Source organism: Apteryx mantelli, chromosome 2 (genome assembly GCF_036417845.1).
Source record: "Apteryx mantelli isolate bAptMan1 chromosome 2, bAptMan1.hap1, whole genome shotgun sequence".
NCBI classification, from domain to species: Eukaryota; Metazoa; Chordata; class Aves; order Apterygiformes; family Apterygidae; genus Apteryx; species Apteryx mantelli.
In genome coordinates, this window is record NC_089979.1 from 77,146,154 (window position 1) to 77,268,049 (window position 121,896).

The 121,896-nt window shown below is 41.6% G+C and overlaps 3 protein-coding genes and 1 long non-coding RNA gene across 11 annotated transcripts; 2 read left to right on the forward strand and 2 right to left on the reverse strand.

The window, feature by feature from the left end:
• Positions 1-8,806: 8,806 nt before the first annotated feature.
• On the forward strand, positions 8,807-76,354 carry PARD6G (par-6 family cell polarity regulator gamma). Its single transcript, XM_067290922.1, has 3 exons — positions 8,807-8,985; positions 22,628-22,850; positions 74,988-76,354. Exons 1-3 carry the CDS (start codon positions 8,914-8,916, stop codon positions 75,845-75,847), a joined length of 1,155 nt encoding a protein of 384 aa, XP_067147023.1. The 5' UTR covers positions 8,807-8,913; the 3' UTR covers positions 75,848-76,354.
• On the reverse strand, positions 75,068-79,763 carry LOC136991269 (uncharacterized). Its single transcript, XR_010883361.1, has 3 exons — positions 79,589-79,763; positions 75,264-75,323; positions 75,068-75,149 (listed from the first exon to the last, which is right to left on the reverse strand). It is a non-coding gene; the product is annotated as an uncharacterized lncRNA (long non-coding RNA).
• Positions 79,764-79,899: 136 nt separating this feature from the next.
• On the forward strand, positions 79,900-91,885 carry BLOC1S4 (biogenesis of lysosomal organelles complex 1 subunit 4). Its single transcript, XM_013961977.2, has 5 exons — positions 79,900-80,136; positions 80,650-80,721; positions 81,913-82,014; positions 85,695-85,829; positions 91,044-91,885. Exons 1-5 carry the CDS (start codon positions 79,951-79,953, stop codon positions 91,143-91,145), a joined length of 597 nt encoding a protein of 198 aa, XP_013817431.2. The 5' UTR covers positions 79,900-79,950; the 3' UTR covers positions 91,146-91,885.
• Positions 82,021-121,342, reverse strand: ADNP2 (ADNP homeobox 2). Of its 8 annotated transcripts, none has more exons than XR_010883366.1 (6): positions 113,764-114,050; positions 112,549-112,595; positions 110,019-110,108; positions 93,873-93,935; positions 83,750-84,940; positions 82,021-82,168 (listed from the first exon to the last, which is right to left on the reverse strand). XR_010883366.1 is itself a non-coding variant. In XM_067290923.1 (5 exons), the coding sequence occupies exons 3-5, from the start codon at positions 114,163-114,165 to the stop codon at positions 101,250-101,252; spliced, it is 3,210 nt and encodes a 1,069-aa protein (XP_067147024.1). In that variant the 5' UTR covers positions 114,166-114,177; positions 115,702-115,862; positions 121,244-121,342; the 3' UTR covers positions 100,419-101,249. The 8 variants fall into 8 exon arrangements, 2 of the variants coding, with proteins under 2 accessions (XP_067147024.1, XP_013796495.1); XR_010883363.1 differs by lacking the exon at positions 82,021-82,168 and adding an exon at positions 114,058-114,141 and having other exon boundaries at positions 83,075-84,940; positions 113,764-113,963; XR_010883365.1 differs by lacking the exon at positions 82,021-82,168 and adding an exon at positions 114,058-114,126 and having other exon boundaries at positions 83,075-84,940; positions 113,764-113,890.
• Positions 121,343-121,896: the final 554 nt, after the last annotated feature.

The following is a 121,896-nucleotide window of genomic DNA, read 5'->3' on the forward strand; positions in this document are numbered from 1 at the left end:
AAACTGAAGCTTTTTGTTGAACTGCTTAAGCTGGTGAGCAACAAGGACAGTCGTACTTAGTGGGAATGCTGTTGAACAGATGGGATCACTGTTTTGCACATGATTCTGGAATGCAATAAAATTGTTTGGTTCTGGGAAACAGTTTTTCCTCCCATGATACTATCAAAATGGAAAGAAGTCCTGATTCTGAAATCCATATGCCCACAAGTATTCCTCATTCATGCTTCAGGATGACATAAATTATGGAGGAAAAAAAAAGTAAGTGAACATCATCTTTGCATAGAAATGTTCTTATTTCTTGATCTTACAAAGGTGCAAAAGGGAACTTTCTTTGGAAAATAAACAGATGTAAAGAACCTACAGACTTTGCTAACAGCAGAAACCCTGGAAGGAAAACATATAAATGCAATATACAATTGTATATTGTGTTTACTTGTGTTTACTTCAGCCTGTGTTTACTTCAGCAAATCGGACTGGAGAAACAGTTTCAGGAAAGTTCTACAAAATTCCTCTTTCTCTTTTCAAAACCCTGAACCTGCAATCCTTAACATATCACGTGCCTTCACACTTCATGGAGAAGGTCAATGCAGTACTGAGGTTAGACCAGAGATGACAACATTGGGTCTCTATTCAGCAGAGGTCATGAAAAATCAGTTGGCTGAAACCCTCAGGCCAGATTTTTGGCCAGTATAAATCATCACAGCCCCCCCATAAAGTCACCCTGCGGCCATGCTGCCTTACACCTGCTGCACATCTGGCCCAGGGTCTGTGGGAAGAAGGGTATGATGTGCCTCATGCTTCATGCGTTTCTAAACAGCTGCTTTGAAGGACTCCTTAAAGCCTCGTATGACACTGTTTGCCCTTGCTGAAAGCTCTGGAAAGGATTGCCCGTGAACAAACATTTTAAGACTTTGGTGTTTACAAGGCATAAATGTACCCTGAGAAAACTCTCTAATATAGTAAGTTGCTTCTTGGCAAATCTCTAGCAAATCAGGTGGGTGAGGGAGAGATTATGTCGAGTCCCAGACAATTAAGAGCTTAATAGTGTCTTTCCATAAACAAGTTTGCTTCAGTAGTTCTGACAATGTCAGATGATTTCAGCCTGGTACAGCTATGTGCAAAGATTTGGCAAACATTGGATGAATTCTGCTGCGTGAATATGAGAGACCTCTCCCTCTGACTTTTTTTTCTTAATTATTAATCAGGCACTAAATCTTTGAGACTGTCCTTATCGCAACATCATCACTAATTTAGCATAACTGTCAGAGAAATCTTGCAAAGAACAGACTTAAAAAGTCATCTGATGATAATTTTTTTTACTAAGAAGCTTTCAGCTGCAGTGTGTTATATTTTTTAAGGGATTCAAGTCAGTGAGTAAGTGAATATTCAAGATTTGCATGTTGTGTGACTCCCATTGCTAGGGCAGTTTCTTGTTATTTTCTCTTACCAGCAAGTGAGACCACTGACCACCTCTTCTGAGAGGACTTAACCTGATAGCTAGAATTAGCATCTTACAAATTTCTTAAAACTGAACTTCAGGAATATAGGGGTAGTTTATTTATTTGTTGCTTTACCTGTAGTCATTTTCCAAGTGGAAATTTTCAATAAATTATGTTTTCATTAAGATTCTGGTTGTTCTCACCTTCCAGTTAATTTCACCCACGCCAAGCTAAAAACCTCTGCTTGTTTTTTGTGAGGGACTTGCTTAGGCTAGGTAAAAGTTGTACTCTCCTATCTTGTTGCCAAAACCCAAGCTTCAGCTGCCAGGGCTAGCAAAGATAGTAAATGGCACTCATATAAGTTAAATGGTTATCTGTAAGAATAGGAAGGAAGTGTGGTTTAGATGAGTGTACAGTGAGGTGGATTGAGAACTGGCTGAATGGCAGAGCTCAGAGAGTTGTGATCAGCGGTGCAGAGTCTAGTTGGAGGCCTGTAGCTAGCGGTGTCCCCCAGGGGTCAGTACTGGGTCCAGTCTTGTTCAACTTCTTCATCAGTGACCTGGATGAAGGGACAGAGGGCACCCTCAGCAAGTTTGCTGACGATACAAAACTGGGAGGAGAGGCTGATACACCAGAGGGCTGTGCTGCCATTCAGAGAGACCTGGACAGGCTGGAGAGGTGGGCAGAGAGGAACCTCATGAAGTTCAACAAAGGGAAGTGCAGGGTCCTGCACCTGGGGAGGAATAACTCCATGCACCAGTACAGGTTGGGGGTTGACCTGCTGGAGAGCAGCTCTGCGGAGAAGGACCTGGGAGTGCTGGTGGACACCAAGTTAAGCATGAGGCAGCAATGTGCCCTTGTGGCCAAGAAGGCCAATGGTGTCCTGGGCTGCATCAGGAAGAACATTGCCAGCAGGTTGAGAGAGGTGATCGTCCCCCTCTACTCAGCCCTGGGGAGGCCACATCTGGAGTACTGTGTCCAGTTCTGGGCTCCCCAGTACAGGAGGGATGTGGCACTACTGGAGCAAGTCCAGCGAAGGGCCACAAAGATGATTAGGGGACTGGAGCATCTCTCTTATGAGGAAAGACTGAGAGAGCTGGACCTGTTTAGCTTGGAGAAGAGAAGGCTGAGAGGAGATCTTATCAACGTGTACAAGTATCTGAAGGGAGGGTGTCGAGAGGATGGGACCAGACTCTTTTCAGTGGTGCCCAGCAACAGGACGCGAGGCAACGGGCACAAACTGAAACACAGACAATTCCATCTGAACATGAGGAAAAACTTCTTCACTGTGAGGGTGACAGAGCACTGGACCAGGTTGCCCAGAGAGGTTGTGGAGTCTCCTTCTCTGGAGACATTCAAAAGGCGCCTGGATGCAATCCTGTGCAATGTGCTCTAGGTGACCCTGCTTGAGCAGGGGGGTTGGACTAGATGATCTCCAGAGGTCCTTTCCAACCTCAGCCATTCTGTGATTCTGTGATTCTGTGAAGAGAATAAACCCAGTTTGTAATCAAAAAGAATGACAGATTTGCCACAGGCAGTTTTCTGTGTTCACCTACCAAGTTAGATAAGCACTTGGACCACAGAAAGAAGAAAGGCATGATTATATCTTCATGATAGTAGCTTTCTCATACTGACATTAAAATTAAAAATTAACAGTACTAATTTGCTTTGCATTTCATTAATTTAATGAAGATCTGTTCAGTTTAAGTCCATAAGAAAACTCAGCAATTACTGCAAACAAGTAACTCCACTGTCATTGTCTGTATTTTAGTAACACATTCTAACTTAAGTCACAGTTTCATACAGCAAAGATGCATGGGAAGATAGAGATGATGTCAACTGCATAAATCATTTGATAGTACTGAACTGATTAGAAAATGGATCCTGCACTTGCAAACTTACAGTTATGATTCAATTTACCCTAGAACTAGGACCATCCATAGAGGGACAAAGTGAAGGCCAGCTGCATCTCGAGGGGGGAAGAGAATCAGCCAGAAGCTCCCACACACCAAGCCTGTCATCACTAGTGCTTTTTTTAAGTCAATTATATTTCAAAGCATTTGCAGTCATCGTTCTGACATCATGAGTTAACTTCTGTCTATACAGCACCTTTCAACTACAAACCTGAAGAGCTTTCTGAAAATTAATTCAGTGCTTCTGAACAGCCATTGCATGTTCAAAATTCATACTAGCAATGTGTGAAATGCTCTTCTTCCCCAAACCCATACTTTCTTTTTCTTCTTTTTTTTTTGAATTAGTCTCTGTTACACTTTCTTGCAACACTACTGAGGTGCATATGCTACCCTACTTAATGCTTGTGTTGATTCCAATGACAAGAATTTACATTTTAAGCAAGATTTTTATCCCACATGGAAGTAGAAGGATCTACTTCTGGACAACCTACAGAGGATAAGATCTATTTGCCTGCTCGAAATGAATGACACTTGGGAGACATTACTGGTTTTTCTTATATATTTTTGTTAATCAAGAAAGGAAAACCAAGAATTAAAGCAATGGAATATTCAAGGTTCTTTGAAAGGGAGCAAAAATCATGAAATTCAACAGAACAAGTGTATTCTGAATATTTGCATAGTCTTTTGTGAGTAATGCCTTATCCCTGGTGATTTACATAGTCAGAGCATTCTTTGGGGGCAGAATTAGGAGCACAATTTCCTCTCCTCCCTCCTCCTTCCTCCAAACACGCCTCTGCTAATCAACCTTTGCCATGCTTGCAAAGTGCTGTTGCATTTAACCCCACTTACAGGCAACTTGGAAAGAGGACAATCAGTCTGATAACCCATTTCTAGTCTCTGTTGAATGATGTTTGGAGATTAGCTGCTGGGACCATGGCATCCCAGCTCCCTTTGTTCTTGAATTATTTGCATGCTAATAACTGTAAATACATAACCAGTTATATAATATCCACCAGATAAGTCAAAGGGGCATGTAAATCCACCGAGGCCAGGATGCCTGCCTCCCACTTTGCTGGGACCCCCGCCTGCCCCCACCAGCCGGGTGCCGCACACACACGGGGCTGGCTCGCACAGCCCTCGCCTGGGAGCACAGACACTGCTCCTTCCCCAGCAGGCGTTGTTGTAAAACACAAAGAAATCGAGCTCTAAATTATACTGCTCCTGGCATCCTTTTATTGCCTGGTTCTCTCCAGCAGTATTTCACCTTGCAAAGCAAAGCAAAGCGAAGGACCTCGGCAGCACAGAGCCGTTCTCTCAAGAAATGCTGGAAGCCGTAATAGCGAGTGTTCATCTCCGTTTTCACTCATGAGCTCTGTGGTACAATTCAGCAGGTGCCATTCCCTCAGCTGTAGATCTGACCTCTCGTCTTGGGACTACCTTATAGCTAAGTCAGGCGAGAGGTTTCCTTGATGCTTCATCTTCCTGGTAGTAAAGAAGCCTCGGGTTTCCCCACCCCTTGAGACCAAACTCCTTGCTCTTTTTCCTAGTAAATTAACATGCAGCTCTGGAAGGCCTGAAGGTGAAAGCCCTTAAAAGGAAAGAGAAAGAAGATTTTTCAGCATAAGGGAAGGGACAGTGGAAAAAACCCTGGGGCGGCTAGTCTCCTCTCCCGGTGTGCCCACTCCTCCTGTGGCTGGTGGCATTACTCGTTCTGCTCGCCGTTGAGTCGTCTCCTGCACTAGGGCAATCGGTGTTTCCTGGCGTTGTTCTCTGCAGCTGATTAAGTAGAAACCATTATCCATGCGACAGGAACACTGCTCACTACGTACCAAACGACAGTCATCATCCTTGCTCTTCTCTGCTTTGTGCCATGCTTCATTTCGTTTTACATTTAAAGAAATCAAAACCAGTCCATCATTGCAGCAGCTCCCCCAAGCCGTTCGGACTTACCATTTGTAAGTCTTGCAAATTCAGTGCAGAGGGAAAAAATAAATCCTTGCATGTGAGTCCGGGGTATTTTTCACCTCTCAGAACATGTAGGCGACTGTTGTTAGTGTTAATGAGGCATGCAGCTAGTCAGAGTAAGCCCTTGCTTGATGAAAACAGCATTGTGGGAGTGCATCAGGCATAGAGCGCAGCACCTTTCATTCCTTCAGCAAATAAAATGCTTTTAAAACAGGAGTATCTGAATATCTATTTTTAAATATATGGCCTGATAGGGTCCCTGGGCTGCAGCATCCCTGCTGTACTTAGGGCAAGTAATGAGGGCATTTGGTGGCTGTGGTGGGGGCAGAAAGGGGCTAAGGGGCTGGGCTGGGGATGCGTGAGCGCTGAGCCCACCCCACTCCAGCCATGACAGCAAGGGCTGGGACACAGCTACCATGGAAGAAATGCTGATTTTAGCTCTGCAGGTGAGAAACAGGAAAACTAATTATGGATTACCAAAACAGATGAAGACTTAAAGAAGTTATTAAAGGAATGTGGTGCCCTTGGCAGATGATGAGAAAAGAGCTGAAAGGTGTCTGAGTAAAAGCAGTTAAATTAAAACCTTCTTCATTATTGAAAATTCTTCATATTGAAAATATGGTAAGAGTTTGAAGGGGAAGCAGCTGGTAGGAGCTGCAGCACCTGGTGCACCGTGGAGCCAGGGTAGTCTGAGAACAAGCATTTTTTGGTTCCTTGCTGGTCTATGGAGATGAAGTCACTGCTCATTAAGGTACAGCACAGACATGTGAAGAGTAGACAACAGCAGAACAAGTTTTCTGAAGCTGCCTTAATCATGTTTCCCAGCTCTGCTCTGCAGAAAGGAGATTAAATCTAAAAGTAATTTGGAAACATTTTTAAAAAATTGTATCTTAGCAAACGCATAAAAATGGACTGGATTCTGTGAAGCTTGACTGAGAAACATTCATATACAACAAATTCTATGTATTTACATAATATTGTTGTATTTTTCCATGAATTTAAATATACAATCAGATATTCATACTCAGGCCTTCTATCCATGTTCATGCCTGTTTTAGCCTAAGCAGTGACCTATACAGAAACTGATCATTCCCCTGATCAGAGTGGGAAAAAATTGCTTATTTTAATTTACAAAATAATGGATATTTAACTCAAATGGTATGACATTTAAATAAACCACATTTTTATTTTAGAAGTCTGTACATCATTACACTTGAAATTGTGACAACATATATTAAAATCTGAAAAAAAATCATTTAAAATATGGTATTCAGGCCTGCAGATGGAATTTTTTAAGAGACAAACTAATAAACCCAGAAAAAGCAGCAGAAACCAAATTTTGTTAAAGTACTTTGAAAAGAACCTTTAGTAGCGATAGCCTCTTTGTAGGTATAAAGAGCATATTTCCTCGTATCAGTGTATTCACCTTGTTTACTGTGGTGAGTGTTGAATTCAAAGTTGGAAAAGCAGGCAAAAACTGAAGAGCAGAAAAGCAGCTCCTCTAACCTGTGACTAAAAAGCACAGTGAGAGACAGTGATCTACTATTTCTAAAATCCTGTAGTATACAAGAACAGGAAATGACATTAGTTCCATTCCTGAAATACAGTAATTTGTGTGCTTAACAAATGTATTAGCTTTAAGGACAGAGTAGATGGGAAAAAGAGGATTGTGTATTTCTGTGCTGGTGGTAATATGAACAGGACCTTGGATGGCTGCTGCTGACAAGGAAGGGAGAGCAGAAGTCCCCTGAGCTCGACTAGTGAATCAACCTCTGACTTGTGCTTGGAAAAATGTATCTTTATTCTGTATGTAACCAGCACGGTTTAGCAACTTTTATATCACCAAAAAATAGTTCTTTTTTGTACATTTTAATTGAATTCTCCTCCTGGTTACACACAGCTAGGTAAGCATTATTAGTTTTAAAAGTCTTTTTTAATATAAAAGAGATGGTAATGAAGCATTTACATTTTCTGAAAGAAAAGTAAAATAAAAAGTCCAAATGAATTTGATCTGTACTTCTCAAATGAGCATCACAGATGCCAGAAGAAAGTACCAAATTTAGCGCAAAGACTACAAATTAAATTACTTATCGATTACTAACTGTTGAGAACAGACTTTTCCCTCAGGAAAAAACAAAGCAAAAAATCTAAACCAAAATTAGTACCAATCATTCCTCCTTTGTGGCTGTGATTTTGATTTAAACCATGTCGCCCTGCCTGCAATAGGTAAGAGCACAGGAGTACGCTCCTCCGCCTGGCCTCCTCTTCTCTTTCTCCTACATGACCAGGCTACATGAGTAGACCAGTGCTTCAGCTGCTGATTAAGTTCACCCCAATGGGCGACGGCAACGAATACCATTTTTGCACCGTGCAACGCTCGGCAGGGGCCTTTAAGGAACAGGGTTGCCTCACTGCTCCAGATGTTGAACCACTAAACCATATGGCTCCAGTTGCTGGATTTCAGGGTCTGGCTGCGGCAGCTCCCTGGACGCCACGTGCAGCCCCAAGCGCCCCCAGGACGCTGCAGCGCAGCAGGTCGGGAGCTGAGCCACACCAGCATGGCTGGCGAGTGAAGCCATTGCGTTGCAGATTGATCTGTGCATTTCGGATGACACCAAAAGTCAGGTCTGCTGGGGCTTTACGCTCCTTTTTGAGGTGCATAAATGATTGTAGGAGTTGTTGAGCAACAGCGAACTGGGCGCACAGGTCTGTGTCTCGTCCTCAGCTGCCTTACAGCACCACTGACTTTTGGGCAGGACTAGCTAGGGCAAAATACTGCTGCCAATGACTCGAAGACACTGACTGAAGGAAAAAGACCTTCAAGGACGGTGACGGTCCACAGCAGGAGATTAAATGAAAACAGTTCCTTAGAGACTCTCAGATGGGTGACCTGCCTGATTAACCGGCACCGCTAGCAGAGGGAGGCTGTGCACCGATTTATCTCAGGGAGGATGCAAGGGGAGCCTCGCTCCCGAATCTGCGATCCCGGGTCTCAAAACAGCGATAACCATAACCGCAGCATGAGGGGCAGCAGCGCTGGCCATGCTGTGCAGGGGCAGCAGGCTCTGTCCCGCACAAGGGCCCGCGCCTCCGCGGGCGGGGCGAGGCGAGGCAGCGGCGGCGCCCGCCGAAGACATCAGGCCGCCGATATACTGGCTGCGCGGGGTGAGGGCAGCGCGGACCTCGCACGGGGTCACGTCTGCCGAAATGCCTGCGGCCGCTGACCCGGCCATGATGGGGCGGGGGGGGGGCGAAAGGCGGGGATAGGGGCGGGGCGAATGGGCGAAGGGCGGGGCCGTTGGAGCGCGGGGCGGGGCGGTTGGGGCGGTGCCTGGCCGCCGGGCCGCCCGCTGGGGTCGCGCGGCTGTTGGGAGCCGGAGCGCGAGCCCAGCGGAGCGGTCGCTCTCATTGGCGCGCCGGGACAAAGTGGCCGCAGCCCCGCGCGCGGCGCGGCACGCTCGCGGGGGGCCGGGGCCGCCGGCGGGCAGCGTCCCGCGGGGGAGGCGGGGGGCTCGCAGCCCTCGCTGTGCGAGGCGCGGAGAAGGCGGCGGCGGCGGCGGCAGCAGCAGCAGCAGCAGCAAGCGGGCACCGAGAAAATGAATCGGAGTTTCAACAAGTCTCAGACTCTGCGATACCTGGAGTGCAGCGCGGTGGAAGTGAAGAGTAAGGTGAGCAGAGCGGCGCGGCCTCGTCCGCCGGCGGCTCGCTGCTCCCCCGCCGCTGCCCGCCGTGCGCGGAGCCCCCTGCCCCGCCGCTCCCAAACTGCAGCCTCGGCCGGCGGGGCTGGCGGGGCGGGCCGGGCGGGATCGGCGCGGGCGGGCGCCGGGGGCCCCGTGCCCGCCGCTCCAGCTCGATCTTTTGTTTCGCCTCAGGGACTTCGGCGCAGACTTTATTTTTTTGTTTGGAGCAGTTTCGAAACCGCCCATTGTTTTCGCTTTAGCCGAAAAGCGGGGGATTTCGTCGTGGGCTTTTCGGCAAACGGCGTGGGGAGGGGAGGGGAGAGGGAGCGGCCGCCCTGCCGCCGTGGCGCGGCCCCCCGCGGGGTGCTCGGGCTCGTTGGGCGGTCCATTAAACCCCCTCCTGCCTGCCCCCCCCCGCCCATGCCCCCCGCGCCCCGAGGGGAGCCGCCGGCCTGCCGCCTGCCCGGCGCTGGGCACCCGCCTCCCCCAGGTGCTTTGGCCGTCTGCGCCGTCGCGGCGCGGGTCCTCTGGTACAGCCGAGCGCGGGCACTTCGGAGGAAAACGGGCCAGGCCGGTGTTGGCGGCGTCGCGGTGTTGGGGAAGCGAGGCCTGCGGACGGCTTCGCCCCGGGGCGTCCCTCCCGCCAGGCGTCCGGCGGGAGCGGCGCCTACCCGCCGTAACGGAGCGAGCCTGCCCGTGCCCTTGCTTTCAGCCAAGGGATCGGGAACCCCGCGACAGCCGTGCGCCGAAGCGGCTGCGTGTGGTAGCCTGGCTTTTTTAAACGATGATTTCAGTTGTCTGTTTTGGCGGTTGGTCTTGCGAGGGCTCTCCAAGATGTCTGGTCTGGCTGCTGTTGCTTGAAGCGCCACATCAAAATCTTTTCCACCACTTCTGGGTAGAAAAAATACATCGATTTTTGAGGAAAACTTTAAAAATCTCCCTGGAAGCCTGTTTTATATACGCATAATAGAAAAGGTCTGATCAGTGAGTAGGTTGAAAAGAGTAAGGAGTAGCATTAGCATGTTGTGGGGAATCGTGCACTGATCACCTGTTTACACAGTGCTGGAGCCGAGGTGTCAGGTACTCTGTGTTCAACGCTCTCTATTTCTGTCCTCTGCTGTTGTTAATATTTGCATTCAGATCAGCCAGCCTATAGCTCTGCCTCAGTGGGAGGACATCTCGCATGCAGGGGACTCTCCAATCACCTCCAAAGGTGGCATCTGAAATGTAGGTTGAGAGCTCCCATTTCTTAACCTCCCATTGGCACTCAAATATTAGAAGGGGGTCAGCAGGCCAGGTAAGTTTTCATCTTGATTACGCAGCTGGAAAATTTTGGTTCAGTTTATACTACTTGTAAGATGTAATCCACCCACAACATTCGGTATGACCCCCAAATCCTCCAGATTCTGTTTTCTCGTTACTGGCTTATACCCAACACAAGTCTCAAAGTAAAAACTTGACCCCAGTTAGATAGGAATTTTTAAGTTCATACTCTTACTTTCTTCTACCTGAATATTGCAGTAACATTTGTTCTATTAGTAACAACTTAAAAGCAGTCTTATAATGAGCACCTCGTCGCCTCTTTTACAGCTGTAGTAATCTTTTAAGTGAATCCTATGTAGCCATTTAGATACAGAGTGATTTAGGTAGATTGTGAGTGTGAATGAATGACTGCAGACATGTGGAGAAAAGGAAATCCATTGAGAATAAACTTGTGTGGGTGGAAGGGGTTTACTGGAGGCCTTCTTTAGTTCAGGGAAGTTACTGCTAATGGCACAGAAGTTACTACAGAGAATAGTACTACTTCAGTAGGGTGGAAACTTAAAATAGGGGCTGAGATCTAAATAGCGTTTGGAGGGCCTACAGCCAGTGATGATCCATTAACATGCAACTTGGGTCAAGGGAGGACAACTGTTGAATTTCCTGGTTCTGGTGGGTTGTTTTGTCAGCTTACTGTTAGCGTGACTTGTGTGCATCAAGTTGTTGGTGAACAGAGGTTGGTACCAAAATTGCAAGATGATTTTCTTCTGTCTATAAGACTCACGGGTTTACTCAGAGGGAATTATTCAATTGTAGAAGTGGATCCAGTGAGAAGCTCTGGCCAATGGTATCTGGACTATCTGGAGCTGGGGAGGGGAGGAGGGGGAACTTAAATACCTTCTATTCAGTAATGCTGCTTTTGGTAGCCTTATGTAGTCAGCCTTTTAAACATCCAGTTGCCTCTGTTTTGTAAGCACAAGGCCTGTCCAAACCTGCCTGAAAACTAGAAAGTTGAGTCTGAGAACTCATGATTTTGCATCTATCTTCTAATGCTGTAGCCTGCCAGGTTCATGAAGGTGGGTGCAGCGCAACGTCTGAGCTGGAGCATACTCTTGGCCGGGGATCAAGGGATTCTCAGGTGGCTTTTCAAAGGCTGGGGAAGTGGCAGGCCGTGGGCAGGTGGAATCCCTTTTAGTGGAGGAGCTGAGTGTGAGAGAGCACTGCTTTTACACAACTGCATGAAATAGCTTTTCTCCTTCTCTGAAGATTGAGTCTGATGTGAAAGAGCTCTGAAAAAATAGCTGTGGGGAGTCAGATGGATGATAATCTCCAAACATTTTTTTTGGTAGCCCTACCTCTGTTATGATAACCAGGTGATTCCTTAAGGATAAACAGCCAACAAGCTGGTGTACTGCATTGGTCATGATTCCGAAATGACTCCTTAGAAAACTGAGCAAGATTATTCCAGACTACTAGAGGCCCAGCTGTACCCGAGTTTAGTTCCTTTTCTGCAAAAGAAAGTTCTTGAAGATTGGTTTGAGCTCTTAGTTTTTGGAAGAGAGAGTTTGTCAGATCCTTAGTACCATACTGGTAAGACACTTCTCTGGCAATCCACAAGTCTCCTTAAATGTTAGGATTCCTGATGTGTTAGAGGCTTAAGAAGAAGAAGAAAAAAAAGTGTGTGGCGGGGAGGGAACAGGATGCTGGGGGTTTTTTGTTTGTTTGTTTTTAATAGGCGAGAGATTTCATGGATTCTTACCCTTTCTGCTTTTTCTTAAAACTTGAACAAGTTGCACAACCCTTGGTAGCTGATATAGCCCATGTGGACTCGGAGTTGAAGCATGATTGATCTCTCATCACTGCAGCCACTTTGAAACCATTAGACTGTTGGATGAAAGGTGTTATAAAGAACATCTTACCCGGTCTTGGGTCTTCTGTGGCTCCTCTTCTCAATAAACAAAATACGTGGTCTCCAGATCTGTTCAGATGATCTGGTATGTGCCATGCACATCCTCTGCTAACAGACAGTGTTAATGGCTTAAGTTTCTAGTTCCCAGAACCCAGTGCAAAAAGGGGTCTGTTTTTTCTCCTCCTCCCTTTCCTCCTTGTCCTCCTAGAGCAGAGCCCACCGAGCGCCTCAGGCCAGAAGGGCCCTCCAGGGCTTCCTGTCCAGCCTCCTGCTCGAAGCAAGGCAGCGCAGGGCCAGGCCAGGCTGCTCAGGGCTTTACCCAGTCAGGTCTTGAAAATCTGCAAGGATGAAGACTGCACAGCCTCTCTGGGCATCTGCTTGACTGCTTAGCTGTCCTCATGGGGAAACAGTTTCTCCTTATAGTCTGTGTATGTTCTGTTCTCAAACATGTCAGTAGTTGGAATTGCTGTAGTCTTCTGCTTTAAGAAGTCATCTTCCTTCAGGCCCTATCCTTCTCCCCTCCCTCCGTCCCTCCCCTCAAAGCCAACCTTACTACAGTCAAAACATGTAAGAACTTATTGCTGGATAGGAAAGCCGTAGGGGAAAGAGAAACCTGCTTAGAAACTGGCACATGCTGTAGGAAAAAACTGAATTGTAATTACATCTTATCCTTTTCTCTTCTCCTGTCTGTCACTACAGGATAAATTAAATGCTCAGTTTTTATCTAGGTGTTGTCTCTAGCTCAGAATAAATGTTTCAGCCTTTTCAGACAAGATCTGAAAACACATTCTCTTGCTGGCTTATATCAACTGTGTAGTCACTTGTGTCTAGCACTTGATTTCAGCTTTCCCCAGTCTGGTGGCAAGTGAAGTATCTGTCTCCTTTGCAAGAAATTACCTTTAATCCAGTTTCCAGATGACTTTTACTCTGTGTGTATGGTGTTTGTTTTTGTTTTGTTTTAGAATCCTGCCTATAGTCACAAGATCACAAACCTATTTTTTTCATTTCTCTGCCTGGCTTTAGAGAGAGGTTGCAGGCCTCTCCCTGCATGAGTGTGAGCCTAAAGAAGAGCAAAAACTATTTTGATAGGAATTCCTACATTAATGGTGGGAGTCCCTCTCTAATTATAACTTCATGTAGCTAATCTTCTCTCACCCTCCTGCAGCTGGGTAAAAAATAGAGATTTGATTTTTCTAAGTTGTATGTACAGCTTTTCAAATGAAAGGGTAGCTGTCAGCCTAAGCATTTATTTCTTTTCAGTCACTGGGAAATTCTGGAATAGTAGATGTATAAGATTCCCTCAGGCTTTTAAATGGTAGCTCTTTGAATTGTTTGTAAAAGAGTGTTTTTGAGCTTCAAAGCTGACAGCTTTACATTTCTGGCTTAAAAGCAACAGAGAAGGATTTTTCTACACTACTACATTATTTCCTGTAAGCTTTAGATAGGAGTAAGAATTCATTTTTATGCTGTCAAAAGTGGATAGATGCACTCTTGGTTCTCCCCAAAATAATCTGGGGAGGGGGAACTCGTCATTTAGTTCCTGAATCCTCTTGGAAAAATGTGAACTTTTAATAATAGCTAAGGATCATAACAGCACAGCTACCTGACTCGGTGCTGTTTTGGATACTCAGTGGTAGATTGTGACTTTTCTCCCTTTTTAATAACATTCTGTTTTCTTGCATTACAAATGGATTTACAAACTAACAAGAATGTGACTAACATCCTACTACAATAAACAAACCCATTGAGGTAAATATATCTACTTAACTATAACCATATTTTTTTGCTCTGTTCTCCTATCCTATTTCTGCTTTGTTCTAGTAAATGTTGGTGTTCAGCTAAACGCTGCAACTGGATTTTTAATACTTAATCCCATTCTGGTGTGTCTGGAGTAGAGGCATGATATTGGTCATGATATAGAATATGGTCTTCCATACAGAGAATACATGTGGGATTGACAGTGCTGTGTGTTCTGAGGTAACATGCAGGTAAAATGGTATCTTTGGGTCTTGGACAAGTGCATAAGTCGGATAATACTTCAGCAAGTGTGACATTTCCAAAACAATTGCTAGATTGATGTAATATCAAAACAGCTGGTGGTTTGTCCTGTTCACGTTGTCTTTTCTTATGAGAATGTGTGCCTGTACCTGTTACTTACAGATAGCTGTTTTAGACTTTCCCCATCCTTTTTCTCCAAAGGTTGCTGTTATTGTACAGACACCTTAACAATCAAAATATTGTGTCCATGTGGCATGTTGCTACTGATTTAGATATTCTCTCTATATAAATAATAGTATATTAGTAGTAATATATTACTATTTATATATATTATGTAAAATATATATTGCATATTTGAAAGGTATGAAGTATAACACCATATGTAGCAATAGCAGTAAAGGCAAATTTTCTTTTACCAGTCCCTTGTAAAGAGATTTTAAAGGTCCGTTTCTTCACTTTCTGGTGCTAACCAAGTGAGAGTGGTCTAAAAATTGTGTTCACCAGCCTTTTGTACTCTGAATGATTTCAGTCTTATCCTGAAGTCTTACAGGCCTTCTGGAGTTTGAGAAGGAATGTTTTTCATGTGTAGCACACTTGAAAACTGATAGAAAAAGTGTCACTCTCTTTAAACCTACAAAATTTTAAAACAACTTTAAGTCTGTTTTTAAGTCTATAAGTAATACTCAGGTTCTTCCAAGTTAAGATCATACTGTCATACCTAGAACACAACTAAAATAAGCACAGTGAAAAGCACTGTAACCAGCTGACAACTTCTGGTTTTGAGCTTCAAAACATATTTGATTATATGCAAACCAAATGTAGCACGGACTCAGAAAACCACAGTGCTTCCCCTCTTAAATGAAGACAGTATGCCACAGCAAGATCAACTTCAGTCAGTCTGGATTTTTGCAAAATGTGCCAAGGGAAAGATTTTTGGATTGTAAACATTAATGTCTGACTTCACACATCTTGCCCCTGTTCCTGTTCCTTTCCCTCCCAATTTGCTCAGGTTCTGACAACAGGTATTGCGCTGATTCTGGTAACTGTTTACTAAATGGCATCTACTAAACTACTGGTTCCTCTATTATTATGAATCTTCGTAGGATGACTTTTTGAAGTGGTCATACCTCTTAAACTTAGGCTTAAGACTTTAAATGGTTAGATCATTTGAGAGAAAGTGACCACAACTTAATGAGGTACAATACATCAGCTGAACCACAGTAGTTCCTCATGTGCCTGCTTGTAGCCCTTCACAGGTGAGAGTCAAACTTGTCAGCTGCAAAGGTGCAGACAAGTCATTCTGCAACAGTACTATTCAGGTGACAGTTGCATGTAAGCACTAGCATGCTATAACTGTCTTCTCTTACCCATGATCTGGGACTATGTGAGCAGCACTGCCCGTAGGAGATGTAGGCAAGGCCAGACAGCATACTTTGAGCTACCTGGCTCCACAGAGCACAGCATGGAGGTGGATAGGCCATAGTGTCACTAGGGATGTAGTTTAAGGTCTTGCCTAATGAAAATATATGTTAAAATCTAGCTAAAAACTAGCTGAAGCTAAATCTAGCTATGTTGCCTCTGCCAATGATCCCAAGGAAAGTTAGTATACTGTTACAGGCTTAGGCATTAACTTTGTTAACCAGATGGTTAACGATATACCAGTGATGTATTGATCAGAAGACTAAACCTGTTACCTTGTGTTGCAGCAGTTTGCTCTTCTATTCTTGATCCTGCCTCCAGGTTCTTGCCCTTGCTTTCATAGTTACTTTTATGCTAGTAACTTAGGAATTTCTGATCTGCTTAAAACTTCATTCAGCAAGTCTTTCTTATGTGAGTAGTCCTCTGAATTTTAGTCCCTCATCACACTGAACCAGCCTTTAAGGAACACTGAGCAGTGGATCTTTAATTTGCTGAGATGCTATTTAAAGTTGAAAAATTGTTTACAGCTGAAGTCAGAAAGGTGTGTCTACTGTTAGAGCCTTCACAGGTATTTTAACCTCAGACTGGCAGCCTGCAGGACTAGCCAGCTCTAAGGAGTTCTTCAGGGGTGCAATTAATGGTGCTTTCCTCAGTTGTCCCCCCCTTATCATTCCTTTGTAAGAGGCTTTGTGTGTGCTGAACTTGGACTTTTAGTAACCAAGAAACACTTTTCCAGAGATTGATTGCTTGTACCTAATTACTTTTACAATGCAGGCCAGAAGTTAAAGATGGAGTGTACTTTCTGAGACCTTCCCTCCCTCTAAGTGAAGGCAAAATCTCCCAGTACAGAAGCTAGTCCTGTTCCCATTGGAAATTCCTGAAGCTAATTGAGGCAGGAATGTCTGGGGCAGGGTGCGGTGCGCTAGCCTCAGGTCCACCCTGCCTTGGGCCATCCCTCCTGCTCTTGCCCCACATGGCTGTTCCAGTCCCCCATCAGGTTTGGCTAGGTGTATGTGCATCAGATTACTTCTCTGCAGCTGTTGTAAGCCCTATGTTTGTATGAAGGCTCTGGCAGAAACTTAAAGGGTGTTAGCTAAGTTTGCAACCAACCAAAGCCCTGACTGGTTGCATGTCTTGTAATCACACAGATGCATCTCAGAAAATGGTCAGAAAGTAGTTTGCTCTTGCTAGAGACCTGTTCTAGTCCAGGGCTGCCTTTCTTCAGTGAGCTAGGCTTGTCGATTTGTGTGCTGTTGGCAGTGATGACAAGACTGCCTGATTCAGTGGTCCTTTGTCCCTCTGGGTGGGAAGGGGCCAAGCGTTTCTTTCCGCCTTGTGCTGATGGTGACAGGCCATGCATGTATGTGTCCAGCACTGTATTCATGCTAGAGCTGTGTGGTGTGTGGTGCTCAGAGTGTTCTGTTGAAAATCTAGGACCAACTCACTCTATACCCTTTGTAAACGGACTGACTTATCTCCAAAGACCATGGGAACAGGAGAGAAAAGGAAAAAATTTGTCTGTGGAAAGGCAGACCATCTGCTCAAGGCAAAGATTGATTTTTAAAGCCTTGCTTTGAAGGGCTACTTGATGAACAGTATTGTGGCTTTGAAGATATTTACTGAGAGTTCTGCCCAAGGGTGGGAGAGGGCTTGAGAGGTTGAGGCAGTGAAGAAGGCTGGTACTTTATGCCACTTGGGGCACATCCTGAGGGAGAAAGCAGCTAACCTGGTGACCCTGATGAAAGAGGAGCTCCTGGAGGCGGTGATGGTGGGGCGGGGAGAAAGGGGTGATGAATTCAGAGGAATGGTCTGGGAAAATAGCTATTGTGAAAATGTTCTTAAATAGATGGTAGTGAAGTGAGAAGGTATTTAGGAAGGATTATGAAAAGTACACAGCAAAAGTCAATTCTGTCTGAATATAAGAAAGAACTTTTTTTTTTAAGCTGTGGAGATGACTGAGTGCTGGAACAGGTTGCCCAGAGAGTTTGCAGAGTCTTCATCCTTGGAGATGTTCAAAAGCCGTCTAGACACAGTCCTGGGCAACCTGCTCTAGGTGGCCCTGCTTGAGCAGGGGGGTTGGACTAGGTGATCTCCAAAGGTGCCTTCCAACCTTAACCATTCTGTGGTTCTGTGATTCAAGGCAAGAGTCTGGCTGTGTGTATGAGTAGCAGAAAGTTGTCCATAGGTCTAAGATTTTTGGGCAGAAAAGATCTGGGTAACTAACAGGTGAATATATGCAAGTGCTTGGATGAAGGTTGGTACTGATGTTACAGATGCTAGGGGCTGGCAGTATAATGGTTCTGTCACATTAATCAAGAAGGCAGGCAGATGAAGCATGGAAAAGTGTAAGCTTAGTTTTTCTCAAGTTGCACTTGAGCTGACAGCAGACCATCTGTGAAGAGTAAGTCTTTAAGAGATGGCAAGGGAGGCACATCTCAAGGAGAGAAGCTGATTTGAGAGCAATGGGGACAGAGGCAGGTACTGAATTTTCTGCAAAGAAGATGCAGAGGAGGAAAAAGGAGCGGCTAAGGACCAGGCCTCACAGACACCTAGAGAAAGAAGTTGGAGGTGTCACAGAGGCTGCTCTTGAAGTAAAAGGCAGAGACACATGGAGCACTATGTCCAAGAAGCATAAAAATGAAAAGGGACCATGGAGGGTGCTTGGGGAAACTGTCTTAAGAACTGAAGAGGTTAAAGCATGGCTGTATTATGGGGGCAATGAAAGGGGAGAAGACAACAAGGGAGAAAGGTAGGAGTACGGCATGATGCCAAGCAGGGGAAAAAGTTTGAAAGAGAAGGTAGCTAAAAAGTTGTCTGTGATGGAATTCCTATGAAGAACAAACTGAAGAGAGGTAAGTCTTGTTCCTGTCACCATCTCTTGGAAGAAACGGCGAGAGATGGGCGGAGGATTGAGCAGTATGAGCCTGCTTGATCAGTGGGATTGAGAGAGCTGTTACAGGGCTGACGGAGCTGAAGAAAAGAGAATTTATTGCAGAGATCTGCTTAGTTAGTGGTATCTTGCTGCTAGAAATGCCTTCTGTGAGACTGGGAGCAGAGCAAGAGAGTGCTGAGTGAGGGAGGGAAGACATTGCTGGGGGAGAAAGAGGGAATGGAAAAATGTAGACATGACTATGGAAGCAGAGACCTGAAGTCCGAGATTGTCAGCCAGCGCAAAACCATTTACCTTTTGTCTTTCCTCCTCTTTCTTGACCTCTGCTCCTTCTCCCTGATAACACAGCCCAGATCAGGTCTTCCCCTTTTTGAAAATCTCACATGTAATCAGAAACTATAGTCTATGCAAGGATGAGAGTGTTAGTTTTTCTTTCTGTCCCTGGTATTTACTTCATGGGAAAAGTAGGTGGCTAACGTAATTCATGTTTATTGCTAAATGTTACTCTTTGTTCTCTTATTACAATAGCCTAAACTCAAAGCTAGCAATAAACTAGAGAGATGGGACTTCGTAAACACAGTGCTTCATTTTTTACCTTCTAAACTTTTTGAAATTTGAAATTCAAAAAACAAAAAGCTGGTCTCTTTTGCATGCAAAGGATCTCTTCCATTTCATTTCACAAAATAGCATCCCTTCAGGTAAACAAATCTCAAAATCCACCACTCCACTCCATCCCCCCAAGCTTGCAGTTCATCACTCTTGATGAATCACCCTATGTAAGTTTTGATCAGCTAGCTATGACTTTTTTTTTTTTTAATGCAACTTTTATCAGAACACTTTGCCTTTTCCCTTATTTTTTTCTTGCCCTCTGTTTCGTGGAAATTGCTCAGGGTTCCTGCTTCTGTATAGCATTTTGTTTGGATGCTTTTGGTCATCTATTCACAGTTGCAGACAGCAAGCATAGTGGCTGGCTGATATTTTGGAGGATCTTGGGACAGAGTGCATTCTTTGTAAAGCAAACGCCTTCAGTTCTCTTTAGGTTTTTTTGTCATAATTAGCTCTGTCAGACTAAATTCTTTTCAGTTCCCTTCAACCATCCAGTCCTCTGACTTCTGCAATAGTAGATAGCATATTTGCATTAGATAAATAGGTCAGAGTAATTTACTTCATTATGGAAAACTAATCTGCTTGTTGGAACTGTTTATCAAACAGGGTAATACAGTATTGTTCTGGCAGAGACTGTGCTGACAGAAACACCAGTCCTTGTGTCTCTTTCTTTGGAGTGATATACTAAATTTAAACTTTGTTTGTAGCTTAGAAAAGCAGATAGTCATTGTGGCTGTCTTTTTAAAAGCCCTCAGAATTTGCAGTTTCTGGTGGGTATGTTATCGTGAAATCCTGGCTGAATACAATGCAGAGCACCCAGTCTCCAAGCTGTGTGGTAATGCAAAACCTATTATTACTGTGATATTCCCCATCAGCCTCATTAGGGATGATGAATGAACGGTCACTGCTGAAGCATTTTTTTTCCTCCTCTGAAAAGACCCATTGACAATGGTTGCTGCCAGTGTATATCACAGTGTAAATTAATCAGCTAAACTACTACTACAGTAATACTAACCTTTAAACAACAAACATAATCTTCATTATCTATTTAAATCTCTTTTGAAGGGACTCTGTGTTGTTCTTCCCTTCTCATGCTGCTTTGTGCAGAATCACCTTCCAGCTCTCTTGTCTTAAAGGTCTTCATCATGCAAAGGCACAAGTGAAATCACTCGCATTTATTTATTGTTATCCTTTTCCTACATGATGGAAGCTGTATCTTGGGCTTTCCTGAGTCTGAATGTGTGAATGAGCTCATTTAACTATACAGCGTTCACATCAGACCTCAGCGCCTGAAGTCTGCAGTTGAATCCCTGTGGGTGGACTGTTACCTGCATGTCACGTTCCCTTGACATAATTGTGCATAACGTGCATGAGGACACACCTGCAGGGGTTAGACTGGGAGGCCAGGCCTTTTCACCAGGTGTCTGCCTCTCATGGTGATTTGAGGTGAACACTGGGTCATATCAACATGTAAATTACTACCTTTTCTTCTTTTCTCCTTTCCTTTCCCATTTCACTTTCCCACTGAATGTGGCATCCTGGTACTGGAGCTGGCCTACGGCTTGGTGCGCATGTTGGGCAGAGCGGGACCTATGGGTTCCCTCTGCCAGATGAGCCCTGGCAGGACAGGCATCTGGATGGTTTTGTAGACTGAGTGTTGTACTGGCTGGGTTGAAACTACATAGCATCCATTTTCTTGCCAAGTGCCGTGCATGCTTGTGGTTCTGAACAAGTTGTCATAAAACAAATGTTTATTGGAATTGGCACCCAAGTATGTTGGCCCGGTGAGGTGCTGTTTTGGCTAAAGGAATCCTTTGCTTCTGGTCAGGTATGTGGAGCAGAAGGTGCAGCTCTACACAAAGCCTACAAAGATCTTATTCCTGTCTCTAGTTCAAGATCTTATTCTTGTCTCTCTAGTTAACCATGAGGATGTTAAATTTGTCAAGAGAAGATGGTTTCTTCTCTTTTGAATCTAGGAAAAAGGAAACTGTAAGATGAAATTTTTTCAAATAACAATACTTCAGCTTTTTCATTTTGAAATGGAAATGGAAGTAAGATCTCATTTGGACTTTTTTTGGAGAGGAGCAGAGTGTGGAGGGCAAAGAGTAACTTTTCTTCTGTTGGAACCAGCTGTGGTTTGTTCAGCTTTTTTGCATTTGGATGGGCATTCTGTATTGAAATCCAAACTGGAACTACCTGTTAATATTATGAACAAGCAGCCTGATTTGACTAAATAAGCTTTCAGATTATCACAACTAGGCTTTGATGCTGAAGAGAGGGATTTTCATAACTGCGGAAGTAATTTGAGAACATGCTTGCACCCAAAGCTAGTGGTTCCTTTGCTTGAAGATGATTACAGTGATGATTCATACTTCTGTTAGTCTCACTAAAAGAATGGCTTATATATGTAAGTTGATTTAACAACTGAGGAACTCTAAGCAAATTATTCTCTGTTTTGAGGAGGAATTTATCTATAGAAAATTCTTGGGGGGGTTTATTTGAGGAGGAATTTATCCACAGAAGACTCTTGGGGTTTTTTAATTTGTTTTTCTTTAGTTTCCTGCCCTGGTATTAACTGACTTTGCAAATGAGAACTTCCACGAGATCCTAATTAAGGCTTCCTGTGTTTTTGGAATTGTGGGCATGTTTTCAGGAATGAATTGGAATGACTTAATTGTTCATCAGCTGAACCTCTGCATACCAATACTATACAATATAAGTCCACATTGATTGTGAAATTAAACATAGCAGAAAGGTGGTTTAAGCTAGTTAGTTAAACTGATTATTTTTTTTTCCTTCAATCCACTAATTTTCATGTTTGGAGAACCTAATTTTGTTCTCCTGTTCTTAATAGTATATTTGGCCTCTGATATCAGAAATATGTTTAATTGAAACCTTTTCCACAGTCACTTTCTGACTTGTTTTAAATTCATGAAGTTATTTTAAATATTTTTAATTGTCTTGGGCCAAACTGAACTGTTTTTTATAGCCATTTACAGGTACGCGAAACTTCAGAAATGAAAACTGATGGAGTGGCAGAAAAACTTCTTACTTACATCATACTACTTTAAATGTCTTGTGGTTGGGATCCCAGTGGTATTGATGGGAAACGTGTAAAGTATTTTTTTTATAAGGTTGTTTGAATAGCTGAGTAACTTCTTTTTGAAAGCAGTCCAGTGAACGCTCCTACTTTAGACAAAAATAGTTCTATGGATGCCAGAGATGATAAGGAATGATGGAGCTTCAAATTTAAATCCTACAAATGTAGTTACCCTCTAGGGGATTTAAAGAAAACTTAATATTTAAAAAATACACTTTCTTTTAAGGTAGAACATCTGAACATATCTATTATCAGTCAGGGTGGTATCTTGGCAGCGACGGTTATATTCTACTGTGAGGAACTCGAAGGGCATTTGTATGCTTGAAAGCACTGATATGCAATTATATTCGTCATAGGAAGAGAGATGACACCATGCTCAAATGCCAAACTGGAGTACTGGAATATAGTGACATTTGAAATCAGATGCCCTATTTGTTTTCTCTTGCAGTTTGGGGCAGAGTTCAGACGGTTCTGCCTGGATCGCTACAAGCCAGGAAAGTTTGAAGACTTCTATAAACTAATCCTTCACATTCATCACATAGCCAACCTGGAGGTGATGATTGGATATGCTGATGTGCATGGAGACCTTCTCCCTATTAATAACGATGACAACTTCTTCAAGGCTGTTTCAAGTGCTCACCCGCTGCTAAGGGTTTTTATACAAAGACAAGGTAAGATGCAATTTTGATGTCAGTGCCTCGAAGGGTGCAGGGGCAGGCTGAAGAGTGGATCTGTGACCCTTTTGAGATGCATTTAAAGGCCAAGACAATGTAAGAGGGCCCTAGGAGCCTTCCTGCCCTTCTCTCAGGGTCACAGACTTATTTCAGGCACTTCATTACAACATGCAGGAATGTCTTCAGGTAAGAGGACGGACTGCACTGCTGCCTGTTAGGTGTTAGATGGGCAGCACACTGAGTGTCACCATAAGCCCCCTTTCCTAGGGGGACATACCTTGTCTTGCTGGTGCTGTGTCATCATCTGAGCGTGCCACCTGCACCACTCTGCTTGTTTGAGGGAGCTGTGGGGAGGGAGAGGGTCCCAGTGTTGTACTACTACTTCATATTTGGAAATCTTTTCTATCCACCCATCCTGGGAATCAGTGTTGTACCCAAATGATCCATGCCTGTACAGTGTACAAATGGATGCAGATACCTAGTTATAGGAAAATGAAGTTCTGCCACGAATGAGGTCTTATTTGAGTTTGTTGATCTGGCAGATAAAGGATGTTAAGGGGTATTGGCTTTTCAGTCTTTGAATCATTAAGCAAGTGCTGGACAGAATTGCCCAAATATCAAGGTGATGTAAGGTTTAAGTGTCTGTATGTTGTTCTCATCAAACTTTTGTTGCAGATACCCAAAAATATACCCTACCTTCTTCCTAAAGATGGTGATCAGCAATTGCCTCAGACAAAGGTTGCTTTTTATAGCAAGGTGTTCCCCCAGAGAGTTCCTTAAATCCCAGGGGAACCTAATGCTGTGTTAACACTGCCTCCACAATTTTTTCAGTCATGTAGTGATTTATAGCACAGGGCTTGGAGTTAAAATCTTGTCAGTAACAGGCTCAGAAATGAGACTTGATTTGTGACTTTGAGCAGTCATGTGGCTTTTCTGGGCTGGATTCTCTGCTGTGTGGATCTTTGTACTGACAAGGATTTACCAGGAGGCTCCAGGCTGCCCACTGGTATGAGGTGGTATAGTGTGTGGTTCAGTGTCATCGGATACAGCCAGGGCTGTGCATCCCTCCCCAGTTAGAGCCTATTGTCTGCCTTCCTTTTGTAGATGGGCGTAATACTCAAGGAGGCAGTGGAGAAGAGGATCTAGAGCAGTTCCCTTTTTTTGTGAGTCTATCAAATGAGTGGGAAAGTCTATGAGAGAGGGCTCGGATTGCTAGCTCTCCCTTCTTGTGCAGAAAATGTGAAGCTGGATGACAAATTCTATTACGTCTTCTTTCTGCAGCACATGTTTGGGCTTGTGAATGTTCATTTTGGATCAGGTCGTGCAAGGGATTTCTCATGACTTTGTCATGCCTGTGTCAGTTCAAGTTTATTCATGTGTCTTCTGCACAAGATCAACCCTGTTCAAAATGTGGCAATCCTTGCTCTGCTTTGGCAGACTGCTGAAAGCATAGAGTATCTCTGAACTCTGCATCAGATGGGGGATGTTACTGTGTGCCACTAATTGCTTATCACGGAGTAGGCAAATGGGAGAAAATTTGTCAGCTATATGTGAAAAAATACTCCCTCCTCTTCTTCAGTAGGAAGTTGTATGCTAGTAGTGAAGGTTTTCAACCTGTGATCTTAACAGATAAGTGTAGTATTTTCCTTTTTTAAAACCCTTTCTTTTGCCTGCTGCTCAGTGGAAAGAATCGTACTAACAAGACAGGAAGCTAATTCAAGAGGGAAGACGGGCCCATGCTTTCTTACCCATGGCAAAGCCTGAAAGCTTTCCCAACATATGTTCACCTGTGTTCCCTCTAAATCTGAAATGAACAGTGAATTTTGGGCTGCCTGTTTGATGAATGGCAACCTTGTTATTAAGGGACTTCTGGGGCTTGTATTTGTGGATGCTTCCAAAACCATCATGTTTCTATTTTTTTTCTGGGAAAAAATCTTAAGAAATTGTTCCCTTCAGCAATAATAGGCATGCCTGAAATTTTGTCCGTCTCTTCCTTGGTCTGTCGTACCCCCACTATTTTGTCTTTCTCCTGACTGAGGTGACAGAGCAACACTGATCCTTGTGCTGGAGATCTGCACTAGAGATCAAGGTTACAAGCTCCTTTCCCAGAAAGCAGGAAACGGTTGTGCCATTCAGAGGAACGTGGTATGTCTGCAGTGTTTCAGATCATATCCTAAACTCTGACTTCAGAGGCGGGAAAATAGTGACAGGGATGGTAGAAAAATGAGGTCAGTCCTCTCCTGTGAGTTTGAAGAAGACTGCAGAGCATGGGGTCTCTAGCTTGTTAGGCCATGGATCGCTGCCCTTCATGGGAGAAGTCCTGGGAGATGGCTGCCAAAGCTTGTTTTTGTAGGGATGTAGAGTCTGGAGAGTTTGGGGGAACTGGCCGGAAGTATGCAGGCATGAAAGGACTGAATAGTTGAAGTTTGGATCTTTGTCTAGCAGAGCAAACTGTTAATCAATTGTGTGATTAGTAATCTTATCTGTTTTCCCAGTTCATAGCTGGGTTATAACTTTCTCTTGTCAAATGGATTATAATCATGTTAAAACAGCTTAATTAGTTGTGTGATCAGAGTGACAAAATAGGTATATATTATATATTGTTATATTGTTTGCACAATAATCAAGGAACAAGGTTTGCTAGTCTGATTTTTTTGTTTGTTTAGTTGTTTTTTATCTGAAGTTAGTCTTCCGCTTTTAATTCAGAAGCCCATCTCTTTCTTGTCTCCAGAGGCTAACTGTGTGCATGCTGTTTGGACTCTTAAATGCCAGTTTGGTGCCCAGGTATGGAACTAGTAGTTTTATTCCACTCTTTTTGTTCAAGTCTCCTGAGCCCCATGTTTTTCAGAATCACAGTAGCTCTTCCCTTCCCAGGCAGGGCAGCCTTGTCAGCCAGCAGTATCCTTTCTAATAAGGAACTGAGTTGCCATTCCCAGTGTACCTGCAGCAATTACTGCTGCTACGTTTTGGGGTCTTCAGGGCTCCAGGATTTCAGGGTCCATCCCCTGATTTGAGCAATAGTGCACTCTGCATTTGAGCACTAGTGCATTCTGGCAGCTGGTTGTCAGTTGGCTTAAGGTTCACTACACTATTCCTCTTGCGGCTTCCTTTCAAGCATGGTGACAGCATGTCTGCAGGTTGGAGTTGAGTAATTTCAGCTATGACAAGTTTTTGTAGCTCATAGTGACCCATCTGCTGAAAGTATTTGGTGCTCTTTTTTTTTTTTTCTTCTTCCCTCTTCAAACTTCAGGATCCTAAATTACAATGCAGACAAAGATTCTAATTAGACAACCAGGCTATAAAAAGAAAAGCAAGCCAGTTTTCCTTTGACTTGCTTTTGCAGGCTACAGTATGACCTGTGTCCTCAGCTGCTGTAAACCTATGTGGCTCTTTTGACTTCGTTAGCACAATAGTGATTTATATCAGCTGATGCTTCAGGCCCAAGAATTTATTCACTTGGCTGTAACTGATATCAAACATATCCAGACTCTTTGTGGAAGATGCCTGCTGTTGGGGAAAAGACAGATATCCCAAAGACCATAGAACAATGCAAGGAATTATGGATGTGTTTGACTAACTCCACAATAACTAACTCTTGTACTCTAGCCAAGACCTGCGTGAAGGAAGAGCTTATCTGATGACAGTGTCTGACTTAAACTACAGCACTTGAGACACTTGGTCTTTTGAATGCTGCAAAAATATTTAAATGGAAGCTATAAATTCAAGTGGACACAAAGAATAAAAAACTGAAAGGCATCAATATTACATACTGTGAATGCATTACATTTTTTCCTTGTATCATTAAATAGAATGACATATTTTTATCAAATCTTGCTTTTAATGTCTGTCTCCCAGAAGCAGAATATGAGGTCAAACTGTTTTTTATTAGAGGCTGTTAAATGAAATGGAATAAATAGCAGAAGTGTAATGACTCCATCATTGTATACTGGCTTGAAACCACTCCTTGAACTTTGCCAGAGGGACTTAGGGATTTAAGTGAAGATCTACCAGTTAACCCAGGTAAGGGAGAGGAAATCTTGAAAGCTCTCTAATTCACTATAGTGCGTTTAACCTAGTAAGGTTAGAAACTCTGATGGGAAGTATTGCAGAATGAACTTGCTGATCACCCTGCAAGTATTCCATGCAGCATTTATTCCAAAACTAAGAGGTGGGTGCAGGACTGAAATACTGAAGAACAGCAAACATAGTGAATGGAGTGGTGTTTGGGTCTAATTCTGAATGTGCACACCAACATAAATCCAGACTAATGATCCTGATTCTGAGAGGAGCAATGGGTAGTGTGCTGATGACCAGCCCTTCCCTTCCTACCACTCTTCAGGGTTTGTAGAACTTGCACAGACAGTAACAGAAGATCTGCTGCAGCTAAGGCAGCAAAGCAGATGCAGAGAGGTGATGTGCAGCCTGTCGATCTTCATCTTGACACAAGCCTGAGGACAATGAGCTCTTCTCCTGGAGACATGTATCCTGATGGCGGTTTGAGGTTTTGAACCTCTCCTTGCTTTGCCCGAGTTTTAGCAAGTGTCCTTGTTCCTGTGAATCCTTAGTGTTGATGAAAATGTATCCCTCTCAACAGAACAATTCCCAAGGAAAGCCTGAAGGAGTTGGGGTTTGGAGAAAGAACAAACCTATTTAAATTCTCAGGCAGTCTTGATGAGACATGTAGAGTGTCTGTAGGAGCTGAAATTGTGCATGTGGCTGTTGCATGAACACAGCTGCTGTTCCTATGAATCAGCAGATGTATTACTATTGCTCTTAAGCAACTTCCATAAAAAAACAGCAGTAAATTAATGAATGTGGGGAGCTTTATATAGCCTAAAGCCAATCAAATTCACAATTCTTTAAAATTAATTTTATTGATGGAAGCTTTCTAAAGATTTAACTTGTTTTGTGATAAGTGCCCTTCAAGTAGGAGACAGGTGAAATGCTGGAGTACCAGATGTTGTTTCTGGGAATAGTGGATGCTGGATCTGTATTTCAATGTATCTTGTCAAATATCAGACTTCTTACAGGAATGTAAAAGGAAAAAAATTGAGGAAGCTGAAGAGCTTTCTAACAGAACAAACAACCCTGAAATACTGTATAAAGCTAACAGGAATGGGGCCTTGTATAATAATTTAGTAAATACCATAAATGAATTGCGGTTGTTGACTGAGATGGCCTGAAACTGAAATATGAATGCAGAAACTTGCTTAGGTAACTAGGTTGGTATCTTTACTTATTACTGATGTCTTCTAGTTTCCTTATAGTCTTGCATTTTGCAGCCTGGAAAACTGATAATGTGTAAAAAAATAAATAAATAAATAAAATAATTAAGTACCATCTTCAGAAACTCGCTAAGTGTCTGTTCTTTTGTAGTGATATTTTGATAGTTTATTACTGTAACAGTAAACCAGTATATTGAGCAGCAATCCTTAATTTTCTCCTTGAGTGGTTAGCTGCTGTCTACCATCAGCTCTCACTTAGAGCTTGATCAAAATCAGCAGGGGGAAAAAATGTGTGTTTACCTGGTTGGCTTTTGAATCTGGTCTTGAATTTGGCTTGGTTTAATTTGCTGGTTGGAAGATGCTCTTCTTTCCTCAACAGTATATAGTGACTAATGTGTTTAAACTGCTGTGCCATGCAACAGCAAGTCTTTTCTGTATGTTCAGAAGCAGTTTATAACTCTGCAATTTGTTATTTACCTGGCAAAGTTCTGTTTTGCTCCAAGTACCAACATCTGCGCTTAGCTATTTTTGTATTATAAAATCCTAGCAATCACACTGAGAATTTTAAAGTAAAAATGTGCTAATGGGAATCATGCCCAGGTCTGACTGAAAAACTGATGGTGGGTTGTTTTGTTGTCTTTCATACTCTAAGCAGATAATCCCCAGGAATGGTGGTTGGCTGTCTGACCACATGTGTTAAACAGGAAAACGTGCTTTGAGGCAGCAACTAAAATTATACCTATTTCTAGCTATTGCAAACCTTTAACTCTCTGCTCAGCCTTCCAGAGTGGGTACAGCTGGAGAAGAGGTGAAATCTTTCATGTCCTCTTTTTGGTTCTTCAGTAGCCTTCCTGTTTACTTTAGAACACCGGCATTGACTTTACTATCTGAAAAGATTACCCCCTCCAAACAAGAGGAATGTGATTTACTCCTCCTGGTGTTTGTCATCTGGTGTATTAAATAATAAAGCAGGTAGCAGCAGATGTTGACGAGAACACTTCTGAACTACTTCAGATCTTGCCATTTGTTGAGCTGTGCAAGTTCTCAAAATGGCCTCTGTGAGTCAGGGGTGGGGGGGAACGAATAAAGTTATGGGTGCGGAGAAGGTGACTTGATGTCTTCAGTTTATGTGCTCGTGTGCTCTGGCTCTGACAGTGGTGTGACCCAGTTGCTGAGCTCTCTGAGCCAGCTCTTTGGCAGAAAGCTAGTTGTTCTACTGAGGAGCTAGCAAGGGTTGGGCCAGACCACAGCAGATTTAAACTGACTTACACTGCCATGAATCCCAGCTTCCTGGGAGGAAGCACTTGTCTGCTCGTAGCCTTTGGAAATGTGCAGCTCCACTGCCTTTATTAAAAAGCAGGCAGAGCACCTTGTCTTAGCTTTGACAAGATTAGGGGATGGTTGTAGACTTCATGCTAATATATTAGGAATTGCTGCTAGGCTTAAACTAAATTCTTTCATGATTTTCATCAGAAACATCTCTATGTGTTGAGCTGGAGGGATCTTTGAATGTTTGTTGAGCCAAGTAATCTTTGTCCCACTCAAGTCTTTTGATATCTGAAGATAAGTAAAAGGCAACTGTTTGTTCCAGTGAAGTCTGGCAACAAATTATTGTTACTTCTCTTCTCCACCTTTAGTGTGCAGATGATGAGACTGGATAATCATTGTGTTCAAAAACTTTATTAAGCATCTTTAAAAAACTATTTTTTTTTCCCCCGGCTTGTCAAGCATAAACACAAAACAGCCTTGGATTTTGTTGTTGACATGGTTAGTAATACCTCTGATGCCTTGGTAGTGCTAGCACAATGCTGCTTCTCTCCTTCTCCTTGGAAACTCCACTTTTAGAACATGAGGATGTTTGATTTTCACTACCAGTTACTTTAATTGCAGCCAGAATAGTAGGTAAGCAAGAATGTTAAGTGAAAGGAGGGGAAAGTGTGTGGAAATAGGGCAGTCTATAAATTGAGTTTCTAGAGTAAGTCTGTAATTGGTATTTCTGCACTAAAGTTGCCACTGTGAGACTTAAATATTGGTAGCTATACCAAACACTGAGCATGGAACAAAAGCCTTGATGCTGCTCTGTAATTGGTAGAAGATACTTGAGACATTTGTGTCAGAGCAACATGGGATTTGTTTTCAGTTTTAACGTGTCATGAGCAATAATAAAAATTACACTTTAAAATATACTTGATACTTAAAAAAAAGAAATGCATCTAGCTGCTGCTGGAGCCACGAGTTCAGCTGAACTTAGACTGAAGGAACTAGTTTACAGTGGGAACTCATGCAGCTCTTTAAGAGCCTCTAACTCAACTCTATGCTTTACTTTAACTGTTAACCCACATGAGAACACATAAATAACCATTCTTTTCTTTCACCCCAAACTCCTTTTTGTCTTATTGTCACAGTAGCAACCTGCAACTGTATTTAATAAATAAATAAAACAACCTCCTCAATCATGCCTACCTAAAGATAATCTCAAGTAAAATTATTCCTTGTCATCTTCCTTGTTTTGACCCTTTTTATTTAAGGTAGGGAAATTGCTCCAGCAGGTGGCTTGACCATATAAAAACAGTGGTGAGGAAGACCTGTCAAATGATCCATCTCCCTTAGGTCTGTGTGAGGGAATTTTCCACTATTTATCTTTCCTTACCTTAGTAGTCAAAACAAGAGATTGTTTGCTGCTCATGGCTCAGGTTTTTTTTTTCCTGTTCTGCCTAGCTGTCATTTCCGTTCTGTAAATGATGGAAACAAGTACAATATGCAGATAATAATGAAATGCACTTGACAGTCTCTTCTTTGACTTGCATCCTAGGTTTTATCTGAAGAGACCTCGTAAGCTCAAAGTAGCTCTCATGTAGTGAGGGAGGATAGCACAGTACAGATGCATATATTAGTTCAATATTCAGGCCTTCAGAAATAGGCTTTCTAATAAGTTTCTTAAATACTTTAAAGGTCTTATGACAGCTTAGTGGCTGTACTCTCACACTGAAAGCAATTGTGCAGTGGTGTTCTGTTGGGTATTGGTGGTAGGCACTGAAAAATAAGTTTTCAAACTGGATGCTCCTTAAACCATTTTTTTAATGATTGGAAGCTCCTCTTCTATCTCTGGACCGCCTGTGTTACTGGAATTGCATTTTCCAAATTTAAATGTGAGTGCTCAGTCTTAATACTACATGAGAACCCAGGATATTTTTTCAATATTCTAAGAGAGAGAACAATTTGGGGGAGGTTGAATGAACTTTCTTGAACCTGCCCCTAATGGTGATCTACTTGAAACTTATTTTTTCCTCTGTGCTATGTTTAGAGTGGCAAAGAATCCTGTGGGAATATTAAGGAAACTATTAACCTAGAAAACTTCAGTGTTGTTCTTGCTCTTCAGTCCCCTGCTGTATCCTGACATTAAGTAACCTCTAAAAACTTCATGCTGAACAACTTCAACACCACTCCTCTTCTCCCGCCTTCATTCTCTTATTTTTTTCTAGCTCACTTCTCCCTTTTATTGCTCTTTCTTTCAGCTCTCTGCTTTATAGTCCTTGTCTTTGTTTTTGAACTGTTCTTCACCAAGCTTTACATTTGTTCACTGAAAGCAAGCAGGTGCTGGTGTCTATTTTATTCCAAATGTTAGGAGACTGCTTGGAGAATGTTCATATTGATAGGAGTGGAGTGGTGATGACAGAGCAGATATGGAAATGTCAATTATTGAGGAAAGACTGCCTATTGCAATAGATCTTGGACTAACTCATTTTCTTCTCTGCTTACTCTTTTGGGATAGAAATAGTGGAGAAGTTGAGGTTTTAAAAATAAATGTAAAATTTTGAAGGAGGACACCTATTTAAGTTGAATTAACAAATAAATAAGAAATCACATCCTGCATGTTCACTGTGAAAGTTTGAGAGCTGGCTTCCAGCAGAAATGCTGGAAGGTGCTGAGCACTGAGAACCCGCTGACAGTCCAGCCTCGGCCAACCGTGGGCTCTGCGAGTGCATCTCTTCCTCTTTGGCCACTTCAGGTGAATGACCTTTTTTTTTTTTTTAAAGTTGAGGTACCAGATGATGATTTGGAAAGGCCTAAAACTGTGTTGCTCATCCACGAATACCAACAAGGTGTGATAAGATGCAGTCTATCAGTTCTGACATCCTGTGGGACACTGATGACAGCAGGTGGTTCACTTTATTAGTCTGGATAATACTTTGCTGCTTTGTTTTCATTCTGTCAAATAATTTGGTATTTTTAATATGTATCTGGCAGATGAAGTGGTTTTATTTACAAGATAATGCAATCTTTAAATGTTGCTTTTGTGCGCTTTTTAAATTCTAATTTCTAAATACAGTTGGCATGAGTAAATGGGAGAAAAAACACGTGTTAACCAGAAAACAGTAAAGTTCCAGAAAGAATTTCCCTCCAAACTACAAGCATCTGAATTAATGAATGCTTTATAGTAAGTCCTGTAAATAAGTCTGGAGTAGTGTGTCTTTTTGGCTAGGAAAAAGAAAAAATGAAAGATTTCCCTAAGCTTACAGGCTTTCAAGCTGCATAAACGCTAACATGTCTTGTTCTTTTGAAAAGACAAAAATTATTTCTACAGCACCTTAAAAGTACAGTACAGGATTAAAGATGTTTAAAATCTTCTGTTTCAGAACAATTCTTAGCTGAGAGAAAGAATATCGGCAAGAGGAGTAACTACATCTGTTGTGCCTACATTACTCCTTGGTCACTTAAAAGTGCACCAAAGACTTGTGCAATGTACTCTTTCTGCTTTTAAAACACTTCTGCCTGAGTATTAGAGAGAGGAGAGAATAACATACAAGGGGCCAACTTAGCAGTCGTGCATGAAGCCCTTATATAGGCTCTCTCCTCAAGCTTGAATTGTCTAAAACTACAGATGACCATTTAGGTTGGTTTGATCTATGCTTCTCATACAAAAAGGCAAATTCTTGTTTCTAGTGTTACATTGAACTTGAATCTTACAATCCTATGATTGAAAGGTCACTTCTTCATCCGTTAGATTGCTTCGTGGGAGAGTAACTTTGCCATGTGGGTAACCACATGATGTCTCCTCTTATCACCTTGTTGGACCTGAAAGGTCATGTCCTGTGGGTTCCTCTACATAGGTAAGTGAGGCAGGCATTGCCTATGGGTTGCTAGTGAACTTTACATTTGCAAGGATGTCTGAAAATGCTTATTCTGGTCACAGTTGTCACTGTATCTGCCTAGTGCCTGTTCTTGTGTAAATAGGACATTTTTTGCTTAACTTTTTTTTTTTTTTTTGCTCAGGTCTCTTACCTTTGGCTTGTGAATGCAAAGGTGCTGGTGAGAGTATTGCAGAATTTCCCTTTCCCTGTTTGTTTTGGCTCCTGAACTTCAGAACAAAGAGGGCTTCAAAGGCTGTGTGACAGTGTTACCTGGCACCTCCTGTTACAGCATAAAGTTTGGGGCCTTAAAATTTCTTGCACTAAGAGAGAAATTGAATAGCTGTCTTCAAGTGGCCCTGAGGGCTCCCGGCCTGTCCCCTAGGAAAGTACTGATTTTTGCAGTGTTTTGCTTTAAGCAGGATTTATTTTCCCCCTTCCCTAATTTTTTTGGCAACCTTCCTCTGGTTGTAGGGATCTCTCACTGGCATGCTCCACCTGGAATGGAAGTTGAAGCAATTTGTATGTTGAATGTCTTGCTCAAGTACTGTGTCTTCACAGTATGCTAGAGGTATTTGGTGAGCTGGCTCTTATGACATGTAGGCTGACTTCTTGACAGCTCTCAAAGGGCTTTCCTTTGCGCTTGCAGTAGGAGTGCAGAAGACTTATCTTGGTTTGGGGTAGATGAAATGCTTCCACTTTCTTGTACATGTGTCACCTTTAATGTCTGTGCTTTGCTGTGTGGGAGAATGTCCTAAACTGGAGTTTTGCTATGTAGCACAGCAATGGAAAAAGGAGAGAAGGAAAGAGCAGCTTGTCTCTTTCAGCATCCCATAAACCCTGAAGCTCTTTGGAAGATGATGTGTTACGCAGTTGTACTTGAATGAAAGAAGTGAGATTCTTGGCACAGGGCACTGGGGAAGGGCAGAAAGCTTGTTGACACCTTCTCAACTTGGAGAGAGAAAACTTTCTTTTTCCTACCACCGTGCCACCACACTTGCCAGTCACCTTGTAGGGGACATACGGTCTCATAAGTAAGTGCAGGAACTGTAGAGCATGGTACAGGTGCTGTCTTGGAGGCCTCCATTGCTACATGTTGATCTCTGCTGTGCAAGTGCTGCAAAGCCCTCTGAGGTGGAGGGAAGTGTTTAAGCTCATCTCAGGCATGCCATGTCATCCAGAGGCAGCAGAGAGAAGAGGAGCATGGAGGGAAGCTGCAGACTTGATACCCATTGCAACTTAACATATGCTGCTGTGGGCAAAGTGGTTTGATGGTACCTCAGAACCGATCTCCCCTCTCTGAAGTGTTCCCAGAAGCAGCTGGCTGCAGGATGCAGCTCATGAGTTGCAAAGCACAAGGAACAGCTTGGCACAACAAACTTGTCTTCCTCTGCTCAGATGACTCTCAGGAAGGGTATGTATCGCCTGCATCAGCTCTGGGAAGTGCATGGTGTTGGCAAGTAAGAAGAGGGGTGTTGCTGGAGGTATACACAAAGCCCCATCTCACAGTGGATTTCCACCAACAATGAACCCCAGACAATGTGGAGAGATGGTATTTGAGCATCCCTGCAACTAGCTTTTAAGTCCTACCTTTGAAAGCCTGGAGTAAAGCAGGGCAGCAATATTTCACCCTTTTTTTCTTTGCTTTCCTTTTTGTGTTGTGCCTCGGTTGGTTCTAGTTCAGTTGCTAAATGACTGTGTTCCACACCCTTCCTCTCGCCAGTTGCATCCCAATTTCCCAGGGCCATGTTGCATCATGAGGAAGTACTGGAGCTGCAGAGCATGGTATGGGTGCCTTTTTACCCTGATGAGTGTCACATGGCATGTGGGTAGCATGCTCTGCAGTCTTGTCCATCTGGTTAATGGGTGTGTGTGCTTATCTCAGGAGATCAGAGTCAAGCTCTGTCTTCAGAAATTTTGTTGCCTATGTCTCAGCTCTTTCTTTAATTCTATGTGGCTGTCCCAGGAAAGCTGGAAGAGAATCGTGAAGAAGATACTTTTATACGTGCATCGGTAGCAACTATGTGAGATGACATTTTTTTCCCTGCTAGTACTAACCTTGTTAGCTAGCTTGATTGCTAGTGCTTGCTAAATGTACCCCACTATATGATGGCTCTCTTGCAGCTGGTACAAGTGGAGCAATTCAAGCAATTCTCTGCCTTAAAGACCTCTTGGCACTGCAAGTGATGTCTGTGTTGGCAACGTCAGTTGCTAGAGAGCCGCTTGTATGCGGAAAGAGCAGTTTCGTACTGGGAAGGTGGCATCCCTGCTGAGAAGGGATCACAGTGGCAGGGCAGAGGGACCGGAGAACCGCTGTTGGCAGTTGTTGTGGGGGTGTCCTGACCCATATGTCTGAGGGCTTATACAGACAGCTTGCTACAGTCTTACATCTGTAAGGTGCACAAGGGCTCTGGTGTGGCCTCACACTCCTTGTGTGCAGTGGGGCTGCATCAGGCCATGCGGACTGGCATGGCTTGGGGGGCAGAGCTTGTTCCTGCTCTATGCCATGTGGTTGTCAGGTCTCTTGCTCAGATATTTGTTCCTGCCTTCTTGCTGAGAAATGGTACCTGACTAAGCATTTCTACTGTTTCTGGGAAAATGTAGTGGATTCGCTTATGTTATTAGCTTTGACATTGCCTAAAATAAGTCAGGAATGCCTGCTACTCAGTGCAGTGAAAGAATCATCCTCCTCTTGAATGTGGTGCGTGGCTAACGGTGCAGATGGGCTTTGTGCAGGCTAATCCGATGTACGAATACTGGAAGTGGCACACTTCAGTTCAGAGAACTAGGGTGTGGAGTTCAGAATTGAAAGGGAAATCTTGTCGCTGTGCAGATGCAGCCCAGGTCTCTTTGAGCTCACATTGCAAGTGACTCACAAATGTTGGTATCAAACCTCCGTACACATTGTCTGCTTCAGCAGGGAATCTAGTGGTCCCGAGATTGCAGTCGTACTGCTGGGGTTCCTTCCAGAGCCTCCCTGCCCATGAACAGGCTTTTCTGGTATAATTCAAAAGGCAGAGGAAGAAAGAATGCATCGGAAATGGTAGACATCTATGGGAAAGATGGGGAAAAAATCGAGAAACCAGCAAAATCTCTCTGGTTTTAAAAAGGAGCCCAGTGAGGACTTTGACTCCAGGTTTACATACTCTGTCTACAAAATCTGTCTTCCTAGTTCTTTGCCTCAAAACTCTTTTTAATTTAAATATGAATATACTTTTAATACATTATTCAGCTTTGCTATTTCTTTATAGCACTTAGCATTTGCAACCTGCTGGCTTGAAAAAGCATTTGCAAAATCAGTAGCCATTCTGAGCAACAGTGAGAAGCCCAAGGAGTTGTTATGATGTACTTGATACTTAGCTAGAACTGCTTTTGGAGCTGCTGTCCCAAAGAGGGCATCCTAATGAGGCTGGATGTTGAATTCGGAGAGTAAAGTACAGAATTCATTTCAAGCTTTTTATCTGTTCAGAAACAGAGGGTGGGAGGCCAATGATTACCAAGCTGCTAGTTCACACAGTGGTGCATCTACCAGTGTGGCGGCACAGTCGCTGCCACTAGCAACTCCTGAGCAATATAATCATGTCCATGATAAAGTATGCGAACTTTTGCAAGTTGCAGAATTCTGCTTTCCCAGCTGCCTGAGGCAGGTAAGCTGCCTTTTTTTTTTTTTTTTTTTTTTTTTGCAATGGGCAATTATATACCTAAATTTTTATCATACCACTAAAAGCTGAGTGAACAGCTTTTGCACTGGCCTGATAAATTTTTCTTGACTATTTTAAAAGCACTTCAGATCCCATGCCATTTAGTTATTCTAATGATAAAATGAGAAAAAGAGCTAAACATTTTGGGTATGTTGACTAGTGCACCTTTAACAGAGAATTTGTGTTGGCTGGGAAATAGTTACCAGCTAATGGCTTTAAAGTAGTTATGATGAGTAATCTGCTCAAAAAATTAAAATATTTTTGAGTGGTTTACTTTGATTTAAAAAACTGTCAGATACACAATTCCACTGTTGTGAGGGGGTTTTGTACTTGTTTCCTGACTTTCTCTCTTCTGTCTCTGCACCAGCACGATACAGCTGCAATGCTCTGCTGTTCCCTATGCACACTGATCCCTAGCTCTCACAAGAGGGCAATGACCAGTAACAATCTGAATAGTTGGCAGTGCAGGACCTTTGAAGGATGATGAGATTCAAAGTTGGGGTGCCAGGTTGAATTCAAACCCTTTAAAGACTCCAGGGAGCAAAAGACTTCCTCTAACTTTATTTAAAGTAATCCTCACATCTGAAGGCAGTTGTCTGACAGCTCAGATGATCTGACTTGGCTGTTGCAAAACAAAACCCCTCATGTCTGTGGGAGCTCCTTTAAAGAGTACTTGTCAATGGATATGTGAATTGGGAGCTGGTAAACAGCTTCTCTTCAGATGTAGCATGCTTTTCTGTGTTTTCAAGGCAAAGAAGGTGTTAAAAGGAAAGTCTGCAATCACAACAGTCTTTCTTGTGGTCATCTCTGTGTGCATCTCTCTGGAAATGCTAAAAATGGTACCTTGTGCCTGAAATCTAAAGCACAAATTTATATGAAGGAAGTGAGTTTTATTTTGACTCTTTTGAAACTGTGTGGCTTTCAACCTTTTTTAATTGAGAAATATTTACCAGAAATCTAGGGCAAATTTGTTACCCCTCCTGCTCTCTGTGGGGTAAAAGTGGAGTGAAAAGTCATCTCATATTGCCTTTCAGTAACTCTTTCAGCCAAGCCTTTTTCAAAATGAAGAATTTTCACTTGAAATTATCTTCATTCATTTAAAAAAAAAAATCCTTTTTGCTCATTCGCTAGCTTCTGAAACTGCTGAAGCTGTTATGTCCAGCTTTATCATCTCAGCAAAAGTTGGGTAAACAACTCCTGCACTAGTGTGACACACTTAACAGTCAAGGAAAAGGTACTTCAGACCACATCACTTTTTTAGGGAAAGAGAGGAACTAAGTTCTGGGTGTGTTGTCTCATGTACCTTTATTATCTTTACGAGGCAGGTGAGATACCAGCTCCTTAAATAACTCCGGGTCTTAAGCAAGGATTTCGTAACTAAGTTGTTTGACTCATCAACTATTGAGAATAGCAGCCTAGATTCATTTTGCTTGTGGGGAAAGGGCTCTCTGGGAGAGGCTTTATGAAGGCTTAACACAATTCTCTGTCTGCCTCTCTTTTCCTGTTGTGGTTGGGATGCAGCATGTGGTAAATTGGTTAAGCTCTGGGCATGAGGTCCTCTCCTAGGCTGCTCTGTGCAGCTCTGTGATCCTTTTGCAGAAAAAGGAGAAAAAGGGACCTTATTTTGGAGTGTTGCCACAGTGTCTGCTGAATCATGACCATGAAAACTGCTGAAGGGGGTCTGTGCAAAATAACAAGTGTCATCTGCCAATGGTTATTTTTGGTGGTTTCAATTACAATCCTCCTTTCTCTGACAACCACAGTGGTGTTTGTGTAAATGGATGCTGAATTGCAACAGCAAAGCCACTGCGTGCCTAAGCCAAATTCTGAAGAAGAGCGGACACGTTTACAGCAATGTGTCTGCTCTTCTCAGCTGTTCCAGCCCATGTCCCTGAACACTTTCCTTGTATAAACATGGATGAAAGCAGTCAGGGACATCTTAATTTAGGAGCAATATCAGGAGGTTTAACTGGGAAGAGGCAGCACAGAAGACAGAGTAGTGGTTAGGCTTTTCAGTCTTTGTCTCAGTGGGAAAGTATGAATGTATTTAATACTGTATTTGCACTCTTGACTGGCTGGGACCCATCCCTGACCACGGTGCCTGCTGATGCTGCAGGGATTGCTTTGGCTTTTAGCACATGGATGAAGGAAAAGTGCTCTTGGGAGCTTATTAGTAGGCTGAGAGGTGCAACTGTGATTTTTACCTCCTTTCACTCTTATCCTCTTTTTTTTTTCTTTTTTTTTTCTTTTTTTTTTCCTTTCAGCAAGACTCAATGTTTATACATCTTGTGAATGAATGGCGGAAAGTCTTTAACTTCTGTTTTGAGGGGAAGCCAGGAGTGACTAACATTCCTTAATCAGACTTTATTATGGTTTCTGGTCTTGGAAATGTTTTCTCTTCTCTTTCCCCAACTAAAAGAAGAAAACAATCCCTGATGTAAGTGGTTTCTAAGCTCTGTCTTCTTGTAGCTGTACATGTAGCTCTCTGTATCCATTTGGAAACTGACTCTGTGTGTTGTTCTGTTTTCATGCAAAAGATCTTTCTCCCAGCTGTGACTCAAATAAAAGCAGGTGCTCTTTAATGGATAATGCCAGGTGAGGCAGGCAACAGATAATCACAGTTCTGTTCTATATGTTCATTAGCATTCTAGAAATACTTTATTTGTCTGTTTTCTGAATTGGAGATCTCTAAGCGCTTGCTTTTTCACGGGAGACAAAGCAGACAAAGCATTCAGAATTTCTCTGAAAAAATTTAGGAATGTCTTTCTCTGTACATGACTGTAGCTTTTTCATTTGCATGTTTTAGTGGCCCCTGTTTGTTAGGGGTGGGTCATGTGGACTTCTCTGCATCCTGGTAAAGCACTTGGTACAACAGAAGGCACACCAGCTCCCTCCCTGTGCCCCATTAATTCCAATTTCTGCCTCCTCTTTTAATTGACAGATGTAGGAGATGGGCTTGACAGGAGGTGAAGCAGTTGAAAATGGTTTGAAGGGGTGGGTAGTGTAAACAAACTTGATCAAAGCCAGCTATTATTACTGAAATACTAGTGTTGCTATTGATGCTTGTTTTGTAGCTTGTTAAATCTTACATGTTTGTACAATTTCATTTTATAGGCAGATGGCTTTTAAGTAAAATAATGACTACTTAGTGTGCTCTCTAAAGTGAAACACCACTTCCTTCCTCCCTTCCCCCTCCCAAACTAAAGTTTAAGCTCTACAGCTACCAGTAGTGCTTGATTCTACCAAAGGCAAAATGTATCCTGTTTCTTTAATAAATAATCAGCTGGCTTTGATTTTTGGCTTAGTTTAGTCCAAGTGCTTGGGGGTGGATAGATGGGAATGCAATGCTGGGGGTGGAGACTTTCAAGGAAAAACTCAAGGAGTAGAAAAATTAAAGTAGCGGGGGATGTATCTTTCTTCCAGGCTTTGGGAGACAGCGTTGCAAGGCTATGTTGTTGCTCATAGCTTCAAAGAATGAAACAAGGATTCCCAGGAAAGTATGCTATAGTTAACACACTCCTAGCTAGGTAAACTTCAGCTCCTTTATTTAACTCTGGCAATGCTGGGCATTTTTATTTGCGAAGCCCTTGCTTATAGAGCATGTGAGTGAGTTCTGAGGTGCTTGTGCCTGTTTTCTAGTTTTCATAGTTACTGAGGAAAAAAATCTTTGACCTGAAAACACAAGCAGAGTATCTAAGGGCCTAGCTAACAGATACTGGTACAAGCAGTTGCATTTTGGCTCTCTCCGTGCTCTCTTGGCAGGATGTGAACCAGTTTTGCTCCAGAAGCCACATAGTTGTGTTAGCCTGGTGCCAAGCTCAGATTCCTGTGCCCAGTGTCTGGAGCAGGGTGGGAGAGCAGCTGTCTGCAGTGGATGGGGTAGCAGTACCCTTGGCCTTAGTGCTGGAGGCGTAAACTAGAAAACTTTTTTTTCTTTCTTTTTTTTCCCTTCTGTGCTGTCTTTTGTGGGGAGGAGGTGGAGCAGAGGAATTACAATGTGTAACTTGTACCAGATATTCTCTCTGCACTGTGTACAGATATTGACTCTGTACTGTACACCTAGATATTCCTAGCATATGTGGAGCATATAGTTCTTTAGCAGGGTTAATACAGGTATTTGTGCACCAAAAAGGATTGCTAGGAAACAGCTAACTAATGCATGCCCTCCAGGGTCAGATTTTTCTTTAAAACTTCATATGGGTTCTATCACCAAGCATTACAGGAAGGAAGAAAATTAGTAGTTTCCATAGGCTAACCTCAATCCTTCAATGATGACTCACAGCCGTGGGGACCAGAAGGAAAGGTGGCCTCACTAGAAACTGAGCGCCTGTCTGCAAGGGGTGGGACTGAAGGAGGCTGCTGTCAGATGCCAGAGAGCCGAACTGCCCTGAGAGCGGGGTCTAGCCATGCTCAGGTTTCTTGGCTTGGTTTTAGTCCCACTCTGCATGCCCCGAGTTATCCTGGTCACTGCTTCCTGAAACAGCTGGAGAGAACAGTACAGGCAACTGCCATCAGGCCAGGCTCTCATCGGTGACTGGGTGAATTGAGGGAGGAAATGACATGCCGCTTTGCTGAGAATAAAACTTCCTGTGGAGAGGAAGAAACTTATTTGCCAAAGGTTTTCCACTTATACCCCAGTTTTCTGCATCAGAGTAGGTCTTTGCTTGGTAATGTCTTTCACATTACTGTTGCACTGAGACTCATGAGACTTTGAATTACCCTATGCATGCTAATAAGAACTTATTGTTTTTTGCCCTTGAAATGAACAAAAACACTCCCACTCAGTATTTTCAATCTAGAGGAAAGCACATTGCTCCCCTTGTGCCTTCCTCTCCCCTTTCCCAACCACCCTTGCATGCTGTGAGGAGTTGCTGCAGATCTGCTGGTTGTGTAGTTTATGCAGCTGTTCCCTCTGCTGCCAGAAGTATAACCATGCCTGCCTTCGCTCGCCCAAAGGTGCTTCTTTGGGAAGGTGGGGAGGATATGCATGTGGGAGGGGATAAGTATATGGTCCTGTATTAAGCTGAGACAGCAACCAAAAGTCTTGAAGTGTTTTGACTAATGCTTGAAGCTTTTAGAGGCATAGAAAAGGGAAGGGGGGGGGGAGTTTGAAGGAATTTACAGTCTCTGCCAAGGCTTCCCACAAGTCTCAATCCCTTTTAAAAAAAGAGAGTTAATTGTAAAGGGCCAAATTGTACTTTCAGACCCTGCAGCCTAGCAAAGCATTCAACTTTTCTTGTCTTATGGCCCTGTAAAGCAATGTTCCAAAAATCTGGAGGAGGCTGCTGGTGAGATGCCCTTTTTTGGGGAGGGGTACTCAGCTTGGGAGCTCTGAGTTGGAGAGTACAGTGGTGCTGCACAACCTTGGCCTTCCCTGCTCTGCCTGTTAGGGGTTCCAGCTGGACCCTTCGTGCCAGTGGCCCTGCCCCAGCTACTGCTTCCCAGCCACCGGCTCCCTCCCCTGCTTCAGCAGCAACCCAGCATCAAGCCCACATTGCAGGCTGCCCCCATGATGGATGCCTGTGCAGTGTCTTCCTCCTCCCTCACCACTCCTAGGCTGAACCACTGCGTCATCAATTCTGCAAGGGGGAGAAGTCTTCGTCAAAAGCAGCTATAAAGCTGCTGTTCTAGTCAATAATTTCATCCAGAGATGTCGGTAGCGGACTGTAGAACACCTTAGAAAAAGATGCGGCAAAGACAAATATGCTGTGATGTATTCAGCAATAAAGCTAGCGCACTGGGAACTGAGAAGCAGTTTGCCACTGGGGAAACATCAATTTAATGTGCTGTGACCTCCTTTTCTTTTGGTCGTTAATCCTTCACCTCAAGAAAGGAAGGCCTGGAAAGAGTCCAGAGGTGAGCAGTGAGAAGAGGAGGTTTAGGAAACTTTTCCTTCAGCTTTTCCCCAAATTAAATAAATGGAGGGAGGAGAAAATAGGTTTGACACTGGTGGGGCAGGGGGAGGAGGGGAGGGAGAAGCATTGGAAGTTGTAAGGTATATCTGATTTGTGTTTTGGTTTGGATCAGAAGGGCCATTCTGAAACAAACTTCATGATTTTTGCCACTTACCATGTGCTGGCTCGTGTTGCAAAGCAGCTTCAGAGCATGCAAATCAGATCCCCTTCACGTAAAACAAAACCAGAAGCTGTACTCCCAAAGCCCACCTGCTTCATGCTGGGGTTTCAGTCTGTGGCATGAGACCAGGCTCAATCTGAAATTAAACCCTTGGAAACATACCTGTCTGGATGTGAGGACCTCCTTACTGTTGTCTTATAGATCTGTTCCAAGTGGGTGGAACTACTTGTTAACGCAGAGCTAGCTTTAGCATGACAGTATAGCATGACAGACTGCCCAGGCAGGAGGCTGGAAATGGTGAATTCCAGCCCTGTCTGGCCGCAGACCCTATGTATTTTCCAGTGGAGATGCGTGGCACATTTTTAATCTGCCTGACAGTGGGTTTGACTTTTAAAGCTGCCTTTCATGCTGTCACTGAAAGTAGTCAGGAGCCCTTTTCTCTTCATCTTCCTGCTTCCCCTCCCCTGCTGGCCTGGGTAGAGTTGATTCTGTCTCGCTGCAGAGAATTGCACTAAACGGTTTCTTGAGATTCTTGAGATGCTCCTGCATATCTAACTGCCGTCAAAGTGGTATGTGGTAAGAGTTTTGCTCAGCTGCTGTGTGCTCCCATAGAGTTATTCAAAAATGCATGTGCACCTTTCACCGTAAGTGAAAGGCATGCCTTTGTTGCAGTCTTAGTGTTTTGTCCAGATTTAAATGATTAGCAAGATGTGTGAGAGAAAATTGAACATAAACTGGGGGAAAAGAGTCCTGCTTTTCTGTAGAAAAAGTGAAGAAGGTGTAGAAAAACATTCTAGATTAAGTAGTATATTGTGAGAAAGTTTTGAACCTACCAGCAGTGAAGCAGGAGCTTTCCTCATGGGCACTGTTTATTTTATCCTGGTAAGGGCAAGAGGAGGAGGTGTGGTATGTCCCATGTGTGCTGTAGTCAGTGTCTGGCTGGACAGATTTCTTACCTGTGTGTGAGCCAGGTGGAGCAAGAAACAAGTCGGCTTCTCTGTCCTCTCTTCAGTCCCACTTGGTGGTTTTTGTTCCGAAGCAACATAGTTGCACACTAGAGATCCCATGGTGAAGTCCTGTTGTGTTCTTGGAGACAGACCTCCTCACCCTTTTGCCCTCCATGTGTTTGGGTAACTTTGTTTCAAACATGCTTGATCTTCAGATTTGTGGTGTTATTCCAGCCCTCTGAAGTCCAAGTCTACTGAGTTTGCTTCACGTAACAAGTGGTTGGCATGCTAGAAAATGCGAGTAAACTCGTGCAATGCTCGTGTGCTTAGATTATGATCTCAACAATACAGTTCCCAACACCATCTGTATAACTATTTCCCATGACCAAAGAGATGTTGATGCTCTAAACTTCCTTGCTTAATGTTAAAAATACATCCCAAAAGCTGTAAGGCTTTTTTTGTTGCTTTGGGGGTTTTTTTGTTGTTGTTGTTTTTGTGGTTTTGGTAGGGGGTTTGGGGTGGTTGTTGTTGTTTTCAGTAGGATGAAAGGGGAGCATTTTACTTCCCTCTCTTCTCCCCACCCTGCCCTGGTTTAAAATATCCTAAGAATGGGGTAGGAGGCAATGTTATTGACTTACATGAGTAGTGTCTGCCTTCATCTAAGCAAGCCCTGCTTTTCATTAGCAGAAGCAAAATTTTCTGAAAAAGCTTGTCACCTATCTTAAAACCTAATCTGAATTAAGGATGTTCTGTCTGAAATGGCACGCATCTCTTATGCACTCATAACGCTGTATGTTGGGCTTCCTTGGCCACCTTGGGAAGCAATTCTTAGTATTAACCCAGCAATTAATTGCTCTGCCTCTGTGGTTGTGATGCACAGGCATTTCTGACACAGGAGAGATCAAGGTGTTAAGGGCTCACTAGGCCTCTAGTTTGAGGCTCCAAGATGGGTACGTTTTGGTGGTCTTCACACCCTGGAGCAGGGGTTGATGATTTGATGCGGATGCATGGCTCAGTGACTCAGTCTTCCACTGGGCTCTCCTGTTACTGAATTTGTAACTGGCATTCTTTATCTTACCTCTTCTTGGGGAGTTTATTGCTTGCCATAATTGTTGGCCATGCTCTGCTCTGTTCAGGTACATCAAATGTTTGCTGTGAAGTTGAGTGGGAGAAAAGCCTCTCTCTCTTTGGTGGCTAGACTGGTTTTTGCAGTGATGATGACTTCATCTTCTGACTATGCAATGTGTCTGAGACTAGGTCTGCCGGAGACACACCTGAGTAACTTCAGTTGTGGAGATTATTAAAGAAAAATGCTCCCCCTCTAGTTATAATAAAACTTCTGCCATCCATTTCCTGAGTCCTAACATAAAGATAGTCCATAAGCAGCAAACTATCATGTTCCATCTTTTTTTTTAATTTCTCCCTTGTTGTTTGACTAGCATTCAATGCCAGCATTTCTGCACTGAGTTAAGTTCAGAAGACCTGATTTTGCTGCCTTTATTTCAGATACGGAAATAATATGTTTCTCTGTTCTGGAAAAGGAAATCCTCCCTGGAACGAGGCAAACAAACTTGATTCCATTTAAATATGGTATGTTACAGCAGGAAAGGGCTGGATTGCCTTGAACATGCTTGATTTTAGATTTTTAGTTGTCCAGCCCAATTTCTGTCGACTTCGTAAAATGCTCCCTGCCAGAGTTTGGTGTTGTTAGAAGCTGCTGTTCACCTCCTTGTTCTTTGTGTCTAAATCAGAGATCATAGGGCTTAAGGAATTCACAGCACTCTTGACTGTTTAGTCTACTTTAGTAAGTAGAAGAGACCTCAACAGCCTACTGCACTTCCCTGGATTTAACCTTAATTTAATGTGAAATTAAGGGTGCTTTGCATTACAGCCTTGTGGCTGACTGCGTTGCTCTGCACCTAACTTATAGTGTGTGTTTCTATTCCCACTTTTAAGGAAGCATTTCCTGGCTGTCACCTCCATCTCAGAGCCTGTGAGATCTGGCACCAAGTGTTGTTTGTGTTCATTTATGGGAACAGAAAATAAAGGTGTGGAACTCATCCTGCTCAACAGCATCTCTTTCTGCTCCTGAACCAGATGTTTTTGCATGTGGCCTTTGGTGTAAATGCATGTTTCAGCAGGTTGAATAGAAGGATTAGTGAGAACCAGCTGTTAACAGGAAGGCTTCTTACTGTCAGTGTCATGGTATGAAATCAGTTGGGTAAGTACAGCTCTTGCGTCTTACCAGGGAACTTTTTTTTTATTATGTTAATCAGTGTGGTAAATCTAGAATCAAATACTTAAGCTTTTTCTTAACTGTGACTAAAATCCTGGGGATTTGGGGTTTTGCTTTTTAATGAGTGCTTCACAGGATAAATAAGAGCCCTGCCTATAAAATGCAGTGGGCTTCTGTCCTGGTGTGTCTTGACCTCGGTTGCCCAAGGCTTGCTCGTTCAAACTCTGAAATAAGGTTGCAGTCTTGCTGCGGAAAAATCGGGCACTGCATGGACAGCAAGGCTTTCAGTAATCTGAGATGTCCCCAGGGAATTGTTTAAGGTTAGAGAATTCATCTTCCTTGTTCATTCGCTTGGTATATGCCAGTTTTCACCGCAAGTGTTGCGTGGTGGCTGCTGGCAGATGTGAGGAGTTCTGTATGTCTTATGTCTGATAAAATCATATGGCAACATGTTGCAGAATTCTTGACCTTAACTAGCAGGCAACATGACTGCAATTCATTTTGTACCAGCGAGTTTTCTCAAGAGATTAAAGGACTTTTAAGTTAAGATCACTCTTCAGATGCCGTTTCAGTAGAGTAGGTAATGGTCATTTACCCCAGTGTTTTTAGACTACCAATCTGTCAGCATGCTTTCTCAGGTAACTTGTTTTTAATCTGTTTATGCTCCAAAAGCAAAATATTTTTATATCCTGCATAGGAGTAAAATGAGCTCAAATACGCTGGTGCCAAGTTATGACTATGGCAGAGACAGTGACTAAGGTGGAAAATCATTGGGTCATTCCTGTGTGGGTTCTCTTTAAAAGAGCCTATTGTTTTTAAAGGTTGTTGCATTGTGCACGTCCTGGTGTTTATCTTGGTTTGCAGTCATCAGTGATTTTCTTCTTAGATAAGTGACCGGTAGCTGAGCTGTTGGGCAAATGATTTCATGCCTGCACGGCCCAGGCTGAGCACCTAAAAGAAATCCAAGAACACAAACTTAGGGTTGAATGTTGTTGCGGCTGCTGCATGTCAAACCAGCTGTAAAACAATCCCAGTGGGGCTTTTCCTTCCCCAAAAGTCAGGACAATGGTAATCTTTCTTTAGAAGAAAGAACAAATGGAGGAGGAAGGCTCTAATTGCCCTTCAAAAACAAAACCCCTATCTTGCTGTGCTGCTTCTGGTCTAAAATTAAACTGTTAGATTAATCTTTGAAGCAATATGAGAACCTCCAAGTGGTTTTCCTCTCTCCACCCAGCACGTGCTTGGGTTTCCCACTCACCTTTGGGAGCAAACCTCTCCTAGTAATGAGCTGAAGTTTGTTTGTTGCTGCCGGGAACAATGACACAGACTCAGAGTTGGGGAGGTAAGGTGAGTAGCACGCTAATCTCCCTTCTCCTCATCCAAAAGAAATAAGGGTTGGATTTTTTTTATTATTAAAACCACAACTAATTTTTGTTTCTTAAATGAAAGCACACATTTTATTGACTTTTTTTATCAGGTCTAGAGAAGCCCCTCCAGTCATGTTCTGTTACTATGTGTGCCCTTCTCCCAGTCTCTCTGAAAGTGCTTGCAAGTGGCGTTTAATAAAGAATGTTTTTGTTTTTATAGCAAAGCGGGAGGAGGTCAGGCTCTAGTTGCTCTGCTAATGAGACTTTTAAAGGAAATCTATCCCCAGTGTTCATCTCTGTTTCAATTAGTTTTTGTGATAGCTCACCTTCCCCTGTGCTTCGCACAAGCGCAGCTTCTTCACCAGCAGGCAGGACTATGAGACCACTCAAGCTGTTCTGATATTCGTGCTGCTGATTTTGGCAATAGTGCTCCTTCTGCCCTGGACAGCCCTCTGCCTTCCTCAGACAGCCTACTCTGCTGAAAGAGGAAAGCAACTTCCCCTCCCCTGCTAAGTCTGAGGAGGAGATAATTCTCTGACTTGAGTTTTGTTTTTATCTTATTACTGGCTTCAGTGAAAATGCCTGTGCTGCGTGATGGTGGGATAGAAAAGAACAGGTGTTGCTGCTTGAAACATCCAAAGCAAATGGTTTCCTATCCTTGCGGTAGAACTCAATTATGTCTTGAATATGCCTTTGAAAAGCTGTGTTCACTGGAACCTCACTTCTTTGCAAGTCTGACTTAGGACAGCAAATGTTGCCATCATTTTCTCTCCGCTGTGAATGTCACTTTGGGTGGCTGGCTTTGGCCATTGTTTCTGCTTGCCAGCATTACTTAGGTTCCCTCAGCATGTTTAGTCAAGCTGTGATTTCTGCAGATGTGTATGTGACTGCACAGTGGGTTTCTCAAGCTTCTTTTACTCCTGACAAATGCGTCTGTACTGGTGGGATACAGATTGACCATTGCGGTGGTCTCATGGGACACTGGCTATAGGGAAGCGTCTGTTCTGACTAGAAATACTGTAGTTACTGGAGTCTGGAAGAGGCTGGTGGCAGATGTCATGCAACATCTTCTCCCCACTACCTGCAATAAAAGAAACTGTGGGTTCTGGTGATGTGAAGATGCACTGTGGCTGGGTGTTTTTTGTCCCTAGAGTTTTGGCAGACCCTCCTTGCTGGAGATCCACAGAAAGGTGAACGGATGGAGGGATCACTAACTTGTAAAAATGTGACAGTTGTGTGAGCAACCTTGTCTTTCACCAGATATTGCTTATATGATGAACAGCTTTACATGGGGTGTAGGAGAGAGGACTGGGTGAGAGGGTGGTAATGCTGATTTGACATATTTGAAACTGCTCAAGCAGTGTATTGGAGTCTTTCATGATCAGGTCTCGCATGCCAAGGAATATCAGGAAAGCCAGGGAGAGAAAACACAGATGTTAAGGCCTGGGATTTTCTTCTTTCCTCTTTTTTTCTTCCCCCTTTTTTCCTCCAAGAAAAAGGTCAACATTAAAAGCATAGTAAACAAAGGACTGGATTTTCCTCAATTAAATCCTGTGAAAGGGAAGAATGATGTTTTAAATATCACCAGAAAATGTTAATGTTGTTTCAATAAGTTTCTGGTATGAATTCCAGAGAACTGCACTTATTTAAACTACCTTTGATCCTGCCCCCACCAACCCACCCCCTGCCCGGGTTTTTAAGCTCCCAGCTGGTCAAAGCACCCATGTCCATTGTTACTCCAATACTGTAAGCGTCTGACTTTGTTGTAGGTGAAATCATGGAACAGTAGTTCTGAAATGCGTCTCCATGTAGTCTAACCCCTTGCAGGCAGATGCCTTGAGACCCTTTTTGCTCTTAGGGGTTTCTTATCCAGAGACTAAAAGACAGAAAATGGGAGTACATTAGAGAGCAAAGATCTGGCTGTACCAGTCCAAGGATGACTATGCTCCTGGTCTGAGAGATGTGTAAAAAGACAAATGCTGTTCCAGTTGTTTGTAAAGAGGAGTCCTACAAATGTCAACATATGAAGCGCACTGATGGGTGAGACCGTGAAAGGAGAGAGTTGAAGAAGCTCAAGGCTTTTTTTCTTGGTCTGAGAGGAAATGTCAATAAACTGACCGGAAATAGCACCCACACTGTAACTCAAATGGTTTCTAACCGACAGAGCAGTGGTGCTTTTGGTGAGTCTCCCAGTAGTCAAAGTAGAGGAAGGGATCTAGTTGGCTGCAGGAGACCAGCCTATGATATAGTTGTCCATGGTAGTAGGGGATTTGACACAGGTACTCAGTGTTGTACCTTCCCAACTTGAATGCCTACAAATGCCTTACTTAGTGCTTCTAGGGCTGTCACTTCTGAGTGGAGGAGGAGCTGTATGAGAAAGGCTTGTGCTGCTTACTGGGTGTGCTGTGCTTGTCTGGAGAGTTGGTTGATACTCAAACAGGAATGAACTAGTGAGCACTGAATCAGTTTATCTGTGCATCTGCTTTTTAATTCCCTGTAGCCCTGAATGGAGACTGACATACAGCTCTATCTCTGTCTTTACACACGTGCTGTTCCATGCCAGGTGGAGAGGATGCAAGTGTTGGAGCACATGGGAAGTCCTGCTCTGGTGAGGACAGAGCAGTTTTGCCAGAAGTAAGAGGTGGAGTGTGTACTTCCAGAGTAACATGGCTGGGCTTGGGCAGACACTGCATGAGGTGTGCTGTTCAGGTGGTGCTGACTCAGGAAAGGCCTGTTGGGAATTTTAAGTCCTCACCATATTTATCATGTGACAAAATTTCATAAATTGAGAGATTTTTATAGTGAGTGCCTTCAGCCTCTGGCTACAAGGATGATGGGAGAGGAGTGAAATAGCTGTTTAATGCTAATCAACCAGCTGTTAATGAAGTATATGGTCTGTTTTTCAAATTATGCGGAAGAATTTTTTAAGTGGGTTGAATTCAGTATCCAGACTTGAATGGGCATGTTCTGAGGCGAAGTGGGTACAGTTGTACTGGAATATTTTATAGCAAAGGTAGGGTGGAAGATCTTTAGTCTTAATTACCTAAACAAGCTTAGGCTGGAATATGTTTTCGCAAGGTGGTGTCGATTTTGCAGGATTAAGTCTGTAACCTAATGTGAGTTGGCTTGCTTTCTTCTCTAGGATGTAACTTGACCATCTCTTTTGGATTGTTGCAGTTGTGGATAAAGCTGACCCAAACGTGCATGGTAAACTAATGTGTGATAGTTCAACAAGTTTGTATGCATCTAATTCTCGTCTTCCACAGAATGGCTCCGTGAATTATTCTCTTTTGACTTAGTTGCATGACTTGCAAGTCTGCTGAAGGTACAGAATGTGAGGTGCCTTCTTCCTTCAGCAGCTGCTTCTTAGGTTGTAGCTTAGTAGTCACCATTCCTGGAGAAGAACAGATGCTTTGGGAGAGTCTGATGCAAGTAGGAATATAAGGAGTCAGCAACGTAGTACTAATTATTCAAAGGAAAGGGAAATAGGAATCATTTCAGTCAGTGGTATGGCATATGGGCATAGTGTGTCTTGGCTTTTCCTGAACATAGTGTTAGCACCTTTTCCTGTGCTGTCCTCTCTGTGCATGTCAGCTCCCTTCTTCCTGTCTGTTCAGTTACTGTTTGAGTCATCCTTCAATTCCTGTCTTTTAAATCAGTTTATTGAATAGTTCAGTAATGCACACACCAGTAATTGATAAGCCAAGTGCCCTCTAGTTGCAGAACTACTTTTACTTCCGCTGCTCTCCAGACAGTGTGGTTTGGGGCCAGTCCTGTTCATGTTCAGACATCTCTTGACATGTCTGTCAGGTGTGCTCTCTTTCCTCTCCCTCCCTCCTGTTCTTCTTGATAGCTATGTGAGATCACCTTATACTCCCCCCCACCCTTCCTCCCAACACTAACATTAATGCGCAGCCTTTTAGAAATTTTGCTCTGTGATCTTGATTCTTGCTCCCTGCAAAGACCTGTGGGTGTGGCAGAGTTGCTGGTCAAACCTCCTGTCTCCTCTGCCTTTGGCAGTGTTGTTTCTATGCTCTGTTGTAAAAATGGTGTAGTACAACTCAAGTGACTAAGCGTCTGACAGGGGGATTGTGGGGAACAGACAAGAGATGGCTTTAGGGTAGGATCAGAGGCTATTTTGCATCATGTGCTGCTGGATTGGAGATGCCATTTCATTTTCTGGGTTTAGGCTATTCCTGTGTGTCCCAGCAGCACTGAAGAGGGATGGTGTACCTCCTGCCCTTTTAAACTGCACTTAATCTTCATAGAGAAGTCCCCCAGACATGATGTGATAGATTTTTCCCTATATGCTGAAGAGTTTATGAAGTGCTGTTACTTGAACACCTACATAAACTTTGGGTTATGTGATCCACTTGTCTGCACACTGCCAGGAGTAAATCTCCACTGTGGGGACTCCTGCCTAGCTGGTCCTGGAGGATTGCTCAGAGGGAACATCTTGGCAGTTTCTTCTGCAAAGAGTAAAGGGGTGGTTAGTGCCAAACTCTGTAGCAGTTGAGGCAGGAGCCTTCTTTGTAAGCTCCTTACCTGGCAGAAGAAGAAATACTGAAGTGCCCTGAGGTACTTTGCCTACAGAAAGGAAGAAAGGCATCTTGAACAGGAAGCATTTGGGGCCATCTTTGTTACCTCAAGCAACCCTTTTCCTTGGAGTGGGGAAACTTGAAGTAACTGATGCTTGGAGTAAATGTCTCAAACGTTTTGGAAGCTGATGAATTCTGCGAGGGAGAAGGGATTGTGAAGTCCAATCAGCTTAGTTATGTTGTGGAATCACGTTACATTTAATGCGCCCAAGCAGAGTGAGAGCCCCAGTGCAGACCAGTGGAATTTCAGTATGGATCCAAGCACTGTAGTTCAAACCTGGCTTAATGAAAAGCCTACAGTTCCCTCTGTACGTGCTTAGAGGCAAGTTAGGAAGAAGAACTAGGCCCTGACACTGAGGACTTGACCACAAACAAAAGTCAAGTTTCACTGTCTTGATGGAAAATGGATAAATCTCTGAAAGACAGATAGTAGATTTTTCTCCAACTTGACAGTGGGTCTGACTGTGATGTTTAAACCCTGAAGCTTATGAAGCAGATCCTTGCCTCTGTATATGGGTGCAGCTCTACTAGCTTCAGTGGAGTGACTGTGATTTACACCAGATGATAATGTGGCCCTGTAATTGTAGTCACAGCAGATGGATGGCTTGCAAACTAGAGCTCTTGACGTACAATTTGAAGATGAAAGCTAAAGTCGTCTTTTTCTAGGAAAATGAGTTTTTGATGTCAGGTAGGTTGCGATAGCATTTTTTGCCTGAATGCAATACAGAAGGAGAAGAAGATACAAACAAATTAGCAATTTAAATGTAGGTGGTGTGAATTGTGAACTTTTTTTTCAGCTACTTCCTGGAATCTGCTTCAAGAAAAAACACGTTTCAAACTGATATGAGATGACTGAGAAAACTTACTTAAAGCCTTTCGTAGAGGTCCTCTGTTTTAGCAATGGTTTGAACTCCCTCCTCTCCTGAAGACTGGACTGCAGCTTTCCTCTAGCGCTGGGCACAGTGATCTTTCTATCTTGTGATCTGAGGCCTGCCCTTCTTGTTCTCTTACCTCCTCCCCTTGTGGCCAACTTTCTAGGACTCTACAGGCTCTGACTTCTAAATCATTTTAGCTCTTCTCTTTTGTAGTCGGTGTTCCTTGTAATGTAGCCATCAGCACAGCACTAACCTTTTTTCTCTGTTCCTCCTCATTTTGATTAGTTTTCTTTTTCCCTTTGTACTGCTTTGAATTTCTCTGTGACTCAGTGTCCATGGTACCATCCTGCTATCATGAGATCCTGTGGCTCTGTGTGGGTACACTGGACTGCCTTGTACACCTTTGAAATCCGGATTCTTCTGGTGTATTTCTATAAGCTTGACTGTCTGAAGAACAAGCCATTCTTGCTTCTGATTGTCTGGAAGACTTTTCTTATATTTAATAGTCACTGTCTTGGTGGGGTCAGCAGATGCTTTCTGCTCCCTCTGCAGTAGCACTTAATGTCGCTTTCATCTGCTAGTTCATCACCATGGCTCTGCTGACCTCTGTCACTGACGTTGGCCAGAACAAAAGTATTGCTATAAACTCCAGTCAGAACACCCTATAACAAATAACCCTGTTTTTTATCCATTCCTATTCCATATCTCACTTCATGTCAGATGTGAACCTTTCTTTTCTTTAGAAGATGCCACTTCAAAATTTGGCTGCATTGCCCAAGTGAGCTGTGGTACTGTCCCCTCTCCAGGTTTCTCTGCTCATACTTAAGTAACTTGCTTTCAGTTCTTTGCAGATGGGACTAGGACATTCTCCCACGTTTAAAGCAGAGTCTGGGTTATTTGAGTACTTGGAGTTACACTTGCAAGTGCTAAAGCCACAAGGCCTTGCCTCCCTTTCACACTAGAAGGTTATGAACAGTCATATAGACAGCAGTTGTCCTTTTGGAGAAGGCTGCTGTTCAGTAAAAGCAGAAGCAGCAAACAACATGCAGTCAATAGTTTTACTTTAGAGGCCTTGTTATATACAGATATATTCACATGCAGCTTGCCATCCCTCTGACGTTAGCCACATATCCTAGCTTCAAGACTTACTCTGCAGAGTTTTTCCTTATCTGTGCCCCAATGTGTGTGTGTGTACACATACATTTCTTTTCCCAGGAGGAGCTTGGTGAGGCCAGATATTCTTCACTGTCCTTTTGATCTTGGGATCCTCTGGACTTGATAGAGAAGTCTAAAAGGTTTATTCCTAGCCATGGCAGATAGGCAGCCAATTAATAGCTCTGTATTATTGTTTGTTTGTTTGTTTTTGTTAATGATCCTTCAAGTGTTTTTCCTAAAGTCCCTTATCTGCAAAGCATAAGTCATGGTTTTCTTTCCTGCCTGCTTTCCTCATTTAGATGTTGTGTCTGTATAGTCAGGTGAAAACGTCCATGGGAGTGATGATTACTATAAAGGCATACTGAATAATAATAGTTAATTTGGAGCCATCCCACATATTTGATCTTCTTTAACAGGCCTTACTTGACTTGAATAGAATCCTTTCCAAAGTGAAATCTGCAAAATCAGATTATTAGAACAGTCGTGGTTCAGGCTTTTGAGCTAAGACAACATACAAAATATTTACCTGTAAGGACCAATATTTTGGACCTGAGCTGCTGTTTGCTGGTCATGAAGTGGTAGCTTTCAGCCATAAACTTGACCTTCAGACTATCTAACCGTATAACCTGTATGAAAGAATCCTGTCTCCAAAAATATTTGTGGTCCTTTGAGGTCCCAGAACTTAGGAAGAGAGCAGAAGGACAATGAACTGAGGGCCTTAGAATTATGGTAGTAATTTTGAGAGAGTTTTTTAACACTGGTCTGGCTCAATTGACTTGGCCTGGAAACTTTACCTTTTTTAACTAGGAAAACTGAAAAGAAGGGCCAGATAATATATCTGGGGTATTTGATATTCCACAGTCAGGCAAGGCATGAGATTAAAATAACTTTTTAATGTTAGTCCATGAAACTGTTGGCAGCCTTATTGCCATTTCATTAACCTGATGAATCTTGAACCTCTAGACTCCCACAGGGAGAGGCAAAAAGCCATAGTCGGTGACCTGCAGGAACTAGCAGTGACTTCCTCCCAGTTGCTCAGAGGCTCTCAAGGAAGAAGCACTCTTATGTGGCCACAAAAACCACTATCCTAACTGGAGAAAAAAAGATATGGAAGCGGGTTTGGCTTGCTGTAGCAATCTTGAGATCAAGCTAGGGTCATGCCATGGCATAGCTTACTATAGCCTAAGAAGATGGTCAGAAGTGAATTAGCCACAAAAGCTAGCTGTAAGTCTGGCTAAATTCAAGCTTGGGTACAGCAGGTAACCAGATGCGTGAAGTTTTCAGTTTGAGACCCAAACTTCTATCATGAGCCGTGGAGATTTGTGCTAATCCAGATTGTTTTAACACCCTCGGCTCATTCTACCTAGATTTGGAAACTACAAAAAGTTTGATACAGTGTGGCTGTCTCCCAGGAAACAAAGGGCTAAAATAAATTAAAAGGCATGATCCATGACTGTGTGGGGTTGTGGTTTGTTTGTTTGTTTGTTTGTTTGTCTTAGGGGGAGGAGAGGGACACACAGGTTGTTTCAGAGATCTAGTCTGAAAAATGCCCTATATATGAGACTGAAATTTTAGTGCCTAAGTGGGTTTTTGGAAAAGGGACCAAGGAGTCTGTTCTCCCTGCTTTCCAGAGGGGAAGGGGATGTTGTGTTTTACACTGAAACTGATTTGGATCCTAGCCTTTCAAAATTGCAAATTGCACGTTTGTGTGTATACCAGAAGAAATTATATATATGTTAAAAACTGCATTCTTTTTACAGGAGTTCTGAAGTTTGTTTACAAACCAGTGCTTTACAAGCATTCTCTCTTCCACAGGCTTGAGTGATCTTTTTTGTGTTTAGCATCTAAAGATTCAGTGTGCCAGAAAAGCGGACCCAGTCCTTGCCATGAAGATGTCTTTATCTGAAGAGGCAAGAACAGAAGGGGTTGCTGCATGGTCAGGGAGAATCAGGTCAATAGTTGACAAATGATTTGTTTCCCCATATGGTTCACTTATCCATGGCCTTGGTTTTATTGGTGGGGTGTTTTTGTTTTTGTGTTTTGTTTTGTTTCCCCCCCCCCCCCCCAACTGTTCTGAGTTGTGTGGAGCCAGCTAGCTGAAGTGCTGCTTGTATTAATACAATCAGCAGTAATCACAAGGAGTTTGCTTATCAGACTTGAGCATCCTGGACAACCTAGCCCCTTGTCAAGATGACAGAGTCAACTTCTGGGTGGAGTTTAGTTAGCAAAGATAAGGTATGTTCATGAGAATTTGGCAGTGTTAGAAGGTCCAAACTGAGCCTGTTGGGTGTGTTTGGCAAAGGTATGATATCAGGATGAAAAAGGCCATCTGCAAATAACCAGAACTCAAATCTGATGTTTCACATGCGTGTGTATTACAGCTCTGTAAAAGCCAATTATAGTTCTAAGGGTCCTACTGTCCTTGCTCCTGAAAGGTGTAGTGACAGTCTGTTAAGTATGTTTGTCTGTCCAAATGTTGTTGGGTATCTATTTTTTTTATTTGGAAACTGGTAGGGGAGTGCTTATGAAGAGACTCGCAATGTTTCTAGCTCATACTTCCCCTCTCCTCATTCTGCAGTGATTAATTGGCTGATGATAGGTCAGAGCTGTGCTCAGCTCTGGCTAAAGCATATGGAAGCCACTTGTGCGTGCTGTAAGATGTTAGGTATGTTCTCGCAGTGGCAGTTTCAACTTCGTCAACATCATTCGACTCTTGCACTTGGAAATTGTAGTGACTCTTTGCCTATGTCTGTATGTGGTCAGGTTCAAGTTGCAAGTCTGAGGTATCTCTTAGTAAATAAATAAATAAAGCCCACTAACAGCTCAATGATTTAGTTAGATGGGCAGGGGATCCTTAATAATTATATACTAGCATGTCTAAAGCAGATCACAAAATCCAAGTATATCATAAAATAAAATGACAGCTCATTGTTTTTGTAAGCCAAAGTCTCCACATCCCTGGCAGCTTAGCGTCAGAATCTGTACAGCAATCTGAGCCCCAACATTTATATTTGGGAGTGCAATAGCATGACATAGCACCAGCATATGCCTTTCTGCACACATGCTCTTTGAGAGGACAAGACCATGTTTCTTCTCCGGTATCATTTCAGGTGACTCCTTGGGCTTCCTACCCTGAACAAATATTGAGCAATGTTTTCCCACGTGTTCCATTTCTCTCACACTAGTTGCTACTCACCTTCTGTAATGATTTTTAATCAACAAACTTTAGGTTGGTCTTTTAGATAAACAGTTGTATTAATGACACATCAATTGGTGTGATATTTCAGGTGTTAGCTTTTAATTGTCCCCTCCCAAGCAAGTTTTCAAGTCTAACAGTAAACAGGAATTCCTCCATTTTCCCCACTCCACTGACAGCACGACTTCCTCTGATAGAAATTATCTAAAGGGAAGAATCTGCTGTATTTTTTTTGTCAGAGGTGCTGACAGGTTATAACATAGTCTGTAAATTGTAGAGGCAGAATCTCTTGACTGTGGTGCTGGCACAGAGACTGACAGCATGTGGACAGAGCAACAGTTTTCATGCTCCATTGGAGATGTGAAGAGGGAAGATAAAAACGTTGGAGGAGGGAAATAAGCTTGATACAGACTTTTTTTTTTTTTGATGATAGCCATGCCCAGACTTTAGCCTTGCTTATTATAGATATTGAGAGGAACTACCAGCTTTCAACTTCAGTAAATTAATAGAAACAAATGAGCTTTTTCTTCATTCTGAATCATTGCCCTCTACAGTGCAAGAAGTCTGAACTCCCTTGCCTTGTCTGGCTGCACTGTGCCATTGCCCCCAGACTGCTAGCCTCAATACAGATGTTGAAGTTGGACGTGGTTTGTCAGGTGGTGATGGCTGCTGCAGAGGTGGTGAAAGCTGGCTCTAGGCAACAGAGCTAGCAAAGCCCACTGCAAGGGGAATTGTTCAGCATTTCAACCCGTTTCAGTCCTAACATAATCATCTAAAGAGAACTTGGTGTGCAAACATTTTCCCCACACCAAGTTCTCAAATTTTACAAGTTACTTCTATTTTAAATGCTTTGGCAAGATGGTCAATTAAATCTATTTGTCCCCATTGTAATGGGAACAGTTTCCTGAAATGGGAAACACTATCATACAAGGGCAAGCTTTTTTGAAGACTCTGCAAATAACTGTGGCTGGTGATGTGTGTGTGTGCTGACAGCTGTAATATCTGCATGAGCAATTAGTACAATCTGCAATAACTGCAGATGGCAGTTAGACACACTTTCTACACACCAGCTTATGCACTGATACCTCGGTAACGGGGATTTTAAAATAAATTTCGGAAAGCTGTTTCATCATGAGAACAAATGAACACAGGTCTCAAAAATGCCTTGTGTTTGCAAAGACAGATTTTCTGTCTGCTCAGAAAATAAGAATGTTTAAAATGACCTATAGAGTGGGCAGCAGAGACTAATATTACATTAAAAGAAAAAGTGTGGCTCTTGGAAGGCCTTTATTTCATGTTATTTGGGTCGCTGTGTTAAAAGCATAAACCACTGTTGTTCCTGTCTGTGAACCACTGGAGGCCGATCGGGCACAGACTATGCTTTGCAAAGGAAGTAAAACCTGAGGATTGAAGTGTGTTAGTCAAAGTTCTACCTCATTTTAATTTCTTTTTAAGGCATCTATAAATTCTAGACAAGAAAACAGAAGAGGATGTGCTAAAGATTATTTTCTTCCATTTGAGGCCTCAAGAAAAACACATCAGAGACTTGCAGCACACACAGTTGAAAAGGCTAGAAAATATATTTATGTAGTTTAAAAACAATCTGAGGACAGACTTTTTAGGATGGGGAGAAGGTGACAAGACATCTCTCTTCTGTTTTCTGGATCAACATAGTATAAAGGCTTTGTGTCCTCATTTTTGCAAGTCACTTGTTTCAAAGACTTGAAACTGTTGCAGGGGATCCTGGCTCATAGAAATATCAAGCTTTTACCTTTTATAAAGCATTTGTGGTAATGAGTGCACTTCGCATACTCTGGAAAAAATAAATCCTCTGAGGATAATAGATCTGTTAAAAGCAGGCAGAGGAAAACTAGCTTAAGGACCCTGCTCATTTAACATATTTTTTGTCAAGTGACTGCTTGGTGTATTCTTGTGGCTTCTTAGACAACTGCCTGTCTGACATTCATCCCAACTCTACCATGCTGTAAGTCTGGTTCTGTGCTAGTCCTCTGCCTGCTTCAAAGGTGAAGTTAATGCATCTCTGTTAGACCTTTTTGAAAGTAAATTTTTGGCTTAAAATATGAGTAGGCTATTTTAGAGCTTCTTTGAGGTGAAGTAAGGAAGACTTTAAGTGCACTGTGTTCTTTCAGCACTTCTCATCAGAGAGGGAGCAAATATGTAAATTGGTAGAAGTTATGTAGCAAATGGATGTGTTGAGAACCCTTGGTTACTCACTTGATTCTTAGCTTTAACTAATGAACAGTTATCTTGTACATTATTCAGCATCTCATTTGCCATATAAGCAATCCTCTTAATTATTCAGTGTCTCATTTATTGGTATCTCCCTCAAAACTTAGTTTGCTTTATGTTGTCACCAGTAGATAATGTTTCTTTTTGGTTTTTTTCCTAACTAGCTTGCTCATACCTGGCAAATTCCTGACAACAATCAGCTTCAGAAAGCTAACTTTTCCTCAGGCTGTCAAAGTTGATTGGGCTGCCGATTCCCCTGTTCCTGTCTATGCTGAGCTGATCTGGTTGCTTGTCCCCACAGGTGCCCTGTGTCCCTATGCCTGGCTCTTGTTTGTGAAAAGCCAGCTCTTCCCCACGTTCCTCCTGCTGCCCAGAGAGAGGCCAAGGTTGCAGCTGCTCTGGCCTCACTCTTAACACATCTCCAGTTTCTGAACTTCCCTCTCTGCTGAAGACCTTGCAGATATAAGACAAAGGCAATATAAATATTCAAAAGAAACTCAGCCCTTTGTATGGTCCTAACTTCTACTATTTTTCTTAAACAATTGGGATAACTTTTAAAGATCTCTAGTTTTCAGGCATATTAAGTTGTAAATGACTTCTGAATTGAAGATTTGCTGTTGGCCAACTAAAAGTACAGATACACAAACTTGTTTAAGCTAGTAAATGGAGCTGCTGCCTCACCAGTTGGTGACATTATTTCCTTCTGGATATTCCCTGTTAGCTTGCAAATCACTGCCAAGGTATATAGAATGACTCACTTCTTGTAGTGCTTCCAAGATGGGAGTTCTTAAATCTAAGGTTGGAGATGACAACAGTAATATACAGAGTTGTTAGGTTAGGAGTTTGTCCTTGTTGGGGTGAGCCCAAAGGTGATAAAGCAGTATCCAGTAACTCACCAGCTAGCAAGGCTTTTGTTTATCGACTGGATTTTTGCAGGGCTAGCTCTTTGGGGAATATGCTTAGATGGTGCTGTATTTTTTAGGGAGGTTTTTACATTGCGCTTATGTAGAAAGCTCCCATTGTAAAGGAGCTCAGGCTGACTCTGCATAACATGCCGAGTCTCCTACGCAGCCTCCTCCCACAGCCTGTCAGACCAACAGCACGAGGCTCGCTCGGCGCAGAGCTGTGGCGAGAGTGCTGGGAGCTATTGACTAATGTTATTATAAGGCGAGGAATCTCCTCGCTTCCTGTGGGCTGCATAACGTAAGAGCAAGACTTTTTAATTAACACAACAATATGAAGCTAGCTAAAGAGCTGAGCTCAGCTAGAACAGCTTCGCCGGTTGTTTGGGCAAGCAGTCGATGTGAAGTCTGGCATGTTAACTTTACGTTGGCCCTTGTTTTTTATGCCACAACCTGTCAGATCACTCAAACAGGGCTGTGGTGCATTTCCAGGAGGAATAGATGTTACAGATGACTCTTCCATTCCTTGGCATTTTGGTATCCATAATGCCTAGCTGGTGTTGAATGTCTTGCCACTCTTTCAGTCTACTTCAAGTACTCTTAGGATCAGGATTTTCCAGATTTCTTTCTTGTCCAGACAAGCAGGTGATTCATAGCTACAGGCTTTTTTTTTTTCCTTCATTTTCTTTCTTACACAAATGCAGTATTGAAAGTTTATTAAAAGGTAAAAAAAGACTGAAGGTCTAGGATGATTCCTTTCAACTAAACCAGCTTTTGAATTGCTATGGCCAAAGGCCAGAATCATGTAAAATGAACTGATACAGACAAAGCCAAGATGAGTTCTCCTGTGCTAAAATGCATCCGCCCAGAAGGAAAAATTGGGACCAAGCAGATAATGAATATGATCTAAGTGGGTAAAGGGAAAAAAAGCCTAGAAAACTCTTCTTCCTGCCTCTGTTTCTTTTCCCCACTACAGCTGCCTGGATTAATGTGGTGTTAGCCCCTAAGCCAAGGGCAGGTGTCATTAACTTTGAAACCTGTATAACCTGTCTCCTTGGTGCTCGATCTGTTCCTCGGGATAGGAGGAAGCATTCAGATGGTTTCAGTTTCTGCAGAAGGTGGTCTGTGTTGATGCTGTGTTTATGAATATAGTACAAAACAGTTTCCATTTTTGGCTGTCTTTAAATATGTCTGTCAGGCTTAATGTAGGCGCAACACAAACGTCTTTCAGGAGACAGATGTTGGTTCTTAATGTTCAACTCTACTGCAGCCACAAAACTTTGTGTCCTGGGTACACTTCAAATATGCTGTTTTATTAGCTAGTGTGTTAATGCATGTTAAAATGCAGCACAATGTAGTGCCAAGTGTGCGCATCTCCTTAGAGTGTTTTAGCAGAAAGACATATTGTAGGCTTTAGCAACCTGTGTTCCAGAGTAGTTTGTTTTATAGAAATATTCGTCTTTATTTCTCACGTCACTGAAACTATTTTTTCCAGAAGATAGGGTGCATCATCACATAATTCTTCTGTTGGTCATCTTTTGGCTCCCGCTGTGGGAATTTAGTATGGATTTAGTAACACTGCCTGATCTTATTATTAAAGGCCTTGCCAATTCCTGATGCTGTCTAGCAATTTAGAGAGTGAGGTGAGGAAAGATATGGGGGAAAAGAAAACCACTGAACTTGTGTCTAAAGAAAAGATTTTTTTTTTTATTCATTCTTGTTTTATTGGGAGGTAAAGATGTGAGCTATGTGCTCACTGGAAGTACCCCAGCAGAGGCTGAAGGTGGAGGAAGGTGTCATGATTAGTGGCAAGAAGTAAGTGGTGATCCAGAGTTACTGGTAGCAATTGAACGTCACTGGGCAAAGACGCAGCTTGTATTGAAGCTTGTCCAAATTAGTTTAGCTAGCACTTGCATTATTGTGTTTAGAGATACTTCTGTTGAAAGCATTCTTGGAAACAAGCTATGCAGTGTAATGAGACTAAGTCTAATGTTCTGCATCTGTTCTTTCCTGCCTTTGAGCCCTGCAAATTCCACCTCCTTCCTTTAAAGCTGCTGGGCTTTATGTAACCTCTTATGTATTCTCCAGGCTTTCAGCTTAACCGTTCAAGTGTTACCTTAGTCTCTCATGTACAGTAAATTTTTGTTTATAGTACTTCAGGATCCACAGATGAAAGTGGTTTATGTAATTATCCCTCTTGTGTGGGATGCCTTTCTTTAAGGTGACTTTTCTGGAATTTACAGTAGTAGTAAATCACTCAATGCACACCGAAGAGTTGCACATCTGTGGTCTGGCCACAACTTAATTTTTCCAGGCACAGGAAAAGCCATGTCCCAGAATAGTCCATGTACTTCCCCAAGGAGGGATCTGTCTGTGAATACTGTACGTTCTTTGAGGAGTATGTGCCTCTCTCTTCCCCCTCTGCCCCCAAGCAATATGATTTAACAAACCATCATGATTCGTTGTCACCAAATGTGGGGATGACTCAGTGTCATCTCCTGTGTAACAGGAAAACTGTGAGATTGAAAAGGGAATTCCCAGTGGTAGGGATCCCAGGTCTACCTGACCACAGTGCTGGGAACCTCCGCTCTGTTTGTAGCTACTGAAGGCCAATATTCATAGCTGACAAGGGTATTGAACTTGAGCAGTGCCTGTATTTAGCACTTCTGGAACAGCTGTGCCAGTCAAATTGTGAAGAGTTGTGCCATCAGACACTGGCTGGTACTACTGGCAGAGCTATGCTTTTATTCCAAGAACTTGTTTTGTTTGGGTAGACATTGAAGGTCTGTACTGCTGTTTGGTGTAGCTTTGCTGGTGAAATGCATGGGATAACTTACACTCCTCAGGAGACACATCCATGCTAGCAGCTGCCAACGCTGATGCTCATTAAGTAGACAAAATACTGTACATGGCCCTGAACTAGGTTTAGTTAGTAAATAAAACATTTTCTTGCATTCAAAACAGTAACTCTCAGCTTCACTTGTCATGTTTCATGCCATGGAACCTGAGCTAATTCTTTAATTTCTGAATAATCACTTCCTATCTGCCACTCCCTTGCTTGTATCATAGGCTCATTAGAAGAAACACATTTTTAAAGGAAAAAGTACACAAGCCATGTAGTTTACCACAGTTAAATAATCATAGAGTATCTCAGAAATTATTTAAGCAGAGAAACCATATTTCTGAAAACAGCACAAACACCTGTGTATTTTTCTAGAGTTTTTTTGCTTTTTTAATCTTGCAGACCAATGCTTGGTATTTTAGAAAAAGAGAAGCCTAACAGTCCAGTTAGTGGTGATCTGATGGCTGAACCCTCAATTACACGGTTTCCACTAGTGTCCACTGACATTTCGTGATTCACTAATTCCCCTTTTTGCAGCTCTTAGAGTCCCCTCAGGTGTGAAGTTTGCCCAGGCTGCAGTCTATAATTAGTGTGTCTGCCCAGTTCAGCTTGGAGCCATGGCCAGTGATGGAAAAAGGAATACAGCATTATCAAAATAATGTTGGCATAGTCATCTAGCCAATAACTATACTCATCATGCTGATCCTTCTGCCAGAGTTGCCCTGGTTCTTTATGCTGCTGTTAAATAAAACATACCAGCTTTGCTGACACTGGAGGGTCAGAGTTAAGCGCTTCTTGCTTTTTGGTGATGGTCAGGAAAGGATATTGCTAGTCTAACATGAAAAGTAACAAATCTATTTTGTCCTCCGCTGGAGGAGTCATGGGAGTTGAATAATAGACAAGGCTTCATTCCTCTTTTGGGGGGGGGGCATTGCTTTGACCCTTTTGCTTTGTGCTGTTATGGCCACTTAGGAAACAAGGTGGCAACATGCCACCGTAGCCCAGGTGCCGCTATGATAGCAAAGGTTATGTATACTGCAGGGTAACTTGGCACATGAGGGGGCGAAGTCCACGGAGATTATAACAAATGTCATATTGACAACTTGTGTGAAATGGTTTTAATCTCAAATATCCATTCTTCTGCTCCAGCAAAGGTATATTATGGAGCTTCTCCCTACACCAAAAGACCCAGCGTGTGCTTGGCTCCTTAGGGAGAATGTGCATGGGACAAATCCCACCCAGACAGTCCTCTGTGAGAGGTAGCCCTGACTTTTTTTTCAGCACAGCCTTAGCTGGGGTGGGAGGATCTGGTAGCAGGTTTGAGCTGTGGGCACTCATGCAGTATGGATGAGTTGGGTGTTTTGATCCCAAAGCAGGGAATTCTTCCTAGCTGTTTTCTGTAGAGTAGATCAGATCAGCTCCGTGCTGCTTGGCACAGAGCTGGGCCTTGCAGGAGCAATTGAACTCTCAAGGAAAGTAGCATTTGCTCGTGCTTTTGTGTTTAAGCAGGAAGAATCTGATTTTGCACACTGCGGGTAACTTTTATTGCTTCACAATCTGCCATCAGTAGTGGGTTGCCTGATTTGCCTTGTTTACATATAGAAAAATCAAGAATTTCCATTTGCGAAGAGATGATCAGTCTTGTCTTCTGAAGGGGGAAGGGTGCAGGAGAGAAAACTTGGAGGCGGTCAGATGTTTCAGATATTATTTGAATTTTAATTATTAAATTGGACTCTCAAACTTGTTTCTCCTCCACATTAAGAGGAGGACCGTTTAATAGATTTATACAAAACGCATCTCCAACTCTTCCACTTTGTAACAGCAGCGCTTTGAGGTTGCTCCTCCCTTGTCCCCCACCACCTGAGGGGCCATGATTTTTGCTTTGCTTCTCAGCGCTCGTCTCTTCTGTCGCAGCGTTCCCACGCTCCACACACCCCATCTCTGCGGCACTGGGTTGCACCAGCCATCCTCCCTCCACACTCAGGATGACTGGCTCCAACTCCCTTCTGGAAGGGCTTGGTGCCGCTCCTTCTCCCGCCTGCAGGCTTGTTCGTGCCGCGCAGGGCTCCCACCCACTCTGGCCCGCTCCTGCTTGGGAAACGAGGGACTGGGAAACAGGTCTGCACGCCAGCAGCACTGCTAGTTCTTCCACCGTCTCACAGGAGATAAACTGGATTCCTGCAGCTTCCCCGCCAGCGGGGAGGGCATCACCATGTATCCGGGAACCTGCAGGTGGAGGCAGCAGCCTGCCAGCTCCGTAAGCCCCCCGGTATCTGGGACAGCGACTGCAGAGGCCTGATTAGAGACGATACAGCTGTGCAGAGCCACTGAGGCTTGCAGGCTGACCCAGGAGGGGTGTTTACCTTTGACTAATCTGATTCCAGCCAGCAACGTTTAGGGGACTCCCAGAGGTCATGACTTGAAAGACAAGTGTTGTAATATCTTATGCCACATGTGTTTTGAAACCTTTTTAATTCTGTGATAAGAAGCAGAATCTAGACTTTGTTTACAATCCGCTGGCTTGGAGGCAGGAATAAGAAAAGTGCTTCATAAAGCACTGTAAATGTTTTTCTCTCCTTCCCCACTCATTGCAGGATGTATGTGGTATTAGTACACTACAACAGTTAAGCTATAAAAACATGATCGTGTGCTTTTTCTGAAGAGAGAAAATGCATCCCAGAAGAATTTTCAACTGTGTAAAAACACATTTTTATCTGAAAAAATGTGACTTTTAAAGAATCCAGGGTAAAAAAATCTCTAAAGGAGACTGTCATTTATTCTTCTAAATCTTAAATCTTCATTAAATATGAACTTCTGCAAATTTGGGGGACTTTTGGGGGTCTTTTTCCTGGGAATTTAGAGGTGTAAGCAAAAAAAGGAGCTTCCTAACTTGCATGTCCGTACTAGCTTGGGATGAATGAGGTGTTACTCAGCAAAAGAATGCATGACAAAAAGACTGTTTTCTGTTCTGTGGTAATTCTTGTTTGGTAGTACCCTTGTATCGCAGAATTTTGATGTTTATAACAGTTGAATGGCCCCATTGCCATGGTTTTGAGATATCTCAGTTTTTAATGTGCTTGTCCTGGAAACACTGCATTTTTCCTAAAAATAGGACAGAATCATAATCTTAGATAGGAAAGAATCATAAGAGGGGGAAAATAAAGCCCAGTAGAGTTAGTAACTTGCTCACAGTCATCCAGGAAGTCTACAGGTATCTCTCATTGAAAGCTAATGCTCCCATCTCTAGGATATCCTTTCCTTTCAAATATGAAAATCACTTGCATGCTACAGAAATGTGATTAGCAGTTACCTGAATACAGGATAACTCTCAATAGATAATTCTTGATTATTATCACTTTTGCTTTTATTTGGGGAGGGAGGATCACTCTGGATTGGAGAGGAGGAGAGCACAAGATAAGGAACACCAGGGTAAGTGGCAGAAAACAGCAGGAGGGAGTGTGAGATACCATGATAGGCTCAATTTTCCTTGGACTGTGTACTGCACCTTCAGGTCTCAGCTTCCCTGGAGTCCTGTGCGACTTGGTTCTGCTGGGGCTGCTGAAGAGAGCCCTGAAATGGCAGGGCTGAAGCTGGACCAGGCTCTCCTTCACTGCTGGAAAAAGCTAGTCCTCAAAAGAGGAAAAGGCTCTGTTTCTAGTATTAATGTCTATAGGGTGATGGTTCTGATTATGTACAGTACTGCAACTCTTGAACCTTTACATTTGACCTACCTAGGGCTGTGTAAATATTCTACAAATATACTATCTTTATTTTGTTCTCCCTTTCTCCCTATCAACTCCCTGCTATCCAATGCTGTGCTGCCTTTCCAAGCTTCATTGAAACTTCTTCTGAGACTACTATAAGACAACAATTCTTGTTTCCTCTCAGAGGAGGAAGTTTGTATACTGAATTAATGTGATCTTAAGGTGGATTTTTTTCATTAGTTGTGGCATTATTCCAGATATTGCAACTGTGAAAAACAGAACAGTATTCTCCCAGATCTGCTCTTTGTTTTAGTCTGGCAACTCTGTTTACCTTTCTTATCTTCCAAACTTTAGACTTATGCAAAAAGTAACTATTTTCCTACTACCAGTTGGGAAATAGTTGCATTCAATTCCCATAGAATACCTAGCTAAATCCACAGCTTTTTGCATCATTAATAAGCTTTTTACTGTATTTGCTGTGCTTAGTAGGAGTTATTATAGTTTGGTCTCTCATTTTGTTTTGCTTTGCATAATATGTACGCATATTCTTTTGGAAAGAATGGACTCCCTTTGTGTCTGTATAAGGAGCAAATGGCGTACCTGTCAATAGCCTCATCTTTTGAGTGAATAGAAAAGGTACTGTGTGTTTATTGCAGGTCAGAATAGAGTGGGTGAAATAAAATAATTTAAGAGTGGCTTTCTAATAACTTTAAATGGTAAAGTTTATAATGATCACTTGCTGAAGAGATTGCATGTAACTATAGGTTGGGGTGGTAGTAGTTGTTTGGGGGAGGGGGGCCTTTAAGACCCTTTGAGTAGGATTGATAGCCTTCCCTTTTTGATACCATCAGCTGAGCAAATACAACTTTTTACGGCTATCAGGAGTGCCTGGGCACATGGTGATACAGGATTTAATTTTTTAGACTCTGGCCAGCTGGAGAACTGCCTATAGATGGTGCTGGTATTTTCTGCATGGATCAACCACCTACTACTGCTGCTGGGTGTCAGCTCAGCGCTGACCAGTGTGGGAACTGCTCTCACTAAGAAAGCCTCTGTGGCAGTGCCTTGCGTTCCTGCTACCTTGTGATGATAATGATGTCTGAAATGTAGAAGAGAAATGTGACTTCCCTCAACTTCCCAACTCAAGTTCCCATCCAACCACTGAAGGAAAAGGGAAATGTTAACTAATACTTTTAAAAACAAAACAACAACACGGCCAAAACTCAAAACCCACAAATTGCTATTGCTGCAATAACGTATCCTTGGCACCATGTGGTTTGTGGAAGGAAACAAGGGAGAAGGGCTGCTTCTGTCACTTTCTGGAGACAGAAGTAGTCAAAAGATGAGTCAAAAGAAATCAATTGTGGAACTTAAGCAGGAAGAGGACCCTTACAATCCTAGTAAATACTTCTTCCTTTAAATGCAAATCGTCTTGGGGACATTCCCCCAATGGGGAAAAAGAAACCCAAATAAAAGCCATTCTGGTAGAAATAAATGTTTTATCTAAGGAGAATGTGTCTCAGACCTGAAGAAAACAAACCTTGCAAAACCACTTCAAATCTCCCCAAAGCAGCAAGTGGCTCTGACCATTCTTGAGCAGCAGAGCATGTATGGCACAAATACCACCCTTGACTTCATCTGTAAGATTTGGAGTCTATTACCTGTATTTTTGACTAGTCTGGGGAGCTGCCTACTGGGTTTGATTGTTTCAGAGGGTGAGGATGGCTTTGAGAGGTACAGGCCTGAACACTTGCTTGCATTTGGTAGCTTCCTCCTCTGGCCTCTCCCATTCCATGGGGCAAATGTGCACATTCAGCAACAGCTTCTACTCCTTGGGAGCCAGCGCCGCAAGTCGAAAAGAAAACAGAACCCGGAAGTTGGCCATAAGGGCCTTCTGCTGAAGAGGGAAGAGGTTCAGCAAGGGAACAGTGGCCTCTGATGACAAGCAGTGAGAAGTGCAGGAGACCACACCACTGCAGACTAAATTCCCAAGGGGTTGTCTGCATCCTTGAGACCTAAAAGTGGTTGTTATGCATGTCTGACACTGTAAAGGCAGCCTGAACCTAATGCAATTACAGGTTTGCTTGTTGTAAGGTGCTCTACGCCAAGGAACAAAATGTTCACTTTCATGAAAGAGGACAGGACATTTTGAGTTGTTGGAGAAGAGAGGAAAGACACATTTGTTCCTCAGATTTTAATCCTAACCTGATGATGAGCCCTTCCTAATTTGGAAGGGAAATTTCTCTTTTTAATACTGAATCACTGTAGAATGTCATCTTTACAAAACTGCAGTTTACGACACATAGTAGGGGCTAGACCAGAGTAGCATGTTGTTCTCAAGTTTTCTTTCAAGTGCAGGTATTTGGTGAAATTTCTTTTCAGAAATATGCCATTGAGTTTACAGTCTAAAGCTTCCAAAAACTTTTTGTAAAAACTCTGATGAATTAAGGTTTAGAAAAGCATAGATTTCATATTTCTTCAGATAGCAGGTTCTTTCGTTAATTTGAACTTGTCCCTTTTGATCTTGTTTGTGCTTCAAAAGCCTTGTTGGATGTCATAGATAAACTATATAGTTTAGGTAGTCTTCTAAACGTTGACACAGTTGTGTCCAATTCCTTGTGATACTGTGATACGAAGAGGGAGAGAAGAGTGTGTGCGCGTAGGGAATACATTAAATGACTTTCAGTGGAATAGCAGCTACAACTACCTCACCCATATGTGTTTTTTCAGGTTGGCTCACTCAGAGGTTGCTGGAAGCAAGGTAGCTGTTTTTAATATTCCTGTAACATGCAGAGTGCAATGTTAGCATTCAGATAACTTTATTTTTTCCCATGATAAATGCTCCTTGATGAGTGATTTTGTGGCATAGGAACTCTCTTAAGCCATAGTTCACTTAATATCTGTTTCCTTTTAAATCCCTTTGCATGTGGTCAGTCTTACAGGTCACAGATGACACACTGCCAGCTTCTTTGCTGTGTGATTGCTTTCACAAATGCTTCTGGTTTTGATCTGTTTGAGAAAATAGACACTGAATGCAACTTCTGTAAAATGCAGACAGTGTTTGCAGCTGGGGCATAGAAAGGTAGAAGGGTTAATATGACATGTTCCCTTAAAATGGTTTTATGACTGCTCATAATTTGAATGCTCAGTACTAGAGATTCGTTGGATTGAGGGGTTACCCTTCACTATTAATGACTCATTGGCCTCATTCCCAAGCTGCCTGAAGTGCTGCTCTCCCTAGTGGAAGTAATTTTGTCTTTGAAGTACTTTCCAGAGCTGTCAACTAATGTTCCACAGTTCCCAGAGGAAATAATAAGCCATGAGTGCATGTACACTGAAAAAGTAGAGTCTAAAACGAACTGTTCCTATAGGAGCCTGGCAGTCTGCTTCTCTGTGGAATTCAGCTTGTTTATATAATCTTATCTGGCTAAGCTTTGGTATTTCATCTGGCAGGCAGTTCCTATGAAAAGCAGCTGTCCAAGCAATGGGAGTGGTGCTCCTGGTGGTTTTTTTCAGAAGGTCTATAATTTCTTGTTTCATGTAAATTAAAGAAATACAATACTCTCTGGCTACAACCAGATGCTCTAAGCAGTTTTCTTTCCCCTTGTAAATAGCCCTTTAAATATGCTCTGCAGTGATGTACTGTATGACTTTGCAATAGGATTCATGACGCCCACCAGGAAGGTATATTTTATTCTGTAAAGCCACAGGCTAAATACAGAATTGTTAGAAGAGTACCTCGAAGATGTTAGCTTCTATAAAATCACTGTCATGAAGAAAGTGAGCACAAGTACGCTGTATGAAGAGATCTGTAGCCTGTATTTTCTCTAACAGAAAGGTGCTGATGGATAGGTAGTGTCACTACCTAGTGACAAGTCTATATATGGTGGGGGGGGGAAGGTACTTGCCTATTAACAGGAAGAGTGCAGTCAAAATACTTAAGATTTTGTGTAACATTGCTAACAAACTGATTCTTAAAATGCACTAAACTGAAGCTTTTTTGCGGGGGGGGGGGGGAGAAGAGGTACAATAACATTCAGTGCCTACAGAAGAATAGGAAGTAATCTTCTGTGTAGCTTTGGGTTGAGGTCTCATGTAAGACAGAACTGGAAAGCTGAGGATTCCTTCTGCAAATGTATCAAGTGTTGTTTTTTAAAACAACAACAAAAAAAAGAACAGTATTTTCAATAGGAAGCAAATTATGAGTGCAACTAATGTTCAGGTCCAAGTCTTCCAAAGTTTAGTAGGAATGGCATGATTATCCATCCAGATCACAGTACATCTTTGTCTTAAAGCACTGCATTTTGTGCGTGAAAATGCTCCATATAGTTTTCCCCACTCTAAGAAATGTGGGTAGTATTCAGTGCTTGAAAGACTAATTCTCCCTCTCTCACCTGTACATAACATTTCACTTGCCTCATTCAAGGCACAGTCTATGTAACTACACAGGAGAAAACAGTACCCTGTAAAACACAAGTTTTTAAGCACTTTTTAGAAGTGCCACTTGATGGCAGATTTCTGTAGATTACTTCTGTTCTGCAAAAGGACAATTTGATATTGTGACAAACGAAACATGAAAAACTAGCTTTGTCTGGATACATACAGTATTTACTTGTCTTCACTGAGATCTGGCATCAAACATGATCCATTTCATTAGCTAAAATAGCATTCCTGCTTGGAATCCAATATGGTAAAAAAACTGAAAACCTATTAAAAAATCACTGGCCTTTAATGAATGCGTGTCACTAAATTATGCAATGATACACTTTTCACTTCAGTCTGATGCATACCACCTGAACAGTTTATTACTAGAAATTGGTACTAAAGTACAGTTTGACCACCCTGGAGTTGTTAAAAGGAAGAAATGTGTTGGCTGAGCTCTCCTCCCTGGTGAGGAGGGAAATTTTGTTTCGTTGTGCCTGGGATTGACAACTTTCTGCTGCTACAGCAACAGCTCATGTCAAACTTCAGTAGAGCTACTTTGCTTTATTCTTGCAGCAGGAGTGGAGGATATGAATGGGAAGGCAAGGTGCGTCTGGTTTTTGTATGCGTGAAGTGTAACTGCTAGTGAGCGGATACAAGTATCAGTAATAATCCAATAATCAATAATAAATCAGTAATAAGTCAGGGAGCATGTATTCTCTACTTGAACTTTTTCTAGAAAATAGTTGGTATTTTGCCTTGAAGGTTCTCCAAATTAACTCTCATTTCTCCAACTTTTAATAAGTTTTTAAGTTTTACCTGTTAAAATTGGGGCCTCATCTTTCTCATATATAATCCTGTTTAGGATCAGAGTTGGAAACTAGTACCTGACATTGTTTTAAAACCCAAAGAAATCTAGTTCATCAACAGGACATGGAATTCATTTTTAACCTTATCTAGCCCTGAAATGGTTCCGTGAATGTGAATGGTTCAGTAGTGAATATAGCCTATGTAATTTGTAATGTAATCTCTGCTTCTGGCTGGTTCATGTTCAGAGGGAAAAGATACCAATGTTTTGGTAAGCTGAGCTTTTTATTATTTTTAAGAGGCAGTTGTTTTGAAGCCACTCAGCGGTTAGGAATGCTGGCAAGCATCTGGGGAGACAGATTAGTGAGCTGAGTGCAGGTGAGGAGGTCATAGAAGCAAAACAACTTTTGTGCCACTGCTGTCATGTTTGTTCAGCCAAAAGAAGCTGATTCAGAGGTGACCCACCTCTGCATGTCAGGAAGCCCATCATGCTTCTCTTTCTTACCGGTGACATCAATACTTGCTCATCACAAACTTGCATGTTGTGAGAATTAACTATCTAGATTGTTCTTTATACTGTTACCTTAAGGGAAGGAAAATAGTGTTATCCAAGTCTTCCCAGGTGAATGATTTGGTAAAGTCTTTGCAAGTCTGCCTTAAAGTCATTCAGTTTTAATATCCTAACAGAGAGGGAGAGGCAGGGAGAAGTTACCTGGGTATTTTCAAGGAATGGATGGATGTCTTGGGCATGTGTTTCATTTTATCTGCTGTGCAATAAACTACACTAGCCAATTTCATTTTCTGACACTTAAAGGTATGGAGATTTTGTTTTGAATTTGGTTTTCCAGTACTGCAACAGCCAGTCTTAAATGCATAAAACCATATTTAATTTAAATTACCACCTTAAACTGAAAGTTTGGGGTAAAGGTTGTCTCGGGACTTAAGGTATAATATTGCTATTCTACAGTGCTAAATTTAAAGTGAGGAACAATTTTAATTCTAAAACTGAATTCCTAAAACTTTTCATAGCACTGTCACAGAAAATTAAGTGAATTGTGAGTGAGTAGGGTGTAGTGTTTGAGATTGTATTGATTAAAGTAATCACATATGGACCCATACTTTACAAGCAAAAATACTTGCTGCTGACTTTCAAACTCACCCATCAAAAAATTAAGCAAAGTTTCACCTCTAGTTTAATAAAAATAAATTTAATAATAGTTTAAATATTAAATTATTAAATATTTAGTTTAATAATAATAAAGTTTAATAATAAATTAATAATTTTAAGGACTTTCATGTTTAACTTCCCTGTCTCACCTGTTGCTGTGCCATCACTGGCAAAGGATCTGCCTATGGGGTTAGCTCTAAGGAAACTGTGAACTAAATAACACGGGGCCTGTGCAATTGGTGTAGCTTTGAACAATCTGAGAATGAGACAAAAGGTAAGCGTTAAGTTAAACATTGCAAACTCTTCCAAGGAGTATCTTTATTTCACAGAGGCTTTTCCTTCAGGGTGACCTTCTAGATGCCTTGTGATGTCTTTGCTGTTAGCATAGTACTCATAGTACTTCTCATAGTACTTTTCTGTTTCGGTGCTTAACAGTAGAATAAATTGAAGGCCTGTTACCTTTTATCTGAAAAGGTTAGCATGTTTAAACTCCTGGCAAAATATTTTTCCAGCTAGTGCATGCTACATGTTTAAAATGAGATGCACTGTATTCTTAAGGTAAACTGCAGTGATACATTTTGTATGTTAACAACTTTAACATATTTATTCCTACATATCACAACCCAAGGTTCTTATATGGAATAACTTGTTAGTGGACAATTTCATATTACTTAGCTGATTCAAAGTTGATGGCCTGTCACATGACCTTGAGGGAAAGCTAGAGACTGAAACATTTAAACAATTTCTGGAACAGTAGAACCCAGAAAGACTGTTTTCCTATGGATTTTATCCTCAAGGGTAGGAGTGTGTGTTCTCTGACTTCTAGCAAATGGACTGGGCAACATAGCAGTTTCTTCTTCCCTGCTTCTCTTTTTACCTGGACACTTATTTTCACAAAACTTGTTGGAATTTGGTATTTTTAGCACTTTTTATTGCTGTCAAATTCAGCTGAAATTAATGAAGATATTCCAAAGTGAAAAATACAGTAATGAAAGATGCATATTAACATACATCTCTTCCTAAAAAAAAATATCTGGGCTAAGCACATACCCAACTCCTCTTTCCCACCCTGCCTTCACATCTGTACTAAGGTCTGCTATCAGTTAAGTCTGTGTACTGGATATTGAAATACTCTCCAATTCAGATTTTTAGGTTAAGAATGTGTTTTGCCTATTTGAGATGTATGTATAAAATTTCAATCCAACTTTGAAATCATGGTCTCAGATATAAGATGGTATATCAGACTTGCAGCTGCAAGTAATTGCATTCTGCACAACTGACAACAGGAGCTGAGAATCAAAAGGGTTCCCCCTCTGCCCCCAATATGGATAATCATTGAAAACAACTGCTGTTCAGTCTGAATGATGTGCTGACAGGCATAAAATGAAACAAAGGTTAGGGTAAGCAGAAGAATTCATTTGATGTCTTCCATATTTTGAGGAATGTGACTTCACTGAACCAGTTTAAGAGGAAAATGCCCTCTAGATTGAATTATTCTCTGTAGGATTGATACAATGGTATTGTTTCTCTTTCAGATGAAGTGGACTACAGTAATTTTGGTACCAACACACTGTCAAGGAAGAAGAAGGCTCTGGTGACACTCCGCAATGACAACCTCCGCCGGCGTCCTCATATTAACATCAGCATGCCTCATGATTTTAGACCAGTGTCTTCTATAATTGATGTGGACATTCTTCCTGAAACACACAGGAGAGTGAGGCTGTATCGACATGGCTGTGAGAAACCATTAGGATTTTACATTCGCGATGGTACCAGCGTAAGGGTTACTCCTCATGGACTAGAAAAAGTACCTGGTATTTTCATCTCTCGTATGGTTCCTGGAGGCTTAGCAGAGAGCACAGGCTTGCTGGCTGTGAATGATGAAGTCCTGGAAGTTAATGGTATCGAGGTAGCAGGAAAGACTCTTGACCAAGTCACAGACATGATGATCGCTAACAGCCATAATCTTATTATCACAGTCAAACCAGCAAACCAGAGGAACAATATTATTCGAAGCAGTAGGATGTCTGGTAGCTCTGGCCAGTCTACAGACAGCACTGCTAGTCACCACAGCTTGCCTATGTCTCACATGCTGCAAAACTTCCACCCTGATGAAATGGAGAGCGATGAGGAGGCTGACATTGTCATTGAGGGCGGTCTCGAGCCACAGCACATTCCTAAACTGCACAGCCTTATGTCTAATAGCCTCTCTCGAATCAATGGCAGCAGCCTTAGCCACAGACTTCAAAGGGACCTGGTGCTCAACAACAGCTCTGGCCGAGAAAGCAATGGCAACATCCACAAATTACTCAGTTCCTTAAAAACTGACCCCCGGCACAGTCTGGTTATCCCCAGAGGAGGCATCGAAGAGGATGGAACAGTCATCACACTTTAGTAGCAATTCCTGCAACTCTGTTCTCAGTCTTAAGTGCCAATTGGGACAATTGACTCTTGCAACATGTGATGCACAAAACAAAGAACTGATGTTCTCATAGACCTTACAGGTGCAAAAGATGTTGCTTTTTAGGAAACATGGCATCTGGAATTAGACATAAAACTGTCATGCACTGCGAAATTTGTCAGGGGAAGCCAGAGTGTAAAACCTGGTTTATATCCCAGCCCTAAAATAGTTTTAATCTGTATAAATCTAAGCAATCTTACAGGCTACCAATGGCAGTGCTACATACTTGGGTTTGAATGCATGGGTGGATGTATTTATACATGCATGTGTATATGAATTAGATTTTAATAGTAATAACAGACCTGCCTATGTGAAGTGGAGTCTGTTTTTCCTCTAATACCAGTTTAAACAGAGTGCTTTGTAATAACCATCCATTCTTCTACCATTACATACAGACCTTCCACTAAATTGTTTACACCATATTTACCATATTATGTCTAATCCAGACAAGCTCCGTAAAAGTAGCAGTTTCCTACTCTGGTGGAACAATGCTAGGGAGATGCTGCAAATACATTTTTCCAAATGAAACTGACCAAACGAAACATAAATGAAATATATATTTTTTAAAGCCTGAGGAGGGGGGAGTGGAGTATGTTGATGCTATTATTGCTTTGAGATCAGCACCACCTGCTGGTCAGAGGCAGTCCTGCCTGCAACACAAACTTGTACTGTATGGGAAAAGAAAAAATAGGTTACAAGGAGGGTTTAAAAATAGGTTCAGCACCATTAAGTGGAAAGTGCATTCTTTTTCTTTTTCGATATTTATTAGATCATACCTCTTTTTCAAATTGCTGGCTTTTTTCATCTCTCTTTTTTTTTGGGGGGGGGGGGGAGAGGTTATCGTTGTTCAGGTAAACTTTAGGGATACATGCAAGGCAGCAGCAAAAGCCTAATGGGCACTAGGACTGTGTCCCAACACCTCAGAGCCAAAACAGATTCTTGCTGTATGTTTGGGGCAACCTGAATCCACAAAGTCTTTCCTTACAAAAGATTGGCTTACTGTAATACATATGAGGGATATTGACAGATTTTCAAACCTAACTTAAAATAGTTCTATTATTTTTGGATTCTTCCAGTAATCATAAAGCTTAATATCTACACACAATTTCTAGAAATTTAAAATATACTGGATGTTTGGGATTACCAGAAGTCTTCACTGGATGCTGGTTAGTGGCTAACCAGTGACTATAGAGTCAATAGCTGTTCACTTCTGAAAACGCCATGAATTTATTAAAGTGGTCTAATCTAAAATATTATATCTTGATCAATGTAAGGAACAAAATATAAATGTTTTATAATGTATTTTTCTACTTTTAGCTTGTTTGTCATTTTCTTTTTGTTTTTTAACTTTGTAGTGCATTAAAGCTTTTTTTATATGGTGGAATAGACATTTCTTGACTATTGTGTGGATATGAAAATTTGGGAGTCTTGATTTGAAAAGGTTATGTTCCAGTTTGGAATTTGTAATGACTGGGCAAAGGATGTGTGGATTAATTGATTATTGTTAATTTAGAATACCTGTGGAACATGTGTTCTTCTGCTCATTGTTAAATATGTTTAGGACATTGAACTTAGGGCATTTTTAGATTTGCTTTAAATTTTATTTTAAAATTCTTTCACTTACTCTAATTAAACCTCTTCTAGGTACCACAGCAGTTAGAGCTGTACTTATTCTGTTCAGCACAGTAAGAATAGCACATTGATCCCATCAGTCTTAAAACTGTACTCTTCCAAAGGTTTTTTTTATCTGATTATTGGTGCAGTAAGAAAGGAATAGCTGGATGTGCTTCAGTCAATCAGACCATCTTACCATGAGAATTTGTTACACCTTAAATAAGACTACTTTTGCAAATAAGTGAGTTTGGCTGAAGTTACAGTATTTAACTGGTGAAAATGTGACCTGTCTGCAATAAAACCTGAACAAATCTTATTTCAACACTACTTCTACTTCCTTTCCCTCCATTCTCTACATTCTTTCTGTAGAAGTATTTCATTTACTTGTTGAAACAAAAGACTTCTGACAGCTCTTCAGATGCTTAGCCATTTTAGTAATGACTTTCTCTGTATCAGTACAGATATTGATTCTTCTGACTGTTACCTATATTAAGCTGCTTTCCATATGCTTCTTCCCTGTACTACTTCCCTGTTATATTGATTTCCATGGGCAGCAAGTGTTTTGCTGTGCTTGTCATAAGACTTTTTTCAAGTCACATGTCATCTTTGAGGACTTAAGGTAATTCTGGCTCCTCAGATAATGCTTAAGATACCTCTGTCTCACTGTGTGCTGCCAGGCTGCAGACCTCTCCCTGAGAAAGACTGTCCAAATAAAGCATTGATCTATCTCAGCTGATGCTGTTACAAAATACCTAAACTTTTACAGTTAATACAATTTGTACTTCCTAGGGTGAATTTCACACATGAGATCTGAATGGAAAGGTGAAAGTATTTTACCCCCGATTTCAATTACAATTTGAATGACAAAGTACTGACAAAACCAGTTTTGGAGCTAACAATTTGAAGTGTAACTGTTAAGGCTTGCAAATAGAAAAACTAGACAAAAAGAAAAACTAGAAAAAACTGCTTCTATTTCGCATACACTTGATGCTCAGTCCAGCTCTTTAAATAAGGAAAACTTCAGTCTCTCGTATGCTAGTTCTCTTTTTGAGATTTACTCCTCTCCCCCTTGAGACTGTTACCAAACAAAAGCCTCCTCTACCTGTCCTCCTACTGAAACTGCTATAACTGGAAAAAGCAGGTAGAAACAAGACTGACAAGGTTTAGACTGAAATGCATCAAGGAACCTTCAAGCATAAGATTAAATTGTTTATTAAACCTTTAAACAGGGGTGACTGAGAGAACAGAGGCAAATTAATCCTAGAAACTTCCATAAACTTGCTTTATAAAAGGAGCCAGATTTCTTTTACTATGAGGGAATCATATTGATTTATCTTGAAGGTAGTAGCCCAGATTACACTTTGTGATCAGAAACCATAACGGACAGCAAAACCTGAGGATACTATCTCATTGTAAAGCACCTCAGAAAATAATTTTAAAACATTTGTTTTATGTATTGTTACCTAAATTATATTCATTGACTTGTATTTTGTCAAAGCTTAATCACGGAAAAGCTTTCTAGCTCTGTGAGGAGTACCGTACACAAGAGGACCCAAGGCACAATAGTAATCTGGTTTGATTTAACTAATCTGGTTTGGTTTAACTGCTGTCATCGCTTGGGGAAGGCTGTTTGGCTGTCACTCTCCCTTGCTTTGAATTCAGCCTGACGTTGATCTGGAGCAAGGGCTGTGCGCTCAGGGCAGGACGTAGCAGAAAATGGGGGGGGGGGGGACACAACACCATTCCTGAAGGCTTCTGGATGGATTTGAGTGCAAAGGACAAAGCATATTAGTGGCTTTCAGGCAGCTGTGAAGGGGAGCAGACCGTGGTACTCGGAGCTGGTGGAAGCAGATTAAGGGCTAGCAAGTCTGGATAGCCGATGTAAGCCTGAATGAGGAAAAGTACCGAAGATGGAGAAAGGTGCGTGAGGGTGTACCGGCTGGGGCGAGGGCCAACAGAGGTACGCGATCCCCACACCAAAGGCAAGCGCACCCGAGTGCTCTCGTGAAAGACTCTGGCAGACATCGCGTACCTTTGCCCCGCCTCGCGGACGGCGCTTACCGCGAGAAGCGCTGAAGGCGCAGCAGCGCTGGCGCCTGCCCCGGGCTGTCCGTGCGACGGTGGGGGCCGGCTCCTTCCCCGGTGCTACCGGCCGGGCGCTGGGAGCCGCTTAACGGCTTCCGCGAAGCCCCGCGGCAGGAGCGCGCCGCCGCCGCCGCCGCCGCGACCAACCGCGCCGCGGCGCCGGCTGCCGGCCGTGACGGGGCGGGCCCGCTCCCCCCCCGCCCCCGCGCCGAGAAGGCGCATGCGCTGGCGCGGTGCCTCCGCGCGTGCCCCAGCGGGGCCCCGCCCCTCGTCGCCCACGTGACCGCGGAGCCGCGCGGCGGGCGCTGCCTAACCGTCGGCAGCCCGCGCACAGCGCTATGGCGGCGGCGGCGGGCGCCTGCCCCGGCGGCGACAGCGGCAACGTCTCCCAGAGCCACAGCAACGCCTCGGGGCTCGGGGAGCAGGAGGATGAGGAGGGGGACGCCGCGGAGGCGTCGCTCAGCGCTACTGCCGCCGCCTATTCCGCCTACCTGCTGCCAGACCGGGCCGCTTTCTGCGCTCAGGTGAGCGGCGGCGGCGGCCCGGCCCGCTGGACTCCCCCTGCCTCGGAATAGGGGGGTTATCCCCTTCCACCCCTCCCCTTTTTTTTAGTATGCCTTATTATTGTTATTATTATTATTTGCGCGTCATCAGCTCGGCAGTTTCCCCTGGCTGGGCTGCCTGATGCGGCTCCGGAGAGCTTGCCACGCAACCAAAGCGCGGTGCGCGGGGCCGCGCCGTGCCCTGGGGCTTGGCAGGGCCTTTCTGCAGCTTTCTGCAGCGGCGAGACTTGGCTCCGGGAGAGCAGCGCGGTCGCCGGGGCAGAGCTCCGCGCGTTGCACCGCTTACCCCACCTCCGTATACTTTTTGCAGGAACAGATCAACCGGTATACCTGGTCACTTGCGTCTAAAGTCGCTAAAAATGGCAAAGCAATGGAATTTCTGTTAAGCTGTTTTTTTTAGTTTGGCTGTTGTCTATTTTTTTGCTTTGTTTTTGTGTGTTTTCAAGTCTTTAAATATTGAAATGTATTTTGCAGATAGAAAGTTTAGAGAAGAGTCTAGAAGACTTGCTGACCAGAGTAGATGAATTTGTGGGAATGTTAGACATGGTATGTATAACTTGCATGTAACTTTGTTTTTTATAGTTAGAATACAGTTTAATATTTTTGTGTCTGAAAATGGGACCAAGACGTAAGGTAGTCTTTAGTATATATAGGCAGGTAGATACTAGTATGAAAACACATTTGATAAATAGGTAACTCATGGATGAAAACCGCTGAACATTCATATAGGAGCAAAATGATATGCTCATGTAGCTATATAATTGTATTTATTTATCTGTGCATGTGCATACGTACATGGAATCTCATTTTGAACACTGCAGCAACAAATGTTTAAAAGGATGATATGATGTTGTGCTCTTCCTTTTAAAAACTGCACAGGATATCTGTGCATGTGTTTACAATCTAAATGTTTAACCAGAGTTGCCAAACCTTCAAGACTAGATTTGGTCTTAGGGGACTTTTTCTTACTTTTCATTGGGAAGACAGCTCCCTTTTCACTGTCTTATAAGAAAAAATAACAGAAAACTGGATGTGATTTAAATTGTTACTTGTTCAGCATTTTCACTTTCTGTGCCACGTGTGAGATATTTTTAGTAACTGCAATAGATCTTACAACATCTATGATACTGAGCAAAATGAGAAATGGACCAGGTATTTTCTGGCTGAGCCAAAAGAAGAGAGACCTTCAGTAAGATCCTCTGTTGTCTGGGAAGAAATACACATACTGGCAGTTTTGTTCTATGGAGACTTTGGTATACATATGTCTACTTCTGCTGCTTACGGCAGAAATAAAACAAGTCAGAGAAGAGATGAAAGAAAGTGTGCTACCGACAGAAAAATATTTTCTGGACCATCTTTAAGAAAACATGTCTGATTGAAAGGGTAATGTCAGATTGGGCGCAAAATGCCTGATTCTTAAAAGGCAGTTGAAGAATGAAGCTCTACTTGAAGTTGTTAGAATTTGAGTGGGATTTCTTATTTTTGATCCCAACCCCTGACTTTACTGCTGATTCACTGTCCCCTTGGTTGGCTTTTAGGTTTTTAATCTCTGAAACGTGGATAATATCAGCATTGCTAAAATGCAACTGCATTCCTATTTCTCTGCCTAGCATAATGCACCTATCTTTAAACACTAAGTTCTAGTCTTATTGTACATTACATTTTGTTGTAGTTCTCCTGATTTGTTTTCAATTCCACTTCAGTCAATTTTGTATCATTTGTTTGAATCATCTTTAGATTCGAAGTGATTCCTCTCAAGTTGTCAATGAAAGTATACCTCAAATTTACACAAAAGCTACAGAAATGAGACATATATACAGGAAGATTGACAAACTAGAGGTATGTATTTGACATTTTAGGTGTGTTCCCATTTTCACTAGGGAATAAAAATTAATGATATGCTGTTATGTGTGTGTATAGATGGGGGGGGTCCTCTCTAGAGCTTCAGATCTCTTTTGCTCTCAATGTCCGATCCAGCTTCAATACTTCAGGGCTAGTAAATGTAGAGAACACAAAAAGTATTAGTAATTTCTGGAGGCGTTTTTGTTTTTCAACTTATTGCTTGAATTAAGGCAACCATCCTCTTTTCTGAAAGTAATAGCAGTAGCACTTTTTTGGTAGCATCTTTCAAAGTTACTATCTTCAAAGCTATTCTGAGACTAGTAGAATGAGAAGGATATTGATCCCTTGTAAAACTTCAGAACTGTAAGTGACTTCAGATCCTTGATTCAATTTTTAGTAGAAAGCTAGGTAGTTAAAAATTTAAATTACACTGACTGTCACCATAACTTGATACTCCAGAGCAGTGAGATAAGAACAAAGAATGTTAAGGACTAAGATGCTGAATTTCTAAGTCTGAAGCAAAAAAAACAAGAAACTTTCATATTTTGCATGCAGGTGGAAGAGAGGAATTAACAAGAGAAACTAACCAAAATGAGGTGAAATGGAAGCATAAATTCTGCTGCTGCATAACAGAAGCAGCAGTGTTAAAATCCTTGTCATGCTGTTGATAAAAGGGCCTGCTAACAGTCACAGAAAATTGAGGAGACCAGTTTCTAGATCCTAAGAAGTATTAGAAACTTGAATCCAGAAAGCAGGTACAAAAGATGGAATCTGTACTTGATTTTTAATATAAAAATTAAAGAAAAATAACCTTCAATTCCAGAAAAGCTATAGAACAAGTATAAGTTTAGCAGATAATAGGATTGTCTAAAATGAAGTCATCTACCCCTCAGACCAAAGAAGAATGTTACTGATTGCTGTTACATTTATTGGTACAATAAGAAATGCAGACAGATACCTATATACTCAAGCATAGTTTAGTTTAGTCACTAGCACACAGCTTAGCTTTCAAGTAAAAAGGTCATTTGGGAGAATGACTCTACAAACTGTCTCTGAGGCTTGTGGATGTGTTTTTTATTCAGAAACAAGTGGCAGTTTTCAATTTTGCACTGTGTAATAAAAGTTGTTTTCTTACAGTCATTCTGAAGTGTGGAAATTATGGAAATTTCTGTCTTGGTATTTCAGCACATTTAAATTGCAATATAGTTTTATTATTCCTTAGATTAAATGTTGGAAGAGAAGGAAGAGGGGAGTTCCCAAAAAGGTACTTGGATACCCCGCTATCATTTTCAGAAGATATCTTATTTTCACTGTAACAGCAACCTGTGGTCTGTGAGGTACTACATGGAGAACACAATACAGCTTTTTGAATAAATCCTGCAGTCAGAATGAGCTGTCATAATTAGCTGTCATAATTAATGTCTCTAAGTAACATGCTGAGAGGGAGAACCTGCGCAGGAGTCTGCCTTCAATGTAGTTTGTTGAGATACTCTGCTAGAGAAGCCTAAAAGTTTTACCAGGGATACAGCTAAAGTTCTGGGTGAATAGATAGAGCATTCTGGTTCATCTGTTTGTAATGTTGCTTCCAATATTTTAATCCAAAATTTAGTCTTCTCCTTCACTAGAATAAAGTTTATTAGCAAGGTGATTTGAATGTAGTGAAGCTTGGAGCTTTGTTCTGAGAAGAGTAAGCCTGTTTGGAGAGAGCTGAGCATATGCAAAAAGTGCTTACCATCCAAATGTGTTTATGTCTCCTCGGAATTAGGGATGACTATTGCATTGTATAGATTAACTTGCTTGTGTGTGTGTTTGTTCCTGTTTTGTCATTTATGTAATTCGTCTTTGACAGCTGTTAGAACAATGCTGTATTAGGTCAGATCTGGTCCATCTACTTAGGAACTCAGTTGCTGGTATACTGCTTGCTTTGTGTTGGAATTTGTTGTGTCTCATACATTAAACTTCTGATAAACTTCAGCTGTAGGAACAATTTCATTCTTACTTTCTAGCCTGTAGGTCAAAAGAGTGAAAGTTGAGAGGTTCCTATCATGTCAGTGAGCACAGAGGATACATGGAATCCTGTAGGCCTGGGCCCTCATGAGCTAGAGATAAGTGTGTAAACATAAAGCAGTTGTATTTCCTAGCAGCACATTTCTTATAGGGCCTGGAAGAACATACAAACAATTCTAATGAGGAGTGCAATGCATTTGATGTTTTCCTCAGGATTCATTACCATATCACCTTAGTCTTTTATGAACTAAAACATGGACACCTCTTAAGAACAGGCAGTTATCACCAGTCTACATTTTACACTGGCAGTTTGAGTCAGACACAGTAATTTAGTCAAATCTGTTAAGCCTGTAGCACTCAGGGTTGTAAACCGCTCCTTCCACTTCAGCATGGCAGCACAGTGTGTGCGCGTATGTATAGAGGGCTGTTTTCTTCTCACAGTAATATGTGTGAAAACCATTGCTATGCATTAGATATCAAAACTAAAGTAAATGATGGGCATTCACTCCTTAGTCCATACTGAGCTACAGCCTTGGCTCTATTCTACTTGATTGGCATCACTCACTGCAAAGCAGCAAAACACAAAGAGCCTCTGCTTGGTGAAGATCTTTCTGGCATGATGGACTCTCAAGCTTGTGCAAAAACTGGTAAAAATCAATACATTTATATAAATTCCACTTATAGGGAAAGGAGAGCTTTAGTCTGTCTGTTATACCATTGTTGGGAGAGTCCCTCGGAGGGCTTGGCTGTTCAAAATCATGTTGCTAACCTTGCTAGGCCTGGGTTGACTGTTTTAAGTGCGTCTTAGTGAGGAGTTAAGGCACAACTCTAGTCTTGTCTTAGGAGATGTTGATTCAGTGTCTTTCTCTTCCATGGACCTCCTGAAAAATTGACTTTCTCTGACTTAGTTCCTTATCTGTAAAAAATAAAAAAGAAAGAATGGCTATTTAAACATAACTTCATACAGGCAGTATAAGACACTTGAATGCTTTTCTAATAGCAGGTATAAGTACCAAAGTTATACAAGACTGTTTGGGGTTCTTGCTGAAGCTGCAGAGTTGAAGTGCTGTATGTAGGAAAGTACCTGCTTATTATTACCATAGAAATTGGAACTCCTGAAGAAGTGGATTTAAAGAGTGGCAAAGGACAGTAAGCCTGAATGCTGGAACCTCTTCTGTTATACACAACTGTCTTGAAAATATAACATTTAATTATTGATCACTTGTACTTTCTGAATGTTTAATTTTTTTGTATACCTAAAACACTAAATAAGTTGGAAAGTGTGCTAATTGCCAACAATTTATGCTTTTTATATAGTCTGTGAAAACAGTTTTCAGTTAGGTAAGCTATATCTATGTTATGTTGCAACTATTAGCTTGTTGCAAATTATATGCTTTTAAATTTCCTTAAAACTTAGTTATATGAAAGATGAATAGGAAAAAAAGACCAATTGTTTTATTAGATTTAACCTGCTGTTGCTGCCTTTTATGTATCTCACAAGTAATTTCTAGAAGTAGATTGGGTTTGTTGTAGGTGGAAGGGAAATAAATAATGGAGTTTTTATGACTTCTTATCATTCAGGTAATGGACTCTTCACCACTGTCCTACAAGATGTAATCCTCTTTTAATTTATTAGTAGATAAGATGGATTGTCTTGTCTTCTCATCTAGGCTTTTGTGAAGATGATCGGGAACTGTGTAGCTGGAATGGAAGAACGGGTCATAAAGGCAGAAACAGACCTTGGAACTTTTCCAAGCACATTCAAGAAAATCTTGCACACAATCAGCGTACCATCCTTCCTTAATGTAAGTATGCTTTTGTTATCATGTGAACAGCTTAATTGCTCTGCTGACGAGTGTGGATGATTAAAATAATAGTAATGCGTGTTACACATATATCTGAATTTAAAACTTACCTGCTGCATTAGGATTTTTGCAAAATTCTCAGACTTAATCCAAAAAACCCCAAACTCAAATATCATAAATTCTTATGAGGATTTTAGTCATGTTTCCAAGTAAGTCTGAATACATGAAGAAGAGAACATGAAAGGCACAAAGGAAGTAAGTAATGAACAAAACCTTAAAAAAAGTTTCCCTGATCTCTTATACTATGTAAAGCAAGTATGGAGAGCCTGTACAGACAAAACTTTTAAAGTATTATACTGCATTAACATAGTCACTGCTGAAATGTTACAAAGAAAGGGAAAAAAGAAAAAGATAAGCTGTGCTGCACAACATTTTTAAGATGTTATTTATACACAACCCACATTTAACAGGTCCCTAAATGATTGCTGAACTGTATTTTTTCTAAAAGGAAAGTGTTTCTCTGCCTTTCTTCATTGCCACTTGTGGACTGTTTCTCTACAGAAGACTTGAAGTGCTTTGTCTAGTATGTTTCAAGAAAATGCCATACCTAGCCTTAAAAACTGACACTGTGCCCCAGTTTTAAAATACCCTGCTTTCTGGTCCTAGTATGAACACCTGACATTTCTTGACACTACCTTCCAATACACCATATATAATATTACTCCTTCCATCTTGTCAGCACCCAGATTTTTTTCTTTTACCTTTTCCTGTAATCATCCTGTAGTAGCTCAGGTCTCATAATATTGGTGACAGTGCTAAAATAAAGCAGGTTTGTGGAGAGGGAGATGAAAGCAACTTTGTAACAGTTTAAGTATCTGTGTTCTTATCTACTGCAAGCATATGTGGCAGCAGAGAAAAACAAGTATGAAAGAAAAGTATGTATTGTCTTGGTAGGACTGAGCTGAGGAAACCTGTTTCTCACTGCTAGTATCTGTGTAGGCTTCAAGTTAGTTAATTTCCTGTTGCCTCATTTTCCTTCATGTTTAAGTTCAGAGTGATATAAGAGTAATTTTCTTATTTAAAAAAAAAAAAAAAAGAAAAAAGAAAAATCAACCCAAAGCTGCTATTTCTAAGCCAGTTACAAAAAAATTGTGGCGGTTGTGGTACAGCCTTGAAAATCTCCAATGGTATTTCCCCCCCCCCCCTTTTTTTTTTTTAACAAAAATAGTTGTGCTAATGACTTCAAATTAAAAAAAATCAATCATTCTAATAAAGTGCATTGTTAGTGTTGCATAGGAATGTTTTGTTCAGGTTATCATCAGCTTTTCCACAATTAGTAAGGTAGAAAGTCTTTGAAAGTGTCACCAAGCTGGACTTGGCACATCCAAGAGTTTCTTGGTTTGAGTGTGACTAGCAATAAACTGAATGCTCAAACTTAGGTGTATTAATTGAATAACTTAAAGGCAGTTCACTGTTTCACAGTGGAACTAAATATGCCATAGGAAGGTATCTATTTTCAGTAGCAAACACAGGTATGTCAGTAAGAAAAAAGCTTCTGGACCCTTCTCTGAATCAAAGTGTGCATGCCTAACATTTAACTAGCTCAGACAATGTATCAGTCCTTTGGAAAGGGCTATACTGATCTCATGATTTCCAGTGTAGCTGACATTTGCCTAGAGAATTCTTATTTTAGTCAAGTCCTCTTGCTCTCTTCCCAGTTAATTGTGTCTGGTCCTTCACATGCAGGATATATTTTGTATTACTTAAACTGTGTATTCATAATCTCACTTTCAGATTTTGCCCCAAATTCTGCCCTTGTATTCACCAAGCAATGAAAAGTAGAGCTCTGTAAGACTCCTAGTATTAGGAGCTGTACTCAGACAACTGTGGGTACTGTGCCTGGCTATGAATTTCCTCACCAGATTGAAATCAAAATTCTGTTTTTAAAACTATTTATTTCCTCTCCTATGTTGCTGTGTGAGAAAACACCTTGCAAGCAAGGAAAACTGACTTCACACATTCATGGCAGTGATTGAAGAGGTACAACATTTACATGAATGCAGGAAGGGCATAATTTCAAAGACTGTTTTTACATTTGTCAAAACTCCTGATATAGAAAATAGAGATAAAACCTACTATTTCTAACAAATTTCATCTTTGTTTACATTTTTAATTTTGTTACAACTTGAATGGCAAAACAAATTCAGAGAAGTTAGGAGTATGGGGAGTATGAGGAAATTTGACTTTTTTAAACTGTTGGATTTATGGCATTTAAATTGTATTTAACCTTCACAGAATCACAGAATCACTGAGGTTGGAAGGGACCTCTGGAGATCATCTAGTCCAACCCCCCTGCTCAAGCAGGGTCACCTAGAGCACATTGTACAGGATTGCATCCAGGCGCGTTTTGAATATCTCCAGAGAAGGAGACTCCACCACCTCTCTGGGCAACCTGTTCCAGTGCTCTGTCACCCTCACAGTGAAAAAGTTTTTCCTCATGTTAAGATGGAAGTGTCTGTGTTTCAGTTTGTGCCCATTGCCTCGCGTCCTGTCGCTCGGCACCACTGAAAAGAGCCTGGTCCCATCCTCTCGACACCCTCCCTTCAGATACTTGTACACATTGATAAGATTCCCCCCTCAGCCTTCTCTTCTCCGGGCTGAACAGGCCCAGCTCTCTCAGTCTTTCCTCATAAGAGAGATGCTCCAGTCCCCTAATCATCTTTGTGGCCCTTCGCTGGATTTGCTCCAGTAGTGCCACATCCCTCTTGTACTGGGGAGCCCAGAACTGGACACAGTACTCCAGATGTGGCCTCACCAGGGCTGAGTAGAGGGGGAGAATCACCTCCCTCGACCTGCTGGCAACACTCTTCCTGATGCACCCCAGGACACCATTGGCCTTCTTGGCCACAAGGGCACATTGCTGCCTCATGCTTAACTTGGTGTCCACCAGCACTCCCAGGTCCTTCTCCGCAGAGCTGCTTTCCAGTAGGTCAGCCCCCAACCTGTACTGGTGCATGGAGTTATTCCTCCCCAGGTGCAGGACCCTGCACTTCCCTTTGTTGAACTTCATGAGGTTCCTCTCTGCCCACCTCTCCAGCCTGTCCAGGTCTCTTTGAATGGCAGCACAGCCCTCTGGTGTATCAGCCACTCCTCCCAGTTTTGTATCGTCAGCAAACTTGCTGAGGGTGCCCTCTGTGCCTTCATCCAGGTCACTGATGAAGAAGCTGAACAAGACTGGACCCAGTACTGACCCCTGGGGGACACCGCTAGCTACAGGCCTCCAACTAGACTCTGTGCCACTGATCACAACTCTCTGAGCTCTGCCATTCAGCCAGTTCTCAATCCACCTCACTGTCCACTCATCCAGCCCACACTTCCTGAGCTTGTCTATGAGGATGCTATGGGAGACAGTGTCAAAAGCCTTGCTGAAGTCTAGGTAGACAACATCCACTGCTCTCCCCTCATCTACCCAGCCAGTCATTCCATCAGAGAAGGCTATCAGATTGGTTAGGCATGATTTCCCCTTGGTGAAGCCATGCTGACTACTCCTGATCACCTTCTTTTCCTCCACATGCGTGGAGATGGCTTCCAGGATGAGCTGTTCCATCACCTTTCCAGGGATGGAGGTGAGGCTGACTGGCCTGTAGTTCCCTGGGTCCTCCTTCTTGCCCTTTTTGAAGACTGGGGTGACATTGGCTTTCTTCCAGTCCTCGGGCACCTCTCCTGTCCTCCATGACCTTTCAAAGATGATGGAGAGTGGCTTAGCAATAATGTCCGCCAGCTCCCTCAGCACTCGTGGGTGCATCCCATCAGGGCCCATGGATTTGTGGGTGTCAAGTTTGCTTAAATGATCTCTAACCCACTCCTCCTCCACCAAGGGAAAGTCTTCCTCTCTCCAGACTTTCTCTCTTGCCTCCAGGGTCTGGGGTTCCTGAGGGCTGGCCTGAGCAGTAAAGACTGAAGCAAAGAAGGCATTCAGTAACTCTGCCTTCTCTGCATCCTTCGTCACCAGGGCACCCACCCCATTCAGCAAAGGGCCCACATTTTCCCTAGTCTTCCTCTTACTGCTGATGTATTTGAAGAAGCCCTTCTTGCTGTCCTTGACATCTCTAGCCAGATTTAATTCCAAACGGGCCTTAAAGTCAAACCTTAAAGTCAAATTTCCTGCTATGAATAGAATTTTATATAAACTAGAAAAATTATTTCATATTGAAGGTAAGTAGTATTCAACTTACCTAGATACTGGAAAAAATCCACTTAGCTGTTACTTAGGTATACTTATTTATATCCTCATTTTGGCACTGTTAAAGCATTTTGAAGTCCAAGTATACTGTTTGGTTTGTCTTTATTTTTGGTGAAGACTCCAGTTTTTTTCAACCCCAAAGGGCAAAGCAGTGCCTGAAGAGCTCTGCATACAAACTGAGAGCTCTGCAAAATGGTTTATTGAAATCTTTCCAAGAGCCCCAAAAGAACATTTTTTAATTACTTAAATCTTGATTGTAAGGCCTCTATTTAGATCCTATATTGAAAAATGTACACTGGCTCTGTGTTGCAGTGCAGCATTGTTCACGTGCAGAAAGGCTGACAAGTTAGTCAATAATGGTCCATGTTATATTGCCTTTTTACATCAACTATTTAGTGTAGCAAAACAACATACAGTTCATATTTTTCAGCTTTTCTCCAATTTATTGCCATACTATTTTTAACTCTATGTTGTAGTACATACAGTCTAACATATACTTGATGAAGAAGCTCAGCAGGAGAGGCAACCTTCTTGAAACAAAGATTTTTTGCAGGTTTGTTTTCTATAAAGACTTTAACTAAGTAAATGAGAATACACGTTGTGGCTAAATCAAAGGAAGCAGCTGAGGAACCTGAAGGCTGGAGCAGGAAAGGCAAGAGTATATGGCTTTGAAAGGACGAAGACCATATTGACTAGACAGCTGGAAAAGATTACCTGTTTGGCTCTTGCAAAGCTGGGATATTTTATATGTTCCAAGACTGAGTCTGTCAGTGGGATAGGATGGGAAAAGTCAAAGCTTATTTTTTCTTCACTTGCATTAGGAATATGCCAGACTCCTCTAAGCTATGATTAGAGTCACCTCTCTGTGGATGCCCTTAGAACATCTATTGTTTTGCATTTTAGCTCTGCAAGCTTTGTTCTGAAACTTGCTTTTTTAAGAAGACAAAAAATAAACTTTATCTAATTTGCAGAAATCATCTTCATCACGACAGCAGCAGACCCTCTATGAACCTCCAACCCTCTTCAGGACTGAGGACTATTTTCCATGTCTAAATGAAGCACCTTATTCATGATTTTTGTTTTGGGGTTGATATGAATCAGCCAGAAGAGAGAAAGCCAAGTGAACACAAGAAGCGCTAACCTCAAAATAGCTGCATTTCTGAGCGTTACTAATGGCATATTGCCATTCTGATTGTTATAGTCTTCCTTCAGGCAGCATTTTCAAAATCATCTTTACATAATTATTTATTTCAAGTCTTCCTAAAACACAGTGCAAGTTTGCAGAATATGTTGGGGAAGGAATTTAAGAATACTTCTGCATTAGGTTTTTCTTTTTTATAGGGAAATAATAGGAAACAATTTTTTTATATAAAAAATATCTTTTAACACTTAAAATTTCTGTGCTGCTGTAAGTGTAAATAGCTATACCACAAGGGGGGTGTGTGTGGGTTTTTTGTTTTTTTTTTTCATTTTTAATGTATCCTATTGAGGTAAGATTAAGAGAAAAGCTATGCATAAAATCACCCCCAGCAAGTTTTGGAACTTGCCCCCTGCAGTTAGTATAGAGGAAAGTACTGTAATAGAAAATACAGGTGTAATTGTTCTGCTGTTCTCTGAACTGTGAAGTCCAGCAAGCTAAGCTGAGAGAATGGAGCTGTGGCTGCTGTAGAACTTCCAGGGTAATTATCCAAACTTGAAAGGTCTCTCTAGTATAAAATTAAAACTTTGACTTTTGTAAATACATGACAAAATTATATATCTGATTACCAAAGCTCTTGTAATTTAACAAATTTAATTAAAGCTAAGAACTCTGCTTGTGTGGAATATTTCTAAATGTGATGATTACAGGAAGAGCTTTCTTCTGTGTTTGTTTGGCCCACAACATGTCTTATTCAGTAATTTGCATTGTATCTTAAAAGCTTAATAGGTGATGCCTGGTTACTATTATTAAGAAATTCAAGGTAAATCAAATGCTATAGAGGTGATATTGCTGGTTTAGTAGATTAGCCCTTTTCTGTTTTAGTTCATAGGGCAAGAATTCATCTGAAGGATATCTTCCTTTCTTAGCTTAAAGTGGAGTTCTTATCCAAGGCTCACTCTTACACTGCAAGATGATCTACTGTAACATGGGTGTGTGGAATGTCTCTAACTTTGGTTCAAGTTTTCAAATGCTTTTTGGTGTCTTCCTCTTAACCCCTTCTCCCCCCAGCAGTTATTCTGGAAACTTATCCCACAACCAACTTCCTTCTTCACGTACTATCACCATGCACAAAAATATTTCAATACTCTCAGCAGGAAAAAAGAGAAAAGCTCTGTGGGCAGAGGGAAAGTGGAAAGTGCTTTACAGGGCAGAGGAGAGGCATAGCTATTCCTACTCCACTGAGGAACGCAAGACTCGCTTCTTACTGTCTTGTTTGTATTCTGTCTACCCTATGATGCAAAGCTCAGTCAGGTAACTAGTTCAAGCTTTCATTGCTGCTTTCTTCTGCCATCCACCTTTCTCTAAAAATTCAGAAGTTACCAGCCTCTTTTCCAAGACTGACTGCTTTGCAGTGCCTGTAGTAGGTTCAATACAGAATGCTATATACATTTTGATTTCAATAGTTTTATACAACATCCAAGGACAAACTAGATTCAAGAGACGGTGTAATATTCTTTTGCCTAGTCTGCCATGTTCCCATTAACATCTTTTGCTGAGAAGGAGAAGGAAAAAAAATGGTTAAGTACCCTGTAATTTGTACCTACCTTTTGTGGCACTACTGCTCCCACCCTCAGCAGTCTCACTATCATACTTCCAAAATGCTAACTCCAGTGCATGTTCCTAGATTTAGGTATTTTTACCTGCTACATAAGTCACAGCTGTAGATGTAGTGAGCAAGCCACAGAACCCCTGCCTGTCAAGTGGTTGTAATGTTTTTTGCTTATCAAGCCTGCATTTTCCAAGTCCAGCTGCCACCGCCCTCAGTAGCTCGGATATGCATGCAAATACGTGTTAGCAGATAGTCTCGCTCTCCACAGCAGAAACAACACATACTGTGCTATTTCTACCTCTGCAGCTGGTCTCAGACACTACTTCTCAACTGCTGTATACCACAGGTTAAAGGTGAATTTCTTCAATTGGCTGCTTTACTTCTGAGATTGTTCTCATTCAAGTTTTGGCAACTAAATGCTCTCTTTTTCCAAATATTTCTCAAGAGAGATATGCTCTTTTGCATGCCTCTGTTTCTCTAATTGCGGTCTCCACAATTGCTCAAGCCAGGTATGACATCTTCCCCCCCCCCCAAAAAAAAGTGGACATTCTACCATCTGTTAGTGTTGGATAAAAGTCACTTGAGACTTATATTTATGCTTCTACTATTTACAGCTTAACAGCCAGCATTTTTACATATGCTCCAAATCCTACCAGACTGCTCCTACTTGCTGCCATTACAGTATTTGTTTAGAAATACAGATTGCTGTGATGGCCACATGCATGTTAGATCTCAGATTAGAACAGCATCTGGCATTGCCCTAACCTGTCCTCAGGCACATTCTCTGGAGCATCTTTCCTGACTCCGGGGGCCCCAGGCTCAACTTCTTGAGGCCTCAGACTCTGCACTCCCTCCTCCAGGCATGAGTCACCTGGCCAGTAGTTCAGATTCCTCAAGACAGGTGAGCAGAAAGCACAAATCATGTATTTTTATTTAGTAATATAAAAAAAAAAAATCCTTGGAGGCTTTATCTTCCTGCTAGGGCTTTTCAACATAATGAAGTATTTCCAGCACAGCTTACAGCTCCTGCCCTTGGTTGATTCTACTTACAGTTTGTAAATTCTTCTAGCTGAAACTTCTTGTGTAACTCTTCAAGGTTTCCCTCTATGATTCCTTTGGGGAAAAAAAAAAAATCCGTCTCTCATTCCACTTGCAGGCAGGGAGCAGACTTGGCCCCCACCAGCTAGCCATCTTCTGACAATCACTTCACAATAATCAGATGTTATTAGAGCTATAGGTTTTCCAAAGAAAAATCCATATTTCTCAATATGATGCAACTGCCCCATCCATAGCATGAAAATCCAGCCAGGGAAAACACAAGTAGGTCTATCAATATCCAGTGAAACAAGCAGAACAGTTACATAAGTTAACACAGCTCTTGCTCTCAGTTACCACTCCTCTTCCACCTGCTCCAGAGACAGTGGATAAAAGGTATGAATCTCACACCAACATTTTAAGGTATTTCTATGAGCAATTGACTTCTTATTGTCCCCCTTAGCTGTTGGTAAAGCTTAGGTTGGTAAGGAGTAGAAAGCCCACAGAAGTACCCATTTTGAGAAAACTGTATCTTTTTACTGTACCTCTAACTCCACTAGTAGCATTGAAGGTTTGGGGTTATTGGGGGGGGGGGGTGTCTTTTGAATCCTGCCCTTCCAGAACTAAAGCATTCTTCAGAATTAAAAGTGCAATTTTTAGAATAACTTTATTAGAATTCATATTGATGTTATGTATTTTACATAAATCATATATTTATGTAAATTAAATCTTTTTTTATATATTCATTTTATTTTTTAGAAGACTATTTTGTTACAGAACTTTTATTAGAAAGCCTCTGGGCCAGGCTTTCTAATACATTAGATAAAGGACAGAAAGGCTATCTAAGAATCTGATGGCAGAAGCCTAATGTACAAAAAGAACTTGCCAGCTCCCCTAGTTTATCTAATGTGCAAAGAACTGTGCATTTACCACTGTCATAAGATCATCTCCTGTTCCTTCTCCAGGACACCAGACCATCACGAGATACCCAGGAAGCAGTAACGGATTTCCCCCTTAGGTTCTTCCTGCTTAAACTTTCCAGTAACTTTCACTACTCTCCCTGAAGTAATAGGAGCTCTCACCACTGCAGACTAATTCTGCAAAACTGTTACCAGCACCTACCACCACACAGACACTCCTCACAGTCATCAGTTAAACAGTGAGCCATTTCTCAGTTGCCTCAAATAAAGACTGTGTTCAGCAAAAATCCAGGCTCTTCCAAATACATCCCAGAAAGCGAAAGCCAGCAATATCTGTTACCCCACACCCTCACTTAGACGGTTTTGAAAGTTAACCTGAAGCACCCATCCGCCCTGGAGTTTTTCTTACAGGGAGCTCCCACTCCAACTCAGGTGAAATGAGGCTGCAAGTCTTCACCACAGCAAGCTTTCTGTCCTCTTGGCTAGACATTCAGATCAGCACCCAGGCTAGTCTTTTTTGCAAGAGTTAGAAGGCAGTTGTTTCTACTAGGTATCACACTGTGCTATGTTTGCTGTCAGCTGATTTCTTCTGTCACTTTCTGACCTGTCGCACTACATCTCAGACCTCCTCTGCAGATTTCCTGACTTGCATACCAGTATATGAAATGCATAAAACTAGACCTCAAAGTATGATCATAAGTTGTATTGATCTTTGGCTCAGATGGTATCACTGGAAAGACTGTCAAGCAGCTCCATCTTCAGGAGAGGTCTTTTGTTCAGTTTTAAAGAGCTGCCGCTTTGCCTGCAGATACCGTTGTTGGAAACACTCATCTATAGAAACACAGAAAGCAAGGGCCTAGAGCAGAGGCCAGCAGCCCCTTTCTATTGCATGCAGCCATCTCACTTATCTCCTTTCAAAAACTAAAACATTTCATGTCCTTCTCAAAATTGGCTTTTTTGCCAGAACTGCACTCACTGCTTCAGAATCTCACTGCACTGCTGGAAGCGAGGTTTTTCCTTGTGCTCTTGCTCTGAATGTGCTCTGAAACACTTGTGGTCAAGTGTTTACCTATGTTTGTGCTAACATTACCATTTATCTTAACTAGCAACGGTAAAGTAGGCCAATCTACACTGCCTCCCCCTCTCATGTATTTTTCCTAATAAATCACCTGTTGGCTTTTGTTTCATTAGGTTAAAACACAGGAGATTAAGTCTTCAGCTTGATCACAAGCTGACTAGGGTCACAACCCTTCTCTGCATCTACCAAATTGAATTAATCTATCCTAGCAAGAATGACTGTATAGTAGACTGATAGTCAGACTGCAGTATTTCAGGTGGGGCCTCAAAGCACCATTCAGTTCCAGCAGCCTCTCTTCCTGTCCCCTGGAAGTGCCTGGCCTGCGTCACCTTCACAGCCATGTCACACTGATGGCAGGGTGACTGAGACACCAGCTCTTTCCCTCTCATATTTCTAACTGATAAAAATATTAGCTGACATCAAAAATACAAGTCCGTAACCATGATGCTGTTCTATTAAAATCCTAGCATGCAAGTTCTTCAAATATAATACAGATTCTTCTCTAAACTCATATTGTCTGACAGCTTATCTTCATTAACAAGTTTAGTTAATACACTAGCATTTTTCATATCAATTCATCTAATGTGCAAAGAACTGGCACATTTACCACTGTCGTGAGATCATCTCCTGTTCTTCTCCAGGACACCAGACTATCACAAGACACCCAGGAAGCAGTAAATATCAATAAAAATGATAAATAAGATCAGTCCCAAGAACTATCTTAAAGGAACTCTAGTCCAGAAGCAGCAAGCCAAGCAACAGTAGATGCAGCTGTACCACCTATTGGATCCATGCTTTGCCTTCTAACTCTGCTAATACAGGGTGCTACCTGCAGGATCATTATTGACCAGCCACCTTACACTTTTAGCTCTGTTGATCACTAGAGGATCAAATGGAGCCACTATTGCACTTATCAGAAAGAATCTGATCTCATAAATGGTCAGGCATACAGCAGACTGGCAATACTGTCTTTAAAATACTCATCTATTTCATACACTGTGATAGTGAGAACTGCTGTTATTCCCATTTAACAGACAGGTAGCCAAAATAAAAACAATGCATATATTTTCAGAGACAGCTGAGGCCTCTACCTTCCCTTGATTCCAGTATGAATTAAATACCTAGGTGCTCTTCAAGATGCCACTAGGGAAAATACCACACTAATACATTATATAGTTATGTATAAGTTATACAGTTTATGTGGAATTAGCAGATGGGCATCCAGTTTATGTTCCTGATATTTACAGAATCACATTCTTCTCACACATGTAGGACAGTACAGTACGCACACCCCTCATATGGCCCTTCTAACTTTGAATGTTAAATTCAGACAAGTTCAAAGCAAAGAACTACACTGTACACCTTTTGGCCTCTGGTACATAAACAAAAAGGGAAACAGAGTCACAGCTGCAACTTGCCTGTCAGAACCCCAGAGCAGCAGAAACTAGAAATTAGATACACAGGCACTACAGCAAGCTGTTAAATCAGAGTTTAAGTACAGCACCACTGAGTTCCACTTCATTCATTAATAACTTCACTTTGTCCTTTTTATATACATTTTGCAGGGGAAGGAGTGAAAGTTCTTCTGACCTTTAAAATAAGTTTTGCACATTTTTGGAGGGTTTTGGTCTTTTTTTCTTGCTATCAGACTGCAATTTTTTTCTCCAGTGTGTATCCGTACTTTGCTACTTCAAATATTTTTCCCAGAAAAATGCGCCCGTAGTTAAGTTTTGACAAATGTACGTTTGTAAATGATACAGTTGGGTACAGTAGAATAATAATTTTACAGAAGTATCTGTTAGAGTTCCACATCTGAAATTATGCTTAATAGGTGCTTAAATAAGCCCTTAAACTTTGCTCAACAATTTAAAACAGTGAAGGAAAGAAGTTTGATGCTATGACTGTTCAAAATTCGACACAAATACTACAGTACTGAAAACCAAGCACAAGGGTATTGTTTTTTTTGTCCACTTCCAAAAATATAAAGTCAGTTTCCCAAAACAGTATTAACTTAAACCCCAGCACATGAATGTAAACAGAAGAGACATGACCAAGTAACATTACAGTAATAATCTTTCCTATTACCCATTGAAATAATAAACTTTCACACTATTTCACAACTGTAATTTTTCTGCTATAAAACTCAGACACCACAACAAAATATTTCCCAAACACTTCTCCAGACCAACAAATTACAGAAGCAGAAAACGTAAAGGTATTTTATATCCCTATAAGGAACAAATACTTGCTGCTGTCACCCTGTGAACCAACTCTTCCCAACTGGACTTCTCTTAAAGTGAACCAAAACTTCCTCTGCATGCTGAAGGACTTGCCTTCAGAAAGTTTGCTGCAGAGAAGGACACTCGTTGGATAGATTTGTATTTTCCCCAACAGGAGATACCAGGAGTGTTAGAATCTCTCATTACAAAAGTGCTAGAGAGCCCAGAAGTATTCCTAGAGAGCAGCCACAATGTTCCCAGACTAACCCTTTCTAACCAAATGATTTCACACTTGGACGCCTACAGGAAAAGCCTATTTTAGGTATGGCCACTAATTTAACTTGGCTTTTTTCAGTCACTTTGGCTTTTCTGAAACCACAACCATACTGTTTCACAGGTGTTTTGATTCCTCAACCGCTTTTTTCACATTTCAAAATCCACCTGTTTTTTGTCTGTTTTGACAGTCCTCATTTAATGAATACTGGAGCATTTAGCAACAGCAAATTAGCACCAAGATTTAAGGATATCAATTTATAAGAAAATATGCAGATATCAGCATTTGTGATCATACTAGAGATTACTGTAATGCACTGCTTCATGCATTTGTTTCTTTAATGTCTACCTAGAGCATCTGGATCTAGGTTTTAGGTCTTATTTTCCTTTTGTCTTTTAATAGGCTTTCTGCACCCAAAGAAACTTTCCTATCAAGTCCATTGAATATTAAAAAAGGGGGGGGGAGCGGGGGAGAATGTGTAATCATTTGCACACACACCTAAGTTAGAAACCTGGTTTATTTGAAACTGAAATCAGAGTCCAATAGATAAAATGCTTAACATCACCACTGGACAATATATAGGAAAACTGGTAAGACCAGACTGCTTCCTTGGTGCCCAAAGCAAGGATCAACTTTGCTATGACTTCCCAGCTCCCCACTCCAAGAAGTGCTCTGTTATCTTAAGACCAATCCTTAACTGTTCATCATAAGCTTCTCTGCTGATGCAGGCTGCCCAGTTCCTCCCTACTGGAATTTCCCTGATACCAGCAGAACTACTCCAGAGAAAATATGGCTCAGAATATGTAGATTTTGAGAGTGAAAATGAATGCATAAAATGTAAGAATTTTTAGAACTTCCTTACTAAGAGCTCTCTAAATTGGTTCAAAAACCAAATCACAATTTTGATTAAAAAAAAAAAAAAGAATGAATAATGAGCTACTATTAGGCTATAAGAATACACTGCTTCTTTCTCACTGTCACTTTTGGGGAGGGAGAGGGGAATCCCATAAAGGTGATTATGTTTGTTCAGCACTGGTATTAAATGACTAAGCTTTACCAAATAGCAGATTCTCTCAGTTTAGGTCACTGGACATTACATCAAAATTCTTTGAAGTGATCAATATGAAAATATCAAGGTTGTATCCAAAATAAAATTTTAAATAGCCTATAGAACCTCAGGTGAACAGGCAGCAAAGTCTGTTACAAACATCATGTCCTTTCAGAAACAGCACACAAAAAAAAATCTTTATCTGCTTTAAAAACCTCTATTGCATAGGACAAAAGTGTATTTACTACTTAAAAAGAAAAAAAAAAGCTTGGGCGCATTACCCTTTCCTTATAACGCTGGCACAAGTTAACTGATAGAACAGTCTCCTCCTTCTTCTTCTACGGGAAAAGGTTATGGAAAGCAGGAGGAAGAGCAGGAAAAAAAAGTAACATATATTATAGGTTGCTTATTACGAGTGTTAACCGTCTATTAATGAATTTTGGAGGCAATATTTACAAACCAACTGAAACCAAGCATAACCAGAAAAAAGGAATAGTACTAAACAAGATCTGATTATGGCCATCAGTAACTTACACAGTTTGTTCTCCAACTCAAATTAACTTTCTGACCAACTTTTTCTAAGTGACAATTTTGGATGTAATCCATAATAGGGATGCTACTTTGCACTGAACAAGATCATCTACTCTGTTTTTCTACAATTCTTATACTTTCTATAATGGCAGTAAAAATTTGTCATCTGTATATGAGTATCATTGGTTCAGGTAACCAACAGTTGAAAGTGTTGACACTACCAATTCATCCAGTTTTAGCTTGTATAGTGTCCGACTCGGAGGAGAGTTCAAGCCATGTAACTAATTTGTTATGGAGGATGAGCTGCTCAGTTACTACCTTATGCAACATCAATTGAAATTATATAAATATTTCCACCAAACTTCAGCGATTATTGGATAGGGCTTCTACAGAGAAGGTACGTGTATGAAAGTCACATATTCCACACATCAAAGCAATCTGACACTCTCCAAAGCGTTTTTGCTTTTTGAAATAAGAACCAATGCTACTGCTTTGAACAACAGGTATTTAAACAACCAGGTTTCAACACCAACAAAAGGAGTTAACACTTCTGTTTAGCAAGACCTATTTAACAGATAATAAACACAGCCATTTCAAGTCAGTTAACTATAACAGTTTAAAAGGCCTTCTCCTGCCCCCACCAGAATGCCCACCATGTTAGTGCTAGTTAGATATTATAAGTCATCAGATTTAACTGGCAAAGCTATTATGATTGAAAAAAAAAAAAAAAAAAGACTGCCAAGTATTTTATTGCTACCAGTGCATCCAAAATTGGGGGAGGGAAAGGGGGGAGAGAGAATGGATGTAAAGGCTACAATCACTTTCTTCAGTAGATAAAAAGAAAATGGGGGGGGGAAATTAGGAGGAGTTAAAAAACACAAATAATCAAATAGATGTTTTTCCATCTAGTTTACCTCAATGTTTTAACCAACATTATACATTTTATTGTTTAAAAAAGATGTTGACATTGCAGAAAAAATAAAATTTGTTTTTAACAGGACAAACATTTTACATGGTGGTATAAAAAGTCTAATGGGAGGCTGAAGGGGAAGAAGGGAAAAAACACAAAATGAAATAAAAAATCTACTTCAGAAAATGTAAAAAGCTAAAACAAATTCCAGAAGTGTAAATCTGAAGGTTTTAGCTTTTTCAAATACACAACTACGTGTGCCTTTCACAATAACAGTCACAACTGAACGAGACCTTTATACTACTGTAACCCTTCAACAGGCCAGTCCGCAAGTTAAAACAAATAAGTACAATAAATTGCTAAACTGATAAGTATGCAATTATGGATTGCTTTTAGTTGTTTTAAAAACCTCTTACATATTTAATGGTTCATCTTTTAAATTCAAACTGTGCTTAATATTTTTTAGTTCAGACACACTGAAACCCAGCAGCACAGATGGCTTGTGGTTTTTTATCGCCTTTAAGCATATATTCCTCCTTTTTCCAAAGAAGGATGCAACATCAATTTTTGATGCATATAGCAGTGAGGATAGCAACTCCATCTCTTTTTTAGTAGGATATGGCCTCTTGTGAAAGTAATCTGTCAAAAACTGTTTTTGAGCCTCATATGAATTGTGTTCATACTGTTTAGGATCTACTGCTAGAATGCGAAGATCCTCACTAGAATAAAGTTTCTTCATCTCAGTTCTACTATTAATCTTTTGTCGCTTGAAAGGCACTACCCCTGAATTCACTTCTTTTTCTAAAGATGGAGCTATGCCAGTACTTAAGGTTTGAGGCTGCTGTTCTTTATTCCTTTGGTCTTCTCCAACAAAGCAGGTATCAGATTGTTTTCTTTTAAGCATCACAGAATCATGCTTTTCACCATTCACAAACAGTAGCTCTTTCTTCTCAGTGCGCTCAAGCTGCATCTTCACACTTGAGTTGCTGTTTTTGGGAGCACTTCTACAACGGAGCAAATGTACAGCAATAGCTGTCAGAGTCATATTTCCAGTGTACACTCCACAGCAGTGGATGCACTTGAAAGCAGGAGACTTCAAAATTGTATGTACAGTTGGCATTATATGATGCCTCTCTTTCAAATGCATTTCATAGGCTTCTTTACTAACAAAGGTACCAAAACAAAAGGGACATGTTAACACTTTTTTGTTGCATCTATTGTTCACTTCCACTGTCTGAGGTTTCACTTTGATGTAAACAGGGACAAGTGTCCTTGAATTTACTCCAGCAAGCACTGCCAGATGTACTTCTTTTTCAATGTCTTCTTTTGGTAACACTGTATTGAAATCAAAGTGTGGAAATACAAGGTCACCCTGAGCATCATTATCTAGTTGAAATCCTCTGTTGCTGTAATCTGCATGTAATTTCTTTTTCCCATTATGTGTAGTTTTATTGTGCTCCACAAGGCTTTTTAAGTCATGGAAAGTAAGTGTGCAAAACAAGCAAGCTAAACCATGCATCAAGAGATGTTTCATAAGCTCTTCCTCACACAGAAAACATTTACAAGAGAAACACCTAACAGTCTTTTCTGTCATCCACCTCAGAAAGGGTGCACAAGCTGCAAGTTTGTCAGGTTCCAGGTTTTCCTCCATTTTTATTTCACCATGTTTGTGAGCCACCTCCATGTGCACCTGGTAGACATTTGACGGGAAAAGTTCATTGCAAACAGGGCAAGTCTTCCATTGCTTAGCCTGTTTGATAGCCTGATTTGTTTCAGGACCAGGTGGGGAAGCCTGTAAAGATATATTCTGAGATGTTACAAGCACTGGAGGAGAGGGTGCGCTAGCCGGTGACTGAGATAATTGAGTTACCATCCCAGACTGCATTAGCTGGATTGGCATTTGCGGTGGTGTAACAGTTGCTACACCACCAGCAGGAGGCACAGGCAAAGTAACTGAAACTGGAGCAAGCGTGTACATAGGTATCCCATTAACCTGCTTACCAGTTGGAATCAACTGTCTAAGTATAGGACCTGCAGCCAGAAAAGCTGTGTTTTGAGAAATGGCAGGTCTAACTGGCTGATTTACAGGGATAACTCCTGGAGCAACAGGTTGATTAAGCTGAAGAAACCCAGGCCTGACAGGCTGTCTAACAGGAACAACTCCAGATGCAACAGGCTGATTAAGCTGGAGAACCCCTGAGGCAACTGTTTGGGCCACAGGAAGGACTCCGGGACCAATGGGTCTATTCACATTCCCAAGTGATTGGTTCGCAGAGAGAACTCCCGGTGCAACTGGCTGATTTACAGGGAGGACTCCTGGTGCAACTGTCTGATTTATAGGGCTAACAGGTTGAGCAATAGGTAGAGGTCCAGCTGCAACTGGACTATTTATAGTACCAATAGGCTGATTAATAGGAAAGAGCCCAGGCCTGACAGGTTGATTAAGTGGAAGAACTGCAGGGGCCACAGTTCTATTTAGCGTCCCAACAGAATGATTAAGAGGAATAGCCCCAGCCCTGACAGGCTGATTAAGAGGAAGTCTATGGGAAACGATGATAGGCTGCGATGGTGACGGCTGAATATTAACAGCATTCTGACCTACAGAAAGATTACTAGATACGAGAGTAACATGTGATGCAGTAACAACTGGAGCAGAAGTTGTATGTGGAAGGCTACCAGAGGCACTTGGAACAGTCAGTGATCTGACTGTGTTTTGAGCTGCTTTTGCCTGCACCACAGTCTGGTTTTGATTATTCTGTGGAAATGCAAGCTGGATGCAAGCTGGCGCTGTAATGGAACCTGCTGGGGCAGTGGCCGGCCCTAAAGATAGAGCAGCCACAGTCATAGCTGGGGGAGGCTTCGGAGCAATATGCATTTGTTTCACAAGTCCTGGTTTCTTAATATGTTCTGAAATCACAGACCGAAGTTTGTTCTCCAGGTCTCTGTGGGTTTCAGCTGTTAAGACATGATACATTAAAGAATCTTGGCTGTTTGCAGAAGCATTGCACTTTTTACAGTAGTGCTCAACAGAATTCTCTTCACTTTCATCAAGTCTCTGGCCAAAATAGGTACTTATTAGGTTTTGAAAATGGTTCATCAGCACATGTTTCTTCATATTGTAATATAATGTGTCTGTAAAGTGACATTTTAGACACGTAAAGTTTATGATGTCACTCCTAAATTGTTTCATGCCATCCAAAATGCTGACTGTATAGTTCTGTATTCTCTTATTAGATGAATGAAACATCCGGATATGTTTTCCCACTATTTTGGGATCAGAAGCAAAAGCACATTTTGGGCAAGGAACCACCAACTCTTGGTCCATTTCATCTTCATGGTAACGGTGCAAGTGATTCTTGAATGAAGTAAGCAATTTTGAAGAGAACTTGCATAAGCTACAGCAGTAGGGCTTTGTTCTGTATCTCTGCAAACAAAACAAAAACATCCACTTAGAAACTGGCAGTTTCTAAACCCCTGTTATCCGTTTGAAAATAAGTCTGCACTATCACCTGTCAAAAATGCCTTCACTGGATGTATAGCATATATCTTCTCAGTTTCATGGAGACCTGTTTTTGAAAAGCAGACTTAAAGATGACATACTTAAAAAGGGAGAAACATTTGTGCCCTTTTTGCTTCTTTATAATTTATTAAGAAGCCTTAAGTGGGTTCTGTTCTAACCTAGTTCAGGTAATTATGAAGCCAGTTTTAAGAAGGGGAAAATCAATCACAGAACAGGCTAAGAATTTGTATACCACAGTACATAGAAGTGAAACCTTAGCAATTAGGAGCAGCGGCCCTTTTAATATGAAGCTTTTAAAATTTTAATTAACAGGTAACAGTGCCACCTCCTATTTACTGGAGGAAAGGGGAGAAAAGGGAAGGTTTTTTGAATATTTCAATATCCTATCCTTCATTGAAAGCTTTTAAAAAGTACCTCTGCCAGTAAAGCCACAAAAGACTTAAGAGCCAGATTAGTAAAGGAAAGAGAAAGTTAAAGTAGTAATGACCTCTTCCAAGAATCTCAATATACTGGATATCCCATTACTGTAGTTTCTTTAAGAAATTTACTTGTATACTCATTTGAGTGTGTGGATTCTTCTCAGAATTTAAGAAAAATTTTTACCCTGTAAAAATAAACCTAGCCATCTTCCATTAAACCACTAAACAATGGTTTTCTTCCTCAATTACGTGCCTCTTGAAAAGCATTACTTTTCATATCCATGTGAACATTATTTGCTCTCTCCAGAAAAAAGAGTAGCCCTGTCAACTATTTTTCTTATCAACTTGCTACAAAGTTAACCCTGATTTCTGCCAGAAACTACAAAACCAGTGACAACAATATCCAAGTGAGAAATACACACTCTTAAACATCTAGTGGAATGTGTCTGTTCCTTCAAATGTGAATTACACCTTACTGACAGCTGCCAGTCATCACTTACAAAACACCATCCAAAAAGAACAGCAAGCTCTTCCACCACCACAGCATCTGGCCTAGCCAGACCACCCACATACATGTCCGTAGGCACGTTAGGAAGAACTGTAGCAAAAATTTGTGCAGCTATTTGTTTTGTCATTTCATATAGCCATGAAGATCACCTATTCAGCAGTACTAAAGCAGTGTCCAGATTATACCTTTTGAATTTGGAGGTTAGATTTAGATCAGATAATGCCACTGTCTGGCTATGGCTAGTGAGGAGTACACTGGAAAAGTACCATTATGTTACTTCCTACTCTTAGGCTCTTCTTTAGGTGTCTGGTCTTGGCTACTAGCAAACAGCACCAGAGCAAACTAGAAGTTTCATCTTATGTTGATTATGGGGAGCAGAGAAAGGCCACTGAAATGACTGAACTAATGAAGCAAATAAAGTATTATTAAAGGCCGCACCTGGCTAGCCTTACTTCTGAAGAACTCAGGTGACAAACTGTGACTGCTTTTGTTATTGGCTGCCACAGGCTCAGAAAAGCTCATTTATTTTCCTATACTGGGCCCATACCCTCTTCACATTTTACTGTTTCTTACACAAAATGGTCAAACTTAATAATCATTTTTGCTGTTCATTTCTGGTTCGTGCCTTTTTGTCCCTGCAAATCTATATCATAGTTTAATGTAGTGTCAAAATTTCCCTGCTACCAAATCTGGTTAATATAAGAGTACATTATTAAGGCTATATAATTGTTAAAGGCAGTGAAAACACTTCACAAGTAAATGATCCAAGTGCTGAATTAATTTACTATTCTGAAGTAATTTTTTTTTTAAACAAACATTGCAATATACCACCAAGAAACTGACCCCATTAAATGCATACAGGTAAGACTACGGGAAATATTTCTTCATGTTTTCTTAGAAGATTTGCTTACTTTTTGATGGAAATATGAGTGACATGAACCAGGAAAAGGAAAAAAGAAATCTGCTTTAGATGACAGAAGCATGACAGAAGTTTGCTACTTTGACCATTTATGAAATAGAGCTCTTCCACATAGACACCTTAATCATTTGGTCAGCATGTTCTGCTTGCACACAGTCTAAGCTGCTTTTCATGTTTGCAAGTGCTACTGTTCAGTCTTCTGTTAATGGCATCTCAGTTTGACAAAAGTTTGTCAAAACAAGAATTCTAATCCTCTTAGAAAAACTGAACTGTCGCAACATAGTTTGACCAGCACAACACTAAACTATACAAATGGAATCCAAAAAGGCTCATTAGAGGTATTTAGAAAAAGAAAAAAAACAATTAGCCCCACTCCAACAGAACACACCCCTGGACGCAGCAACTTTCCGTTCTGCAGTCTCACAATCCCCATAACCTAGAGACAAGCAGAAAGACACAACATCCTCTAAAAATCCTAGTTCTTCCAGAATTACTAAAGTCTCCATAAAAATAGTACTGATAGAAACCACAGACCAATCTAAACAGAAGTCTTTTCCAGCCTACTGACTTTCTGATGCAGCTCAAACAGCTCTTCTTCCTTATTGTAAGAACTTTAGAATAGAACATCCTGAAGGACCAATTTCTTTTCTCCCAAATCTAGGTAGCACCAAGACAAGTGTATGATGTATATCAAGGAACAAAGGTTGTTTAAACAAATGGGTAGGAAGAAACTTAGTACTGAAGAGGTATCACTTGGCAAATCAGTGCCACAGTAGCACATTATGGTCTTTGCAATGAGGTTCATCAGATCAGATTCCAGTGCTGGCTTTTGAACAGATACAGACATACCTCATTTTATTGCACTTCGCTTTATTGCGCTTTGCAGATATTGCTTTTTTTTAAATACAAAAATTGAAGGTTTGTGGCAACCCTGCCTCAGGCAAGTCTATCAGCGCCAATTTTCCAACAGCATGTGCTCACTTCATGTCTCCGTCTCATTTTGGTAATTCTTGCAATATTTCAAACTTTTTCATTACTATTATATCTGTTATGGTGATCTGTGATCAATGATCTTTGATGTTACTATTGTAATTGTTTTGGGGTGCCAGGAACCACGCCCATATAAGACAGCAAACTTAATTGATCAGTGTTGCATGTGTGCTGACTGCTCCACTGACCAGCCATTTCCCCGTGTCTCTCCCTCTCCTTGGGCCTCCCTATTCCCCAAGACACAAGTTAGGGCAATTAATAACCCTACAATGGCCTCTAAGTGCTCAAGTGAAAGGAAGAGTCGCACATCTATCACTTTAAATCAAAAGCTAGAAAGGATTAAGCTTAGTGAGGAAGGCATGTCAAAAGCCGAGATAGGCTGAAAGCAAGGCCCCTTGTGCCAAACAGGTAGCCAAGCTGTGAATGCAAAGGAAAAGGTCTTGAAGGAAATTAAAAGTGCTACTCCAGTGAACACACGAATGATAAGAAAGCGAAACAGCCTTACTGCTGATATGGAGAAAGCTTTGGTGGTCTGGATAGAAGATCAAACCAGCCACAACATTCCCTTAAGCCAAAGCCTAAACCAGAGCAAGGCCCTAACTCTCTTCAATTCTATGAAGGCTGAGAGGTGAGAAAGGTGCAGAAGAAAAGGTTGAAGCCAGCAGAGACCGGTTCATGAGGTTTAAGGAAACAAGTCGTCTCCATAACATAAAAGTTCTTATGGATGAAGAAAGTGGTTTCTTGAGATGGAATCTACTCCTGGTGAAGATGCTGTGAACATTGTTGAAGCAACAACAAAGGATTTAGAATATTACATAAACTTGGTTGATGAAGCAGCAGCAGGGTTTGAGAGGATTGATTCCAATTTTGAAAGAAGTTCTATTGTGGGTAAAATGCTGTCAAACATCATCGCATACTACAGAAAAATTCTTCATGAAAGGAAGAGTCAATCAATGCAGCAAATTTCATTGCTGTCTTAAGAAATTGCCACAGCCACCCCAGCCTTCAGCAACCACCACACTGATCAGTCAGCAGCCATCAACAGAGGCAAGACCCTCCATCAGCAAAAAGGTTATGACTCTATGAAGGCTCAGATGATGGTTAGCATTTTTTAGCAATGAAGTATTTTTTAATTAAGCTACATACATTACTGGTTTTAGACATAATGCTATTGCACACTTAATAGACTACAGTATAGTGTAAACATAACTTTTATATGCACCGGGAAACCAAAAAATTCATGTGACTTGCTTTTATTGCGGTGGTCTGGAACTGAACCCACAGTATCTCCAAGGTATGCCTGTATAGCTACTATACTCATGCTGACTATTTGAACCAGGATAAGATCTGTATTTCTCCCTCCTGGCAAGGAATCAGTTTTTACTCATGAATACAACTGCCTTGTTGATCTGTCTCCAGGCAATAGGGATGAAAGAAGATTCTTCCTCTAGCAGATGATTTGTAATTCTTTTCCATTTTCACTAGAAGAGATAACCATTTTTCTTAATGAATTGTGAAAAGAGCGGGGGGGGGGGGGGGGAGATACACATCTTAGGTTTTAGACAGGAAACTTGTTTGGTCCGTCTTCACCCTCCTCTTCCCTGTTCCATGTCTAAGGGGGGTGGGGGGATTTTCCCTTATTCATCTAACATGGAAGATCTCCCAGGGGTGAATTTCTCAGTCTTTAGTAAGAAGGGAGAGGAAACAGAGGAAAAAAAAATTGCAAAGTTAGAACTCAGATAATACAGTAGCTGGAGCCTGGAGACCTGTCATCACCATTAACAGGATTTAATCCATTCACCGAAACTAAAAGCAGTCTGACTGAAGGTAACTATAAGCCTTATCTGAGGTGGTGATAAGAGGTTAGATACAAACTTCTACAGAAACAGAAAAACAAGTCACATCTGACCCTTTCATCCACAAGTGCATGAGAACAATGAGCCTTCAGTGCCTTCATCGCCTTACAACACACATACCCAGGGTTAGGAAAGGACAACTAGGAGACAAAGCAGACAAGGTTCTGTGGGGAGGGGGACATGCTACTAAAAATCAGAGTTTGGCAAAACACTGACAAAACACTAGGCTATCCTAAACAGTTATTTCCCACACCATCACCCCCAACTGAAAAAAATGAGCCCACTACTGTTTACAGGATGCTGACAGGCCTTCCTCATAGAAGTAGTCAGGAGCCATGAGGCTTTTCAGCAAGATTCAGAAAAGACTACCCTTTCTTCCAGATATTCTCCTATCCTTTAGTTACAATATTTATAATTTTCTAATAGATACTTTTTGTTCATCTCAACCCTGCTTTTCTCGCAGATTCTAGCTTCAAACATTCCAGCTACACAAAAAGTAAAAGCTGTTTCGTATCCACAAGTTTAAAGAGTGTTTTTCAGTGAAACCCAGTCCCAAGCCACTAACAATTATTTATGCTTCATCTACTCACGTCTATCCAACTATATTTCCACCCTTCCAATGAAGGAAAAAGAATGTTGTATACAAAAGTGTGTTAAGACCACATATTAGATGTTGCTAAAAAGGCAGAAAATTAATGTGACACCTGGAATACCGATGTGCAAGGTTGTATCTTCAAAGACCCCCAACAGCATAATACAGTCCTTATTAACAGCTCCATGAAAGCGAAGAAAACAGAGGCAATGAAACATTATTCCCTTGCAAGTAGTATTTAGAAAACAAATCTTAAAGCTACTTAAAAAAAAAAGGGGGGGGGTTTAGTCATCAGGACCTCTGAAAATGTTAAGTAGTAACAATTCCACGTGCATGTCTGCCCACACTTTCTGTCACAGACAGACAGACATACATACCTTCCTTTTGCCCACAGACTCCCAAGGAGAGACATCACTCCATGAAGTGTTGAAAAAGTATTTTTCACCTGGGTCAAAACTTTTAAGATTCTGAAAGAAAACCAGAAAACAAAGACATACAGTCTGCTTTTGAATACAAGAACATAGTCTAAATACAGAGCAGGGTGGAGGGACCCACAAAACACATGAAGGGAAGGTCTGCACAGCATTCACCAACAGGTCTCAAAATTCAGTTTAGAGAAATCGCTTCTTTGTCCCTTATTTATTTTACCTCAAATACCAGCTCATATTATTGCCTCATGTTACATCACTGAAATTCTGAACACTTCTTTTACTCAAAATAGTGTTAGTATTTTCCATCCTACATTATTTCAATTGCTTCTAGCCGAGTTCAACGAACACTGGAAGATCCCATCTCCCTCTTTCTTCCTCCTAAAATCTACAGCATTCCAGCATTTACCTCCATTTCTTATCTTGCACTACAGATTATTTTGCAACAGATTTTAGTATTTAAGTTTTTATGCTATCACTATGCTTTTACTTGCAAAGGCATTCCCAGAAGCTTATTTCAGGAAATACTGTTTTTACAGCTTGAAAGAAATACTATTACAATTGCGTCTGCAGCAACCATTAGAGGGCAAACAACTATAATATCCTTCTAACCAATTCCACTTAAGAGCAGTTTAAGTACTCCAAGCCAGTCAGTTAATACTCTAAGAAGCTTAAGTTTCTCTCCATTTTCTGAGGCCCATACTTCAAAAGACCTTAGACCAGCTTCAACAGCACATTAGACAAATGTCTTACATGAAAAGTAGGCTATGAATCCAGGTTTAATCCCCACTGGTAACTAGCATCACTTCTTCTTTCCTGTTCCCCTTCTTTCCCCAAAGTCCTCTTATCTAAACAGTCCTGCATGATGCTTTGAAAGAGTGAGATGTTTTCAGCTCCACACCAGAATCCATTGGAACAGCAGAAATAGGTCATGGAAACTGTTAAAGATTAACTCATCTTCAAGAAAAGTAGAAGGGTTTTTTTTCCAATAAGCCTAATAGTTTGCAGTCAAGAAATCCAATACAGTATTTATGTGGAATTACAAGCAACCTAGGGTACAGAGCAACAAAAAAATTATATAAAGGAAACCAATCTTGTAGCAGTCAAACAAATACACAAGCCTGTTAAACACAGGCTCTGTTCACACTCAGTTCTTGTCTATGTAGTGTGAATCTGAACACTGCTGTGATCTGAGCAATAGACTACAACGGCCAGAAAGTTACAATTTGATTCAAAAGAAATACAATGTTTCATTTTGTTTTTAAAAAACAGTTTAGAAAAAATGTAGCCAAGTTTGTAATAGGCTTTCTAGCTTCTTCAGCCTGGAAGTTTCCCCAAGGAGAACCTTGAAGAGCTCTGGGCAACAAGAAACAAACCCCTTCCACTGTAATCAAGATCAGGGGGTAGTTAGCTGTTTGTCCTTAAACTAAACATTCCTAAAAATACATGACCTTAGGAAGAATCATTGCACAGAGCAAGAGAAATCCCACAGCCTTAAAAGAATACAGTGCTTTTCTTACAACATCTTCTCTATCAAGAGAGAAGACTCAAGACTTACTAATAGACTAACAGCCTTCAGCCAAACTCACTGAAGTGAATTACACAGTCCGTTAACAAAACAAAAAAACACCACAGGACAACAACAAAACTTTTCTTGGATCTCTCCACCACTGAGAGGCCCTTAGGCCCTAGACTAGATCTCCAGTTTCCTACAACCAAAAGGTAATGGATGGTCATGGTAGGCCTAGATCTTTTGTGCCAAAATACCTATCTTGTACAGAAAAATTCACTGGTAAAGAAAGAAAAACATTTTTATCCTGGGGATGTAGTCAGTGCTATGAGTGGCCCATTTTAAGCTCTTCCTTTCAGCAGAAATCAACACTGATAGCCCAGAAGAAAGCTTTGATTGGTTAAACTGGTTTTACTCTTCCCACATTTCTTATTTTGGGGAGGGAAGGGAAAATAGGATGAAGAAGAGGTGACAACAAGGGAATAAAAACCTCCGAGAAGCTTGATTAATCATGATGCGCTGTGGATATTTCTGAAGCATAAAAACAACATTTTAAAACTGATAACTTTTTCTTCTGCATCAAAATCATCACTATTTTCTAGAACAAAAATTAAAATGGCCAGAGTCTAAATGAAAATTCACAATAAATGTCCCAGTATGCTTGACAAGCTAAGTAGTTTGCCAAAGGAATACCTCTAACATCACAGTTTGTGTACTTAATATTGTTATTTTGAGAACCAAACCAATAGTTTCATACAAAAAGCTTATGCTTTCTTCCTAGCAGAGACCAGTTAAGAACATTTAGCCTACAAACTAATCCTTTTGGTCTCCAAGCTACAAAGGGTAATAGCTGCCTGTGAAATTCCTTCACCTTCCTCATAAACCACTATTACCGTGTCTTATTAGAACAGTTTAAGACCAATCTTAAGCTCAGATAGCTGGTCAAGTCCAAATCATATTATTTCATACCATTACTTAGTTGTCCTGCCTCAAGAGCACCATGTCCAGAAATCCACCTTGATATTAGAGAAAAAAAAATTCAACTGAGCATGTTCTTACCTATTAGACATCAGACACGCTATTCTACCAACAAGACTCACTCATAGGAGACAAGTGTAAATTCAGTTCTAAAAAACATTATTCTTGCTGTTAAAGTCACACCCAAATAACGCCAGATTATCTTGAAAACCAGTTTTAAGTAATGAACTTGGTTGAGGGAAGTTATTTACAAGAAACTAAAATACTGTTTTTTTGGCCCATACTTCCCATAGCTTATTTTAAAATGAACATGTTTGCTAGGGGTTTTTTTGTTTGTGTCTGTTTTCTTAAAGACTACCTTATTCACCATTAAGCCCCATAGTTCAAACAAAAAGTTGGACTTCACTGCTTCAATCAATTTCATAGCAAAAAAACTAGTATCAGCAAAGCATTTTTACTTTCAAGGGTCCTGCTTAGAGCTCTAAATACAACACAATATACAAAATAAGAACGATGAAGATATGGAAATTATTAGACAAATACACCTTTCTGTGCTCTCATGACATTTATTTAAATGTATTAAGTATAAATAAACATTGTTAATTACAATAACCAAGAGTGTTACCACAAGAGACAACACCAATCTACAGAGTTAACTATTTTCCTTCAGTACTATTACACAAAACTGATCCAAGCCCTTGCAAGAAGTCATGACCACATACTGAGCAGGCAAAAGAGCCTGTGCAAGAGCTGGCTTAAAGACTACTGTTTAGTCACTGAGAGCATGTTACTATGTTTGCACTTCTCTGGCATTAGGTTGTCCAGTCTGCTGGTGTAAATTCTTCTTGCTTGTTTCACACTACTTTCTCCAGAAAGTGACCATGATGGTACTAGGTTCATCTTCACCACCTCAGTACACTTGCACATAATTTAAGATGTAGAACTGAACTACCACTCAATGAGCCACATCTAGTATTCTTCCTGGAAGCAGTTTTAAAGGCCTGAAACAGATTACTGGATCTCATTGCTTTTTGTTTTGCATAAATGCTGACAATTTGTACATCCTTCAGATTTTCCCCTTGATAAGTGAAGGGAGAGCATTTAACCTCTTTGGGTAGATTCAGATCTTCATTTGCTCATGAGTTTAAAAGGAGAAAAAAAAAAAAGCGGTTGTGGACAGGTAACATTTTATTAATAGCATTTTACCTGAAGCTGTAGTGTTTCCTTTTGCTGAAATATTACTAGCAGAGAGTATGCAGCACCATCTATAACACATCTTGTTGAGAAATAGTGTTTTAGCACATAACGTTGCCGGAAACTCGAAGTTCCACCCCTAGTATATAAATATTGTCAGACTTGAGCAATTCTTCAAGACAGTTTTCTTTCCTTTACCTCATCATAAATATCTATGGTAGAGGAATATCACATATAAACAGTGAAAGTTTTTTCAAAGGTTTAAAATGCAAATCTCAGATTTTTTATATTACTTGAATGCTTTACCTTCAACAATTCCCTGCAGCTGTCAAGCCCAATATCCACAAGAATGCCCTTCACCTTTTTTCGAGCCTTCCTGATGTTATCAAGATTTTGAACAGGAATTTGAAACATTTTGCACTTTTCCTGAAAAAAGAAATATAAAAATAACATGATGGAATATTTGAACACATGCACTTGCATTTAACAGTATTAAAACAAAAATGTAATTCACAAAAATAGATTCTTCAATAAGAAAAAGCAAAAGCCTTAAAGTGAAGAACTGGTCTCATTAATATTTCTAATTAGATCTCTTCCTTACTCTTCAAGGAAAGAGAAGCTGATTTGGGGGACATAAAAAAATCCTTTAAATTTCTTCTCTCCCATCTAAACAAAAATTTCAAGTTCCTTCTTTCAGATAGCTTCATGTCTATATGATAGCTATACTGTTCTTTGTGCTTTTAGCAAGAAAACCTGTATATTAAAATTTTATGAAGTTCTGTTCAGAAAATAACTATCACTTCATTTAGCAAAGACGAATATCAACACCTTCCACTTTGAATGTTACAGTGTCAGGATGAGAAGCCTCTCAATTTGACTTCTTGTCATATACGCACACACACACTTTAAATGTGATCACCTGAAGAATTTATTTCTTGCAAAAGTTTCTGCTGCTGTGAGCAGATACCGACTGGCACAAAACAGACTACAGGAAGATTAATGCCATTCAAACAAGCAAAAAAAAAAGTAATTAGAAAATACAACTATATAGCAGTGATAGCTAAATATGCTGAAGTGGGACAAATTTCTGAAACACTCTTTTATATCTTCAGGTCTCATCTGCAGAATGTGTGTAGCTCCATCATTTAGATTTACTTCCTACCCCCTCCAGCAGGCTGCAATAGCAGGGAGTTCAACATTCAGAAAAGGAGGAGGACTAAAGCTAGATTCCAGAAAGACAGAATATCTGCTATGGGTCATCTATTTGAGGGGTTGTTGTGCAGTGTCATGGCCCACCAGAAAACACCCTCCTGAAGAGCTTAGCGCTTCCAACACTGAATTCTCCATACAGTTGGGCTGTCACTTGTGCATCTACAGCTCCTAGGGCATCATAAGCCATACCCATGGACTTAGCCTTAAAATTATGTGCCTTTATCTGAAAAATACAATTTAGACTGAAATGCATAAGACTTAAGAAACTTAAATTGGCATAGAATGCGTGAGGAGTAGTTCTGTTGCAAAGAGGTCACTGGGAGCTTCTCAGCTATTTCTTTGTTCGTAAATAGTTCACTGAGGACCCAACAGAGTCTAAAAGACCTCAGTCCTTATTTCTAAACAATTCATCCATCCAGGACGAGGCTTAACAAAAAAACAGTACTTCAGCCCTGATGGTTCTGAATGTCTTGAAAAGCTCTCCAAACAAGAGATGTTCATTGTCGAAATGAAATCTCACCCTTCAAAGGCAAGACTTTCTTGTAAGTGGTCCAGGTTGTAAAATACCCTCCCACAGAAGCTAGATGATACTACAAACTAAGCCTTGTAAAAAGCAAAAAGATACTTTTTTTTCTACTCTATATGCCATAACCCAGCACAAAGAAAAAAGAAAAGCATGTTAGTTTATGTACAAAACATAAGAGGTTTTTTTTTTTTAATTAAAGTCAAAGAACTCACATGCTATTCTCCTCTTCTTCTCCCCCCAAAGGAAAGATGCGTAGACAGAAATGGAGAGGGAGCCCCATTTGACAGATGCTAGTCTTGTTTTCTACTCTTTTTTATTGGTAAAAAGTCTGGAAGACATTCTGATACCATTGGGATAGGTGTAGAAGAGGAACCTATACAGAATGAAATAAATCACAGTAACTATTCTGGCATTGTACTATCAAAATCCAAGCAGTAAAATAAAGAAGTCAAATCCTCTTTTTAAATTGAAGTCAACTGGGAATTTGTATCGTCTCTGTGGTTATGTTTTTATGATCAGTCCTCTATGATAGCAGGTTATGTGCACCAACCCCATGGTCCAATGCAGATAAACAGAGAGCTGACAGGATGACACCATGCTCAGGTCAGACAGAGGGAGATGTGGTTCAATACGTTAGGTTCCACTGGAAACAGTTCTTCCATCTCAATCCTTTAACTGATATACTGATTCTACTGAAGATGAAGCAGTCACTTCTTGAGGCAAGTCTATCTCACAAAACAGAAAATTAGTCTACAAAAGCAGCACAGTATGTCATATCCATGTATTTCAGTGTTTTCTTAACCAGCAACCTTTCTGAAATGAAAGTCATTAATCCAGGAGGAACACAGACAAACATGGAACAAGACCAAGAATCCTGAAGAAAGATGACTTATTTTCCAGTTTTCAAGTAGCTTGTCTTCAATCCAAAAAGATGCATGTCTGTATCATGTATGAGGTTATTCAACTTGTCTTTAAACAAACTGCTTGGGAGTAGGGCACAAAGTTATTCATCTAATATACTCTGTATCCATCAGACCAGCAAGGCCTTATCGAAGGAGTCAAGAAGTTTCAGCCTTCTAAGCTCATTTCCTCAAGCCTTCAGTTTGATACTCTGATTAATAGTTTATTATCCATCTATTTTTTATTACTAGTTTATTTCTCTTGTATTTTGGATATTCTTCAAGCCTTAGCTTGCACTTTGTTTCCATGCATAACTGCAGTCAACCTTTTGTTGGTATATATCCCATTTTTAGCAAGCATATTCAACACGAGAGCACTGCAGCAAAATTAAGTCAGTCACCCTAGCTCAAGAGTCTCAATCCTCTTATCACCTTTGCCACCTAGAAGATAATTTTCTACCTACTTTCCAAAACTTTAAATGTATCTTCAAAAAATTGATAACCCACTGAGTTTTCAGAAGCAGTACCTTTCAAACAGAACCAAAGCAGGTCATTAGCAAAATAAGATAATTATTGCAGCAGCTGATGCCCCAAGCCAAACTCAGTTTATGTGAGCGATCCTAAACAGTTCATTCAACTATTTCTCAGTGGCATTTTATCCATCAACCTATTCCTACATCTACTGTTGATTTAGATAGTATTTCCATAATGATAAACCCAATTGGAGCTTTATGTAACACTGAAGGTTCGCTTCATTTCTGCAACACATGTAACATGGAACTAAGTTCAGCATTTCAAACACTGTCACAACTGCAACTCTTCCCCATCCAATAATACAGTAGCATTTTAATACTAAATAGCAACATAAAAGTCTGGGCAGTGCCTTAAGTCAAAGACAAACACTATTAGTTCCCCAAGTAACTGTACTGGACCATAATTTTTCTACTTGTGAAAATATTAATATTTCACTTCTTGAAAGTGGGGGGAAGAAAAAAAAAATCACCAGAACAAGGAAACCTCATGTCTATCTGCCTTTCAGCCTTACTTCTTAACAATAAACTCATTCATATTGGAGGGGACCTCAGGAAGTCACCAAGTCCAACCTCCTATTCAAAGCAGGGTCAGCAATGTGTTGCAACCAGGTTACTCAACTTCTTGTCCAGTCAGGTCTTGAAAACCTCCACAGAGAGAGATTTGACAAGCTCTCTCAGCAACCTCCTCCAGTCCTGGACAGTCCTCACAATGAAGACTCTTCCCTTACATCAAGTCAGAACCATCCTGTTTTAGTTTACCTGAGAAAACTAGGCATATTCAATCAAATTAAACATGAAGCTGATATGGAGAGAGGGCATGGAAGATGCACAAACGTGCCCATCTGCATGCAAATACATCCAACAAAATCTGACACACACCTAGAGATCTTTAGGAGATGCTAGAAATTTCATGAAAACAGATAGCTGGAGAGAAACCCTATTAAAAACTTCACAGAGACTGCACTGTGACCCTTTTTAGGCATCAGGTAATCTATACAGAAGCTAGATTTCAAGACATGTTCATAGAAAGCTGGCCTTCACTAGTCTGTTGCTCACAGAACTACTTATAACAGAAAAAATTATCAAAGGCTTAAAAAAAATTGCCCATTCGTATTATCTGCTTTGGAAATTCAATCATTTCTTATTTTTATACCCTTTCATCTAGCACTTAACTCTGAATAGTGAGTAACTACAGAAGGAATTTTTATAAAGACTGTTCCAGGTTCTCAGATACTTGGGTGGGAAGTATTTTCAAAAATTTCTTTGCTAACTTGTATTTCAGTGATTAGAGTAGACAATACTAATAAAGGAGTCTTTATTGCCATTTTGGTATATGCATTTAGGTTGGTATGTCAATTGTAATTGACAAAACAAGAAAAACTGCTTCATTCTTGAAAATGAAATGAGAGCATGTAACCTATTCACTCCAAAGAACTGAAGAATGTAAACACTAAGTGGCAAAGACAGCAGCTAGAAGGACAGGCATGCTGATGGACTGGCTAGAATATGAGCTCAGCTTACCCATACTGTATTTTACTCTGATCAGTTTTGTTTAGGCCAAGCACCATTCTGAAAGGCATACAAGCCCTCAAAGAAGTCATACCTAGGTATCTGCATGGACTGTCCTGGATTTCTATCTGTGCCTTCTGAAAGGGACCTTATAGGGTTTAGGACTATGTTAGTACCTTTTACGCTTATCCAGCCTTTGGAGGGAGAAATGCATATAGCATCCTAGCAACATCTAGAGATGCTCAAACAGCTTTGAAAAATGTTATTCCTGGAAAGAAGAAACAGTCAATTGATTAAAATAAATACTACTCTTGTTTAATATTTGCTGTAAATTAAAAATAAGCTTAATACAGAAGAAAAATAAACTAATCAAAATATACTAACAGTAGTTCTGGTTAACAAAATAATGCTACTTTATCTTCTCAAATTCCAATTTCTATCCAAGTGGAATTTGACAGAAATCTTAAGTAAACAAACAAGAGAATTTTTTTGAACATCTAAAGAATCAGAAATTCTTAGGGGTATAGAAGTACAGATCTCTGTCTTATAGTGACAGTAACTCTGCTCCTTTCTTGGCTATAAGTCACATACCTGTTAAAGTAGCCATATAATCCAACACAAAGGGGACATCATTCAAAATTTGAATGTAAAAAACATTAAGGTATGTGATTACATAAGTTAAAATACAGTGCATTAATCTGTGTCTTATCTATAAAATCAAATCAAAATAAATTTAAAATCAAAGGATCCCTACTTTGGGTTAAACAACTATTTTTTTGTATATTAGTGAATACTAATATACAATCAAATCTCCATTATCCAAGATTGGTTAGAAGAGAAGACTATTTCCCATCAAGCTCAAGAAGCTTGAGGTTAATTGACTCCCGTTGAAGTCTGCAATAGCTGGAAGTCAAACCCAGCAGATGATTAAGTGTCTATGGGGAGCCTACTCAAATCCAGCAGGGCTCAGCCCCACATGTGGGGGGCAAGACCAGTCACATAAAGAGCCCAGCTAGTTTAGGAGGAAGTACAACTGCATTTGCACTGCACTAGTCACCCTAATATGACTCAAAGACATTTAACACAGCCATATTCTGCAGCAGATAGTCTGCCACCTGAATAATCCAATAAGGGACATCAATGGAATAAGACAACTGTGTTAAAGGTTTCAACTGAGGGATTAAAGTGTTTAAACACAAACCAACTATAGCAGCCTTCAACCAGACCTAACCCAAATCAAGGGGTTTCCAGTGGTAAAATAGACAGCATTATAAAATTGTTTGTGCCCTCTTGTTTCCAAAAGTTTTCTTTGATTCCTTCTTAAATAAGGTTTCATGAAGTGAACCATTGGATTACTGCTCTTATTACAGCTTATATAAATACAGTCATGAATAGAAATGTGTATATTTACTACACACTATTTGTCTAAGTGATGCTCTAAATAAATTCTCCTTTCTTGCTCAAAATTAAACCAGAAGTTTATTAAAAAGAGTACTAAGATTTGTAGAACATAGGCTGGGTGGTGGTGGTGGGGGGGTGCCTAGAGTTATTCTTTTGAAGCATTTTATTAGGCCCTGCAACTTTTAAGGGTTCAAACCTATTTTTGATGATATAAGACTTACAGAAGCCAACCAATTCCCCCCAATATTGCTTACTGGTTAGAAACAAACTTTACCTTTCTAGATCTCCCTTTCAACTGATAAATGCTAATGTTTTACATTACAGAACTATGAACCATGCAGCAAGAGTCAAACACGTTTCATTCCATACACAAATCAGAAGCAAAAGAATTTCCCATTACTCGCTCCGCCAGGCAAGCATATTCATACAGATAGTTTTGCCAATCTGTATTCTACAAATTTTGTCTGTCTACAATATTCAGATAGTTTCTATTTAGCAATGCATAAATTTTTGATAAGAGTACCACGTGAATATTTAATGTAATTTTAGCTTCCATTAACATTATACTTCTAGTTTTGCATGTATGCTATTCACATGGACATTAGTTTTCCATAAAGAAAACTATTTCAAATATCCATATTGCCTAGGCAGTAATTAAGAGAGTTATCATAACACAGATTGCCTAAAAAGGCTGCGCAAATTGGTCCCTTAGATACTCCATCACTTTAGAAGTGTAGGCACAAATTAGAATAAAATGTGCTCCTGAGCAGCTGTTCAGGAAACACTAGCTGTGAAGCAGTGGTCTTGGCTGTGCCAGAAACGAGGTACTAACAAGCCTCACGACACTAACTTCTGGTTTCCCACCACGCTACACCCGGAAGTCCCTCCTCCGCTAGCGGGCGGTGGGGATCAGGCAAAAGGAGGTTGTTCTGGCACGTACTCCGTGAGGGCCACCAACGCCGGGGCCCGGCTGCCACCGCTACAGCTCGCCGGCACCGGGGCGCCAAGCGGTTTACGGCAGCCGCCGGCGGCCCGCACCGGTTCGAGAGCGCCTCCAGCACAAGCGCCGGGGCCGGCGGCGGGGCCGGCAGGGCTGCTCCGCACACAGCGGCGCAAACTTCACCGCGGCGAGGGAGCGCAGCGCCGACCCCCCGCCGCCGACAGCCGGCGCCGCCGCTGCGCCTCCGCCCGCGAGGCGAGGGGGGACCGGCGCGGAGCCGCCGCGGCGTGCGGGCGGCACGTCTACACCGGCGCTTACCGCCCCCTCCGGGCGGGGAGGCAGCGCACGCGGCTCCGGCGCTCCCGCACGCGGCCCGCCCCCGCCGCCGGGCGCGGAGCCACCGCCTCCCCACGCCGCGCCGCGCGCGGGCGCCGCCTGCGGGCGCCGCCGGCTGCGCCCCGCCTGCACCTACCCGGCCGGGCTGTAGGGGGAGCTCGCCACCGCCGCCGCTCCGCCGCCGCCGCCGCTCCTGCCGCCGCCGTCTGCCCGCGCCGCAGCCTCCGCCTGCCGCTCTTCGCAGTGCCGGCGCCGCCGCCGCCGCCTCGGCCGCCGCGCCCCTCCCGCACCGCGCCGTGCCCCGCCGCCCCGCCCCGCGGCGGCTCCTCCTCCGCCGCCGCCGCCGCCGCCTCCTGGCCGCCGCGCTCACTCCGCGCGCCGCGAGGGCGGCGGCGGCGGCAGCAGCAGCAGCATCGCCGGTACCCGGGCCCGGGCGCGAGCGCGGTTCAGCCCCTGCGCGCAGCGCCCGCCACCCCGCGCCCGCCCTCCCGCCTCCGCCCGCTCCTCATCCAAAGCCAGAAAGAGAAAATGGCGCTCGATTTATCCCAGGAAGTGACGTTGGGGCTCATTTGCATGCCAGGCAGCTGGCCAATGGGAATAGACTGTGGCCTGGGCTCCCATTGGCTGCCCGGATGGGCAGGGGTGCGTGGGCAGAGGCTGGGGCGGGGTCTGCAGGTGGCGCCCCCGCCCGGCCAGGACTCACCTGCGGCCTCCTCACACCGCCCTCCTCTCCTCCACCGCCTCCTCCCAGGGGCGCCCCTGGCGGCTACCGCGAGATCTCGCGGCGTG

What these genes read in the sequence shown, in the direction of transcription:
- ADNP2 (XM_067290923.1), bottom strand. Translation starts at nt 114,165, where the DNA reads ATGTTTCAAATTCCTGTTCAAAATCTTGATAACATCAGGAAGGCTCGA. An exon ending in GCTGCAGGGAATTGTTGAAG is followed by an intron (nt 110,109 to 114,057) that starts GTAAAGCATTCA and finishes GTTTTCTTTCAG; the next exon opens with AATCTTAAAAGTTTTGACCC. An exon ending in AGTCTGTGGGCAAAAGGAAG is followed by an intron (nt 104,262 to 110,018) that starts GTATGTATGTCT and finishes TTTTGTTTGCAG; the next exon opens with AGATACAGAACAAAGCCCTA.
- BLOC1S4 (XM_013961977.2), top strand. Translation starts at nt 79,951, where the DNA reads ATGGCGGCGGCGGCGGGCGCCTGCCCCGGCGGCGACAGCGGCAACGTC. An exon ending in GGGCCGCTTTCTGCGCTCAG is followed by an intron (nt 80,137 to 80,649) that starts GTGAGCGGCGGC and finishes TGTATTTTGCAG; the next exon opens with ATAGAAAGTTTAGAGAAGAG. An exon ending in TTGTGGGAATGTTAGACATG is followed by an intron (nt 80,722 to 81,912) that starts GTATGTATAACT and finishes AATCATCTTTAG; the next exon opens with ATTCGAAGTGATTCCTCTCA.
- PARD6G (XM_067290922.1), top strand. Translation starts at nt 8,914, where the DNA reads ATGAATCGGAGTTTCAACAAGTCTCAGACTCTGCGATACCTGGAGTGC. An exon ending in CGGTGGAAGTGAAGAGTAAG is followed by an intron (nt 8,986 to 22,627) that starts GTGAGCAGAGCG and finishes TTTCTCTTGCAG; the next exon opens with TTTGGGGCAGAGTTCAGACG. An exon ending in GGTTTTTATACAAAGACAAG is followed by an intron (nt 22,851 to 74,987) that starts GTAAGATGCAAT and finishes TTTCTCTTTCAG; the next exon opens with ATGAAGTGGACTACAGTAAT.